The 144,179-nt window shown below is 41.0% G+C and overlaps 6 protein-coding genes across 6 annotated transcripts in view; 3 read left to right on the forward strand and 3 right to left on the reverse strand.

Annotated features, from left to right (window-relative positions):
• Positions 1-7,825, forward strand: part of LOC118771528 (opsin-5-like) — a 10,972-nt gene extending 3,147 nt beyond the window's left edge. Inside the window, exons 2-6 of the mRNA XM_036519534.1 lie at positions 1,343-1,505; positions 1,995-2,122; positions 3,078-3,412; positions 6,593-6,880; positions 7,667-7,825. Of these exons, the coding sequence (XP_036375427.1) occupies positions 1,343-1,505; positions 1,995-2,122; positions 3,078-3,412; positions 6,593-6,880; positions 7,667-7,825 (1,073 nt within the window). The remainder of the gene's footprint in view (positions 1-1,342; positions 1,506-1,994; positions 2,123-3,077; positions 3,413-6,592; positions 6,881-7,666) is intronic.
• A 7,125-nt stretch (positions 7,826-14,950) lies between these two features.
• Positions 14,951-35,935, forward strand: LOC118771175 (beta-1,4-galactosyltransferase 6-like). Its single transcript, XM_036519079.1, has 9 exons — positions 14,951-15,793; positions 25,180-25,296; positions 27,709-27,822; positions 28,976-29,100; positions 30,118-30,234; positions 31,066-31,253; positions 32,825-32,947; positions 33,281-33,382; positions 34,934-35,935. Exons 1-9 carry the CDS (start codon positions 15,679-15,681, stop codon positions 35,079-35,081), a joined length of 1,149 nt encoding a protein of 382 aa, XP_036374972.1. The 5' UTR covers positions 14,951-15,678; the 3' UTR covers positions 35,082-35,935.
• Positions 35,936-39,684: 3,749 nt separating this feature from the next.
• Positions 39,685-43,419, reverse strand: LOC118771371 (transthyretin-like). Its single transcript, XM_036519348.1, has 5 exons — positions 43,348-43,419; positions 42,143-42,282; positions 41,409-41,544; positions 40,457-40,595; positions 39,685-39,813 (listed from the first exon to the last, which is right to left on the reverse strand). Exons 1-4 carry the CDS (start codon positions 43,411-43,413, stop codon positions 40,488-40,490), a joined length of 450 nt encoding a protein of 149 aa, XP_036375241.1. The 5' UTR covers positions 43,414-43,419; the 3' UTR covers positions 39,685-39,813; positions 40,457-40,487.
• A 4,004-nt stretch (positions 43,420-47,423) lies between these two features.
• LOC118770844 (desmoglein-2-like) lies at positions 47,424-60,058 on the reverse strand. Its single transcript, XM_036518577.1, has 14 exons — positions 59,909-60,058; positions 56,792-56,911; positions 55,898-56,053; positions 55,488-55,629; positions 54,985-55,151; positions 54,389-54,523; positions 54,084-54,269; positions 52,263-52,531; positions 51,675-51,817; positions 50,923-51,144; positions 50,263-50,499; positions 49,751-49,866; positions 48,839-49,243; positions 47,424-48,426 (listed from the first exon to the last, which is right to left on the reverse strand). The coding sequence occupies exons 1-14, from the start codon at positions 59,978-59,980 to the stop codon at positions 47,509-47,511; spliced, it is 3,288 nt and encodes a 1,095-aa protein (XP_036374470.1). The 5' UTR covers positions 59,981-60,058; the 3' UTR covers positions 47,424-47,508.
• Positions 60,059-68,169: 8,111 nt separating this feature from the next.
• LOC118771529 (desmoglein-2-like) lies at positions 68,170-80,590 on the reverse strand. Its single transcript, XM_036519536.1, has 15 exons — positions 80,405-80,590; positions 78,779-78,904; positions 77,791-77,946; positions 77,381-77,522; positions 76,938-77,104; positions 76,386-76,520; positions 76,081-76,266; positions 75,395-75,663; positions 74,491-74,633; positions 73,471-73,692; positions 71,833-72,069; positions 71,319-71,443; positions 70,069-70,200; positions 69,856-70,026; positions 68,170-69,387 (listed from the first exon to the last, which is right to left on the reverse strand). The coding sequence occupies exons 1-15, from the start codon at positions 80,456-80,458 to the stop codon at positions 68,329-68,331; spliced, it is 3,324 nt and encodes a 1,107-aa protein (XP_036375429.1). The 5' UTR covers positions 80,459-80,590; the 3' UTR covers positions 68,170-68,328.
• A 7,160-nt stretch (positions 80,591-87,750) lies between these two features.
• LOC118771403 (desmocollin-2-like) lies at positions 87,751-101,858 on the forward strand. Its single transcript, XM_036519386.1, has 16 exons — positions 87,751-88,026; positions 90,800-90,890; positions 91,323-91,522; positions 92,098-92,214; positions 92,419-92,574; positions 93,089-93,233; positions 94,013-94,167; positions 94,498-94,632; positions 95,771-95,956; positions 96,484-96,731; positions 97,253-97,395; positions 98,568-98,786; positions 99,295-99,516; positions 99,898-100,010; positions 100,221-100,508; positions 101,195-101,858. The coding sequence occupies exons 1-16, from the start codon at positions 87,985-87,987 to the stop codon at positions 101,387-101,389; spliced, it is 2,655 nt and encodes an 884-aa protein (XP_036375279.1). The 5' UTR covers positions 87,751-87,984; the 3' UTR covers positions 101,390-101,858.
• Positions 101,859-144,179: the final 42,321 nt, after the last annotated feature.

Here is a 144,179-nt window from a genome sequence, read left to right on the forward strand (position 1 = left end):
GCAATCAATGCATGCTCCTCAAGGAACAGTCCAACATTTCTGAGAAATCTTACTCACTCTGTTGTTCAGCACAAACCATCAGGATGTAACGATACCCTTTGTTGTGTTTGATTGTCACAGTTCGTTTGAAATGAACAAAATGATTTCTGTGTTGAATTTTCCTAGAGACATTTTATACTTGTGTCTAAGTGTTGTGCTTGTACGGGCCTCAAAACTCAATAGGCCTGAAAACCTAATTGGACGATCATGCTTCTCTGCCGAAAGTCACACTGTGCTTGCAGTGCATGACGGTGCCGGATTGGCTGTCATCTATCACTGGAAGACAGGGGGAGCCGTTGAGTCAGTTGCACCTGTCCCCGAGCTCCTGGCTGTGTGCCAGAGGCCAGTTTCATACATGTACTGTGTACCACAGATGGACCATTCAGACTTTCTGTGCTCCTGTCTCATTGAGTGGACAAGATCACAGCCATTGTTTATTCTATTTTAATAGCAATTACGAGAATTGTTTTCCTTATTCTTCTTAGAGTTATTGTTACGTAATAATTACATAATTAGTCAGCTGTCTTCATCAAGAACAACTTGATGTGCATAACATCATTTTAAAATGTACTATTTTAAACAAAGTCTTCAGTACCTCAAAGACTAATTACACATGCTGAAAGAGAATCACCATGCAAAGAGTGACAGGCTGCTTAGATTGAGCACAAACTGAAGAAGCAGCAAAATAATTGCAGCTCACTTGGGGGAAACAAATCAAGGCTAGCGGACAGATACAAGAGCAAAGTTAATGAAATGCATTTATAAAGGAGTAAACACAGGAAAGAGAGAGTTGGGGGGGGGCAATGTAGGGGTATGGTTTGCAGAGGGGGCGTCTCAACCTTTTTTCAGTTGTTTGTTTGCTTTCTAACAACCTCTTTTCATCATAAAATCTCACTGAGGTCAGACAGTTGCATAACATACCTTTAATCATTGTAATCCTGCTACAGAGAAAAACAGAACTAGAACAGATACAAAGGACACATATTTTGCTTTAAAATGTAAACATTATTAAAATATACATTGGTGTTGCATTGTATGTGTTGGTGGATAGCGTGTTTTTTTTTCCATTTCTTGTACAGTTTGCCATATTTTGTCTGAGCTGTGCAGTTGCTACTTTTACTCCTTTCCTTTACGTTGGTTGAGTTACACAGCTCACACTTCAGATATGATGAAGTAATTCAGTGAAGTGATCCAAGCGGTGTGCCATAGGGAAGACGTAGGGAAGTCCCAAACAGGCTTCGAGGCTGCAGCTGCAAGTTCGGTGTCCTGACCACTCCCTGCCGTGTGTTGCTGCCTGTTGCAGGAATCTGCTCCTTGTTTGGTAACAGTCTGCTGCTGCACATCTCCTACAAGAAGAAAGACCTGCTAAAGCCAGCGGAATTTTTCATCATAAACCTGGCCGTCAGTGACCTGGGCCTGACTGTGTCCCTGTATCCGCTTGCAATAACTTCCAGTATATTTCACAGGTAAGCAGCAATTTTTTCGCTGAAAAAACATAAGCCATGGCACCAAAAGTTTTTAGGATTTGTTCTCACACCAACTTCTTTGCAACCAGTGCCTTTGTTGCCATATCATACATTACATTATTGTCATTTAGCAGGTGTTTTTATCCAGAGCGACTTACCTAGGTTGCAATTTTATTCATTTATACAGCTGGATATTTACTGAGGGAATTCTGGGTTAAGTACATTGCCCAAAGGTACAGCAGCAGTGTCTTAGTGGGGAATCAAATGGGAAACCTTTTGCTTATGAGTTCTGCTCCTTACCACTGTGCTACACTGCTGCCTACACTTCATGCATAAAGAAGTGTGAATATATTTTTGTTCCCTACAAGCAATGTCCTGTCATTACAACTGCACTTACATTTGGCATTAATTTGGATTACCTGCCACAGTTATTATAAGTCTGTAGATGTTACGTAAGTATTGTGTTAACTTCTGATCCCTGTTTTTCAGGTGGCTATATGGCAAAATAATATGCTTAATCTATGCTTTCTGTGGAGTCCTGTTTGGGATCTGCAGTCTGACCACCCTAACACTACTGAGCACTGTGTGCTGTCTAAAAGTATGTTACCCTCTGTATGGTAAGTATGTTTAAAAAACATAGTGTTGCATGGGTATCGGGTCTAGGTTTGCTGTGAGTTTTGAAACTTGGCCATCTTTTATCCAAATGGAATACCAAGATAAGCAACTATGCTCACCAAGGTGAAGATAGATATCCTCAGCAAGTAGTGCTCTAGTTCTGACTCTGTGGGGTGTCATCACCTGCTGTAGCAGACAAACATGTGCGCGCTGACACTTCCAGGCCCCCATAAATGTGTGATATTGTAACAGGTAATATTCTAATTCCAACTGTAAGGCCAAAGTTGTAACTCCATGTTGTATTGCGTTATTTGAATTTGTTCACACACAAAATGGAAGTAACTAAGAAAGATTAGGGCAACTGATGAATATTGCACGTATTGCAAAATATATAAATTACTGTACTGACACTTTCACCAATGCCTGATGTTACACACACACACACATATCAAAGTCAGAGGAAGAGAGATCTTATGCATATGCATCCATATGCAGTATACAGTGGGGTTGAAATAATGTTTCCCTGGGACCCGTGGTGCTACATTCAATACAGCTGAATAAATACACGAGACAATAAATAGCAAATAACAAGACAATAAATAAATAGACAACACGACATCAGATTGTAAAGTGGCAGGCAGAAAAGTGCAAATAAATATGTAAATATATAATAAAATAACATATAATATATAAAATATATCACATAATATATGTATATATTCTGATTCTGATAATATATGTATATAATGTGTATATATCATATATATGACATATATCATATTTTACACATATTAAACAAATTATACTGTATACATACATTTATATGCAGCATATGCATGTGTTCTGTCTATTTTGTGTCTCGTGTGTGAAAGCTATCTTCCTGTTAGTAAGGCACAGATGGCACGGTGCGGCGTCATTGTCACAGGGTAAAGGTTCCTCGCGTCCCCCCGTTTCCAGGGAACAGGTTCAGTTACGGCCACGGGCGGCTGCTAATCGCCTGCGCCTGGGCGTACGCGCTGGTGTTCGCCTGCTCGCCGCTGGCCCGCTGGGGCGTGTACGGGCCCGAGCCCTACGGCACGGCCTGCTGCATCGACTGGCGGTCCTCCAACACGCAGGCGGTGGCCAAGTCCTACACCGTGGTGCTGTTCGTCTTCTGCTACCTCCTGCCCTGCGGAGTCATCGTGGCGTCCTACGCCCAGATCCTGGCCGCCGTCCGACGCTCCCGGAGGGCGGTCAAACGGCACGTCTCCCCGCAGTCCAAGCTCAGCAACTTCCAGGCCATCATTGTGAAGGTGAACGCCCCCTTTTTTTCATGTTACCCACTTATACGGCTGAATATTTACTGAGGCAATTGTGGGTTAAATACCTTTGCCAAGGGTAGAATGGAAGGACCCTAGCAGGGAATCAAACCGGCAACCTTTCGGTTATGAGTCCTGCTCCTTACCACTATGCTAAACTGCTGCCAACCAGTGTGGTTTAGTGGGTAAAGAGTGGGTCACTCTTATCAAAAGAGTCTTGGTTCAGTTCTCAGGCAGGGTGATACTATTGTAGCCTTGAGCAAGGTGCTTGCTCTGAATATCTTAATTACTTACTTATAGCCTACTTATCTTACTTATACTACCACACATCAGTCATTAGATCATAGAATCCAAAGCACATTGCAATGCTGCCCATGAAATAAACAGCAAGCACAAGACAGGATTGACCCCATCAGGACAGGACAGTCAGTTGCCCCGTAGATACAGCGTGTAGTGATCTTGACGGAACATAGGGTTTGAAGGCCGATCGTAGGCATGAGGGGGCCGTCTGGTTCACTGTCCTGTATGCCAGCACCAAAGGTCTGACCTTGATGGGAGCGATAAAGGAAGGCTGATGAAGTGAGATGAGGAGTGAAGCAACAAACCTGACTACATTTAGGGAGAGTGGAGACACGTCATGCAGCTGCTTTCTGGATTAGTTGTAAGGGATTGATGGCACAGGCAGGAAGACAGGTTTCATGAAGTTCAGGAAGTTACAGTAGCCCAGGTGTAGGACGAGGCGAGGACCAGGGCCTGAAATGGGAGCTGCGTAGAATACATAGTGAGGTAGGGGAGAATCTTTTCAAGATTCAAGATTCAAGATTCTTCGTTGCCATGTGTAACAAGTACGGTGGAATTCTTACTCCCCACTCACTCCCGCAGTAACACTCTTAACATACATTTTAAACTTCTAAACATAAATTGTAACATAATTTCTAAATTCTAAAATGTGGTAAAGTGACCAAGTGCAGATAATAACAGCATAATAAATACTAACAATAGGGTGGTAATGGCATAATAAATATTAACAAAAAAAATGTGATAATGAAAAGGTATAATGATAACGATAATGATAGAGTGACCAGGGCAGTACAGTGCAGTATAATGATACATGATAATGGTAAGTGGCCAGAGCAGTACAGTACAGTGAGAGTGTCTGCATGTTGTGTAGCCGAGTTCCCTGTGTAATCATGTGTAATTATGTGCTTTGGATGTTTTTACAAAAATAATCTGCACGCCCGACTCACCGCTGCAACCTGGGAGGAGAAGGACAGTCGGCTATAAAGTATTACACCAAGGCTTTTCACAGTGGCATGAGTGATAAGGCTTGTAGAATCTAGCCTGAGGGAGAGGTCTTGAAACGGGAGTGGACCTGGATGGGATGAAAAGCCTCTCAGCCTTAGCCTTATCCAAAGATTTCTGGTTCAGTTCGCAGGCAGGGTTCTGCGGTTGTACCCTTGAGCCAGAAGCTTACCCAGAATTGCATCAGTAAAAATCCACCTGTCTACGAGGATGATTTGTTACCTGTGTAAGTTTTCTCTGGAGGAGGGAGTCTGCTTAGCAACTTGAGTGTAATACTGAAATGAGAGACAGGCAGCTCTGTATTCTTTTCTCTGTGTCATTAGGCTCTGTTGGGTAACAGCAGGTTCTGGTGGTCTCCCTGCTGGTGCTCACAAGCAGATATTCTCTTTGCTGAGCCCGTAGTCAGCTTGGTGTGCTTCAGGTGCAAAATTCTGTCTCTGTCATTGTAGGAGGCTAGAGTGTTCTGATTGGTTGACACATGCTGAATATTCATGAAGGGGGCGTGGAATATGGAAATAGCAAATCTGGTGCTCCGCCGTCCTCCACTCTGACTGTCACTCGGGGATTAATGAAAACTAATGTATATTAAAACATTCAATCCAAAAATTCAGGAATGTATGTTACATGCATAGAAGAGGGCATTGCAGATTGTAGATAGTCAAAATGTATAAATTACACGCTGTGTGTAATATTGGAACAGACTCTAATGTTAGATGAGCAATCTCTCCCTCCCTGTCTAAGTTAATAAGAAACAGGGCAGTGGATCAGAAGGACTGCAGGAGGTAAATGGATCAGGGAAGCTAAGGGAGTTGGGTTGCATTATTAATACTGATCGATCAAAGATGTCAGATGGCAGACGGGAATTGAACCTGGCAATACCTTAAGGTGTCTGTCTTTTATGCATAGTCAATATTGACTCACACGGTTGTAAAATATGTGGTTGAATTGCCTTCCGCATGGCAGCCCTGTCCTTAACACCCTATCTGGCACCACCAGGAGATTAATTACAGTAGGATTTTTAGGAAAGGGTGGGGAGCTGGTAAGTCAAACTTTCAAACCCAATTAAAACCAGCCCTGTTCCTCTTGGAAACAAGGAAACGTCATCCCATCTGAGAGCAGACATCAGTGTAGCGTTTGAGGGATGATTTACAATGGGGAAACTTTGGCCTGTCCCACCCTTCATATTAAATCTTTTCCACTGCTAGATTTCTCCTGTGCGAATGCCTTTGGCCTTTTGTATGGTCATTCATGTGTACACAAAACTGAATACAAATACTGAGGCAGGCTTCATAAGGGTGCTGTCCTCTCTGACTTGTCTCACTACAAGTGCTTTTCAGCATCATTGGAACTGGAAATGAATTCTAGACACAGGAAATCTCTGTCATAGTAAAGGTCCTCTTAATTTAACTGAAGGGGATTTCCAGGTGCTGAAGCAGATGTCTAATTCTTTAAAATTGAACTTGCACAGAATACAGATACTATAGCAAACTGTTTTTTTTTTCTTTTTACTCTAACTGGCCAAATATCTTCATGGGAAATCTCAATCTAATTTGAAACTGGGGCAAAATGTCTGCCTTGATTCAATTGAACGTGCCATGCTTTTTTCTCTGAGTAACATATTTGGGAAAGAGTTGCATCTTTTCTTTCTGACATATAATTTTTTCTAATGTGGGTATCCACTGAGCTGGTAGTGTTGGGCAGGAAACGGACAAATGAACATAACGTATAAAACTATGGCTCAAAGTGTGTAGCAAACTGCATTGAACTGGGGTTGAGCAGACTCCTTAGTGTCTGGGGTGGGAAAGGAGTCCAGGATCCCTGTATCATTCAAAGGGGCATGCGGCGCCGTCTCTCTCTCCCCCTGCGTTTCAGCTGAGCGTGGCGGTGTGCATCGGCTTCTTCGCGGCCTGGAGCCCCTACGCCGTGGTGTCCATGTGGGCCGCCTTCGGCCACATCGAGAACATCCCCCCGCTGGCCTTTGCCCTTCCCGCTATGTTCGCCAAGTCCTCCACTCTCTACAACCCCATCATCTACCTGATGTTCAGGCCCTACTTCAGGAAGGTCATGTGCAGGGAGTTCGCCATGCTGCAGCAGGCTTGTCTCAGGAACTGCTTTTGCACCGAGAGGCTGGTGAAGTGCAGCTCAGCGTCGATAGTCAAGGTGAGAAAGACATTCCCTTTTGCTTTTTTATTGCTAGCGCCCCATCGCTAGCAGCTCTCATACGTTACATTGCATTGCGTTATTGGCATTTGGCAGATGCTCTTATCCAGAACATCTTACAGAGGTTATAGTTTTTTACACGCTACCCATTTATATACCTGGCAATTCTGGGTTAAGTACCTTGCCCAAAGGTACAACAGCAGGGAATCAAATCAGCAACCTTTCGGTTACAAGTCCTGCTCCTTACTACTACACTGCTGCCACAAACTACCCTCATAGTTTAATAGTTTCAGCATTAAGGTGATGAAATGTGATGAAATGCCAGTAGATACCGGTATAAACCGAACCATTCCTGTGTGGTCAGTGAACAGTACATGGGCGGCAGTGTGACATACCGGTAAGGAGCAGAGATTTTAAAACTGACAGGTTGTTGGTTTGATTCTCTGCTGACTTAACCCCAAGCTGCCTCAGTAAATATCCAGCTGTATCAATGGATAACATTGAACAAACTGTAGCTATGTAGGTCGCTCTGGACGTGTTATGACGTGTTATGTATGTGTTGTGACAGATGATGGATTTAATTGAATTTCTTCTTAGAACTTTCTAGAACACAATAATTTTTAGCACCTTATTTCCCCATAGCAAACAAAATGCTTATGTGGAATGAAAGTCCGACATGAATTCTTGGTGTTGGAAGCGTATGTATGGAAAATGCTGTGATGTGCCTGAATCGAGACGCCGGCACCCAGCACCCTGCTGAGTAAATCTGTGCCATTTCCTCCACAGGAAGAGGCCTCCGTGGAGCAAAAACAGACCCCAAAAATGCAGCAGGCTGCCAAAAAATCTGTGCGCGTGTTTGTCCGAGGGAAGAGAAACGCAGAAATAGACTGTCTGGAGATAACCTTGGAAGCGGTGCCAGCGCGGGTAAAAACAGCATGGCGGTAATGGCACGGTCATTCGCAAGGGTGCTATATTTACTTTACATTTTAAATTTTTATATGTATACAGTGAATATTATTTTAGATGTGAGCTAAATGTAATGTGTTTTATATGTTTTCTATTGATATGTTCAAGGTCCAACATTCCTGACGTTTTTTTTTTTTTTATTTGCAGTTGGTAGAATAGAATGTTTGGTCCAACACTGAATTCACACTCAGCGTATTCACACGGGTGCTTCTCTCTTGTCTTCAGAAAAGGCAGCTTTTCTCAGTCCTTGTGCCATGTGAGCACAGTTAATCCTTCTTGGGATATTCCTGTCACATTCAGGTATACCGTCAGCCTACTTGTAAAAATGTTCTCTTTTTTTTAACCTGTTCATTTATTTGACAAATCTACTGTGATTGTCACACGAAAAATGGGCACCACGGCTGGTTAATCCTTTAACTATCCCCCGTGAAAATGGTGCTCGTAAATTGCAGTTACTGTGAATGATCCAAGCTAGTATCATTTTTAAGACTGAAGATTTACATGCCACAGCTTTGCATTGCTTAACACAGCATGATGTAGTGTGTATCAGAAATAAAGAGATGAGAGCGAGAAAGAAGGAAGGAGAGGGAGGGGGATGCGGGAGAGTCGGACAGGCAAGGAAAGAGAGAAAAGGCAGAATAAGGACAGAATAGACAGAAAGAAAGAAAGAAGGAAGGAGCAAGTTATCTTACAGGATAGCCCTCCTTGGTGTTGACTGAAAAGAAAACCTATATTGGCTGTGTGATCTAATATGTTTATATCCATCATAATTTAAATTATACTGTATAAGGGCATTCAAATTCCAGTAATGGCAATTTCATGGAATACAATCTCAGGATCAACAAAGAAATGCATGTTTTTCATTCAGGTATTTTATGGAATATTTTTCTATAGACTATGCACATGTACTGAAAACAGTGTGTGTCTGTGATGAAATATGCTGTTTTCTCTTATGCCATATCCTCTGTAACTGAAAGTCACATGCAAAGCGAAGCGAGATGAGATCAGTACTTTTAGGTTTCTGTCCTCTAGCAATGTCTTTCATCCAATCCATCTTTTGAACTCGTGGTGTATGGGGAAGACAATTGTCGAAAATGAACAGCCTGGTCAATTGTTTTGGCTATACAGGATTTTGTGTGTCAATATTGTCCTCAAAGATGATCTACAGAGCAATGCAAACATGGTAAATCATAACACATAGCAAAGTAAGGATTCTAATTGGAATATCCATTGCTAACTCCATTTGAATGCGACTGCCTTTTTTCCAATGGGTAAAGTTAATTTCAGATCATCCAGTATCATGTCTTTTACTTTTCCAATTATTATCCTTTAACGCACCTGGTGTGTATCCAGAGAAAATGGAAAGTATGAATTCCCAGAGGCCAAACATTTATTATTGAAGTTACTGGAACAAATCAAAACTGAACTGCTGTAGATAATAACGTTTTTAAACAGGGAATTTGTATTTCTGAATTCATTATTGTGGAGTGTGTTAAACAGTGTGTAAAGTGTGGTCAGTGTGGAATACATTTTTGTACATTTCGGTCTTGAAACCCTTCCAGGGAGTCACTGGTGCGCCAGCTGGTACGAGAATCTTTGAACATGTGCCAGTTTGCCACATATGGCAAGGCTCATCAAAACTCTAGCGTTTCATCCCAGTGTCTTTTTAATGTTTTGTTGCCATACCTTTTTGTAACTGTGTTATTTTTTGTTTGGATACGGGATCACAATAATTCCTTTGAGGTTTTCTGGAACAAAGACTCAAGTGAAATATTTTGATCAAGCAGATCCCTAAAGCAGATTTACGTTTTCTTTCACATGATTAATTTGATGTAAGCAGGCTTACTGAGATTAAGCACTTGTGATCAAGTCTGTCATCTAACTTGACACATTTCTGTTTCGTCATTTATTATTTTTATCATTTATCATTTATTATTCTTTTTTTTTCCTCGTTGACAAGGAGTGCGACATTCTAACATCTGCCTCATTAAGAGGCGGGTTTGAATACATAACCAATAAATGCTACATGTTGAGGAAAACCGAACTGGGCTGTGTGCACAGAATCCCTCTCATTCTCTAAGCGTCAGAATCGATTTGATCAATTTCATTTGAGATGGCATGCTTTTGTCTTTAAGAGAGAGTAATTAACTTTATCAGTTGCTTCAATGGTGCTGATTGCTTTTTTTTAATTGTCCCAATTTGCTAGTATTTCACAAACTGAACACATGACAACTGATGGACATAAATGTACATGAAATGTTGTGAAATAAAAGTAATGTGAATTGGTGTGAAGTTGTTTACTGTAAACACACAAAATTGAGTCCTCTGGTGAAATAAAATAAATGATAATTTAATAATTTAAACAATAAATGAATTTAATGCGGTAGAGTGTATTATTTATGTTTTATTATTATTTATTTATTTTTTTATAATGTAACAGCTTGGAAGATGTATACTGACGTACACATCTTACACTGGAATGAATTTTGCATTTATACTGAATCGATACCAAACCAGGTTTTGGTTTGGTATCGATTGGTTTGGTTTTACTGAACCAGTCAAGACTGATTGTATTGTAAAAGGTCCAATAACAGCCCCCCCTTGGTAATTAAACCTGTATCCTTCTGGTTACAGCTGTAATTGCTTAGGCAGACCGATGCACTGCTGCCTTGATTATTCAAAAGCCTGGTATCCATGGTTGACCCTATAGCCATGCCCGGGGTTATGGGGGTGCTTAGGGGTGCATTGCGCCCCCAGACAGACCTCAGTGCCCCCTCAGTTGTCTCCTTATACCCCAAGGTCTGCATAGTATTTATGACTTTTTGTGCACCTCTGTGGACTACAATTACACCCCTCTGTGTTTTCTCCTGGCGTCAAGCCTGGGGTAATCCATGATCGGTGGGTCTCGGCCATTGATGTGTCCTGGGAGAAACCAGACCAAGACCAAGCCGGTGACCTGTGAGGAACACCTACAGGTTAGATGAAGGAATGTAGGGAACATTGGAGTGTTATGACACAATGAATGTCACAAAGAAAGAGAGAGGCTGGCCAACAGCTCATAATGTATTCATTTTCAAAATGACGAGAAGACTGTACTGAGTTCCTGAATAATTGATCAAGCCTGATCTGAGAGTGTCCCTTCATCCTATAAAATTCATTTTATGTCTTCTATGAATTAATAGAGCATTAACGGAACAATCTGGAATGGTGGTGTAATAATGGCGATAAAATAAGCATGAAAGGAGAAAGAAATGGCAGGAGTCTAACATTTATATAAGAATTATATCTAGAGCTAGTTTTACAATATATAATTGTCAAAATTCAGTCTGTCTGTACATCAAAGCTTTACCCTCTGCTGACATGCACTTATAAAATCTGGGTTCTGTTTGATGTTTAACCAGAATCATTAATCTTATGCAACACCCAAGCACAGTATTCAATTTTCCCTGAGACAAAAGTTCAAACAGAGTGAATATGAAGGATATTCTTGCATAAGAAGATGTAATTGCTTCGTTAGTAATATTCTTTTGCATGTACCAGCACTGACATGAACTTGCGTCCTTTGCCATCTTCTCCTAAATACAAGGAATTTGTTGGAAAATAATAATAATTCTGCCCTGAAAGACTCAAAATGACAAAACAACTGAACAATTTCTTTTCAAAGAAAGTCACTCTCACAAATGAAACTGTCTTGCTATCCTACAGGAAGGAAAAATTTGCCCAAACAAGATTTTGTCAGTGGAGACCGAGAATTCAACCGGATTTGTGCACTCAAGTTACAAATACAATGAGGGTTCAAGGATTTAAAAACGGTGGATGGCTGTATTTATACACAATAAATTTCCTGCTGGATGGCGTTGCTTTTAGTTTCCTGTTGACCTTGGAGCGTGACAGCGGCCAGAAAAAAAAAAAGTTTAATCTAACAATGATTGCTTAAACAAGACAATCATGTGCTCTCTTTTGTAATCATGTCAGAGACAAAAAATGACAATAGAATCAGCTAATCATAATTTCCATGATTAACATCCTTGGAAGCCCCATGTCATTATGCATTTCTTAAGAGCTGTCTGTCTTAACTCATTTGCAGACTTACCTGCCATCAAACATAAGCATTGCTTTAATGAACATTCAAGAGAACATTATGTCCTAATCAACCAAAATAGAAGACAAGCACAATGAATTAAGTTTTAAATATAATGAACATAAATAAACATACATTGAAATGGAGATCCTTTCTAATCTTGCCACCCACTAACCACCATATACCTGTAGGCCTATCATATTTAACACAACTTCACTGAACCATGTATTCCCATAAGCTGCTTTGATGAGTTATTAAAACACAAATTAGAAATTCTGAACACAACACTAGTGCCTTAGTTATAAAACACATTGGGAGCCATAACCATGTTTACGCGCTTATAAATTTGGTCCTTTGGGATCTATGTTCAAATCTGTGATCTGCAACATTTATTGTTTGTGGTCCTCTATCTGCCCTTTTAAATAGGATGTTGGACTGATTGTAATGTGGTGTTCAAGCTATAATTTTACATATATAATATTTATATATTTTATTAATTTTATATATATATATAAAATTATATATATATAATTTATATATATATATAAAATTTATAATAAATTTTAGCTGGAGATTGTGTACCCAAAAATATACTTATGTCCTTCGATGGAAGGGAACCCAGTAGATAGTTTCAGCTACATAGGACATACAGACACTGATCCAGAATCAGCTAACAAAAACAATCCCTATCTCATCTGTAATTTACTGTGGTGGATATCCCCCTGGTCTGGGCCAAATGGACCGAGGGTCTTCCTCCACATTTTGATGCCTTCCGGAAAATAATAAGTCCTCACAGAGTCTGATGTAATCATGGTTGTTTGGTTTATTGCGTATGGTGATCAATCACATACAGTAAACCGGGTTGGTCCGCGGAGCAACAGGTGTATATGCGTGTGTATACATTCACAAACACTCCCCAATCACTCCCTCAATCACTTCCCCAATCACTTCCCAATCACTTCCTCTTCCCCTCAGCCTACATCCATCCTTTATGCCTTTTCTCGCTCCTCCTATCCCAGACCACAACTTCCAACTCCTCCCAGGCTCCTCCTTCAAGATCATCCCATTTTCCATTTTAATACACCATTATTTAATTTTTAAGATGTTACATTTACCCCGCCTGGAAAGTCTCATAAACTCCATAGTCATTAATGGTATATTATTTTAAACATAACACTTCTGAAATTTCCCATTATTTCCACTCCACACTTATATGATTTTTAAACATAATTAAATAATACACAGCATATATGCCTGGAATATTACCATTATTTCCAGGCCCACATTTAAATAATAAAAAAGGTTAAGTAACTCAGTTAACCAGACCACGGTGCTGCAGACTGTAAGAAGGCACACAGATATCTATGTGCCATAAGCTACAAGGTTAAGCCTTAAAACAAAGGGTTAATGTAAGAACTAGGCCCCGTCTGGACACGGCCCAGGAGATGGGCCAGAAGAACTAAACCCCGCAAAGGGGGCCCGTTGGCTCAGCACTACTATGATGGGCAACTATGACAAACAGCAGTAAATCCACATACAGTTCGCAAGCATTTGCCAGTAGATGTCAGCTAGGCCAAAGCAGGCAATCAGCTCTTATTTTCTAGCTGTATAACTCATAAAAGAAATATAAAACTAAAATGGGATGCATATGTTAAAAGGGGCAAAAACAGGCTGACGTGCTGTAGGGGCATGTCAAAGGGAGGAGATACAATAAGCGAAGGTGGCATGACTATGAGTCAGAGGAAAAAGATACAATAAGCGTAGACCGTAAACCAATAGGAGAAGAGAAGGGAGAGAAGATACAATAAGCGTAGACTATGAACCAATAGGAGAAGAGAAGGGAAAAAAGATACAGTAAGCGTAGACTAGGAACCAATAGGAGAAGAGAAGGCATGACTATGAAACAACAACATAGCGCACAAAGGTTCTGGGGTGACTTCCAGGGAGGGACAATGCTGAAGGCAGTGTTCCTTCTCCAAGGTCACCCACTGTCCTGTAATAACCCCAAGATTACCCCCCTAGCGGTGTCTTACAATGGCCTACATGCAATGTTTATGACCTAGGGTAACCCCCAGCATTATTTAGGCATAGAATCACATCATATTACTTTTCAGTAGTAGTGCTTAATGCAAACAATATTTTCCACCATACGAAGTATAATAGAATACATATTATTTAAGGCTAACATATTAGATTGTCTGGTTTCCTTATACACTTCCAGACCTCCACATGTACAGTAAAGATAAAGTAAATAGCTAATGTAATATATCAATAACTTCAGTTAATATGTCAATAACTGTGGTTAAAATCTAAAGCTAACATCTGTTGGCAATGCTTATGATGTTTGCTGGCAATAACTCATTTCCACCATGTAACAAGCTTAATCGTACCACGTCAAGCTCCGCTTTTCTCTGGGGGGAGGGTGAAAGTGGCAATACTCATAATTTACATATGGGGTATACACTTTATCAAAAATTTTCCACCACATTACCCCCGCCCCCCAAAAAGATGAAACCTCTGCTTTAACCAATACAGTGCACCACAGGGCTTTGCCCAGAGTTTTCACTAATAAAAATCACCTTGGACCAGAAGTTTCACTCTTAAAAACACAAACGGTATTACCAATAAAACTAAAAGTATGACACATGGGTCTATCAGAACCCAGAAGCCGCTACACGAGGTAGCCCAACTCCTGTTTCACACTTTTTACCACACTGCCTGATAGCGAAAAATACGATCACCTATCACGGGCTACAAGGACATTTCACATCTTCACAAGTTTTGTTCTCTCTTAAATTCATTTTTAAAGTGTCTGTAAGGGTTTGTTCGCAATGACACTTCATATTAATTGCGCTAAAAGTGTTATCAGTCCAGCCACACGTGAGCTGACTGGGCGTTTCCCTTTTCGCTGGAAATGCTCCCCCACAATCCTTCACTGCAGTCATGGTTGCCATGGTGACGCCCGGGAGGGGCGGGGGCTGGCTGGGGGGCAGGTTGCACTTTTTACCGGAAACAATGTCTGGCGGACGCTCGCAGAAATAGATTGGAACCGGATCATTTTTATATCCGGATAATTTTTTCCCCGACCTATAGTCTTAGCTGAAACGGTCATTCGGAGCCCTTGGAGTCGTCCGCTAAATTCTGTTGCAGGGTTGCGCTCTTCGTTAGTTAAGCGGGCTGGCAGGTTAGCTACCTGATCGAAAGATTTGAGCGTCTGCAGGCTAACGTTAGCTAGCTGGCTGGCTAACTGGCTGGCAGCGGACGCCCCGAAACCAAACCATCAGTTTCACCAGTGGGGTGGCTGTGGAAGCCAGCGCACACCCGTTTTCCGAGGGGTCACTGGAAATTCATTGCCGGGAGGGGGGAAAAAGGACAAAATATACCTAAACATGGGGCAGCTGCGGGTGATCTCTGAAAAATAGCCACCGTGTTTTGGGACATACGGTTAACGGGTCCAACATGCTTGGTCGGCGACGGGTTTTGGAGGCTTGACAGTGCTTGATAAGGCCTGCGTTTCAATCTGGAAATTTCTTGCCCAGGATAGCAATACGGTTTTTCTGACTACATTGCATTTTTACGGAAAGCACCCCCCTCCCCAACAGACACGATGCGGACTGTATCGGCACTTTGATTTTTTAGATGACCCTTTTTAACTCAAATTCGGATTTTCAGGAGCTATCGATCAAAAGATTGTTCCCGAAACAATCTTTTATGGGATCATTATTTTTTCTCAATCCGCGGCTGAGCAAAAATGTTGAATTGGAGGCGGCTGTTGCGGCTGTCAAACCGCTCCTTCTTGGCCTTCATTTTTTTCTTCTCCCTGTCTACGTCCTGCCTTTACTTCATCTACGTCTCTCCTGGAATAGGTACGTTTATCCGTCCCGAAATATTTGTCCTGAATGTTGCATCCACCTATCTCACCATTAGCACCAGCTGCGCCAGTTACTAGCATACTAGCCGGCTCCCAAGATCATTTTGAAACGGGAGCTTGAGTAAAATGCTTTTTAGCGCAGGCTAGCTTCGTTGGAGAGCTCATTCATATCGGTCTAGCAACCTAACCCTTTACCACGCGTGCTAGCTAGCATTCCTAGCGTTAGCCGGGTTAATTATATCACTAACGTTAGCCAGCCATTCACAGTGCGATTGATATGATGGCTAATTCGCTAGACTACCTACGATTCGTGTCTGAGTGGCCATGCAACAAGCGCTTATTTAGTGTATGCTATAACTAGCTAGCACAGTTTCGTTAGATGGCTGTCTGGTACCAGGCTAAAGCCATCCAGAAATTTGGTTGCACCTGCTCTGCTAGCCAAGCTACAACCGCAGAGCGCTCTGTTTGTGTATGTTTGCACCTGAACGCCAGCCTCCGGCCGGCTACGAAGCTAACGTTACCTCAAACAGCTATTTTTGATCGTAAGCTAGGTGCCTGTTTCCCCTCGCCGGTGTAGCCCACATGGCTAGCTAGTCCGCCTGCGAAGGCCCGCGCGTATGTTACCCGGTTATGGGTGTGATTAGCCTCGTATTGTATGTTGTGATCAGTTATATGTAGCATAGCTAATTTATAGCTACTTAGCTCTGTAGTCCGTCAATTAGTTAAATCGTGTGTGTTGTGAAGAATGAAATAGACCGATTATAGGTAGCTATATGAAGCTTGTGCACCCCCCAATTTGTGTCACGGTCGAAACGCTGGCTAATTAGCTGTCTTTGTAGGTAGTTAGCTGGCTACCTGTTCACCAGTGGCTACAGACGTTTCTATCAATGAGATAATGCAGGCAGCTAGCTATCAGGAAGATGTTAAGATGTGATTCCTCCTCCATGGCCCAAAGTTTTTCCAACCAGAACAAGTCAGGAAGTAGCCACCTAACATTAGCTATGTATGTTTCCTGTATGAAGTTATAGTTACTGTTTGAAAAGGGTTTTGAAAACTGAATGCTGTAAGTTAGTAAAGGGGCTTGGTAACATTTCTCAGTATTGGTTCTTTTTGAACTGTTTGTCACCCCCCCCCCCCCCTAATTTGTGTCTCCATATTTTAGGGCTACTGTATAGTAACATTTCAAGTTTCATTTTTTTTTTTTCTGTCCCATCCACATTTTACCTGCTAGCTCATCAGATCTATCAGTTTGGACTTGGCAGCTGGTGAAGTATCCTCGTTATTAAAATGACCTGGACTGTATGACATACTTAGTGCTCCTGGGCTCCAAGTGAACCATGGCTTAAATCAGTCATACAGAGAGCTGGAAGGATAATCGGCTTCATCATTTTCATTCCCACCCACTCACTGCATGAGCATTGCATTACTCTTTGGTAAATCACATCTCTTTAAATAAAAGTAAAAGTCCCTTTTCTGCCCTGACACGAGACACCTTCTGCTGGAAGGCCTGTAAGTGTTATCCAGCATTGGCAAGCATAAGTCACTCAAAGTGCTCATGTGAGTGTGTTAAGTTAGAGACAAGCATGCATCATCATTTACCTGGTTAGCTGAATGAGGTGGACACTGGATGCACAAAATACTGCTCAAATACATGATATTGGCATGTTAATTAGAGCACACATGTTGGTCCCGTTTTGCGGAACCATAGTTACAACTGATATGGTTTCCCTTGAAAAGGTATCTGTGATAGCTTATCGCAGTTTATTGTTCATCGTCTCTCTGTTCCCCTAGTGATATCGCGGGCTCTGGGTATCTTTTGCCCTTGGCGATAGAGATGAGATCAGCTTGCCTACTCCAGCAACTATGTAGTGTAACAATTTGATTCTGATTGAGGATTAGTTACCAGGGGCTGTATGCAATACAGGATGAGCTGTATGCAATACAGGACCCCTCAGAAGCTGCAAAGAGACTGTATCACGGTTGATTATAGAAAACCTGGCATCACAGCATCAATGCCACAGTGTCAGCTCTCTTCAGGCAAGACGTGACAGGATGCATACAAGCGTGTGTTCACGCCCTCTGATACCTTTTAAAATGCAAATTTAAGTGGCATAATATTTCACCGCTGTATCTAGCCGTCTGGGAGGCGTAGCGTGTAGAACGCAGGTTTGTTTCACGGTTCTTCTGCGTTTGAAACATCCTCTTTTCAACCTGGGATAGGGTGGTTCGCCTAGGACTGTATCCTGTTTACATTCTGCATTTGGCTTGTGGTCAGTTCTGGCCTGATATCCTCTGATCATGTCGATTAGGGATGAAAGCCACAGCAAGCACTTTCAGCAGTGTGCATCTTTTTCTTTTTAATTGTTGCTGCTCCGTATGTTCACTGCTGTATTATGCCGGTCCTATTCTTCATATCCCAGGTGTACTTTTCACTTTGGCTTGACAGTTTGGTCATTTCTGTTGTGGCTGGTTGTTTGTATTGTGTGAATGATTCTGATAGAACTGGCTGGAAGGCCTCCCTTTGAAGCGAGAGGCTTGAACCCTGGCTCCGGTTCCTAAGATTCCAGAGAATTTGAGCTTGTTTTAAACGCCGGCAATTGCATTGCTATCATAAATGATTGTTAGAAAAGCGTTTCGGGTGCCAGGATTGTCCTGTTGATACGAGTTCACCGCTTCAAACGTAATGAAGAAAGATTTGCACCTCGCGAATGTGGCAGTAGTTTACTTTATCTACAGTGTGACGCTGGAAATACTGTCGCATTGCAGACTCACCAGAGGATTGGAAACCAGGGAGCAAACAGAAAATGAGCTTGATTGCTCAGAAGCGTTTTTATCTGCACAGCTTGACAGCTCGCTCCCTGTCCACCTGGAGAGATGCTAGAACGGCTCGGCACTTCTAGTTCCACCGGACTTTATTTTACTGGAGCACTGCTAGACTCTAGCTTGTCTCTCCCCCTCACTGTCTACCGAATGCCCGTGTGCATTACACCCCCATCATCACCCCCATTCCCTTTACTGATTTCCCTAAATTATTATTGGTATGGCCAGTCTCTCAGATCAGCTTCAGAAATGACCCAAAGGGAACTAAATGCAGTCTTTCTCATGGGGGGGGGCAGACTCACTGTTTGTTGTAGGTGCATAAAACCAGACAGGACTCTGCTTAGAGCACCGCTTGTTAACTAGGGGACACTAGTGTTCTGTTGGAGTAAACGGGTTGCAGCTACACAATTTCAAAATTGCCTGACTGTTGCACTGCTGTCTTTTGTGTCTAAAAAGGGAACGCTGACCTCTGAGAGAACCTTGGTGAGTTGTTTTGCTGTTAGCTTCACTGTGTTAAGTCCCTTTTCAAATGGTGTCAATCAGTTCATTGAATTGCAATGCATCATGTGTTAGCTGTAACTGGTCAAATTGAGCACCAGGATAAGCCCATATTTTGAAGCCTGTTTCGTTTTGTGGCTGAACGTTGTCAATAACATGGCAAGTGAACAGAGCTTCAAGAACATAGTGATGTCATTATTAATGCAATTTGGAAATGCATCCTTGAAGCCCACAAGTACACAGCTGATTTGTAACTATTGCTATCTTGAAAACCAATTGGCACTTAAAACAGAGTGGGTTTTGTGTGGTGTCTAGTTTTGAAGACTGCATTTTGTTGAGTGTGCAGCATTATTTTGTACTAGGCCTACACCCTCTGTTCTCGAGCAACTTTTTCCCATGCAATCCCCAAAGGCACAAGTGTGTTGCTATAGTAACCTCAGGGCAGTGTACTGGTAATTTAGTTTAATACCGGGCTGAGATTCCATTCCTCCCCCCCGCACCTCAAGAGGAAAAAAAAAGGGAACCAGAACAATGTTTTCTGTCATGTTAGGAAAGAGTGCCAGAGTAAAGAATATGATGATAATGAGCTACTGAAGGCCCAGAGAAGGTTAGATCCACACCAACACTATGGCCAAAACCTTCATTTAAAATAACATAGATTTTGCTGCTGTTGCCACTGTCTTATCATTCTTCCATCTGTAATATTGCTTTTCTATACTTTTTTTACAATTATATCATTTTATATACTTTTGCTGACGATTAAATCGAAGATGTTTTTGTGATGGGTGCTGTACGTAACAATGCTTGTTCACATATCTCTTTTCCTCTTTTTTATGGTTAATGCCATTCCTTTGTTAAAATGGAGGAATCGGGGTTGAAGTCTCATATGTCAGTTGGAAAAAAGCTCACCTTTTGTAAATGGTTTAAGGTGCAAGTGTAGCCTTTGTTGGGATGATGACCACAGGCTTTTGTCCATGTATGTGTAATTCATTTCATACAGCTTTCACACTTGGAGATTTATCTTGCTGCTCTATGCTGTATGTGTTCACAAGGGCTGGTTGTGGCAGTAAAGGAAATGACCACACCTATAATGACAGTGTGATTTGAGGCTGTTTGTGTGAACACAGTGGTGCTACTGAAGCGTGGACTCTGTACGTGTAAGATAATGTTTTAACTGAAATGTGTTTTTGGATGATGGCTTTGATGATGCAGTTTTGTTCCTTAAGCATCCTTACTGTCATTCTGGTGCACCGATACTAGCAGACCTACTGAGTATCTTACAGTGAAGCTATAAGCTCAGGCTGTTAGAGGTGTGAAGGGTTAGTAATTTTGGTTAGTTGTGGAGGTGTTTTGCCACCCATATCTTGTTTTGGATTAGGGTTTGGTTTTTTGGTCTTTTGTTTGGTTTTTGGTACACAACCCTACTTGTGTAGGTACATCTGCATATTTAAAACCTCAGTAACATGTGAAACCGAGGAGTCTGCCAGTCCCTGCTGTTAAGGCACAGACTGCTACCCTGGTCAGCCTTGCGTCTTCCTCAGTTCGTGGTGGTGTGGTTAAATTATGCAGCTGTAACCTTAGAACACACACAGAACTGGTGCCAACACACACCGCCGTGGTGACTGGCTGTTGTGGCACACAATCTGAGGTCCCTGTGGCGCGTCTACTTTCAGTTTCGTTTCCGCAGTGCTAAAAAAGGGCGTCGCCCGCAGCTCTATTTAAAGGCTGTTTTTAGGGGCAGCGCTGCCTGTTCAGGGCCTCTGACTGGGGTGGGCAGAGCGGGAACATATCCTCTCTGCCCCGAGCGAGAAGTGAACTACGAGTTTGCATAGAGAAACGTCAAAGCAGCTTTTCTTTTTTTAAATGCTTTTGCCCCTTTACGCAACACATTTTTGATAGGCAATCAGGCTCTTCTCACTCTGGCCACATCTGCACTCACGAGTGGTAGAGCGAGAAGAAAGCAAACCTCTGACACATTTCAATGCAGCCAGCGGCCTCGTGCACTGCAGCTCCCACAATGCACTGCTCCGCTGACAACCGTCTGAGTGGTTCAGAGGCGTCTGGTGAGTCGCAGTGTGCCCGGGAGTGGAGAGATGAGGAAACCCCCCAAAAACCCCACCCTTAGCAGGGCGGAGCATAGTTCTGCTGCTGTGGGATCCTGGTTGCTGTGGGGAGGTAATGTGGCTAGGATCGAAGCCAGGCTGTAGGGTTCGGTTTGTGCTCAAGATGAGCCTGTTGCAGGCTGAGCTACTTGAGAACCCCCTAGTTTTTCTAGGTGAAAACCCAGACAGTTTTTTTTTTTTTTTTTTTTTGTGAGCAGCAGCTCACTGACTAAGCAACAGCTTAGTCAAAGCTAATCTTTACCTGGATAAGCTTATTCACAGTAAACTGACCCCAGCCAGCTGACAATATTTTAGCCAAGTCCAGACTGGAAAGTGGGTTTGTTTCATATTTGGGAGGCTAATAAAGTAGGCTAATAGTTGGCATGTTTATCCTCCAGCCAGAAAGCACCTTTGTAAATGGTTATCCTTAGCCAGGTAGTGTGGTTATGTTCACATGTCATTGATAGTTCTCACTGGGAAGTAATCATTTAGCATGTCCTGCCACTGTATATTCCTGTGATATCCATTAGCATTCACTACAAACAGTAATAGCACAAGCATCAGGATTTCTCCTGTCATATGTTCGCTTGCAAACACCCAAATTTGGCAACCTTCTTGCTCATTTATTTACAAGTAAATGTGTTATGGGGTGAGTTTAGCTTTAAGGATCACCTGGGGTCAACAGCACAGAGAATGCCTGAGTGTCCATCAGCTGAAATGAAAACCATTCTGGTGGATCGTATTACCACGACACTTATGTCGGTTAAGAGGCTCAGTGTAAACTAGGCATAAAGAAATGGTAGCCCCGCAGTGTATTTAAAGTTTGCATTTGTTAATCTGAAAAAGAGGTAAAAACACGAAAAGCACGAAAAAGAAAGCATGAGCCTACGTACACAGCCAGTGACCCCACCCAAATTTTTTTGGAACGCCACACTGTTGGTCGGTTATTCATCATGGCCAGCACATGTTTTGTATTGTGGAAGGCATTTGTGCTAGGCATGTGCTACTCAGTGCTTGTGATAAATGATTCACTGGTCTGAGATACATTTAGCCTGGAGGAGATTGTGATCTCCTGTGATGAGAAACTGCTTTGTTCATGTTAGTCATTTTAAACTACTGCTTGGTGTAGATAACTGCCAGGACTTCTCTTTGTAGTTCTTTGTTTTTCCCATGCAGTCTGAGGTTTTCTTTCTCTCCAGAGTTTATATTTCTTGTCAGTAGAGTTTTTATTTTGCAGTGAAATGTTGTGTAGTCAGTAATTGTTTTGCATTGAGTCTTAGAAAATATAGAATTTCTGAAGAAAAATTCAAAGTGAATGTTGGGGTAGCTGAGTATTTTCGGCGGTTATGTATCATGCCAGGGCTTTGCAGTAGTTGACCTTCACTCAAATAAGAAACTAAATATTTACATTTACATTTACATTTATTCATTTAGCAGACGCTTTTATCCAAAGCGACTTACATAGGTTACAGTTCTTAACAATGTTATCCATTTATACAGCTGGATATTTACTGAGGCAATTGTGGGTTAAGTACCTTGCCCAAGGGTACAGCAGCAGTGTCCCAGCAGGGATCGAACCGGCAACCTTTATTCCCCTGGCTTATTCCATTTGAAATGCTCATCAATTACAGCTGGGCTTTCTGCACTGCTCAAGATACAGATCAAGCAAAAGAATACAGCATTTTGCGTGTGCCTCGAAATTCTTTTGGCTTGTTTGGAAAAACTGATGATTTATGCATGGAGTGGAAGGCACTCTTGCGCAACTACATCATAAGGCAGTCAGCCTTCTCACAGGGGAGAGCTCCACCAAGAGCAATGTGAGGCACAGATGCTAGAAACTCTAGTGAAGCGGTATAGGCCAGTGTCATCCTGGCTACAGTCCGGCTAGCACCATTGTCATTCACTGCCTGATCGTGCCAAGTGACACTCTGTGTTAAAAGCTTACTGTAAACGTGGAAGCTAAGATACAGGCAAATGTTAGTGTAATGAGGAATGAATGACAATAGTCATCTGAGAGGTGAAAGCAAAATTAAAGAAGCACTTTGAAGTACGTTGAAGAAAATTGTATGGGTAGTAGCACAAAGTTTACAGTATTTTCTTCTAGCTTCTTGACTCTCATCTCATTCAGAAATGGTTAAATACATCCTTGTTTGTCTAATCTCAGTGATGTGGACGTATTAGTAAATGGTTTAGATTTTCTTTTCTGTGTGCCTTCTTGCAATGGGGCTATAGAAAGAAACTGCTATTGACGTATTGCTGAGTAGATTCATAGATTGTCATGTTCATGGCCATATTCAGTCATCAAGTCAAAGTATAACTAGAGGAGGGGCAGTGATTATCTTTGTAAAGATGACCTATATTATATCTAGTAGAGCTAAATTCTTGTTCTAGACTTTATTGTATTAGTCTTGTATTAGAAGTATTTAAATTAATCAGTTTGAATACCAGTCCATTTCATTCAAATGGAGAGTGTAATTTGGTTGCTGATAAGCATTGAGTGATTGAAAGTCATACTTCTTTGAACTGAGAATGAGCATGAGTGTTATACACCAGTGGTTTCATACTAAATGTGAAATGTGTTAAGAAGTAAAGACTTTTCGTATCACTACAGTTTCTGTAACGATTGTCTAAGTGCAAGACTGAGCTGAAGGGTAAGATTAGAGTTGGTAGATGTTACAGCACAAATAAAGCTGTGGTATCACACAGAGTTGGTCTGGGCGTTTTGTGTCTCTTGCTCCATCAACAACATCATGCCGCAAGTTTTTCATCCGCTCAGCCAAAAAAAAAAAATTGCGTGCACAGTAAACCCCAGTAGCTGCGGCAGCAGAAAACAGGAACAGGAGAGGAAGTGTGTCTGGCCGTGCGCCTTCCCCTCACGCTCCCTCATTGTCCAAAACCCCATTGTTTCTCCGGCCCTTTTACCTCTTATATTTACCCTTGAGCACCGGCTTCCTCTGCTTTTGTGCCTCTGAGACCCATCACCGTTGGTTTACCAGTCACAGTCAGAGGCTAATCACGCGCAGTCTTTCCTGAAAACGAACGTTCCTTCGATTTAGGGGATCGATGAAATGGTTTTAAGACTTGAGGGAAGAGCGTTGGCGGTTCTGAATCAGGCAGAGCCGTCCCTGCCTCGGTGTGTGCTGTGGGGTGATGCAGTCCTTGTATGTACACCACTTTTGACTGGTATTAACTAGAAAATACACTATATGGACAAAAGTATTCGGACGTCTGACCATTACACCAACAGGGACTGTAATGACATTGTATTCAAATACATATACTTTAATATGGAGTTGGTCCCCCTTTTGCAGCTATAACAGCTTCCACTCTTCTTGGAAGGCTTTCCACAAGGTTTTGGAGTGTTTCTGTGGGAATTTGTGCCCATTCATTCTGTAGAGCATTTATGAGGTCATGCACTGATGTTGGACGAGAAGGCCTGGCTCGCAATCTCCGTTCCAGTTCATCCCAAAGGTGCTCGATGGGGTCAGGGCTCTGTGCGGGCCAGTCAAGTTCTTCCACATCGAACTCATCAAATCATGTCTTGATAGTGCTTGCTTTGTGCACTGGGGCACAGTCATGTTGGAATAGAAAAGGGCCTTCCCCAAACTGTTGCCACAAAGTTGGAAGCATAGCATTGTCCAAAATGTCTTGGTATGCTGAAGCATTAAGATTGCCCTTCACTGGAGATAAGGGGCCTAGCCCAAACCCTGAAAAACAGGTGTGGCCAAATACTTTTGTCCATATAGTGTATGTACAGTTACGTGAGTTGAAGTTGTGTAATGATAGCTGTCTTCCTTGCTGTTCTGTTTTATAGTGGGAGTAGATAGTCGAGTGGTCTGATGTGAATTGGTTCCATTGCAGTGGCTTGGCCTTATCGTGTGTGACGGCATCTATAAATATTCTGAAAATATTTGTTCCAGGCGTTGCTGAATGTCGTCTTTTTCCCTCTCTTTCTTTTCAGCAAACACCTACTTCTTCATGGTGCAGGCGCAAGGCATAATGCTGAGGGACAACGTCAGAACGTTCGGACACATGATCAGACTGTACACCAACAAGAACAGCACTCTCAACGGCACAGGTAGGCACGGACCGTCGAGGCTTCAGAGGCCTTCCCCACATGATGTGACTTACATTACATTACGTTATTGGCATTTAGCAGACGCTCTTATCCAGAGCGGCTTACATAGGTTACAGTTTTTTGCGCTGTCCGTTAATACACCTGGATGTTTTATTGAGGCAATTCTGGGGTGAGTACCTTGCCTTACCTACCCCCTGAATCGCTGTGCTACACTGCATGATACTACAGCTTTACAGGTGCTGTACCAGGACATCTACCAGTACTCTGTGAGCTGAAGGCTAAATTCAGTCTTGCATTTAGATGGTTGTTACAAAGTGTAGTGACACAAAAAGTCTTTACTTCTTACTCTTACTCCTTACTTTTTCTCTTCGTAGTGTACACATGCTACTCTGTTTGTTTTCTGTGCCCGATTTTTTTTTTTTTTTGTTTATTCAGAGGATTATGGCTTCTGAAATGTCGCCATAGCCAAATGCTTTCAAGTATATATATATATATATATATATATATACCATTAGAATATGAATGGTGCCATGCTGCACTCAGAATGTGAACGTGGGTGTCTGTGTGGCGTAGTGGTGAGGAGCAGGGCTTGTAACAAAAAGGTTGCCAGTTCGATTCCTCGCTGGGGCACTGCTGCCGTACCCTCAGGCAAGGTGCTTAACCCACAACTGCCTCAGTAAATACCCAGCTGTTTAAATGGATAACATGTTAAAATAATGACATGTGTAAGTCGCTCTGGATAAGAGCTTCTGCTAAATGACAAAAATGTAATGTAACATTGGCTTATATGGGCCCTGTGTGGATTCTTATTCTAATCCTTTCCTGGGGGGAATGGAAACACATGTATTTGGGGCAGATAAGTACTGTAGTCCACACTGTTATTGTAGGGGTGAGTTACACTTGAGTTCCTCTGGATAGTCCACGGGGGGAATCTTAGCTGTACATCACAGTCCTGAATTTCCATGTTCCACCATGCTGACCTGCTACTGTTAAGATGGAAAGTTGTGTGTCAGAAAGAATAGTCTTTGCTAATGTAATGTGGATTGGTCATTTATGATCCACTTTTAATGAAAGATTGGATATTTGTTACTACATAGTAATGGGCTAGCTTATAGGCCAACATTTAGCACCGGCTGTGTGGGGTTGTGATGTAGCCTAGTATTAGACCTGTCACGCTGGTGAGAATGGTCACGCCTCATAAATGAAATCATGCATTTTGGGCTTCGCTGGAAATTTTTTTTCAATGACACGTGCCGCAAGCAGGCGGCTGATAAGCGCTATTCTGAGTGACGCATTTGCATGCTGTAACTGCGGTTCGAAGAGGGAACTGCGTTGCCCCTGTGGGCAGCATGTACACAGCATTTAACCAGCTGTGACAGAGTTCACATTTTTTACAGCCTTTTTCCCCCCACCTGACTGATATAGCAGAAGACAATATGTTACCGTTCGAATGCCAAATGTGAAAGCACTGATTAAGGAATTTCTGATTACATATTTCATATTTATTTCATAGTCTGTGTGTGATAGCCAGGGATAATGAACAGCAGCTTGGTTTGAGATTTTACCGATGTTCTGAATGATCCATTCACCCTCTACCTCCTGCGGTGGCTTAGAGTGCGTGAGTGATGCATTACATCACATTATGTTATTTAGCAGATGCTCTTATCCACAGCCACTACCATAGGTTACAATAAATGCTATCCATTTATACAGCTGGATATTTACTCAGGCAATGCTGGGTTAAATTCCTTGCCCAAATTCCAGTGCCCCAGTGGGCAATCGTCAGCAAAAGGTTGCCAGTTGGAGCCCTGCTCCTTACCACTATGCTACACTGCCGCCCCATTGAGACCAGAGTATATAAAGCATGTATGAGGGGTGGGGTTGCTGGTAAATGATTGTATCTGAAGGTCACTGTCAGTAAGATCATTGTGTGTTCTGATTATTTGGGGTGTGAGGGGTGTGCAGGGAAACAGTACTAAGAATATCCGATGATATCTGACACAATATCCAGTGATAAGAAAATTTGATATCTGACACAGACTGGAGACTGCATCTCGGTTCCACTTCAATCCCTGCACCCTGACACCTGCTACCTCTACTATTTGATACTTATTTTACATGTAATATTGTGATGTTTTCTGGATTCTGTGCTCTAGGGACTGTTGTATCGTAATAGACCTGGCTTCTGTCAGATTGCACAAGTTAACTTGTGGTCGGCCTTGAGCAGTGTTATGCTCACACTCATTGGTCTGGGAATGTTGGCCTGACACTTGCTCGTTCATATTGAATGGATACTTTTCTGTTCTTTTGTGCTGGAAGCCGCTCTGAATAAGAGTGTCTGCTAAATGAACGTAATATAATGAAATTTAATGTAAGAATGTGCCACATGCTAACTGAGTGACCTTTCCCCAGATTACCCTGACGGCAGCAACTCCAGCGAGCTCGTTGCCCAGCCGACCACCTATCTCCCTGAGAACTTCACCTACGCGCAGAACCTTCCGTGCCCTGAAAAGTTACCTTCTATGAGTGAGTGCGACCTCTCCCTCCCACCGCCCTTAGAACATGCTAGAAAACCGCCTCTGGTCCCCTGCACCACCATGTAGGGCAGTGTACATACTGTACGAGACTGTGCTTTAAACAGCCATTTTCACAGTGCCTCTGGGGGTTATGTAGTTTCTGTTTGTGCTCAACATGGTTCTTTAGCTGTGCCAAGGTCACCTTGTGTAAAATCAATGCCTGCAGTTTACAGCCTTTTGCATGTGTGATTGTATTCCTGTGAAACAGACATATGTGATTTTAAAATCCAGCGTCAAGCTCAGTTCATTTGAATGATTGACATTCACTTTTCACTTCTCAGTTCACAGGTCGCGCTTTTGCCTTTCTGTTTCGGTTTTCATTTCAGTGTTTCAAAAAGGATTGATTCAAAACGATTTTTGACCTTGCTGTAGGTTGCTGTCGTTTCGCTCCTCCCTCCCATTTAGCAGGTAGTTATGTAGCCTGCATTGCAGTGTGGAGCCAGTGAGTCCGTAATTGTATCGGACTGAAAAGGAGTAGGCTGTGAACACAAGTCTGTATTGCGTCATGTCGAATCCCCCCATGTTTTACACGATGCGGTGCGCTTTCTACCACTGAGCAGAGCTTTGATCACTACTGAGGGACATCTCGCACCTTTTCACTGTCCCGGTGATGAAATTTCACAGACCACCTAATATCTCTGATCCAGGCTAAAAACACATCACCTTAACACCTGCTGTGATTGTAACATTCACAGAAGTATCACAAAATGTAGCTCGTTCCCACTGATGTTTAGATCAGCAGTGACTTATGGGATAGTGCTCACAACAGGCATGTTTTCCTCTATGCTTTAGCATGGTTGCCTTAAGGTCTGAAACATGTCACACTTGAGATCACCAGGGTGTGCCCCAGTGGTGTGACTTTGTATTATAATCCAGGAGATCACTGTGTAACATGTGTCTGAATTATCTGATTGGTATTACATATTTCATATCACAAATACCCACCCCACCCTCCCTTTCTGACTTTGTTCTTGTAACGGATTGCTACACTGTTGTTGGAAATGTGAGCGTCATACGTCTCTTATTTTACAGAGTATCACGCGGAGCATGTTCAACTGTTGAAATTTGACTTTGGCTAAATATTTATCTCCCATGTCTTACAGAGGGTCATATCGATGTTAATATGACTGAAATAGCCATGGAAGAGATTCTCCTTCGATTTTCAAAGAACCCGGACATTCAGGTTGCCGGTAACTGGAAGCCGAAGGACTGTAAGCCACGCTGGAAGGTGAGAATGGGAATCCCGTTTGATTATATAGCTGTGTTCATTGAGCAAAGATGGAGTGTACTTTAAACAGAACTGATTTACACCTCACATGCATCGTACCCAGATTTACATAATTTTATTTGTGGTCACTAAGACTTGCCAGTTGGTGCACACATTTTTCTGGTCTGTATTCCAGCTGTGTTTTAGGTTTTGGCATGTGTGTGGTGTAACCGAACACCGATAGTGTCAGTAAACTGTAGGGTCGGAGGATAATAGATTTTTCGTGTCGTCATACTGTCCTGAGAACATAATATTGTTGTTAGCCGATGGGGGGTTTACTATTTTCGGTTATAACTACATTGTTGTATTATTTATATTGAGGCTAGACAATACAGATACAGTGAATTTATTTTTTTTCCCCTCTTAAGGTTTTAATTTTAAATGACATGGGTACCTGTAAGGCACCATTTCCCCTGCTCATTCATGATGTGAAGTCAGGTAAAAGATGCCTGTCTCATCCATCAGGCAAATGGCTGTCATATCATGTGCACATCAGGGTCCGTGTGTAAATTTGAGGAAAACTGCAGTGGTCTCTTTCACTTGGGTTTTTCCCATGTTGTTTTGTTTGGCTGTTGTAATTCTGTTGGTAAGTACATAGCTGCCACACGGCTTGTGGCATCTGAGAAAATGCTGTCGTAAGTTTTGTAATTTCCTCTTGTGGAAGGTCAAATGACCTGCCATTGCCCAGCAGAGGTGTATGTGACAGGCAGCGATATTAACAGGGACCATTTGAAAATTGACATTGAGGCTTTATTAATGGTAGCCATCAGTCAAGGTATGGATGATTGATGCTCTGATTTGATTAGCGAGTGAGACATTTTTTGTTTTGTTAGTTTTGTTAAGTACACACTTACATACTGTGGATTCTGCCAGTGGCTATTTGGGATTGGCCCGGTGTTTCCTGCCGAATGAGTTTGACAGGAAATTGGCGGTATGTTAGCGCTGTCGTGACGCCGCGGCCTGTGCTGCTTCTTCCAGGTGGCCATCCTGATTCCCTTCCGGAACCGCCACGAGCACCTGCCCATTCTGTTCCAGTACCTTATCCCCATGCTCCAGAACCAGCGGCTGCAGTTCGCTTTCTACGTCATCGAACAGGTATTCCTTCTGCTGGTGTCCGCCGGGTGTGGTCTGCACAGCTGGCAGAAAGGCGGTACAGAACACAGGATGCTAACGGGCATGTGGAGGGCAGCGGTTAGCAGAGCACCTCCTGGAAGATAAATATTTATAACTTGCTCTCAAACTGAATAGTAGGAGAATTAACCATTGGTTGTCTTTATGACAGAAGTTTGAGTGTTTGCATGATTTTTTTTTAACTCATTGGTTTTTGCGATATACTGCAAGCCAATATTGACATCTAGTGGTGCAATATAGCCAGGTTGTACATGTCAGTTTTCACAAACCTGTAGCTTTGGTTTTTATAGCTGCGGTTCAGCAAAACATGATTGCTCACTCAGCCTGTGCAATCAGGAGGGCGTTGTCTTACAATGTTGCAATGTGTTGTAAGAGGTGTTGTGCACAGACCTTTAAAAACATCGCCTACGTGTTAATCATCTTTCTTCTCAATGGGCACCTGTTTTGCTCTTGTGTAGCCAACCTCACCACGACCATCTCAATTGCATATTAAAAGCAAGGTTGCCATTCATTTAAAGTTTTCAGGGCAAATGGGTAAGTGTTTTGGGAAGGGATCGGCAGGGTAAGTGTTAAGCTGGATGTATCAAGCACACACCGTGTAAGTGGCCCTTACAGGATAGATGTATTAAAGCCCTGGTGTGGATCCTGCAGTCAGACTCATCCCCCGGGGTTTTATTTTCTAATAAAATAGCCCCAGGAACCTTTTTAGCTTAATCCACACTCCAGGGAGGAGGTGTCTGCTCGCAGTGGCACAGAGCCGGGCCTCCCCCACACAGCGCTTATCTGTCCCCCCAGACCGGCACCCAGCCGTTCAACCGCGCCATGCTCTTCAACGTGGGCTTCAAGGAGGCCATGAAGGACCTGGACTGGGACTGCCTCATCTTCCACGACGTGGACCACATCCCCGAGAACGACCGCAACTACTACGGCTGCGGACAGATGCCCCGCCACTTCGCTGCTAAGCTCGACAAGTACATGTACATGTGAGTGCGGAGGTTCCCTCAGCGTCCGGACCAGACACCGCTCACACGGCCGGCCCTGTTTGTTCTTAGCCTCCTCTCCTCTCATACTTTGGCCTTAAGCACCTTATTTGTGTTTAATTGCTGTTTTGTTGCTAGTAACTTGACTCAGGTGGAATCTTTTTTTTTTTTTTTTTTGTTTTCTGCTGCTGAAACTCAGCTGTGTTTCACAAGGTTTGGTAAGTTTGGTAAGCCTAAGAGTGTGTTTTTTGGAGGCATCATTTTACCTGGAGTGTAAAATGAGAAGCTGCTGGTTTTTAGTTTAAATGTAGAGAAGGTAATGCGTGTGCTGGCTTGTGGTGGTTGTGAAGAAAGTGAGTTGGTTTTTTTTTCCCCTCCTGTTATTAGAAATGTAGCACTGCAGCAGTCAGATCAAGCATAACGATGAGAATGTATCTCTAACGTTAATGCTGTCAGTTTGCCCGACCTAAATGAATGTGGGTCTGTTGAATAAGATTAGACAGGTGGAACAGGTGTCAGACTTTGACAACTTGGCGTTTTTGAGCGAAACCCAATTTGCATATTAGAGTCGGGCTGGTGTGTACTATTGGCTCTCTTGCTGAAGTAATTTTCTGGTGTCTAGTTCTAGGTCTAGTTCTGTCTAGTTCTCTCCACACGCATGCCTGTGCATCCCAGGCCTCACAAGATATGCCCAGAGACATAATTAAGTGTGGAATTCTGGGTAGTTTACCCAGTAGGTCCCAGGCTGTGTTCTTAATTTCCAGCTCAGAAAAAAGCACATGTCCAAATGGTCGAATGTGAAATCCAGAATGTGCGAATGTTTTCAATAGTAATTTAAAATGTACTGGTTATTATTAGATAATATGTTCGTTATTGCCAGTTCGGCACCTGCTTTTTGTTCTGCATAATTTGTTGTTGAATGTAATTTATTGCACAACCATGAAATGACATGTATGATAGAGGAAATGCTTAATAGGTTACACAGTGCATAAAAATATGTATCTGTCAGTAAGGTCAAAGAAGGGACAGTATGCTCAGCACAGGTTTTGAGGCTAAAGAGGGCAGAGTCTGTGACAAGTTTTTCAATTTGCCGGAATTCATTCAGTGCCAGTTTTGATTTTAAACACAATGCTCTCATCATTGATCAGGAACTGGATACATCCTGGATAATGCCGCCCCCTACTGTGTGTAAATCTCATAACAGTCTTGGAGAGTACATTGCCAGGCATTACGATGCTCAGTATGGTGTATTACAGTGCCTTAAGCTAGTGTGTTTAGCAGCCAACTTTTTCCCAATATTTGACTGATTGCACTGTAGAATAATGATTAATGTGAAGTACTTTTTTCTTTTTTTTTTTTTTTTTTTAGTAACCTTGACACCAGCACTGTTCTCTAGTGCTTTCAAGAGCCCTGAACAGCAAGGCTTTGTTCTCCTACGTTATTATTTGTACTTCAGTTTCCCCATTACTCAGCTGCTTGTCTTGAATAGTAGGCTTAAGTGTTGGCTGTAGTTTTATCCCATGGACTGGTTTTCTTGTCTCGTCTCGTTTGTGACTGGGTATTTCCGCTTTCAGACTCCCCTACAGCGAGTTCTTCGGAGGTGTGAGCGGCCTCACCGTGGAACAGTTTCGGAAGATCAACGGATTCCCCAATGCGTTCTGGGGCTGGGGCGGAGAGGACGACGACCTCTGGAACAGGTGACTCATGGTGATAAACATCACTAAGCATAGTCATTTTTGCAGTGTTACCCATTAATCTACAAGGAAATATCTGCTTCATTATTTTAGGGGGATATGGCTGGAAGCACAAAACTCTTCAGAATGTTGTATGTTGGAACACAAATGAGATTTGTTTTGAATGTATAATTGTTGGTACACTTAAGTGTAAATTGTTAATTTTTAAATGTTTTCCTTCTTAAATAAAAAAAAAATTCCCTTCAATGAAAATGTAATTAATTAAAAGTGAACCGTGAACAGCCGTACTGAAGAGGTAACTCGCAGAGTATCTGTAACGAATGTGTTTATTTTCAGAGTGCACTATGCAGGCTTCAATGTGACAAGGCCGGAGGGAGACTTGGGGAAGTACAAATCGATTCCACACCACCATCGGGGGGAGGTGCAGTTTCTGGGAAGGTGAGTTCTTGAGCAACAGAGTCACACCCACGCGAACATAGCTCTCCATCCTCCTGTGCACATGAGAAGATGCACAGCCACGTTAGCCGCCCACATGAAAACCGTTCAGGTGTGTCCAAAGAAATGCCAGCATCTGGGTTTAATCAGTGCCTTGTATTCCAGTGGTGTGCTGTGAATTTAGCTGTCCTTGTTCTTGCACACACGCACACACACACACACACACACACACACACACACACACACACACACCTACCTGCTAGACCACACGTGTGCTCCCACAGCGTTTGGGCTGTAGTATTCATTGGAAACACATTTGCACTCAGACATATATTCTTGTTTTGCTCTGCAAACTTGAAACAGCAACAGCTTACAGGGGTTTGATAGGGCGTCTTGCAGCAGCTTACAGGGGTTTGATAGGGCATCTTGCAGCAGCTTACAGGGGTTTGATAGGGCGTCTTCCGATCCTCCAAGCGTAGAGGTTAATACACAGTATCAGTCCCTGTAACCATGTGTTGCCTGAATTGTTCCATTTCAGTCCACACTGTGTGCACACAGGTGATGAACACTGCATGCGGTGAGCATACGTGTGCATGTTGGCTCAGCCTGTGCGTGCATTTGAGTAACATGTTTTGGAATTCAGTGACAGGAGCACATTTGGGTGAGAAATGTAATTGGGAACGTCAGTGTGTACCGTGCACATTGGTATGTGCGGTGCCGTGCGCTGAAAACGGGCCTATATGTTCGCTCTGCGAATAAACTGTATGAAACTACACACACAGGTTGTAACATCAAAGGTGACACAGAGGGTGGGAATAAAAACGCCATCTCCAGTGATTACTGCATCATTGAAATTAAAATGCCCACCTTCGTCCACCTTCGAGGAGACGTACAGCAGAACCGGCAACAGACATGCCATTATACCCACAGCATGGAGGTGGTCCTGCTGATGCACAAGGGTTAACGTATGAATGTGTTTTCTGTTCTTTGGGTTTCCCACATCACTACCTTCTTTATGAATGCTGTGTACATATCTGATATTATTGGCCCTGGGATCTGCCAAACAACTTGTTTTCCACGTTGTGGAGAGAGAATCTTTTAATCTCATTTAAATGCATGCCAGACAGGATGATTGCACTCGCATGAATGGAATTGTTTTTTTTGTTTCTGTTTGTTGGTCCCATTAGTTAGAGACTGTTTGCAGCTTTGCACTGAAGCGTGCCCTCTGGTGAAAGGAAAATAGTTTTTTCCCCCCCCACTGCAGGTGTTACAAATCTTTCCTGCTGTCTTCTGTGCTGTTACACCCAGTACAAGATCATTTAACATCCTGTCGTTTTTCTAAGGTCATGTTATTTAGTACTGATTCACTGTACGCTCTGAAGCTGGGAACATCAAGGTACATACAGTGCTACCAATAAACCATAAAAGGGCATATTCATCTTAGTTACACAATGAAACCCTCTTTATTGGCCCCAGCGTCCTTCACGATGCGTATGATGGAATTAAACTGAAGAGAAATAAATTGACTGACACTCTTGCAATTTTAATTCCCAGGTACAAGCTGCTAAGGTATTCCAAAGAGAGGCAACACCTCGACGGTTTGAACAACTTGAACTACACACCCGAAATCACTCTGAATAGCTTGTACAAAAATATAACCGTCAACCTTTCTCCAGAGCTGGCCCCCATTCCGGATTATTGAACCATACCCGCGGCGTGCGCGAATGAACTCCAAGGATGCGGGAACTGTGGGAAGGAAACTGTCTGCACTGAAACGGGAGTCACGTTATCTTCTCTGACAGAGATTTCACCCGGGCAAAATAAGGCCGAAACTATCGATTGTGTGTCGCTGCATGTTGTGTCTGTACAGGCTTTACCTGCTCCATATCTCATTTCGAAGGAAAGGAGTGCAACCGGTTTGATGTTTTGCTGCATAGCCTTAACAAATCCACCGAAGTTCTGTGTCATGGATTTTGTTTGTATGAGAAACCACTTTGGTAAAATGCCAAAAGGAATCGTCCGGGTTAAAATCTGCCATCGTATATGCTGTGTGATACATTCTGTATTAATTACTGTGCAATACCCTCAGTACCAATTCCTTTGGTTGCACAGTAGCGTTGCTGAATGATACCATCTGTTTTCAGTATGCATGCCCACTGCTCTGACACGCGCCAGACAAGCTCCAGAACTGACAGTCCACTGTCTCCTGTTTACCTCCTGTCTTACAGGAAGCAAATGCAGCCGCACATTGTGTTTAGAAAGGTTACGGTGACACACTTCGTAACAACAATATACGTAACAGGCTTCATAACAATATCTTTTGTGTTGCAAGATCGCCGTTCCCTGGGAAACAAACCAGGTTGTTGCTTTGTGTTGCTAAAAGTATAAATGCCGAAAATATTTCTCCCCGGTTGAAGTAGTTACTGGGCGTGCCATATTTTCACCATAAGATCACCACAGAAGCTACAGGCCAGATATGCCATGTATTTCTTCTGTGTTGCACAGTGTATCTGATTATAGGTTTTTCTGGACATATCCTTTGTCATTACCTTAGAAGCCAACACATATTTGTCTATTGTGTATGTTTGTACACATGTCATTTTTTTTTTTTAGCAAGGGGGTTTCATTTCCTCAATTAAAAAAAAAAAAGAGTAAAGGTGATTATTTGTATATGCGATGTAAATTTACGATACATTTTATTTTTTGTATTTATTTTTTTAATTTAAGTTTTAGAAGCACTCCTGTTCATGTGTCACGTGAGCATTCTCCATATCTCTCCCTGTATATAGTACTGAGAGCGTTTGCATGAACAGAACAGTGTAAATCTGGGCCTTTTCAAAATGGTTAGCATAGTAGAATTACGCATATTCGAGTGTTCTGTTTATTTTTGGCAGCTATGTCCCCCCCCCCCACCCCCCCAATCTAGTAGATAACAGAGTTGAGTGAGTGGCTCTCTGTGTGGATAAAGCGTAACACAAGTAATGTGGCGTAGGTTTTCACTTGTCACATCCCTTTGGGTTGATATCTTTCCCTGCACGCCTTAATTTATCATTTTTTTTCTCCTAATTCTGATGTTGATTTTTTTTTCTTCTTTCCTTTTTGAAGTGCACTGCGTAGTCTTTTGTTCCAATTAAGGCATGGTGGATCCTGAGCGCCACAGGGATGTCTATTCCAATTGTGCCAGTGCTCCTAGGGGCCAGAATGTTCCTGATAAAACGTGCCACAAGTCGATTGTAAGATTTTCTATCTGATTTAAAACTATTTTTTTATGTTGAGCCTATGTGAGGCTGTAAATAAGCCAAAATGAGAGGACAGCAATGTTCTTGAATGGCATGAGGAATAAGCTTAGGCCATAAAGACTTAGATATGTTTTGAGCACTACAAGATATATATACAGTATATAAATACAAAAATCTTTTTTCTTGTTATGTATGCAGTTTTCCCCTGTGAATTTTTCAGTGTTCTGGCAGTACTTTCTGTCATTTGTCAGTTTCACCTTTAAATGTTTTAGCTATTTTCAAATTTCTCAGCAAAAGCTTAAAATTAGAACTTTGAATTCACCTGCCAATCATTCGACCAATCGCTGTCAATTGAAAAAGGTTTGTTTATGTGGGCATTGTGTTATGCATTAAACCTGCATTTAGTACTGAGGGTGGATGGTCAGGTAAGCTGAAAGGTGAAAAGAGACAGCTTTGTGCTAACGATTGGTTCATTTGATTACCCCTGTATACGCCATTTAGCAGCCTTCAACGTTGAGGCTACGCAGCGTCTCAGGATTTGGAATAAGTATTGTAGTTAGTCATGTCTGTTGAAGTTCCAGGTGCTGTTGCATATCTATAGTTAAAGTTGGCCGCTAGTTTAGGTTGGATAAACTGTAAATAACGTCCTATAAAATGGAAGACCCTGGATGGTGAAGATGGTATTATGTTCAACAGAGTATGTTTCATATAAGACTGAGGACACAGAACCTGAGCATTACAGTAGCTGCATTCAACACATTTGATCAATTTGATCTAATGTACATGCACCATATCCAGTTCATATAAATGCTAATCTGATGATTCAGACATCCTTAATGTTCATAAGAAATGTGTCACTTTTATTCACACGTTGTTTATCTGTGTGTTCAGAAAACATGAGGGTTAAAGAGGAATTACTTTTTTTTTTTTTTTTTTTTTTTAAGGATGCCAAATTATATGGCCAAAACTTTCTGCCGGAGTACTTATCTCCTAGGCCTTCTTGCTCATTTTAGCAAAATGAGTAGTTATGAATGCCTGTCCGCAAGAGTGCCTACCTGTGAACTAACCCCAACAACAGTTTTTAAGTTCTATTGTAATGAGCTTCAGACAGATGCTCACAAGGGTCAGTTTCAGTATGCCAGCCCTTATAAGTGAATCAAACGTGGGCTACAGAAGTGTGGGAAACATTAAATTGCTAGTCACTGCAATTTTGAATATAATCCTGGAGGAGGACCATTGAAGTAAATGGCCATGTTCTAATTTTGTAGTTGTTTTTTAAATTTTTCTTTTTTTTTTTTTATTAAATTAAAACAGTGAACTTTAGTGAATGAGTTGACAGGTGAGATGAACTACTGATCTAGAGAGTATGCTGTAGCCAGCTATCTATTGGCAGACATGCCTTATGGAAAGTTCAGTGCATGTTCTGCAAGGTCTATTTATTTAGTTTTTTTTTAATGATCCCTGGTTGAGGACTGCTGTCTTGAGCATAGAAAGACACTTTATTTAGTTTTCTCCTGTGATACTGAGCAGGATGAGTTGAATACAGAAAGCAGATAGAGGCCGGCTGAAAGCATTGTTAGTCACCCAAGATAAGGGAACCTTTTTAGCAAATCAGTAAAATTTAAAATGTGCCCATAAAAGCTTGGTTGTAATTTAGTCTCAGGAAGTTTGGAAATGTATGTGGCCAGGAGAGACTCCTAGAGGAGGCAGATGTGCTAAGTAATTAGAGCGTGAAAATAAAAAGTAATTAAATTACAAAAAATATCAGGAGCGGATTTACCCAACCCATGCTGTTAAAATTTTTGTGTGAGTTACATGAATAATTGTTTTTTCACACAGTGGTGGTTCTATTTAATATCGACAAACTAATATTTGAAGCTGGTATGTGTAGGGATGTGGCGCATCTATGGGTATATTCACTTGCTGTGTTGCTATTAAATTTACGCAGCATAATATTTAATAAGATGTATTGTTTGAGGGCCTGGGTGTGAACATTTATGCACAAAGTCTGCAACTCTTGAGATTCTTATGTTGATTTATCCACGTTGATGGTGTCATGAACAGTGAGTTTAAACTTTGTTGTATAAGGGGTGTGGAGAATGCCATAATGCGTTATTGCCCATTGAGTCTCAATGGGATTATGGTTGAATTGAAATGAATGAATGAAAAGTGAGATTAATATTAGAAATGCATAGTGAATTGATTGCTCAGTTCAGCTGTTTGTTGTCGGCTCTGAAATATGTTTCTGTAATTGACATTCTCTCGTGGATGGCAGAGTTGGGTACAGCTACAAGTTGGGTACAGCTTGAGTGTTCCAAAATATGATTGTTCCCAGACATTTAGAGGTATCACACTGATGCAGGTCTCGCAATAAATTGAAGAGGAAGGAATCTAAATTAAATCTTCTGCTGTAACCTCCCATCAAACTTTACAGAAGGTAGCATTTTGCCATTCAGTTTTGAAGAATTCCATCCCAACTATGATCACCACCATCCCCCTGGACACAGATTTACAATTTAACCACTTGGTATCTACACTGATGTTTGTGTTTTTGTGTTTGTGACATATCCTGTATCACAAAACAAGGTATGTCAGTTATTTTTAATGTTGAGTATTAAGTTTTGCAGTATTCATATATGTGCCTTGAGTTTTTTTTAATTATTCAGACTATTTTAGAAATATTTAATTCATGTTATTGGCTGTGAATATTTAGGCTTGGATTGTTCCTATTTGAAATTTGAGTTTTATTTTAAATTTTTATGAACTATGACCTAGATATTTGATGAATTTTGATTGAAGATGTGTTTGGAAGGAAAAAGACAAAAATGTGTCATCAACGTGGAACCTGAGACAGTGAGGATGTGTTCTCCGACTGTTACAGTCTGTAATGCCAGTTAGAGTTCATAGTTAATGTTTGACTTCGTATCCTCACGTTTTTTTTTTCCTTTTTCAACAAAAGTTAATAAATACTTGCGTTGACATGTTCATGCAGCACAGTATATGACTTTTTATTCAGTAGAGAGAAGGTTGATATTTTCATTTATGTCAGAGCATCACTTTAAAAAAAAAATGACACAAGTGTGTCAAAATATAATTGTGTACATCATTTTTTTTCTTTTTAATAGACAATTTTGAAGCAATTTTCTTTGCCAACTTGCAGGACAGGTTTACTCCATGAGTTGTTGCGTACATTGGCTGTTAGAAAATAAAATTTAAACTGCATGATTGTCCATTATACAAGTAACATATATTCAGTAATCATCAACATAACTTTCTACGCCACTTTATTGGTCATGTGACTGTTTCTACAATGGCTTTCCCCAAATAAAACCTGACAATTGAAAAATATTGGAAGCAGCAGAATAACACCAATTCAAATGGACTTCCATGTGATCTATTCACCATCTGATTTATGTCCTTGGATTTTTTTTTTATCATTGTCTTAAATGAAAATAAATGCACAGATATTAGCAAAGCAGAACAATTTCTCCTTTTTTGTTTGTTTTCTGTTGGACTTTAATCGGCTTGGCTGAAGGGTCTCTGGTCTCAAGGTGTTGGTGCTGGCACCCTGGCTATGTGCTTGGCTTGTTACAGTTAAGTTGGTGCAGTCTCTCTCTCTCTCTCTCTCTCTCTCTCTCTCTCTCTCTCTCTCTCTCTCTCTCTCTCTCTCTCTCTCTCTCCCTCCCTCCCTCCCTCTCTCTCTCTCTCTCTCTCTCTCTCTCTCTCTCTCTCTCTCTCTCTCTCCCTCTCCCTCCCTCTCTCTCCTTTATCCGCTCTCTCTCCCTGCACACACCGGAGAAATGTAGGTGTTTTTTATTTGAATCTTTACATCATTTACCTTTTTGAGCTCTACACGGGAAGGGGGTGTGTCACTCGTGTGTGTTCATGACCACGGCGGTGGCTGTGTAGGAGAACGGGCTCAGCAACAGCGCCAGGGTGTAGTGACGGTGGCCGCCCGCGTGCGCCTCGAACACCACCTGGGGGACACAAGAGACGGCAGATACAGAGTCCCGTGAACGTCAAGCTCCATGCCCCTTTTAATATCCAATACCCCTTTTAATACCCAATATCCATCCCCAATCCAGTAATATCCTTACCCCTGTTCATATCCAATAATCAGTCATAGAAACAAACCTCTCCTTAGGTTCCTGTGTTACATGAGCCCTGTTACTTACATTCATTTAGCAGACACTCTTATCCAGAGTGACTTTCAGCACAACATAGAACATAAGTATCCATTCGAGTTGAATGAGCAACAGTGTTAGAGCAGACTAACAAACGCTCCCAGACCATGTCCCTCATCATATCTTAATCAGATATGTTGCGTGTTCTATCCAGATACAATATTGGTTGAAGGAGAACGGATTAAGATGGAAAGGAAAGGATACATAATTTGCACTTTGAGTATTTAGACTGTACATGTGAAGGAAATCTATACTATAGGAGGCTGATATATAGAAAAGAAAGAAAAGACTGAATCCCTTATATAAACTAGTGTATAAACATAGATTTTATTGTACGTCAGAATGTCACCAGGGCCAGTATGCATGTGTTGTAGGTAATGTAATCAGGTGCTATGGAATACCTGTGACATCTATTCCTTAAATATTATTTTTAGTTTTTTTTTTTTTTTTATTGTAGCAAATGACTTTAATGTTATGTGTTGAGGAACCACTTTTCCAGAGTTTTGGGGTCGTGTTGCTGTTAGTTATGTACTGTACATGGAGCTCACTGCGGCTGCCGGAGCCTGAATTTCTCACAAATAAAAGAATGGGCTGTAAGTCACTTACTTCCGCCATTTCATGGAACAGCGCTCGTCCCTCCGCCTTCCAGTAAGCTTTGGTGTCGAACTCCACCTTGTACACCCCTGCGGTGAAGTCCTGCTCCGCAATGAGGCCGTGGACCTCCCCTTTTGGGTCCGTCATCCTTGGGGACAAAAGATTTGGAGAGGTAGGGTTCGTGAGTAGTCAAATATCTGTATTGAATGTTTTTTTTCCCTTTTCATGAAAATTAGGATGAAGTGTTTAAACCTGTTGCATCAGTAGCATATTTAGTAGCACATTTATTTATCCGTTAGCTTATTCATTGAATTTTCATAGCTTGTGTCCACCATGCGTAACAGATCACAATCCATACTACACACTCAATGTGGAAAAATCCATAGGATGTTCTATAGCAGCGTTTCCCAAACCTCTCCTGGAGTATCCCCTGCCCTGCATGTTTTAGATCTCTCCATGCTCCAACACAGCTGATTCAAATGATCAGTTTGTTATTAAGCAGCTTCAGGATTTCATAACGAGTTGATCATTTAAATCAGCTGTGCTGGAGCAGGGAGAGATCTAAAACATGCAGGGCAGGGGGCCCTCCAGGAGAGGGTTGAGAAACACTGTTCTATAGGAATATAGCAAATATACCATATACCATGTGCTGTTGAGAAGAGGACCAAAAAAACCTGCAAAAAACAAGGTATCTTTAAGATAAGGGTACACCTGGCTGTGAAAGTGAAACATGATTTGTGTATTACCCAGTGGTCACTTCGGTCCAGGAGTTGCCCGTGGCCTGCTTGAAGACCCTCAGCTTCACCCCGGCCGCTGGAAGCCCCCGCACTGCGTCCAGCACCTTCACCATCAGTGGGCACTTGGTGTCGGCGTCCCCGTGACTGTCCTAGTCACAGAATACAGAGCTTTGGGTTTTTCACTTTTCTACTTCAATACAAATAGGATAGGGGGTGTGTTCATAAAATGGCGTTCTGCATTACCAGAGCGTAGCTGAAGCTATTTTGTGATGGGGAAAAATGTCCCTGTGGTCCATATCTGCTACAGAAGTTACTTTTTTGGGTGATCTTTGTTATTGTCACTCCATTCAATGTTTCATAATCTCACCAAGGGCAGCAGGTAATAAGGAAAATAAAAATAGCATGTAATGATACATTTAAAACAGTTCAGTATCAGCCATTTAAGACAGAAGCAAATATATGAGTCAGAAGATAATGTTTTCAAGTCAGTGGCAGACCATCATCTTTAAAAAAAAAAAAATTGTGATAAAAAATTATTTTACAATTAATCCAGCCCAATGTGTGTTTGTTACTTGGGAAGTGAAAGAAGAGTGTGTCATGTAGAAGTGTGGACAGAAGGAAGCATTCAGATAACGTAATGTGGCTCTAAAATTTTTCCTAATCAGAGAACAAATAAGGAAAGTCATTTCTTGAAGCCCTTGAGAAGGGCCTGTTTGTACAATTTGTTTGCTGGAGTTATCGATTCGCATACAAAGCTCACATGGATTTTGAGCCATATTTACTTCTTTAGTCTCAAAAATAATTAACAGGTCAACAGCACGTTTCAACCACCCGAATGTAACATAAATGTGGATTTAATGGGTTTTACTGGCCTAGAGGGGACCTTGCTACATCCTTATAAACTTGTAAACTTCTAAAACAAATATGAATTTCTGTTTCCATGTATGGTATGTATAATTTTAATTTCTCAGTACAAATAACTGGTTTGGTTATTGTTCTAAGCACAAATTATGATAGAAATATTTGTCCTATTTAACAAGAGGTGATTTTTTTCTTTTGCCCAGGAAGAAAAGGCTTTTGCAATAATCCAAGCAAAACTTGTAATGGTTAACATCAGTTCCTTTCCTTTTTAAAGTGTCCGTTTATAAAATGGCGCTCATGGAATAAATTGGAGTGATAAGTGATAAACATCATAGAGAAACAGGCAAACTTACCACGGGTGCTGCTTCTCCATAAAATATGGCTGCAACAAAGATCACAAGAATTGCTGTGTGTGCCATTCTGACCATGACTCCAGGTTCTCTCTGGCTAGACTGCGTTCTTAGACTCTTATACCCAGTCCTGCTAACTTTGCCTGTGGTTTTCCCTGATCACATGACCAAAGACCTGCTGACTGTTATTGTTTCAGTAAGTAACACCAGAATAAATAACTGGGACAGAACTGTTTTGTAAGAATCTCATAAAAACAGGATTTAGCTACATGTATGAACTCCCTGGCGATAATCTTCTCAGTTCCCATTTTTAAAATGAAGTAAAGAGGGGGTTAAGCCCAGGAGACTCATCTAAATGGCCTAGAAAGAGTTCCAGAAATTTCAAATGCAGCTTAGATTTGATTACAATTTTGTTTTGATTTTTTTAAGTGTTTATTCCCCAGGCATGAGAATCAGGAGGTAGGGTTTAAGACGTGGGAGTATGTGACATCCTTAGCACTGCTCTGGGTAAGGATGTCAATGATGCTTCATAATTTAATTACCCTCAAAAGAGTGGCTACATTTCCATGCGGTCACATAAATCCAACCAATTGCTTCTTTTCAGAATGGCATCTAGAGTGCACCTGTAAATTGTTCTGGCAGTGCAGCTTTATGACAGATGAATCTAATCAAGTGTGTGATCATAAACTGTAAGGCTTTATTGGCTGCAGTTACATTGATGTTGATTAAACAGGGGTCACTAGTACAGGAATCAAAAGGGAGGCAGTAACTGCAGATAATACACTGATTGAGTAGACAAAAGTTACATTACTTGAATATTCCATTATTAAAATGGATGAAAGGAAATCAGCGGATGAGGCAGGACAAATGCAGTTTTTTCAGTGTTTTTTTTTTTGCAGTTTTTTGTAGTATTTCAGTGTTTTTTGTAGTAAAAATGTAGTTTGAAAACAGCCATCATAAAAAGGTACAGCATTTTCACTTTCGCATAAGTTTAATACTATAGCATGCCTGTTTTGTGTCTTTAAAAATGGCAGTATGGTTATTTTCTGTGATAAAGATGATGAAATGCACCTTTTTAGCTTTAATGATTTTCATGAATGAACATGCCTGGTTTTCATGTTTGCTCTGGGATCTGAAGAATTTGTTTCGCTGGCACCTCTGACTAATGATTAAGTTGGGATTATTTAAAAAATCCATTTCAGACAGGCAAGGATTTCTGTGGATTTAACTCTAATAATAAAATGAACAGGGGGCTAGAGATTATGGGGTGATGTTTTTGTATGGTGTTTGCTTACCTGGCTTGCACATCATGAATCCTGACCTCATGACACCCAGGTGGTAGACCTGAAAGTGCATCAATTTTTTTTCTTCTGACTTCACTATCTAGTTTGACTAACGGCTCACATTTTACATTGTATATTATCAATTTATACAGATGTATTCTTGTTGAGACAATTAAGGTTAAGTGCCTATAACCTAAGATGGCGCATACATAAAGGCAGAGCATCAGATAGCAGTGGGTGAGTCACCTGTCAATCAGCGTGGAGTGGGTGTTTCCTTTGACGATCCAAAGTTCCTTTGGATTGTGATTGGTGGGGGAAAGCAACAGGCACACGAATAACAAATCCCAGCAAACAGGGAAGGTCCGTTCATACTTATCTTAGTTAAAGTGCAATTTTCAATGGAATGGGCAAGATTGGATGAACGAGGCGGGGCTGACACATGCCTGACAAGCAAGACCAAGAAATGTGAGTTTATCAGTTCTCGGGAAGTCTTCAGAGACCCGCACCAGGGTTCGAGCCTGGCAGTTTACAATGCTCTGCATTAAAAATGCATGGAGCTTTTGATGCAGATTTCGCCTTGTGATATTACAGCAGATTAGCTGCTCCATGGATGGCTTGATACATAAAAGGCCCTTTGTGCTTCTTGGTAGAACAAGAAGTTCTGAGTCACTGCCTGTAGAGCTTTTCCATGATGGATGTTTTTTTTTTTTTCCATTTCAGCATCTGCATGGAGTCGACTTTGTACTTGCCTCATTGTGCACATGTGAGACGGATACATTATACATTCCCAATCTTTACGAGAGGATTAATGATCTGCACATACGAGCAAAGTTTGTTCACAGACTTTTAACAGTATGGTTATTTTTGAAATCTCATTGTTGCTTGATGCTCCTTTTTGTATATGATGTAAACACTGATCTTGATAAATTCTAGATGCTTGTGAGAAAAATTTGAAGTTATGTTTTTATGGTCTATTTTACACAATATCATTAATAAAGGTGTTAAAATGGGCCCCTAATGTTCAAACGTAAACATAGACTAATAATGGTGCTTCTCTTTAAGCCAATATCGACAGAGGATGGCCGCCATATTGATTGTGGAAGAGTGGCTGTCTCCAAGAGGGTAGGTCACAAATTTATTTTTGTAGCACAGATATGGAAAGTTCACGTTTCATCTAGGCTTCTCTCATTTGTTGTGAAATGATGGGTCCGAGCTTTGCACTTTAGGCGTGTTAACTGAATGAGCCACGCCCCTTTCCAGAAATCTCTTCAGCAACTTGCTAGCAGCGATGGTGTAATGAAAAATGCTTGCTGTGACGTGGCGCGAAATTCAGTTTTTCCATTTTTCAGGCAAGCGATCAAACCTGCGCGAGAAAAGCGAAGCGAAATTTCGCTTTACAATCCAAATGATAAGACATACATTCAAGCAGTAACTTTTCTCGATGCAAGGTGTGAGCTTTGCTGTGATACAGGAGATGGAGGGAGGACGAGGATACAAAGCTGGATGACACTGTGACTTAATGGCAGCCTAAAAGGCCATTTTTTGATGTATGGGTTTCGCAACACAATTACAGTTCATGTGTATGGGGTCACACCACCCCTAATATATATTAATGTACATGTAGCACACTGCACTAATATGACTCTGTCTGCCAGTGCTCATCCAGAGGGGAATGTAACACGTGTGTGTCGTATGCATACTTTATGATGTCATACAGAATTTGAGGTGATGCAAATGGTGGACATGTGATGTGTGATGCGAACTGAAGAAGTGTGACCTGAGCTGTCATAATGTGACAAAAAAAGCAGTTATGCAGCTCAGCCAAAGAAAATATAATATGACAAAAAAAAATAGACATGACGTGAATTGCCAAGTCACTCACGTTTACACAATACATAGACTCTGTCTATATGTACTTAAACTTTGAATGTGAAAACATTGGTCTTTTATTGTAGCAACAAAACAAGTTCAATCAACTGTGGAAAAGCAATGACGCAAGCATTTATATAATGTTAATGCAGCCCTTGTGCAGCACATTTAAAACCAAATAATTCATATTCCATTGATAAATACACATAGAACGGATGTATCCAGGTTACATGGGTTACAAATGTAATATTTCCACTCACTGTAGGCAGATGTGTAAATACAAGAGAGGGTTTCCATTTAAAAAATGAAAATAAGCATGTAACTTAAAATTTTATCATCTTTGGATTGTTCTGCATTTTCTCAAGTAAGCACATGAATGTATTGTAAATACCCTGTGATTCTGTCTTGACCAAGAAAAGCAATATAAAAATACAGTAGATTGCAAAGCATTTACAACATCATTATTTCAAATAATGGTTGGCCCTTTTATGACAAGTACTTTATATTTGAGTCATGTCATCTGTTGCAAGTACTCCCTTGTTCTTAAATAACATCCCCAGTCTTCATCACAGAAGATGTAAAAATCCATTACAACCAGCCCTAAAATAATTCAAACAATTACTTCTCTGAAAAATAGCAAGGAACTCTTGAGTTCTGTTGGAAAAGTCTATGAGACCCTCTCATCAAACCCTTGAAATCATGGGTTTCAATTCTCTATGACAGCAGCCTTCAAAACTGTGGTGTGATTGCGTTTGGCCTGCATTCCCTTCCCTTTCATGACGGTTTTGAATGGCGCAACAACTGAAAAACATTCTGAAGATCAAACCAACAACGTTCCAACAACAAGCAGTCGGTTCAAACCGCTTGGATGAGAGTACAGTTCAGGGGGGTGACCTCTTTCACCCAGAGATTTTCTTCTCCTGCACGGCCACCTGTGACCATGTGGTGGCGCTGCCACATGGAGCTCCACTGCTCCACTTTGTAACCCAGAGACTGCAGAGATGCTCCCCTCTCAGATGTCTTCACTTGAGGGGGTAGAAAGTTCATATGCCTGGAAGGACTCTCTGCTTAACTCCACCACACCTTCATGTAGCACCTGCCGGTTCTCCATGGTGTTACTCAGTAAGTCCCATGATTTTGAAAGGGTGCCTCTCTGGAGGGACCCGTGTGCAGGCCCTGACTGGCCTTCCTTAATCACCTGCCTCTCCACGACCAGCACGTTCTGAGACCTGGGCAGACTCCCCACTTGCAGAAGGCCTTGGTTCAGCCCGGCCTCCCCCTCTCGCACCACGTGGGCTGATCCCATCTTCCGCTCCACCAGCACCACGTTCTCCCCCACGTTCACGCCGCCGACCCTCTCTTCCTTGATGACCATGCCCTCTGGGTGAGGGACGTCGCTCACCACGTACAAGCCCTGCAGGCTGGGCCTCTCGGACACCAGCACAGTGCGTTGAGCCTGCAGGACCGGCGCAGTGGCGAGGTACACAGGCTGCGGCTGAATCAGGTATGTTTGATTCGGGACCACCACGTTCTCACTGATGCGTACGCCGGGCACAGAGGGGGCAGGAGAACCCCTCCCTGTGACAACGGTCTCTTGCATGTGCGTTGACTGGGATGCATGGGCCACACTGAGCTTGCTGGCGGCCAGCAAGCTTACTGAACTGACCTCGGCGTGGGTTGGCGACATGGCGCCAAAGTCCACCTTAGGCACAGGGGGGCTGAAGGAAACCTGCGACTCTACCATCGACCCCCTGCAGATCTCAGCCAGGGTTTTGAACTTGGGGCCCAAGTCGTTCAGGAACTCCAGGTCATTGTCTTCTTCAAGGAGGCTGCAGCACCCTACCGATCCCACGGGAGACTCTTGTCCCTCATCGTTGTAGACCAGCAATCCGTCTTTATTGGAGTCGGACTGTTGTGCAAAGCTTGCTTTCTACAAATAAAGATTCATTTTATAATTGGATACAAAACAGATACTTGAGCCCTGGGAACAAACAATCACGTATACGAGTGAACACTTTATAGTTGCTTTCCATTTATTGACCTTGTGGTATATCTGAAAGGGATTTATTTAAGAACTAGTTTCAAATGAGGAGTGTCATGTTTGACAACAGGAAGCCCTTTCCATTCGAGAGCACAAACATCACTTAGCAGTATTTAAAAAAAAAAAAAAAAATCTTATTTCTTTACAAAGAGTATCTTGCTTTACTGAAGGTCCCTGATTGCTGTCACAACACAGCTGCTGATAACACAGATGAATGGTGATTATGAGGTCTCTGCACCTGTATACCTGTATTGAATCACCCTACATACACAGCGAAAAGGTAATCCTTTGAGCCACTCACCTGTGAGTAGTACTCTTCCAAAAGCACATCTGGGAGAGCAATTCCATCACAGGCCCCTTCAGCTCTTGAGTGTATGAAAACGTTTTTCCTGTCTCCTCCAACCCATTCACTGTAACCTGGTGTCTTATACTGTGATATTTTAAAACTTCCACCGTGACCTCCCCATATACTTTGTAACCATTTAACATGTTCACTGTGACCTGCCCACGTATCTTGTGACGTTTTAACAGTTATGCCTGCCCCAACCCCTGCTCCATCTGCCACCTCCACCTGCCCCCTGCTCCACCTGCCACCTCCACCTGCCCCCCCATAACCCTCCTTCACCCCAAGGTTCCCTACAGTTCCACTGATAATAGTATTACAAGGGCCATCAACCTCCACTGGCATATTAAGAAGTGGAGGTTCCTGTAAAGGCAAAAATGAGAGTGTTTTGGAACTTGGGCGGTTTTACTTCAGCACTGAGAATGAAGCACACACACAGCACGGAGCAGCTGTTGAATTGGTACACACACAATAATCTGGAAATCAATGTGGACTGAAGCACCCAGAACCACAGCTGTAGCCTGTGCAACTGAGTGCTTAAATTACATATAAAACAATAACATATGACATATAACAAACAATAACTAGACCTCCATTCATTGAAAATATATACATTTGGTTTCATAAATACATAGACTGTGATTCATGGGTATCTGTTTGGGACACAGTCATGAATATTACTAATAAGGTATCGCTTAGGTATCAATTACATGTTACATAGTTTAAATCAAATAATTATTTCTGTTACAATTATGCTTGAATTGGCTCTGATATTTTTAAATTGATCCTAAATCTGAAAAAAATTGAAATGTACAACACATTCACCACCCAAAAATGAACACGGAAACAAAAAAAAAAAACGGCTCTTACTGTGTCTTCCCCCTGTCCTTCTGTGTGGTATTCAATCAGATATTGTTTTGTGTCATAAGGCATGGTTCGAATTCCTTCACCTCCACAGGTACAGAACAGCAACAGGAGGGGCACCACTGTAGTCATGGAGAGGGAAGAGGATCGTCAATCACCTGTTCGCCTGACGGTTCGGCTGCATTTTATGTGAACGCGTAACACACATCGATCCGTAGGGCATTTGTGTAGCAATGTTTGAATTATGGGTAAAAGGAATTAGTGCCCAGTTAAAAGACACTTCAAATCAGTGACCAACCTAGCACAGAGTTGCACATGCACACAGATTGCATTTGAGTCAATATTCAACCTACAGTATGTTACTGCATCATCATATCGATATTGGAATCTGCCGGCTAATGGAGATGAGTATGAGTATGAATTTATATGATACAGCACAGCTGAAAAGGCAACTTTTGCATTAGCAATGTAGCTAAATGCCTGCAGTCAGCCGTCTCTGTTGACTGTGCATTACTCACACAGTAGCAGCAGTAGACCCAGCAGCAGCAGGCCCAGCCCTGGGGCTCCAAAGACGGCTGAGGGCGTTTCTCTGTTTCCGCACGCTACCACGCCCTCACCATCTTCGCAGGTGCAGACCATCACATCCAGCACCTGTTCGTCGAGACACGCCTTCCCCTGCTGGTCTTTTATTTCAACTGCCACTCGATAGCTGCCGGGCCAGAGGTGGTCATGGGGTCTTAGGATTGCAGTGGTGTCTTAAAAAAAATGTTAAAGGCCACAACACTTTCAGTTAAAAGGCCAGAAAAAAATAGATAAATATACACAAATCCAGTTCTACGTTTGTCTGTTTTGTTTGTTGTATTGCAAAACAGGGCAATAGCATGGTTTGGCAGTGAGTGAATGAGCTTCAAGACATAAGGTTGCATGTTAAAATTCTGGGCAGAGTTCTGCTACTGTTCCTCTGAGCAAGGTAGTCACCTTAACTTCCTTCAGGAAGTGCCCCATCGTATAGATGGATAGCATTTAAAAACATAAAGTTTTCAAATAGAATTCAAAGAGCTGGCACTGCATGCTGTGCCAAAACCATTTCTGGGTTTCCTCCTTTATTTCATTTCAGACACCAGGTCTAGGTATGCCAACACAGTGCTTCTGTAGTAAAACAGTGACAAGGTCTTTACCATTTTTTTTCTCCATAACCCATTTCCCTTTTGTGCCTTCAGGCAAAACAGTGAAGGTAAATGGAGCCCCGTTGGGGGCGGCGTCCTCGTCCACTGCAGTGACGTACATGACTGGGTTCGAGGCGCAGGTGCTCTGGGAAGTGCTGGTGAGTGTGGGACAGTGATCGTTGAAGTCCTCCACGTGGATGAACACAGTACCAGTGGTAGACATTGATGGCAGATCTACAAAAAAAAAAAAAACCAAACAATTTTTTTGAACACCATTTCCTCATTGGAATTTCAGTTAGGTTTATTCACCGACTTGGCTTTTTCATTCATGCATTCATTAATTCGTTATGCGTTAATTAATTAATTATTCTGGGCTGACAACAAACTGCCAGACAGGCACATTAAGAATGTTGCATATGTTAAAGTGCAGGTGTCAACACTCATCGTGGTGTTTTAACTGAGATGCAACCTGAAGTGAGCGGGTGAGGTAGGTGAATTACTTAGCCAGAGTGCCATAGTTGTCATAATACGCGTATAACAATAAACATGTTATTCAGAAGTGCCAAAGTGGCGCGCACAACACAAAACTACTAAAATACATGTATTTTTACATGTGCATGTATATACTTATTTAAAATAAATATAATGTGAGCAAAAATAAGTCTACTATAAAACCAATCACAGTCAGTGCATCTGTTCAGGTGTAAAAACAACTATTTTGTTTCCTTTCAGTGACTGTACAACGGCTTTGCTTTGAAACTTGCCTTTTTTGAAGCAAATTATTGTTGCTTTGTATACTCCGTTAACCAACAATTTGGACTCCCTGTCGGGCAGTTTGTTGAGTTTAATGTCTCCGGTTTCCTCATCAATAATCAGCCAGTTACCGGGGTCATCGCCTTTTACATACCTAAGGGAATAAAATAAGGATTTTTGGAAAAAAAAAGAGAAATGTTCAACATGTAAGTAAATCGCCATCATTATTTGGATGTACTGTATTTACCTATAAATTGCATTGCGTTAAATACAATATACACTTGTGGGGATATTGTAAAATACATGTGCATGAAGTACTCTCTGCCTACCAAGCACAAGCGTGTCTGCACTTTACAGGCAACCTAAGTAGGTTCTCAGAAAAGAACTCAAACTCTTAACATTATCATTAAAACTTAAAAGCAGGTTTTAAAGGCATGTATTTCTCTTGGTTTAAAAAAGTATTTCTCAACTGGTTATGTAAAGACTCTTCATATACACTCAGTATAACCAATAAAACATGTCTAGTATTGCTGTGTTGCACAGCATACTCAACATTAATTTTCACCTATATTGAACGATACACATTTTTGAGTACAAACCTGGCATTTTGAACAGTCTTTAACGTGTCTTTATCAATGGCTGTGAATCTCGTGATGACTTTATTCAAAACCACCTTCACACTGTGCTCAGAAATGTTGATGGTTTTCACTGCTGGTATGAATTGTACACCTTCTAGTTGGTTCTGGACTTTGACCCTGATGGAGAAGTTTCTGATGTCCCTATCTTCAGGTATGCTTGGGTGGTAGGGTGCTTTGTTGTTCACACTCCCTTTGAGATTGATCTCTTGAATCTGTTCGTAATCCAGGGCCTTCAGAGGAACAGACCGAGGAGAATACTTCAGTCATATCAAAATATATCAACTTGTTAATATACATCAGAGGTAATAACACTACCTGAACTGTGAGCTTGCCTCCTGTAAGTATGTTGTGGTTGTTAGGGGTTTGAGCATCTGCTCGAAATGGCCACAGATATTGTGTAAAGGAGGCAATTACTTCACGCTTACTACCTTGTCCAGATGTAAAAACGGCTACTATGTAAAATGCAGGCTTTGTAAGTTTCCATTTGTAATAGTATGTAAATAGCAGGGTGTAAAGTAACAGACTTTCAGAAGTTCAGAAGTAACAGTTACTGTACTTCAGTGGTTTTTTTTCCCTGGGATTTCTATTTTTAGGAGCATTTTTAAATGCCATTATTATTTTGAAAAAAAGCTGCTAGTTTTTACCCACTACTTTTATTCAAACTAAGTCCATTATATTTTCTTGTTTGCGCACAGCACATCCAAAAGAATGCTGCACGCTTTGGGCATTTCATGTCAGTGACTGCGCAGAAGATAACTGAAGACACGCCATTGTCCAAGTTGCTCTCCTGCACAAAGCGTGAGTGATTTTTATTTATTTATTTTTTTTGGTGACTGTAGGTCAAAGACAGTTTTTACGCAGGTGTGAGTAGCAAGCTAACGGATGGGGATATTATGATGTTAACGGAGGAGAGGGGGGAGGCCACTACCAAGTACCAAAGATTTGTTTTTTGAGATGAAATAGGCTAGTTCATGTAGGGGATGTTAATAAGTGATAATGCTTTTGTTATCTCCCATGTATTCTCATTTTGACGTACGTTCTTCCTACCCAAACATGAGAATACACGGTAGATTAAAAAAGCAGTCTTAATAATTACATGTGAGGTCGCCAACTAAATGAGCACAGCTCGTCTGTTACTTAATGTTACCATGACAATAGCAAGAGGCTAACTAGCCCATGCTAGAGCAGTCACCAGTGGCTACCTTGATAGCTGACCTTAAGGTTAGCATGCTAGCTGATACTAGCTGAACTTGCCAGCCTAGCTGGTGGAAATGCTGCCTAGTTAACATTAGCCATGGACTCTACTAACTAGAAAACTTACAACAGATTTATAGCTGCTCGCTAGTCCTGTACTCGTGATAAGCATTTTGAAACGTTAGTGTTGCGGTATTACCACACTGCACATTCAAGGGATTTGTGATAATACAACTTGCTAGCTACATGACAGCGATAGCAAAAGATACTAAACATTTTATGTTTCTCTTTTCAGACTGTAATGCGAATGATGTCGAACAGGACAGCTCAGGTAACATGAAATAAGCTACATTTCAGAAAATTAGTCATGGTAAATGGTTCGTAAAATGTAACGTAAGTTACTTCGACCTGAGAGCATTGTTTTAAAGGTGCACTTTATTCTTACTCAAGTATTTTTCCAGGAAGAATGTTTCCAGGAAGAAAGTTTCCAGTGTACGCTAATGTAAAATGAGTGTCTCTTTTTTTCTGTGGAAAACAAACAAAAAAGAAAAAGGGGGAAATCAATGGGATTTCTCCTACATGGCCTACCTTCATTAATATCACAATCCCCTCGTTGGTCTTTTCATCAGTCTTGATGCTGAAGTATCCTTCTTCGTTTCCCGAAATAATAATAAAATGCGCCAGCCAGTTGACTGTATACTCCAAGTCAGCGTCTAAGGCTTTGATCCGCATAACTTCCACATTGGCCGTGTTCTCCTCAACGGTTCCTTCGTACTGTAAGAAACACCAGGAAAGCACCTATTGACTCTAATGCAATGGAAAACAAATGTTGAAGAGTCGTCTGCGGAACAAAGCTGTATAAAAAGCATAAAAGACAAGCTTTTTAAGTTTACGTGAGATTTCTCCATAGTAGGATAGTTGTCGTTGACATCCAGTATGTCGATCACAACTGATCCCGTCCCGGTTCTGCCTCCTGGAGCACCATTCATGTCTGTGCCTTTAATTATCAACGTGTAGGAACTTTGAATCTGTTTGGGGGAAAAAAATATACAAAGACACAATTAATATAATATAATTAATATAAATATGTATATGAAGATAAATACAAATAAATAAATAGCTAGATAGATAAATAAATAAATAAGGAGGAAAAGAACATAAACTTAAGTGCCTTGTCATAGTCTGAAAGCCTTGTCCACAGTGTGCGACTGCAAACATTAATCTTTCGTAGTTATTCCCATCATGAACATTTCTGTGCAGTCCATAAAAATCTACTTTTAAATTAAAAAAATCTACTCTTTTATTTAAGAGGGGTCATTTTCCTGCTGTGTTGATCAGCTGATTCCTAGTAAAGATGCAAAACATTCTTTGATGGCACCTCATAGCAAGTTAACAAGAAAAACAATTAGTTAAATATTTTCACGCATATATCTATGCACCTTTGAATTTAATTTAATGTTAAAAAAAGAATATATAGCTTCACACTTACTTCTCTGTCCAGAGTGTTCATTTGGACGTAAATTTGGCCAGTTTTCTGGTTAATGTAGAACATATTTTGTCCACCTGGTTTCTGCCCCACGATACTGTAAGCAATCTGTGCATTAGGCGTTTGTGGGTCATCAGCGTCTGTGGCAGTTACAGTCATCACCAAAGTGGCTACGATTTAAGCAGAGAAAGCATGGACTTTATCATTATTATAACTGTGGAAACAGAAACACCGGAAAACAGTTTAAATGACTCACAAGATTAAGAAAAGTATGTCACATGCTTAGTGTATACCCCCCCCCCCCCCCCCCAAAAAAAGTGATGATTATACATTATTGTTCTTTCAGACTGTCTAGAGTTTGAATAAATTGATAATTGATTGATCATAATCACAATATGTTGGCTGTCTTGTGCAGGTATCTTACTCTCAATAATTTGTGTTTACAAGATTCATATGAGAAACAAAGTTGGTGAGAAGTAAACGAAACTAAGACATAAATGACATGCCTGCTTGACTCGATTCATTGACCTCTCCGTGTTGCTCAAAAGAAAATACCGGATCATTGTCATTTTGATCCACCACAAAAATGCGAAGGTCAATGTCCTTCTCTGCACGGGTATTATTCCTGAACATTGCCACACCTTTCAGCTGCAAAGAAAAACAAGGGGCTGTTGACTATGATTCGATTACAATATTGATCTTATTGGCTCACAATGCCAATAAGATCAATGCAGCCCACATTTCACATCCATTTTCACATCTGCATGTGAGCTAAACAACTAAAGTAATTCAGGTCAAAAACCTGAGCACAACAGTAGTGCCCAATTATGTGCCTCATTATATTACTTAGGTACAATTAGCTCTTTAAATGCTACATACAAACATGAATCAGATAGAGTTTCAGAGGCTTGCTTACATGGTAGAATGGGATTTCCTCTCTGTCTAGAATTCTTGTAACTCGGACTTTGCCATTTTGGCGATTGACAGTAAACACACCAACAGGTGGTTCATCTGCCCCTTTTCCAGTCAGAGAGTACTCGATCAAAGTCCTGACTTCCTCATCAGACCGAATCTGAAAATACATTCAAAAGCATTTTATTAAACATCAGTTGTTTTTCTTTTTCAGTTATCAACAGACTAAAAGATAGATAGATAGATAGATATACATACATACATACATACATACATACATACATACATACGTAGGTACGTACGTACGTACATACATGTGTAAATGGTTGTTGTCACATAAGCCATTTTTCTATGCAGAAAATTGAAAGTCCTCCTGGGCCTCTATCTTAATATCTGCTCTCTTCAAGCAAATAAAAAGTGTTGCATTATAAAAGTGCATTATAAAAGTGACATTATAATGCATATTATTGCATGAAACAAATCCACACTGAAAGATATGCCATAATTGCCTTCAAATGTACAGTTGCTGTTGACGGTCACACACATATATCAGAACAGTTTGCTAAACCCTCAGTTTTAGGATAGGATTTGAGGTTTACTTCCAAATTAATATCTTGACTTTTTCATGAGGTGGATTGACACAGATACACAACTGCCTGAACAAAAAGTGGTATTCAAAATGCTGTGTGAGGGTACACCTTTAAGATGCATTTAATATTGTTGAGATTTATGACATGGCTCACATACTGGACAATATTGCCTCTTGTCTCCCTTAACAATAGCAGGCTGTACACAAAGCAAAACTGTAGCCTAACCCTCACCCTAAACCTAACCCTAATCCTCCATCCAAGAGAGTAAACGAGCTCTGATTTTGCAGACAGATGAAAGAAAATCTTACTTTAGCGATGAAGTCTTTCTGCGTGTGATCATCATTTTCAGTCAGTCTCTCTGGAGGTAAGAGCCATTCCCTCTTTTGTCTCCTCAACTCTGTCTGCTCTCCGGCATCCACCACAGAAACCTAGACACACACACACACACACACACACACACACACACACACACACACAGAGAGAGATTCTAATGTTTTGAGAAAAAAAAAAAAAAAAAAAAAAAAACACAAGCAGTCCTCCACGTTTTATGTTTTACACCTGAATGTGTTTCATCGACAAAAATTGACAAGGCTGTTAAATGGTCTCAGTTCAAAGTAGGTTTGCCAGTAGGTAACAGTAATTTAATTAATTTCAACATTTGTTGAGCACATAATCTTGAAGAAGAAACAAAAGTAACGCTTAAAGTTGTTACTCAAAGTAAAAGACAAAGTGCATAGCTACAAGGTTGAATCCGGATCCGAAAAGACATAATAATTTATGTCGAATTTCAGTTTAAACGATGCATCCCCAGCACTTAAACGTCTGCCGCTGAGCATTTCAGAATACTGGGCGTATACCGCGACAGCTCGCGCAGTGAACGAAGCGTCCCAGAATCAAATTTTCTAGAATAAACCTGACGAACTAAATAACCAGGACTGAACATTTTAACCACATATAGTATCAGTCTGTTATGCTTACTTTAAAAACCATTTTTTGTGCAAATTGCCCGCAGGTTCAACGGAAGTGGTGTTTTTCGAAGGAGCGAGTGTTGAGTGATGCATTCTTGTTTTTTCAATGAAACGTTTTGATATTAATGTTCGGAAGACATTCAGTTTTTAAACGACAATAACCTTTCAACGAAACATCCAGTAATGTTTAGATAATTCTTAGAAAGAGTAAGACATGCAATTCTATAGTGTTCTGTCACAGCCTTTGATTTTGTCTTATAGGTTTTAAAAAATCACATCAAATTCGCCATTAACCGTTTTATTAAAAATAGTTTAATAATTCAAAACAACAAAATAACTGCGGAAATGTCAAATTCATGTTCGACATGGACAAGATATTCCGTTTTAATCTTAAAGAGCTCTTAGCGACACATTAAATAACGTTCAAATGGAGGATTAAAAGCAAAACGCCTCAAAACAACAACGATAACTCGATTAGTATGTATGCTGTTTTATCTAATATTAAATATTTATACGTTCGCAATTACAGCTGAATATCTTATCGATAATATGACTTAATCTATCAAAACCATGCGGGCACAGCGTTGAGTGTCATAGCGTTTGGATTTACTTGAAGCTGTTTCATTTATTTTTGGCCCCTACACTCCCTTAAACGTGGTGATCGGGAGATGCTCCCGACATCGTCACAGTTATTTATGGTGGGTTTCCAGTTAGGGTCCGTCGAACAAGTACGCTCAGGTCGCAGCATTTTTCTCTGAGTGTCCCTTCTTTTATTCGGTCTCACCAGGTATTGTTAATTTGTATTTTTTTACAATGAATTAATAAGAGTTAATATGTTCCACAAAATGTACACAGATTTCTGGCTTACGGGTAGGGGACCATCTAACTGTACAGACAAGTACAAGATTTCCAGTTAATGAATGAATTCAGGATATTGGAAACGCCACGTTTCTGATGGACATAATAAATGGTGATGGTTTTAATAGCTTATGCCTGTCTACTCTCAATGATGTTAGCCTTCTTAAATCAAAATCTACTGCTAAAAATCACAGGTGACATTCAGAAATAGTATAGAAGGGCTGAATTTAAGTGGAAAGTTATAAATTAATTAAAATGCATTGAAAGAACTGTTGATCAATTTTTATAATGCAATTATTGTCGCGAGAACTACATATCTGTCCAAGACGATATCTGAAGACAGTCACAATTTCGGAGTCAACACAATTCATTGTTTGTTAATCCGTAATCTAATGCTAATTTTTAAAGCACTGCTTTAGTACTTCTAGACTTTAGGACTGCTTTTGGTGTAGTTTGTCATTTTGTTTTAACTGACTGCCTTCGTAACTGGAGAGGTTTCAGTTTCTGTTGGTAACTCTCCTCATCCTCAGCACCTATTACTTGTGTGGTCCCACAAGGGGTCAGGTTTGGGACCCATGTTTTTCTCTGGCCATGATTGTACCTTCTCTTTCGACACGACAGCCTTGATGTGCATAAAGGCTGGATGGCTCGACATTTTTTTACTGAGTCATCTGAAGCTTGTTTTATGTTTCTGAACAAGTCCAGTCTAATCTGAACACCCTTATCCGTTCCATGGAATCTGCCCCATGGAAACCTCGGCGTTATTTTAGGCTCAGTTTAGAAAGAAACAAACAGTCCAGTCACGCTACTTTCAGCTAAGAAACTGTAGGTCAATCCTGTCATTCACTGACATGGAGAAAGTCATTGGGGCTTTCATTTGACCATGGCTAGATAGCTCTATAGGAGTCTTAGCCATAAGGCACTTTACTGTCTTTAGATAATTAGCATCTGTTATAAGTCAGCAGCTAGGCTTCTGACTAATAAGTCTGATATAACCCATGTCCTGGCCTCCCTGCACTGGCTTCCAGTCGTTTGAATGTCTGTTTTTAAGATTTGACATTTAAAGGATACGGATTTCTTTCTGATCAATTGATGAAGGGGTAGCAGTGTGGTTAAGGAGCAGGACTTGTAACCGAAAGGTTGCCAGCACTGCTGCTGTACCCTTGGGAAATGTACCTAACCCACATTTGCCTCAGTAAAATATCCCGCTGTATAAATGGATAACATTGTAAAAACTTGTAATTGATGTAAGTCGCTCTGAATAAGAGCGTGTTAAATGCCAGTGATGTACTGAATGAGTAATAAAAACTCCAACGGCGCGTTTCCTGGTTAACTTGAACATACACACACACCAAGCAGCTAAGGTACCCGTAACTTAAATGGTTAGGAATTTGACACTTGCTGCATTAAAGAATGGCTTTTGAATTATTTTGTCATTGTGTCTTGGCGATGCCGATATCAGTGACACTAAAATATTACACGCGTCAAATTGATATTATACATTACTACTAATTAACACTAATTATTTTTTAAGCTCCACTACAAAGTTGAAAAACCGACCACCCATCTTGATATTAGGGAACACAAAACCTCACTTACCGTTAAGAAATACAGCAGAAGCAAAAAAACACCAGCAAAAGGAACTTGAACCATTGTGCGTGTGTTGGGCATACTCCGGTAGTCCCTTTCCCGAATGCGAAAACTGTCAGTGTGTTTTTGTCTTGTAGATAGGCTATGTCTAGTAGGTACGTTTCCGTTTAGAATACGACGGAGGTGAGATGTTTATAGTATGCCAGCTACTGCGCCTGGAGCAATGACAGGGAGGTGTCACATCCTGGTACCCACACCTACACCTGAAACGATTACTGGTAATCGACTAAGTTGAAAGTATAGACATGTCTGGCAGTTATATTTTGGGAATGTCTACATTAACACGCTTATTCTAGTAAAATTAATACATTTTCCCCCAGAGGAGGGAATTACAACTTCACCATATGGCGTGAACTTTCAATGTAAAGCATCCTTCAGTGGGTGCAATATTTAGATCGATGTTGTAATTTGTTTTATTGTTTTATTTTAAATAGAACGGCGCCGATTCGGTCGCCCATCTTCGATGCTGATACAGCTGCTGTCGTTTTCGCACCTCGCCAGATTAATGCGCACTGATAAAAATGAGTAACACCCAAGTGAGTAAGATGTGTGGTAGTTGCTATTTTACGCTGGACTTGCTTCCTGCGAAGTTGTCAGGATACATTGTTCACGTAAATCATCTCTCCACTCAGGTTTGAACCGAAAAAATTGCAAAATAGTCGCCGTTTTTTGTTCTTTCATCCGCTCTGAAGACAATATAAACGCATCATAATCAGCGTGAATATCCCACCAGTCATTCTTTAAACACTCCCTCTTATTGCGCCATGTCGGCACAACGTAGGCGAATTCACTGTTTGAAAACCGGTAAAGGAAAGAGCTTGTGCATCAACATACACATCGCTAACTGGCTGATAAATGACATTACTAGTTAGTAAATTTCCCAATTCAAGTCGTGTATGAAATAACATTACTCACATTTCGTCATAAGGACGCGTAGGAGCCCCTCAGGCAACACTGGCTATGAGGTAAATTTTACAACATTATCCAGCTTTGCACCTTTTAAACAGAAAATACATAGTACGCATTGCACAGAAAACCAAGTCTACCGGAAAGAATTTCGTTGAGGTCAGCTGCCAATCGATAGGCTATATCACTATAATTAAGGCTCCTGGGAACAGTTTTGTTCAGTGAAAACAGTTACATATACAGTTACATACATATAATGTTGAATAAAATAGTTTAATCAGTTACAATGTAAAGAGAATGGAAGACTCATTCAGCTATACTCAGTCTTTCCCCAAGTTCTGTAAAGGTGCATGAGTATAGGAAACAAAAATGGGCAAAATGGCTGTCAAAATGATGTCCTTGAAGAGTCTGTTCACAAATTTACATCACCAATTTAAAAACAATTTTTCAAAGCTGTTATTTCTCACATGCATGTAGTTTCATTAAGGAAATATGAAATGTAAATTTGGTATTATCTTACATTAAGTACATTGAAACTATCCATTAATAGCCTCTGTGTATGTATCATGTTTTCTGGCATGTCAATCTGTATATTTTATTACTCTTTATTACTCATATTTGTATGGAATATACATTAAGTGCACATGAACCCCTTACAGATGCTTTCTGGAATTGTTATGAACTGGGGTGGCAGTGCAGTATAGTGGTAAGGAGCAGGGCTTGTAACCAAAAGGTTGCTAGTTTGATTCCCCACTGTTGTACCCTTGGGCAAAATACTTAACCCACAATTGCCTCAGTTAATGCCCACCTGTATAAATGGAAAACATATAAAGACTGTAACCTATGTAAGTCGCTCTGGGTAAGAGCAAATGACAATAGTGTAAATGTAAATGCTAAATGACAGACTCATAATACAATACTTAACTTACTTAATCATTGATCAAATTAGATAATAGTAAGCAAGCAGCCAACATTTTTTTTAAATATAAAAATAAGCATAAGTCACCTTTTACGTATTTGTTGAAATGCTTCCATTGACATATTTCTTTTACAAACGTCTCAGGTGGATTCTGCTTTAGAAATCTCAACTGAGAATAAAAATAGCAGAAATACAGAAGGTGTAGTGGTTAAGGACCTGGGCTTCTGAACTGCGTGTTGCTAGTTCGATTCCAGGTTAGAGCATTATTGTTGCACAGTTATGCAAAGTATTTAACTCAAATTGCCTCTGAAATATCCAACTGTACAAACAGATAATGTAAGAACTGTAGGCTCTTTATGCTACTGTTAATAAGAGTGTCTACTTAGCAAAATGTAATGTGAAACCTCAGTAGATATAAAGGAAATTGAAGATAGCAATACATATACTTCAGTATAACAATATGATTCTTTGATAAATAATTCATAATCAGCTGCAATGGAACAAGTTACAAATCAGTTTTCTAAGACACTATTTTCATATCACATGTAACATCATTATTCATGGCCACAGTGACTATTGTTATGGAACAGTTTTAAGCAGTCTAATTAAAAAAACATGCATCGCGTATGAGTCTTGATGAATGTTTATTACAAGATTAATATATTAATGTATACTATAATATACAATAGCAATAAAATATATTAATACATTAGTATGAGAATGTTTTGCCATTTTAATCAAATTGCCTTTTATTTCTGTTGATTTGTAATAAAATAAATAATTAACTGACTTTGTTTAAGTAGGTAAAATACCTGACAGGCAAAGAGGCCAAAACCGGTCTGAATGTGCAGGCGATAAAGGAGTGGGGAATAAAACGGAGCAGCAATCAGAGTGAATGCTGATAACGAAGAGACAGGAGACATTTTGAATAATCCAATACAAGTCTCATTTAACATTAATCTACAAAACATATCGGAAAGATGGGCCCAGACACTAACCACAGAGTGCCTTGTCCTGAACATTAAAAAAAAAAATCACATTATAAGCACGAGTTTCTTCTTGCTTTATCTTTGCAGGACATTTGTGCATATTTCAGCAAATGGCAAATGTACAGTGCATTTACGGTGTGCAATGTTGCATTTAGATCAGTTGTATTTTTTTTTCACTGAAATTAACCAGGCAAACACTGAAATTACAGTAAACCATAGCAACCCAGAAATAATTCCCTGTGCTTTACTGAAGTACATACAATACTTACTGCAACCCTTTGGTCTAGAAGCTAAGATCTCGACAGCCAGATTTGTGCAGTTGAGTATAATAGGATTAGAACATAAAAAATAGAACATAAAAAAGCAGCACAATGCTGTGTTGTATTCAGGAATGATTGCACCTACTGAATTAGATGTTAGCACGATGTTTCTCCCACTGCACAATTGACCATTTTACCAATCTCTACCAGCAGCTTCCAGAGCCAGCTGGCAGATGGCCGGTTTCACGTTCCTCTCTCCCCTTGACCGCAGTCTTACACTGAGCGCAGCGCTCACAAAGACAGATAGCATTGCCATGGCAGTCTCCACCACTGAAACCCCTGGACTGGCTATTTCAGAGGTAAATGCTTTGAAGGGCATACGGATACATCCATGTCAATAATACATTAAATAACATTGATTCAGAGTCGATTCAAACAGTTGTGTGAATTTGAGTGTGTGAAACGGTGGGCAAAATTATTCAGTGTGTTACGCTCTTACTAGGCTTTATTATATTGGAACTCTCACTCTAAACTCAACACTCTCAACACATCATTGGGCACGGTCTGATTTAACCTTGTTTCTCATCTTGGAACAAGTAACACAGCATCCTTTTCGGACACTCGGTGAAACAGGCTGCAAGCTGGCCAGAAATGGCACCTGTGTGTTTTCCTTTTGCGAGATTGTGGATAGGCACGGGCCGCCTCCTTTCTGGCTGTCACACTGCAGTTGTTGTGTAACGTGTCAGAAAGATGGGAGGCAGACATGCCAAAAAATGCAAATCAGGCGGATTTCACAATTCCGTGTTTGATTTTCGCAACGCTCCACCTCCACTTCCAAATTACAGGCGTGAGAGTGGAGGCATTTTCTAAGGAAAGATGATGAATTGGCTGAGTGCTTATTGGTAAAAATGACACCACTGGTGACATTAAATGAGACAATGTACCTGCTAACCCTGACAGAAGAGGTGGGGAGGGTGTGTAGGTAAGCTGACACACTCCGGCCAACGCCCTGGGCCTCTAGTGCTCCCTAGGTCCCCTCCTGTCCCTCTGTATCTTGTTGGTTACACATCATATGTACGATACAGTGCATTTTCCACAATCCAAAGCAGTAAAGAGATTTTTCGTATCCCACAAGAGACTCTTTGGTTACATCTTGTGGAAAAAAAAAAGAAAAATAAAATTAATCGCTGCGGTTCAGGGAAGGAGACATTCAGATTTCGTTACACAACACGTCCAGTTGTCATTCCCAGTCATTCTGTTGCTTTCCATCGTGAAACTCCGGGAGGGACAGGAGAAGATTCTCGTAGTCGTCCCTCTTTGCTGGTGTTTCAGGAAAAGAGTGCAAATATGACGTTCGGTTTGGGTGCATCACCCAGAGGTATGGGGAGCATCACCTCCTCGCTCCTCAGCACATGGGGGTCGGGGGGGGGGTCAAAAGCAAAAGTAAAGAGGCCAACGCGAAAGCAGCTTTCGTCCTGCTCCAGAGACACACCCAGTGCACCTATAGGGAGAGAAGCCTGAACACTGCCTGTGTGTTTTGCCATACAGGCCTTGTTAGCTACAGTACTATTAAGCAGGATGTTATCTGTTATGGTTGATTTTGTTGGGCAGCAAAGTTGTTAGCGATAGTTTTTCCGTAACCCCAGAGTGGGGAAAAATAAGCAGCTATTGGCATAGGTGGGACTTCTGACATCACAGGTATGTTGGGGAAGTCCCATTCGTTGTCCTGTATGCCAACACCAAGGTTTTGCACTTGGTGCAAGATGTAACAAGAAGCCTTTTTTCCGCTTCATTTCAATCAGGATTTTCGTCAGATTAATTTTATTAACAACAGGAGCAGTGGTTTGGAGATTATGGTATAATGTTTTTGCATTGTTTGGTTAGAACATCATGGGAAAGTTATCTCTATTTTTTTCAATGCATTTCTTAGGCAAGGTGTCATCACTTAGTGAGGCAATATGAGACTTAGTACTAACCATTACGAAGAAAAGGGAAGCTGGATCTTACGCTAGCATTGGAAACACAAGGGTTTCGACTCTTTAATGCACAGAACAACAATTAAACTTCATTACCAACATTTAGACACAGTATTTGTATGTCATTGGGAAAAGTCAGATACGCTCACAACTTGTTGCAACTTTCTACCACCTCCTGGGAAATGGTATGTGAGCATGCCTGGGCACATAGGCAGTACCCAGCCAGCACTTTCTCACCCGGTCTGTTTCCTGCGTGACTGATGATGGCCATGATACCACATTTACGTGCCGGCTGTAACCGCTATGCTCATGACGCCATCTATGGGTCTCCTGAAGCAATTACAGTCTATGTGTGTGAAGGTGGCTGCTGGCAACATTACAACACGCAGTCCACCACAGTGATGGCACTTCACCAGTCGCTGCTCGTGAGAAAAGAAATGTAATTAGTGTAAATTTAACTTTTTTTTCTCTTTTTTATTTAAGCAGAGAAAGCATATTAAATATTAAGAAGTGAAAACAGCTATTATGTGACTGGAGTTGCTGTGATGTGAGGTGTTAAGATGAAGTGAAACATTATGAACTTACTGTACCACAACATCTATCATTCATTCTGTCTTGTTGTTTGCATTTTACAGAGCAAAAGCATATTGCCACAGAGCGTTTTGGTTGCAGAATCATTATTACATTATTACTGTGGCAATCAGCAGTCTATGCTTCTTTTAGATGTTTGGTCAATATATGCCTTTAATAATGAGTGCTACCATTAATATTCCATGAATCTGTTTTTAGATAAGGGCTGGTAAATTTTAGAATTTAGTAAATAAAAATGAGTACCCCTTTGCATCCCTACCTGTGGTTAAATTATTCATTTATTAAATTATTTATATATTTATAGTATGTATTTATATTATCGTTAGTATTTATTATACATCCCGCCAGCATCTCCAAAGTAAAACTTTTTTTTTTTTTTTTGTGCAAGCAATTGCTTTTGTTTTGCTGAAACAAGAGAATAAAGAAAACAGCACCCCCTCTTGGTCAGTAAATATACACGTTCCCAAAATAGGAGCCCAACCAACCCAAAAAAGAACAGCAAAAGGAAAATCCACACTGTAAAACTACACGTTTAGGGCTTGAACACTAAAACAATTCAATGAAATTCTTTTCAAACGTGTCAAGGCGTTGACCGATCCTATGAGTCATCATTTTAGTATCTATGATGTTTATTCAATTTAGTGTCTTATGTGAAATGAACCATTTAGCCATTGGTTCATTGGTCTTCCACTGACGCTGACAGTCTCTGCGTCCTCCTTTTAAAAAATTTCATACCACTGGGCCTGGTTCTTCTGGTTCTTGTGTCCTGAACCTATTAATTGTACAATTCAACTGAACAAATTAATTATGTACTGGCAGTGTGCAAGCATTTTTGTTTAGGTGTGTTTAACAAACACACAACATGTTATTAGATATATGCTAAGCTAGTCATTGTATTAAGGGTAGACCTTTGAATCATCAGGTTATTTGATTTCAAGGATGAAAGAATGCCATAGAAAAGGCCATTGTGCCACAGGTGTATATTGTGGTGTTTGCTTTAGGTATGGAAATGTACTTTTTATGTTGTTGTACTAATGTACATACTGTGTATTTATGATGCTTCAGAAAAATTGGCATGGTTTACACAGGACAGTGGACTTTGTAGAAATGTTTCAGTGGTAGACATAGGGGTATGAGCATGTGTAGTAAATTGCTATAGTTTCTGTGATGTTTAGCACACATTTGGCTATGGTATTGTCGTTTTACATGCATTGGTGGTGGTAGCAGTTTTGCACGTTTGAGTGTGTCTGTGTGTGTGTGTGTGTGTGTGTGTGTGTGTGTGTGTGTGAGTGACTGAGTACTAGCCACATCTTTAATATATGGTGAAAGGTTTAGTCTTTTATTGTTGCAACAAAACAATCTTGATCAATGGAGAAAAGTAGTGACAAAAAATTTTTATACAGACTCGGTGTGCAGAGCTTCCATAAAAACCAAAAAAATACATTCAGATTTCACTTCTAAATGTGCACAGATTATTGCACAGAATGAGGGTTAAGTTGTGGCAGAAATGTAATATCTCACTCACTCACTGTAGGCAGACGTTTATATACAAGAGAAGCTTTTCATTAATGCAAAAAAAAGTGCGAACGGAAATATTCTCTTTGGGTCTTGTATGTCAGTGCATAATTTAAACGGAAGGCACTTCCTTATTCTTCAGCAACAACCCCAGTCTTCATCACAGCAGATATAAAAATGCATCATTACAAAATTACCATTACTTCTCTCAAAAAAGGACAGAGTTCTATTGGTTAAGAGCCTATGAGACTCTGTCATCAAACTCCTGAAAACATGCTCTTTGGTTTAGAAGGTCAGCTTTTTAGCGCAACACTTACAACATGGCTGTTCAATGCTAACAATTACAATGTACATCAGATTTTATCATAAAAAAATACCATAATAATGTGTCCCACTTGCAAAGATGAGGCCAAAACCTGCTTCGGTTCAACAGTATTATCTTTAAAATGTGACACCCTTTTTTGTGGTGAGTGGCAGAACATTTGTTCAGGCACTCCCCTTTTCAGTATGTTAACAGTGCAGTAAAATACAATTCATAGAGTGAAAAATAAAGCTTTTTACAGCATTTCCAAAGCGCCAAGCATTTCTTTATCCAACACGTTATTCGGAGATGACTTCATTTACCCTACCAGTCAAAAATAAACTTTACTATTTAAAATACAAATCTGAAGCATTTTAAGCATACGGATTTAAATCAAAATGTCTTTGAATGCATGTTTCCCATTATCTTAATCAGATGTGTCAAAACTTTTGACAGGTACTCTATACAGCCAAAAACTATCAACATGCAAACACTACTATTTTTGAGAAAGTACAGGGTTTAGGTAGCTTCTGCACGCTAATGTCAAGATGCTAATTCCCAAATAACTACAGTATGGATAGTCAGGTTCTGATGACCTTTCTTTTTGCGTATATATTTTCCTGACCCACTAAATTGTTCTTCTGTTTCAGTTTCAAAACAGTTTGATAAAAACACCAAGGATAGGTGCCTGTTAGGACCCCAGTTATGCATCTTTGTTAAACATCTTGTATCAATGTGTATTCAAAGGCCTGAGTTAGCCAGTTAGCCAGAATACGTACTCTAAAAAATAAGTCTTCAAGACTGTGGAGTGATTGTGATTGTCATGTGTTCCTTTTGGACTGAATGGTGCAACTCTCATTTTGGGGCTCAACTAAAAATGTCCAAAAACAAGCAGTTGGTGGGGGGCAACTTTTACCCAGTTGTTACCTCTTGCATGCTCCTCTCAGAGACAAACATCGTCTTCTCTTGCACAACCACATTGTGGCCACCAGGTGGTGCTGCCACTTGGAGCACAGCTGCTTCACTTTGTAAGCCAGAGACTGCAGAGACGCTCTCCTCTCGGATTTCTTCACTTGATTCTCCGCTTAACCCCGCTGCGCCTGCCAGCAGCACCCTCCCATTCTCCACAGAGGCACTCAGTAGGTCCTGTGACCCCAAAAGGCTTCCTCTCTGGAGGGACCCGTGTGCAGGCCCTGACTGGCCTTCCTTAATCACCTGCCTCTCCACGACCAGCACGTTCTGAGACCTGGGCAGACTCCCCACTTGCAGAAGGCCTTGGTTCAGCCCGGCCTCCCCCTCTCGCACCACGTGGGCTGATCCCATCTTCCGCTCCACCAGCACCACGTTCTCCCCCACGTTCACGCCGCTGTGCACCATGGGGCCGGCCGCCACCCTCTCCTCCTTGATGACCACGCCCTCCGGGCGAGGGACATCACTCACCACATACAAGCCCTGCAGGCTGGGCCTCTCAGACACCAGCACAGTGTGTTGAGCCTGCAGGACTGGCACAGTGGCGAGGTACACAGGCTGCGGCTGAATCAGGTACGTTTGATTCGGGACCACCACGTTCTCACTGAAGTGTACGCCGGGCACAGAGGTGGCAGTGTAGCTTCTCTCCGTCACAACGCTCTCCTGCATGTGGGCCGAGGGAGCCACGCTGGCCGTGGAGTCGACCTTGCTGGCGGCCAGCGTGCTTCCCGTGCTGACCTCGGTGCGGGTCATCGACACAGCGCCGACGTCCACCTTGGGCACCGGGGGAGCTGGGGTAACCTCAGATTCTACCATCGACCCCCTGCAGATCTCAGCCAGGGTTTTGAACTTGGGGCCCAAGTCGTTCAGGAACTCCAGGTCGTTGTCTTCTTCGAGGAGGCTGCAGCACCCTACCGATCCCACGGGAGACTCTTGACCCTCGTAGTTGTAAATCAGCAAGCCGTCCTTGTGGGGATAGAACTGTTCTGTAGCACTTGCTTTCTGCAAAAAAAGAAAAAAATCTATGCAGTATAATTAATAAGAACAGAGCAATATTCATGTAGTTTCTAATAAGGTGTTTTCAGAAATCAGAGAGTGACAGTCTGTTTGAGAATGAAAAACTTGAGCCTCTATAATAAAATAATGGGTATACAAATGGTCATTCTACAGTTGCTTTCCATTTACTGAATTTACGGCACATGTGCAGAGGATTTGTTTAAAAGCTACAGAAGTCACCAATGACAGTGTAAGTCAATGTCTTTACTCATTGATGGAGAAACATCACATGAATTTATTCATTGCTAGACAATGATTATTATCTTATTATCTTTGCAATCAAAGGCTTGCATCACTGAAGGCCCCCAACCGATGTGCTATGAAACTGCTACTGAAATACATATGAATCATGACTGTACGGTCTCTGTATCTCGCCACAAATGTGGTGAAAATATAATCCTTTGAACCACTCACCTGCGAGTAGTATTCTTCCAAAAACGCACCCGGGAGAGCAATTCCATCGCAGGCCCCTCTGACTTCGAATCGTGAGTAGGCGGAAGCTTCTCTTCCCTCCCCCCCGACCCGTCCGCCGTAACCCGCCCACATTCCTCGCTCGGAGTGGCTCAGAGAGGACGTGAAGCCTGCTCCAGCTCCAGCCCCAAATCCTGCCCCCGCCCCCGCCCCTGCCCCTGCCCCTGCTATTCCTGCCATTCCTGCCCCTCCATAACCCGCCTCTGCCCCAAGCGCGCCTACATGTCCCATTTTAATAAAATCACGGGCGCCATCCACCTCCTCTGGCATTTTCAGAAGTGGTACTTCCTGTTAAGGCAGAATAAGAATGTTTTTGGTCAGGAGAGCATGGACAGTGTTACTTAAGCACTGAACTGGAGCAACATACAAAGAAAGCAGGAGCTCCTCAGTTTGGACACATCCAATAGATATGGATGTGGATTCATGCTTGCAGAAATAGTGTTTGTAATTAGTACAACTGCAGTGAAGACAACTGATTGCTTAAATATGTATAGAATAACATTAATTTCACATCATTTTAATGGAAATGTTCAATCTGGTTTCACAAAATAGACTACGATCAATCGAAAGTATCGGGGGAAAAATTCTTTATATTACCGACAAAATATCAATCAAATGTTTGTTAAAGTATTTCGATCAAATGACTGATATGACTTAAAATTGTAATTGCAATAACTCAATAACGATCTTTTGAACTGAATACAAAATAGAAATTATGAAACTGGTATTTCTAGTTGAAAAAACGTATCCAGTGCAGGTTTAGAGGCAAGGGAAGTTATGTCCGTGGGTGGGCATACTGTAAATTGGAGTTCTTGCTACAGAGCTTTGGTAGGCCAAATTTAGAATGATGTTATGATGTTATGTTATGATGTGATATCAACAGAAGAACGGTGTGCAATATCACCACTGACCCTGAGCCGAGTGATACAGAAATTTCCAAATAAATACAAATAAATAGATAAATAACAGAACTATTGGCCACCTAGCATTACAGTGTTTCCGTAATGATGTTGTAGATCATCCCGGACACGGCCAACCTTAGCTAGTGTTAGCGAGTATTCAGCTAGTGTTAGCTAGCTCCACTGCATAGCATATTCCGTTGTATCACGACAATTTCTTGTTTGTTCTGCTCAGGGACTTGAGAGTTGACATCTGATAGATGAGGGATGACATCTATTAAATTTACCTATCAAAGTAACTTCTTACAAATGAAAACATGTTATTGTTTTTATATGTGGGAACTGGTTTATGAAGAAGCAAAAAAAAATAAATAAATAACCACACTTTTAACTGTTACTCTATTCATGATATGTGATATATGTTGTATTGCTTAATTTAAAAAAAAGAACAAAAACAAGGCATAAAACACCAGTAAAGAAACAACAAAAAAAAAAATTGCCTCTTACTTTGTCTTCCCCCTGTCCTTCCGTGTGATATGCGATTAGATGTTCTTTTGTATCGAAAGGCATGCTTTTAAAAGCTCCAGCACCAGCACCTCCACAGGTACAGAACAGCAACAGGAGGGGCACCACTGTAGTCATGGAGAGGGAAGAGGATCGTCAATCACCTGTTCACTTGACAGTTCGGCTGCATTTTATGTAAATACACACGCATAACACATGTACGTCCACAGGGCATTTGAGTGCATGTGTGTGAGAGGGAGGGGGTAATAAACAAGGACAGAAACGAAGCGAAAAATACCTGCTGTAACATAGACGCATACATAATAATTTGCATTTCAGACAATATTCTGTATCATTCTGTTGTTACTGCATCAACACTATATCAATAGTGGAAACTGTCCTCTAATGGAGATGAACTGTATGAGTTTGTATGGGTAGTTTGTAAAAGGCAACTCTTACATTAGTACATTGCTAAGTGCCTGCAGTCAGTTGTCTCTGTTGACTGTGCATTACTCACACAGTAGCAGCAGTAGACCCAGCAGCAGCAGGCCCAGCCCTGGGGCTCCAAAGACGGCTGAGGGCGTTTCTCTGTTTCCGCACGCTACCACGCCCTCACCATCTTCACAGGTGCAGACCATCACATCCAGCACCTGTTCGTCGAGACACGCCTTCCCCTGCTGGTCTTTTATTTCAACTGCCACTCGATAGCTGCCGGGCCAGAGGTGGTCATGGGCTCTTAGGATTGCAGTGGTGTCTTTAAAAAAAAAAAAAAGGCATAAACCAAACTGAGTTCAAAATTGACATTTTATCAACCGCAATCAACAGCAATTAGCTTTTAAAATGTCAACAACGCTTTCAGTTAAAAGGCCAACAAAAATACACTAATCCGGTTCCACTTCTGCCTATTGCGTACTGCAAAATATAGCAATAATGTTTGGCAGTGAGTGAACGAGCCTCGGGGTACAGGCTGAAATACTGGATGGAGTTCTGCTAATGTTCCTCTGAGCAAGGTACTCACCCTGACTTCCTTCAGGATGTGCCCCATCATATAAGTGGGTAATACTGAAATTTAAATTGCGCTGAACAAGGGAATCAGAACTCATATAGCTGCCACTGCATACTGTGTCAAAACCATTTACATTACTGTCCTTTAGCAGATGCTGTTATCCAGAGCAACTTACATAGGTTACAACTTCACATATTGTCCATTTATACAGCTGGATATTTACTAAGACACAGAACAGCAGCAGGAGGGGCACAAATTCTGGGTTAAATACCTTGCCCACGGGTAGAGCAGCAGTGCTCCAGCGGGGAATCGAACTAGCAACTTTTTGGTCATGAGTCCCACTCCTTATGCCACCCCTTTAAAATGTTTTGAAATGAAACTAGTCTCAAGCCCTAACTGCTCACACTGCCAAGATCAGGCACTTGGCACAACAATACACGTGTTTTGGGAGTATGTGCCAATGACACACTTCTGGAATATTTTCTGCAATCTCGTTACTGCTTGGAACTAGCATACAACCCAACCCCTGCCTCTGCCTTCTTAATGATGAGTCACAGCTACCCCTTACTCTCAATCAGCATCGACTGCTCCTAGCAGGGCTCACTGCAGCGAAAAAAAAAAAAAACATATTAAGACCCTTAAAACAGTACTGGCTAACTGCCTTTCAATATATCACCTCCCTTGAGTACACAACTGCGTCAACAAGCCCAAACCCACGACTGTCCACGCATGGTCAGGGATTACCTTGTCCATTCGGGACCTCCTTGGGAAACAGAATCTTCCATTGTAATAATTATGTAAGCTTAGGCCACGTAGTGATAACCCAGATATGTGTCAGACAGGCCTCCTTTTTTTGGGAATGCTCGTCTTTTGTGTCTTCGATATGCCCCCCCCCCCCCCTTTTAATCTCTCTCTCTCTTCTCTCATTAAGTGTGTACTCATTGCCGTCCTGGTGGTTTGCATGTTATATATGTGTAAAATTGCATCTTTGCCCTAATAAAAGATGCTGATCACAAAAAAATGAGTCCCGCTCTTTCACCACTCTGCTACACTGCTGTTTCTGGGTTTCCTTCTTTATTTCGTTTTAGATACCAGCTCTAGGCATGACAACACAGTGATGCTGTAGTAAAACAGAGACGTGGTCTTTACCGTTTAGAGGTTCCACAGCCCATTTCTCTTTTGTGCCTTCAGGCAAAACAGTGAAGGTAAATGGAGCCCCGTTGGGGGCGGCGTCCTCGTCCACTGCAGTGACGTACATGACTGGGTTCGAGGCGCAGGCGCTCTGGGAAGTGCTGGTGAGTGTGGGACAGTGATCGTTGAGGTCCTCCACTTGGATGACTATAGTTCCAGTGGCAGTTTTAGATGGCAGATCTACAAAAAAAGCAAACAGTTCTTTCAGCATGGTTTCCCCACTGTAATTTTAAGGCTATTAAACATGTCAATTTCCCTTGTAATGTGTTTGTTTTTACCAGTGCGGTTAGCACGGCTTATACAACTTGTTGCAAACTGCCAGACAAATTGCATTAAGAAACTGCATCAAAATGCAGATGTTACCAGTGGCGGTAACCTTTTCCCCCCTTATCCTACTTGATTAACAATAAAACAAATAATTCACAGAATAATTGACACCAATGGCGTAATTAGAATAAATGATTATGCTCGCGAAACACCGCAGACTGTCTGTAGTTTGTGTGCTATTACGAAAGCTACAACGTGAGATTTACGTTTAGAACACAGACCTCACAAAAGCTGTGATGTGTCATGAGCATTTAATGTAATTTAAATAGATAAATGCCATCCTTGTTAATTAAACAATCTCACGTTGTACCATTCAAGTTGAATGAGCAACAGTGTCAGACCAGGCTAACAACGCTCCCAGACTCAAGCCCTAACATAAATTAAATTGTGCAACCTGACTAGGCAACAGACGGCAAGTATACTACCACACCTCAGTCACTAGAACACAGAATCCAAAATACACTGCAAAACTACACGTAAAATAAACAGCAAGTACTAGAGGCAGTCTAGACACTCAGTAAGGGGGACAACACCAAATAAAAATAGAAATAAATTGACAATAGGACCAATCACAGAGTGCAGTCTATTTACTATTCAAACCACTTTTGGTAACTTTCACTGACTGGGCAATGAATTTGGCGGGAAACTTGCCATTTGTAATGCAAACCATTTTCGCAGTGTATGTTCCGTTAGTCAAGAACGTGGACTCCCGGTCAGGTAGTTTGTTGAGTTTTATCTCTGCAGTCTTTTCATCAATTATCAACCAGTTGTCAGGGTCATAGCCTTTTAAATACCTAAGGGAACAAAAAATGAATAAGGTTTTTTAAAAAATGACAAACTGCGCATGAATATTAACTCATATGCAAGTCAATCATCATCGTCATTCAGATGTACAGTATTTACTTGTGAATTGCATTGTGATAACATGTACTTGTGGGAGTACTGTGATGTACATGTGGATTTCACCAAAATTAATTATTACTTACCAAAGGCAAGCAACATTCTGATGTGCCTGAACTTTAGAGGGTACCTAAGGTAGCCCCTTTTTAAAAACCCAGTGATTCACATTAATATTTAAAGTTAGTTAACATATCAGGCATTTCGCAACATGCCTGGTAAAGACTACTTGACATGGCTCATCTAACAAAACAAATGGAAAATTATTTCATGTTCAATTTTTTAGCATAAATGCACAATCTTTTAGATAGGATTCATCACTAATTTACAGCTCTTAGAATACACATATACATACATTCCACTACATTTATTTAAAAAAAAATCATGCCTTTTTTATTTCATTAATGTATAAAAATCCTGAATACTTCCATTTTGAAGAACTCAACAAAAAACAGTTCTCAATTTGTTAAAAAAAAACACTTTTAAACAAAATATAAATGTCCATTTTACCCCCACATTTCAAAATCGGCTGAGGAATCAATGTGATTGCGTTTGTTTCCAGTAGACTGAACTGTGGATATGTGTGCAGAGGTGCTTATAAGGCTGTAATGTCGGATGCTGATCATCTGGATGTCAGGCCGCAGGGCTTTACACAAACCTGACGTTTTCAGCGATCTGTAGCGTATCTCCATCAATGGCTGCGTATCTCCCGATGACACTGTGGATAGCCACCGTCTTACTGTCCTCGGAAACCCTGAAGGCCTTCACCTTTGGCTTGAACATCGGGCCTTCGGGCTGGTTCTTCACTTTGATCTTGATGGGGTAGGTTTTGCCAGCGCCAGTTTTAGATATGCTTGGGTGGTAGGGAGCCTTGTTGTTCACCGCTATTTCGAGATCCAACTCTTTCAGCAATTCATAATCAACAGCCTAGAGGGGAACAGAGCAAAGTCAGTACTTCAGACAGCTGTGTCAAACCACACTGCCTCTGACATAAAACAGAGCTAAGAAAACCATGTGACCTCTATGTGAGTTCTACAAGCTAAGCTTGATTAGCTGCTCTTCATTCCCTTTTCTGGAGCAAGGTAATAACCCTGAACTCCTCCAGTACATGTCCAGTACTATAACTTTTACTATGTAAAAAAAAGTGAGCTTTATAAATCCCCTATTTAAGGGGACGTACAAAGGTGCTACTGCATTCTGTGTCAAAGCCATTTCTGGGTGCGTTGTTTTTTTTGGTAGCACCTCTAAGTCCTATGTGAGTATTTATAATGCAAAAGGAGTGCCACTTGTTCCTTTGGAAAAAAAAATCAGAGAAATCACTGTTTTTTTTTTTTCCCTCCCTACCTTGTTCAGTACTAAAATCCCCTCGTTGGTCTTTTCATCAGTTGTGATGCTGAAGTATCCTGCTTCGTTTCCCGAAATAATCGAGAAATACGCCAGCCAGTTTTCAGTATACATCAAGTCAGCATCCAGGGCTTTGATCCGCATAATTTCCACATTGGCCGTGTTCTCCTCAACGCTTCCTTCGTACTGTGAGAAACACCAGGAAAGCACCGATTGACTCTAATGCAATGGAAAACAAATGTTGAAGAGTCGTCTGTGGAACAAAGCTGTATAAAATGCATAAAAAACAAGCTTTTTAAGTTTACGTGAGATTTCTCCAGAGTAGGATAGTTGTCGTTGACATCCAGTATGTTGATCACAACTGATCCCGTCCCGGTTCTGCCTCCGGCAGCACCATTCATGTCTGTGCCTTTAATTATCAACGTGTAGGAACTTTGGGTCTGTTTGGGGAAAAAAATATACAAAGACACAATTAATAAATAAATAAAAACAAATAAATAAGGACGTATAATCTTAATGCTTATTTAAGTATTTGTCATTGTCTGAAAGCCTTGTGTACACTGTAAGACTTCATACATTAATTTTTGTAGTAGTTGTAGTTGCTCACATCACAAATTTTATTTATTTTTACTATTCAAAAGGGCTTTTTTTCTGCTGGTATGGCCCTTGCAGTTGTGGTTGCTTAGTTTCATAGCCATTTGACAGCACCTCATGGTAAGTCTACAAGATATGTTTTACAGGAAAACAAAGGGCACACCAGATGACCAATGAGTCATCTGCATGCACATATCTGCATACCTTTGATTTTAAACTTAACATCAACCAAAAAACAAAAGAATTTAGAGCTTCACACTTACTTCTCTGTCCAGAGCGCTTGATTGGACATAAATTTGCCCGGTTTCCTGGTTAATGTAGAACATATTTTGTCCACCTGGCTCCTGCCCTACGATACTGTAAGCAATCTGTGCATTTGGAGTTTGTGGGTCATCAGCGTCTGTGGCAGTTACAGTCATCACCAAAGTGGCTACGATTTAAGCAGAGAAAGCATGGACTTTATTATTATTATAACTGTTGAAACAGAAACACCTGAAAACAGTTTAAATAACTCACAAGTTTAAGAAAAGTATGTCAAATACTTAATGTATACCCCTCCCCTAAAAAAAAAATACAATAATGATACTGTGTATGAAGGACCTGATGATTACACATTATTGCTCTTATCACTTATTTGTGTTTACAAGATTCATATGAGAAACAAACTTGGTGAGAAGTAAACGAAACTAAGACATAAATGACATGCCTGCTTGACTCGATTCATTGACCTCTCCTTGTTGCCCAAAAGAAAATACCGGATCATTGTCATTTTGATCCACCACAATAATGCGAAGGTCAATGTCCTTCTCAGCACGGGTATTATTCCTGAACATTGCCACACCTTTCAGCTGCAAAGAAAAACAAGGGGCTGTTGACTATGATTCAATTACAATATTGATCTTATTGGCTCACAATGCCAATACGATCAATGCAGCCCACATTTCACATCCGTTTTCACATCTGCCTGTGAGCTAAACAACTAAAGTAATTCAGGTCAAAAACTTGAGCACAACAGTAGTGCCCAATTATGTGCCTCATTATATTACTTAGGTACAATTAGCTCTTTAAATGCTACATACAAATATGAATCAGATAGAGTTTCAGAGGCTTGCTTACATGGTAGAATGGGATTTCCTCTCTGTCCAGAATTCTTGTAACTCGGACTTTGCCATTTTGGGGATCGACAGTAAACACACCAACAGGTGGTTCATCTGCCCCTTTTCCAGTCAGAGAGTACACGATCGAAGTCCTGACTTCCTCATCAGATCGAATCTGAAAATACATTCAAAAGCATTTTTATTATTAAGTATTGCAGATAAATTCAGTTGAGGAAAAACCGTACGTATGCAAGTCTCATGCCTCAGAGAGAAACATCAACCTGGAAATAAAATGAAAATTAAAAATAAAAAAAACTCTAAACTATGTTTTATATACAGTCACACAGTAAAATCCATTTTCTGTGCTCACATCCTAATGGCTCATCTGAAGCAAACCAAAACTGTAGTGCATCGAGTTCGGCATACACATTCCTATGGTTCTCCATAGTATTCCACCTTTTAAATACTTCACAATTAAACGCAGTTTATCACATTCGCTTATATTTTTTAAATTCACGAACGAATGTTTGGTTGAAAAGTTTATTAAACTGAGATCTGACATTCAGCGTAAGGATTTTAGATTCACCATCAAAATGTATCTCTCAACTTTTCGATGGATCTGGTTGACAAGGTCACGAAACCAGTTTAACAGAACCTGGCGTTCAAAACATTGTGTGAGGTTTCAGCTTCTGGAAGAAGATTTGTCTATGTCAAGGCTTACATAAAATGTCTGGCTGAGAGGGACACACAACCAGTTCTGAAAACTAGAAGCTGATTTACTACACTACACTGCCTCATGGCTACAGTATTGTATGCATGATATTCATCTCAGCAAATGTGTCATTTGTTTGCACAATGTTCCACCTTGAAACTGGAGATTAGCTTCTTGTTAGCTTCTTGTTGCCACTCCCTTAACAAAAGCAGGGTTTTAACAAACCAAAACTGCAACTACCATCCAAGAGAGTAAACGAGCTCTGATTTTGCAGACAGATGAAAAAAAATCTTACTTTAGCGATGAAGTCTTTGCCTGTGTAATCAACATTTTCTTGCAGTCTCTGTGGAGGTAATATCCATTCCCTCTTTTGCCTCCTTAACGTTTTAAGTTCCCCAGCATCCACCTTGACCGCAGAAACCTATAAATGCACATGCGCGCGCGTTCACACACACACACACACACACACACACACACACACACACACACAGAAAGAGAGAGAGAGAGAGAGAGAGAAATAATTTCACATCTGAAAACAACAATCAATTCCTCACATGTACAATATTGTGCAACTACAATAAACCTGATCTCAATTCAAAGTTGGTTGACTTTACATATAAGTTGTAAAATCTTATATGTGGGCACACCACTTTGATATCTTGCAGGCTACCACTGTTAATATTGATCAGCCTCAATATATTCTAGCCATTCTATGTACATGATTAAGTTTTTGTTTATCCTTCTCACCATTTACATGATGAATCCTATGGCTCACTAGTAATTAACAACCGCATTTTAAATACCAATATTCCCAGCACTCACTGCAAAGTATTAGAAATATGAAATTTTGCTGTAGATTGAGTTTGTACAGGTTAGATGTTAGACTATATATCTTTCATCTGAGAATGTCTTTAAGGTAAGGCAAAAATCTGCAATGCATGCAGTTCTCCAATTTGAAATTTTGAAATCATTATTATCATCATAATCATCTCTTAAGTAACATCATTAATTTCAAATGATAAACGTAAGCAACAAACCAAACAAATTAAGTTTGTTTCCACTACTCAAAGTTAAGGGCCGAACCTAAAGCTAATGGGCTGTATCTGGACCTGAAAGACATGTTGCAATCATGATGTTCTAATTGTTTTACAGTTTAATCGGTGCATGCCTAACAGTTTACAGTGTGACGTTTCCTGTGAAAATACTGTACATGGATTATATAACCTCTGTAGCATACAAATTGGATGAACAATCTCAAAACAAGCTTTTGTAGGATAAAACGACTAAAAACATAATCAGGACAAACGGTGTCTTTCGGCGAAAGTTCTACTTCGCTGCCGTGCAGTTAATTACAGCATAATTCCAAACACGGTCGTACTGCTGACCTTTCAGTTCAGCAAAAGACTTCATTCGTGGTATTGTATGAAATTATTCTACAGTAAATTCAGATTTTTCACGTTATCCTACATGTCGTAATGAAGCGTAAAGCAACAAATGTGATTTAGAGTTAGTTTATTTGCAATACGTTTTGCTAGAAATAAAACACATTCCGTTATATTTTAATACAAAACTATAAACTTTAGTTACTTTAACACGTTAACTTTTCCCGTTTAATGGTTGAATTAACAGCTGATGAACAAACAGCATAACAAACTCTACACAGGGTGCTTGCCTGGCAGTGGCAATTCAACACACGACACGTCAAACTATTTACCAATATCCTAAAGGCAGGAATTTGTTTCCCGCTACATCGAATGGAATTTGAATTAAATTTCCTCTGTGGCTTAGCTGTATGGATATAAGTAACACCAACAATAACATAAATCATGAAATGAACGTCAAACTGTCAGCCCTATACAACAAACTACGATTTATACACCAGCCACCCCTCCAGGATCGGGGGGAAAAAAACTTTACCCACCGTTAACAAGTGTAGCAGAAGTAAGAAAACACTTGCTGAAAGAGTTCGATCCATTGTGCGCGTACTGGGTAGACTTCGGTAGTCTCCTACCCGAATGAAAAACGCGATCCGCTCTTTATGTATCGTTGATATGCCTTACTAATTAAAACACAAGGCGCAGCGACCGTCCGGGGGGCTTAGTTACTGTACTCTGCGCCTGGAGCAACATGGGGCGGTGTCACATCCAGGTTTCACTGAACCCACACCTAAGCCTGATAGGCGTACAGGAAATCGACGGAAGAATCAGGAAGTGTACGGCGGACAGGTTACGTTCTCGGAATGCTAGCGTTGACCCGCTGCGTCCAGAAATGTAACCAATAATACACAAGCGTCATATTTATAGGCCTAGCACTCAGGAGTAGCAGGTATACCCTCTTGATAACTTTTGTTTGGACCCAGTGTAACATCCATGATTACCGCCAGCGACAGCAAGCCTAGTGTGAAAACCACAACATAGGTCGTATCGGTAAGAATACGGATCATAATTTTGAATATTATTTTGTACCATTTTTTACTGACAACAGCCGTTTTGATTGTCTTTATTGCAAAGAATATTGTCCAGTTTTATACTTTTTTTTGTCTTTTCCTAGTACAGATCAAAAAGCTGTGCTCAACAGGAATTATGATATGTCGTATGGACAATATGGGACAATGTAACAAGAGGAAGATTACTTTTTAGTCTTTTATTTAGCCAAGCAAGTGCTGCGAATATGTGATGTAAAAAAAAAGAAGTACAAAAATGCTTTCCATGACAGTCATGGCCATTCTGAGACAGTTTCTCACCCATGTGCTAAATCTCACTGAAGGGAGTGAAATTTTTGTCCCTGTTAATAAAGGAAGGGAATCATAAGCTTTTGGCTGCTCATAGCACATTTCGTGAGCCGAACTACACAATACTATTTTGACCCTAATAAACAATGATGATGATGATGTTGATTATTATTATTAATAATAATAATAATAATAATAATAATATTTGGATGATGCCTTACAAGGCTGCCACAAAATTACACACTTCTATAGCTGTGTGCGTGGTTAATGCATGAAGTTAATGCATGTTGCCAAGCACCAAATGGCAGCGCCTGACCTTGGGATTTGAATCCATGTCTCAGACTTCATTAATCTAGCCACTGCTCGCTGTTCCACACTGACGAGCCTGTCCGTTTGACTTGCCTGCCCTTGTCAGCCAGCGTGTAATGTTTGCCCTTTGGCTGTTACGCAGTGCCACCTCACTTCACAGCACTTGCTAACCGCGGAGACGCTGGTCAACACTTCTCATGACAACGAGCAGAACAGAGGAGCAGATGTTCGAAAAAAAAAGCACTAATTTATTTTACAAACAAACCAACCTGCGCAGTCAGCCGACACAAAATGAGCCCCCTGGCTCTCCAGCCACACACCTGTATTTAATAGGACTTTAATTAGGCAGGTGTGGCTCAACAAGTGACAATTTCACAAAGAATTTTTGTGGAAAGGTGAAGAGACGCTGCAGCGTTCAGTGCCAGGTGATTCTGTACTGGGGCATTTTTTTAAGTGAGCTGCAGTATGTTGAGAACCTGAAGAACTCTTAGTTTGTTTTGGGTGGGGCAGAGAAGGGGCAGGTCTGATGAAACATCTCTCTGAGCCTTTTATGAAAGTGTTGGATCTAGACACAGGAACAGAGGCTTACTGCGCTGACTCACTTGCTTTCACACCCCTGATGAGACGAAATACAGCGTGCTAAGGCCCAAGGAGTGCCTGCACGCCCATATCCGTCATAGCCCAATGGTCCATGGGAGCCCATTGCTACTTTTACTGTCGGCTGACTACACTCACCTGTCACTCATGTCACAATGGAAACAAGAACCCACATGAAATGCGGGGAGAAACAGAGAGAGAGAGAGAGAGAGAGAGAGAGGGAAAGAGAGAGGTTTGTTGCAAAGTTCAGTGTTAAAAGCAGGTGGAGCAGAGGAATCAATCACAGGGTTATAAGTATATTCTGCTGTAGCCGTCAGGGTTATAAGTGCATTCTGCTGTATCAGTCAAAGGGCTTTTCATTTCTGTTGATTTATCAAAATAAATCATTAACGGATTTTATTTAAGCGGGCAGGATATCTACCACTGCCCTTTCTTCTACCGCCAGGCTGTAAAACAGAGCCACAGGAGGCAGAGATGGACCTGAATGTGCAGACAATGGAAGGGTGGGGAACAAAATGGAACAGCAATCAAAGCGAATGCTGATAAAGGAGAGATAACAGACATTTTGAATAGTCCAATACCGCCCTCATTTAACAATAATGTAACACACACTCTAACCTCGGTGTGCTTTGTCCTGAATGTTAAGCAACAAATTTAAGCATGCATTACTTTTTGCATGCACATTCTTGCATATGAATTGTCTATTGCATCAAATGCTCAGTACAGAATATTGTGTGCATTTTGAAAAAAAAAAATGCAATCAAGTTTAAACAAGTTTTACTTTTTTTCCCACTTCTCGTACAAACATCATGACATCAGCTTTCACTTGAAACGATCAAACGCAAGTTAAAGGATTAATCCCACTGAATTAGCACAATGAATCAGCACAATGATTTTTCTTCCCGTGCAATTAAAAGATTTATCACTCACCCCTGGTTTTATTCCAGGGGAATGAAAGAACAGACAGTATGGAGACATGAAAAACTAACACGCACACTCATTTCATTTGAGCAGACTAACTGGCGGGAGTGGCTCCGGTAGCTTCCAGAGCCAGCTGGCAGAGGGTAGGTTTCACATTCCTCTCTCCCCGGGATCACAGTCTTACACTGAGTGCAGCGCTCACAAAGACAGATAATGTTGCCATGGCAATCTCCACAACTGAAACGTAAGCCTAGCCGCTGTGATCAGAGTCCCCGGAAGGCCTGTTTTGACCGTGTAACAGATAAAGGTATATTTGAATGAAATAAGGTCTAAGTCTGATTCAGTTTAATATCATAATATTAAATTTTCTAGTTGTGAATATTTGAAAACAACCAAAAAAAAAAAAAAATTAAAAAGAGTTTGTGAAACTGTGGGCAAAATTATTCAGAATGCTATTGTCTAGTTCAGGTTTGTGTAGTTGGCACTGCCATTGCCACTTGAGACAGCATGTTGGTGATATTTAATTTAATACATACAAAAGACTTAAGGTGTGATGACGTGTCTAACCTGGTTTCAGCACAATGTCAGTACCGCATGTCTTTTGCAGTTCTTACTTACATAAGATGGCAGGTAATGGTGTTGCTTTGATACCAGCATATGCAGTTTGCACTTTCAGACAGGCTGTTATTCAACTTGAAGCAGATGATGGTAGATCTTTTCCTGAGAAATGATTAGATCGGGGCTGAATGACATCTTTCAGTCTTCACGCCAGTGTGCAATAATCCTGAAGGATGGGTGTTGACACTCTTTCTAAAATGCAAATCATGCTTGTGTTATACTTCAGGGCTACTTCACACAGTGCTTCACCTGCATTTCCCCAGCTGGAGGGCAAAAAGAATCATTGGGTGTGATTCATAACATCTCCCAGGTATGGGCAGAGCCACACCATGACACTGTCCAAAAAACAAGTGAGGTCACAGTTCACCTCAAGCCCTGCCTCCTAACAACACCACTTGTATCTTATCCAGAGCAACTTACGTCAAGTACAGGTTTGCAATGTTATCTATCCATATACAGCTGGATATTTACCGAGGCAATACTGATTAAGTACGTTGCCCAAGATACAATAGCAGTGCCCCAGTGGGGCATCGAACTGGCAACCTTTCAGTTACGATTCCTGTTCTTTTACCACTATGCTACACTACTGCCGCAGTACTAGCTTTTTTATGTGTAGTATTACGATGTGTTTTGGATTCTGTGATCTAGTGACTGATGTATGGTAATATACTTGGCTTCCCTTGTCAAGTTAACTTGTGGTAGGGCTTGAATAGTGCTATGCTCACACTCACTGGTCTGGGAGCGTTGTTAGCCTGGTCTGACACTGCTGCTCATTCAACTTGCATGGATACACTTCTCTTCTTTTGTGCTGGAAGTCGCTCTGGATAAGAGCGTCTGCTAAATGAATGTAATGTAAAGCAATGTAATCAGGAAATGCAGCAAGTCTTCCAGAGGCCGGACTTCGGTCGATGAACATGGATCTGGATGGACATGGGAACAGCATTTGCTGGGGTCAAGCCTGATCCCATGGGGGATGGCAGGGGTTGCAAGGCTATGGAGTGGAGTGCAGTGGAAGTTCCTAAGCTTTGCAGGGGAGGGTAGATGTTTCCTTTAATCTCTTTAACATTGTGTAACGTTGATTGTCGTAGGTTATAAAAGCCATCAGCCAGCAGCACCTGATTCTCTTTTACCTAACTGCATCCAATATGGCAATATGGTGCTACTACCTTTAATAGTAAAAATGTAACAAATTAAATTTAATATAGACCAATCTCCCTCCCTTCCGCTCTCTCTCTTTCCCTCTGGAAAAATTTATGCTGTTAATGTTTTGGCTTCCTCCTCTCTGCTCTTACATTTTTTTGTAAAGTGTCTGACGGTGAATTAATGTCTGTACAAATAATTGTAAAAAGTATTTCACAGTAAAATATCCAGCTGTATATATGGATAACATGTAAAAAAAATGTAACCTATGTAAATCGCCCTGGTAAGAACGTCTGCTAAATGACAATAATGATAGCAATAATAATGGCCGGTCATTATGCTGACAGCCACATGCTTCTGGGGAAGGGTGGGGAAGGGTGGGGAGGGTGGAGAAGGGTAAGAAATTTTAAAAAATCTTTTTTGATTAGGCTGTTATTCTGTCAGGCTATCCTATCCCGAGTAAGCTATGTCCTGAGCCTGAACCATAAATGTGTAATTCATGACGTAACGGGCCCAAACAAATGGGGTAACCATCGCCAGACTGAGAAATGAGTATCCTAGTTTCCCCCGTAAGCAGGCTAGTTCCGACACATTTCTGTATGACATAACGACCTAATATACACCCATGTAATATTACACACAGGGAGGGAGGTCCCTTTATATACTGTGGTTATTTCATAACAGTACAAAAACACATGCTAATTATTTCATGTTTTTTTCAAGCTTTTTTTTTTTTTTAATTACAGTATAAAGAAGAAATCAACAGTCATCACCAATACTTTCCAACTGGGCACCGTGCCTGTAGATATAGAGATATCAGTCAGAGACAACTCTGTTTTCAAGACACACCCATTTTACTGTAAAATTTAAACAGGGGTGGCGAATGTGCATGAGACGTGACTTGATTTCTTTTCACGGGAAACATAACCCAGCAAGGCAACATATGATTATGAATCACAGAAAACTGTGTCTTATATGGTTATGAGAGATGCAACAACATTCTCAAGGACCACTCAGTTCCATCATACTGTACACCCTCAGATACACGTTGCAATTCAAATTCAACAGCCTGTTCGTCAAAGGCTGTTGTGTCATCTGTTGTTATTTTTATTATTATTATTATTATTATTATTATCATCTGTTCAAAATGATCTACAACGAAAAACGTGTCAGCCCTTTCAAACTCCCTCAAAACAACTAGCGTCACTGGTGAGAAAGGAGTCGCGGTCGTTTCCGCGTTGCAGTCAGTGAGATTGCTGCGGGCCTGCTCGGCCACTCCCTGTGGCAGGACTATAACAAATTCCCTCAGAGACCGCCTCCCTTTACACTTATTCCTAACTGTCCGAATTTTTCTCCACGGCTTTTGTTTCCTTTCAAGTCATGAAATTGTGTGCATGTTTACGCGCAACAGTTCACAGCAGGCGCTGCACAGATGCTTTAATATTTATAATAAATGGACAAGTGAGTCCTCTCACGTTCATTCCTGGGCGTTGTCCGCCAGGCCTGCTGCTGTGAACCTGTCAGCCAGCTGAGCTGTAAATATCGTGGTGCTCTACCCTTATCAGCGTTTGAAAGCGACGGGACTGAGATCATGCTCTCTCCCGGGTTAATCCTCCCCATACCACACACATTCCTCAAATGTGAACGAGAGGTCAAGCGTGAGGAGCGCCTAGATCTGATCTGTGAAAAGTTACAAGTAGTTTATCTCGCAATGGTCTTTTAATAGGCCTACATATTACTACGTAGAGTTTGTGAAATAATTTCCACATTTCTGGGAGGAAAAAAAAAACGCGCAAAAATATTTTTTACATTCATGACGGGAAATTATGGCGGAGGAGCCAAGCATAAAACCGTTCAAGCCCATCCAACTAAATTCACTCTATGAATTTTAATCATTTATACTAGAAGCATTTGTTAATATTTAGTAAATCCATTTAAAACGACAATAAAATATCATTAAATTGCAAACATCTTGTTTTTAAACCGCACACCACTGTTTGCCAGATAGGCTATGGGAAAATTGCAAAATGTATATGGTGCAACAATGGCCAAACATTTTGTGACCGGAGAGATGCAAAGTTGTTACAACGAATTGGAAGAGAAAAGAACCCATTTTGCCTTTCAGGGCTGTCGTTCCTATGAAGTTTATTGTAAACTTTCGTTCCCAGGAAGGCCAATTCTTAGTCACCGCCTGAGTCATATGTGATGGGGAGATGTAGATGATAGCGCCCTTGTGTTATTTCATTATCTCTCCGGTTAAAACGATACTCGAGCGCTTGTTGAATGTGGCAGGGGTGGCCGGAATACAGCAGATTGAGCTAGATAAATGAATATAATACTCAGAATATAAGGGACTTCATATGTAAATATATCTCAGTTTTAAACGGCTTCATTACTTGTATGATATGATATGAATACGTTTCACCCTTACGTTTGTCGTTGTAGTCATAGGAAACAAATTCTTACAGAACACATTCAAACAGAGTGTACAAGTGTAAGACATTTAAACAGGTATGAATGTTTGGGTTACAACTTCACGTTGCCGAAACACTGTAACTAACAACTAACTAAAACTACAAACTACGATGATAGGCTACTCTTGAGTAGAGTGCACCAGGTCTCCAAATTTGTGCATAGGACGGAACCCAACTGCCCTTTCACCTCTCAAGTTACCTCGAGTTGACCATTCCACAAGGGGCCTTATGTTTAGAAAAATGCTTCCCTCCGTTATGTACAATGGTGACAATCGACACGCAGTGTCTTGACTTAGAGGATAAGAGGGAAATGTGTAACTCCTATCGAGTAACGCTTATCACAAATAATGATAAATTATAATGGAAACAACCGCTTAACACCGAGACTCCGAACTATCCGCGACTCAAGCACTGAAACTTTAAAAACATGCCGGAGGGCGGAGTCAAACGCTGCGGGGAGAGGAACATTTCGGGTGAGTCACGTTCAGCCTAGACAGGTAGCCACCTGTTTCCGCAGGGCAAGCCCCGACCGCAACAGTGAAATAATAGCTGCTGTCATATACTGGATGTATAAAGCTTTTGCTATCGCCAAAACGAAAACCGCCGCCCTTTCCCACCGCGCCCGAACTTCTTACAACTTTTACCTGTTGATCATCGCTCATCTTTCACAAAAAGGCAGCCATTCATTCTCCGTCGGACACATATTTCAAAATGGCCAACTGGTTACACTTCGGTGTCTTCGCTTTTTTAATGGTGAGTAATTTTATGTATCACGATGGCTTTATTGATACATTGCGGCGAAATGCGGATACTCCAAAGATCCAGTTTTGAGGAATTGTCGTAGCTAGTCATTTATTTGGCGAATAACAGAAATATCAACATATTCACTTCTGATTATAACTGCTATAACCATAGAAATGAGTTTAATATTGTCTTTCATTAGCTGTTTGAATACATTTTTGACATTAGTTCTGGGGTTCCGATATCATTGTTTCTTTATATTCCAACGGATTTGATTTGAAGTGTATGTGCACTGGAATGTTACCCAAAGAACAGATTTCCCATGTTTATTATGAGTCGACCACGGCGCAGGCATATTACTCTTTTGAAGCGGAATCGTCTACAGCATGTAGATAGGTTTGCCGTTGTTTTTGTTCATATTCACTAACTGATATGGTCAGTTTTTTTTTAATGAAATTATAAACAAGGTATCATACGTGAAGGGCGCCACAGAGGCTACTTACATGTAGCCAGATTAAATAGGAGTCATGTTTCTGTAGGGGTTATGGGAGTTCTCAAATTGACGCCAGACGTGATGCATTTTCACTTTACAGTGTACAACAGCGGTGAAATTAACATTAAAGGGATTACACTGTGTGTATTTAGTGAAATTCAGGTTGCAGAATTATAGGGCCTCAAAACTGTTCTTCGGACGTTTTCAAAGAGTTTGAGTTGCGTAGGATGCTGGTCCATCTTTCGCAGGACCACAGACCTTTTCCAAATGCAGTATATCTTTATGTACTGAAATATAAATTAAACGTATGTGTACTCTGATATTTATAATATTATGAGTCAGGAATACAACATCAATTATTAGTATAGCGACGTGAATCTATGAATAAACTGTAAAACGTGACAAAGAATATTGCAAGTGAAATTTTACAAGAGTTGCAATAACGCTTCCCGTCCAGATAATGAAACAATGAATGTTAAATTCATATATTATTGGAAAAAAATAATATTCTTCATTTAGCCATTAACCAAACTTGATAATCTTGGGAACTCGTCTATTTTTACGCGCTATGCATGGTGTAATGGTTTACGGGCGTAGAAATGTGGATGTGATCCACACATTACATTACATTACATTATTGGCGTTTAGCAGATGCCCTTATACTATGCAAATAGCATAGGTGGCAATTTTTTGTAACCTGGGTTTAGTACCTGGTCCAAGGGTACAGCAGCACTGCCCCCACAGGGAATTTACCCAGCAACGTTTCAGTTACGAGCCCTGCTTCTTACCACTACGCTACACTGCTGCCCCTCTCTGCTTGATTTGTTTGCGTACACCAAGGGCGCAAAACAGTGGAAAAAAAGTACCACTGATCATAGCAGGCCTGAAATGCCACAACTCCTGCATGGTTCAGTTGCGCAGGCCGCTGGGATGCTTAGAGAAGAGATGTGCAATCGGCGATCATGCCCAAGGTTGCAGTTGGACCACCTCATCACCGGGGCCTCGCCACTCACGCGCAATATCAGTTTACCCAGCTGATGCAGCTGAGCGTTCCGGGACGTCATCATGGCTGCATCAGACCTCCTGCAGCACAACTGCCGCTCCACTGATTAAGTAATCAGAGACTACAATATACACGTTGGTTTTGTCATGATTGACAAGCAACAAGTTTTGTGTGGGCAGAAAGGCATCGCAACGAAGACTGTAGGAGTTAAACATATTTCAATAGTAAATCAACACAATGTTGTGTTCCGTGACAAGTGGTAGTACAACATGTTCCATCCGTATTACGCGACGAGAACAGATCAGATCGGCTCAGAGGCGACGGTTACGGCCGCGCAAGGCATGCATTTGTGAGACGTTTCATAAACGGAACAACATAAGCGTGATGCGTTGGCTACGTTATTTTACATTTATGTCAGTTGCGCAGTGGGAATAGAATTTCCTAAAGAAAAGGCAGCTAATGTAAGGCTGATACCTAAACCTGTACAAGCATTGCTCAAAACATGTGGAGGGCACAGAAGATACTGGACCTGATCATTTTAAAAAATGGATCCCCCTGGTACCATTTTCCTTTGAATTGATTACGGCTTTCAGTATGAATGTTTCCTAAGCCACCCTTTATCACGTGTAGTCCATTTTCTACCTAAGAACTCAATCGGTTTCTCTTTTGCTTTTGTTATTTTCAGCATTTTATGTTTCGGTACATAGAGTAGACACATATAAATATATATGATGTGTAACATTTCTTATGTCAATTTATGTTCATTTGTAAAATATTTCAATGTTATGATGTAGTTCTCACTCACCTCCACATTTATTTCTGGACTGAAGCATCAAGAAATGATGTACAAAAATTGCTTTTACTTTGTGATATTAGCTAAAAGCTGTTCGTCAGAGGTGCAGACAGAGAACATTGCAGTCAGATTTAACTTTGGGTCTTGAAGTGATACCATATATAACTGAACAGATATCTCTATGTCCCCACATGGCGGGAGATGCAGCATGACTGTTACAGTTTAATAACATGAGTTGCATTCCCTGTTAATTATCTTATTAGTTGTAATTACTGCTTTAGTTATTTCCTCGAATACTGACATGTCTCACATCTGTGGAAACTGCATGTTATTTGTATAACAAAGTAAGAAAAAAAATGGATTGTATATAAACATTACCACATTAAGAAAAAAATCAGTTAAAATCTTTCAGCTAGCAACCATAAAGACAGGTTTAGTGGGTCTGTTTGCCATCGGTGAAATATCTCAGATGACATTGTTTTCCCTCTCTGTGCAGGTGGCTTTGAGATCTGCCGAGTCTTGTCTTCCTTCCTCCATACAGGCGTCAGTACCCCAGGATGTAGTGGCTGGATATGTCATTTCACGAGGTAGCTCCGATAGATTTTTAGATAGTTTTTGCACACTCATACATGTTCTCACTGGGAGCTGAGCGTGCGATACATTATATTATATTATTGACATTCAGTACACACTCCTATCCAGAGTGAGTTACATAAGTTACAATTTTGACATGTTATCCATTTATTCAGCTGGATATTTACTGAGGCAATTCTGGGTTAAGTACCTTGCCCAAGGAAACAGTAACAGTGCCCCATTGGGGAATCAAACCAGCAACCAAGCAAGATGCTGTACAACGTGGTGGCCCTCAGCAAGGGCCATTCGGTTTTTTTCACCTGAATGTAGATATTTTTACATGACACATACGGATCAGTGCAGTAGCGTGACAGGATTGTGGGGTTGCGGTACAGAGAAATCGCCTCCGTCGTGGCCCCTGAGCGTCTTTTTCACTGCTCTTCCAGTTAACCTGGATCGCTGCGGGAGCACGGGGTTGGTGCTGACCTCGAGCGACACAGGCTTCGCCCTGCAGAGAGACGGGAGCATCGTGACACACCGGTTCCTCAGGGTACCGCCACAGGGAAGGACTTTCTCTGTGTGGATCCAGGATCAAAATGGCCACAGCAGAAAGATGGACGTCAGCCTGTCTCAGAGAGCTCATCAGGTAACTCTGCTGCGATGAACAGTAATCGATTGTGTTTATTACTTTACTGTGTTGTTATCATTTAGCAGACACTCTTATCCAGAGCAGCTTCCATAGGCTACAGTTTTATCCATTTACACAGCTGGGTTTTTTAGTGAGGCAGTTTGGGGTTAAGTACCTTGCCCAAGGGTACAGCAGCAGTGCCCCAGAGTGGAATTGAACCAGCAAGCGTGTGTGCAGAGTTCTGCTCCTTACCACTATGCCACACTGCTGCCTGTTTTTGTAGTGTCCTTCCTTCCTTTTGACCATCTCCAGGTGCTTTATAGTCCCAAAGCTTGCGTGCTGAACCCTGTTGGGTGGGTGTGGTGGGAAAGCGTCACATTTGTGCTCAAACTGTGATTATGTTTGAACGTGAGCCAACTAGGGAAAAAGACAACTCACAGACTGCCTTCATCTACCACTGCTGCTCAAATGACTGCCTTCTTTGTCTAACTTGTGCAGGGTTTCAGTTTAATTTTTTTAAATAATCCTGTTATCTGTTTGATTGTATCTGTTATCTACGTTGATTCTTTTTATGTTGATGCTGTTGTTTTCAGGTCCGCTCAAAGGAGCCAAGCAATGGAGTTCTCAGGCGTTCCAAAAGACGCTGGAGTTTTTTGCCTTTCCACATAATCGAAAATGATTCTCCACCATTTCCGAAAAACATTGAGCGGGTAACTAACTTGAAAAAAATGGCGTTGACCTCACCTTCTTGCTTCTGCGAGCTAGAGATCAGTAAAAAGTCGTTACTCCATTCAATCATAAAAGTTAAAACTTTATGTTGCAAGTTTAAACAAAATGTTGTTCCAGTTTACATCACCACATTTTGTCATTTCATATTTGTTATTATATTTTATATTTGTCCTTCTTTCAACCAGATTGGATCAGATTCCTCCGTGAATTACACTGTGTATTACAAAATCGAGGGACCAGGCGTGACTGAGCCCCCCGTAGGTGTCTTCTCCGTGGACAGGGACACAGGAATGCTCAAAGTCAACCAACCCGTGGATAGGGAGCAATACCCACAATTCAAGGTAAGTGCTTAACGCATCACTGCAAAAGAATCCTTCTCACACAAGTATTTTTTTTTCCACAAGCTTGACTTGAAAATAAGCATATATGATTTATTTTGCTCACCGTAAGAATTATTTATGTGGCTCCAGGTTCACCGCAACAAAAGATTTTTTGTGTTATTGTTCACAATAACACAATTGTTGTGAAACCCCCCCCATCATGTCCATTAGTGAACAGTGCTATGACAAAACAGTGACCTCTGTTTATGGCATCGTCACGTCACACCTGTCTACATATATATTATATGCATTTAGCAGACACTCTTATCCAGAGCGACTTACATAGGTTGCATTTATACAGCTGGATATTTACTGAGGCAATTCTGGGTGAAGTACCTTGCCCAGGGGCACAGCAGCAGTGCTCCAGCAGGGAATCGAACCGTCCTTCTCCTTACCACTATGCTCTCACTGCTGCCCCAAAAAGTTGTCGAAAAAAACAACTTCTCTGACTCTGGGCATGTTTGTGTCTCTGTAGTTCTGTGCAAGGGTGATAGACAGGCGTACTAGCAAGGACACTGACCTGCCGCTCGACATCACGGTGGACGTCGACGACGTGAACGACAACGCTCCCACCTTCTCTGGGCCTCTGGAGTTCTACGTGCTGGAGCAGTGCTCGCCAGGTGGGAATAACGGGCGATCCTGTGTATGAACCATCCTGTGGAGTGCGGATCTTCTGCTGTTACAGCTGTGTACATTACCACGTTCTAGCTGAAGTCCATTTCAATATATACAAGAGGATCTAATATCAGTCCATGATAACAAACGACAGTTTGAGGCATTTACATTGTATTACATTACATTATATTCATTTAGCAGACACTCTTGTCCAGAGAAACTTCTAGCACAGTAAAATGTAGTATGTAAGTGTATCCATTGAATGAGCAACAGTGTCAGACCAGGCTAACAACACTCACAGACCAGTGAGTGTGAGCATAACACCATTCAAGCCCTACCCTAAGTTAACTTGTGCAACCTGACTATACAAGGGAAGCCACTTATACCGTATACTGCGTATACTACAATACTACCATTTGTCTCAAATTGTATGATTTGTCTCTGGATGTTAGTTTTGAAGAGCTTTTTTATCCAGAAGATGGAAGATTCTTACAATAACTGACCCAGAAGAGTTGCATTAATGCCATACTAATTACATTGTAAAGGCAACTGTTGTACGGTATATGTATAGTGAGGACATTAATGACATTATAGACATAGCCAATCTTGGCCTTTACTGTATGTGATACTCCAATGAGAGCATTCATTATCTGCCTCACTGGTAAGTCACTTTGGATAAAAGTGTCTGCCAAGTAAATAAATGTAATGTAAATGGGATACAGTGTATTGAAATAACGTCAGCATGTCACTTAATTCTCATTCACTCATGAATCCGATGCCACAGGGACGGTGGTGGGGCAAGTAAACGCAACAGACAGAGATGACCCCGACACAGCTCACGCGCAGATCAGTTACAGCCTCCTCTCTGGGAGCGACCTGTTCTTAATCAACCCCACGACAGGAGTCATCACCACTAAATCGGGCGTCCTGGACAGAGAGGTCTGTGTGCTGTCCTCCATTTTATATCTCGTAAATGAAGGGGGTCGATTTTCATTTTTGAATAGAGCATTCCTTGTATGCTCCTAAGCATTCATTGATCTTGCTTAGAATTTCAATAAAGGACAGGTTATGATATATAGCGTTCTGATGCAAATGAGAAAATTTCTGTCTGTGTGTTATTACTGTCAGTTTAGAAGTCACAATCATGTAGATATTTCAGGCTGTAGTTCCTTATGTCCAGTTGTGACAAAAAGACTGTCCCTCGCCATGCGTGGACACTGATCAGCATTACAAATCCAAAAGATGTCTGTTCTGTATTCTGCATTGCAGGTGAAGGACAAACATTTTGTTACCGTGGTAATAAGAGACATGAAAGGCGCTGTGAACGGCCTGTCCAACACAGCAACAGCTACGATTTTACTGAAAGACATCAACGACAACCCTCCCACTTTTAAAGAGAAAACTGTGAGTGACTGTGGGTTCTTCCACAGAAAACGCCAATTTCCTAACAGCAGACGCTGGTTGTTGTGCTGATGAATATTTATGAGGTAGCGTTCTGGGATTGTATGACATATTTTTAGAATGCAAAGTGACACTGAGGAGCTTTGATATCAGATGGGCATATTTCATGTAATCTAATTTGAACCATTGCTGACAAAGTTTTTACTCATATACAGTTTCGACTTCCAACATGACAGCCATCTCAAGTGTGATGTAACTGTGAGAGGGACCCTTGGAAACTTGAATGCATTAATAATGAACACACTGATGATATATTTATTTCTAATATAGTATTGTCCACAGCAACATAGAAGGCCAGTGTTTTTTTTTTTATTACCTCTGTCAGACATTTTTCCGAGAAAAATAATTTTGATATGATAGTATAAGGTACTTTATAGAAGAAAACCAGATATTCAAACAAATACGGGGAAATCTAAATAAAATCCATATTGTAATTTGTTAAAAAGAAGCTGGTCTTTCATAGAACAATCTTCACTAGAATCCTCTTTCAGAACTGCTATAAATATGAGTATATTCAAGTCAACAGCACCAGGGAAAGTGGTATATAAGCCTGAAATCAGTTATAGTCACATATAGTAACATTTGCAAACTGAAAAAATAGCAATAATAATATGAAATGAGAACACAATGTTTTTTTGTGAGAAATGAAACATTCACAAATGCTTATAAAACATTATGGTGCTCCCTCTGAAAACAGTGTTTTCTGTTATTTGTAGGAAATAACACTGACATTGAAGTCAACAAGTTGTGTGTTTGGTTATAGGTGTGCACTTAGTCGAAAGCTGGAAAGTTGCCACATATTGAAAAGGTCATATATTGAGATGCAATTTGTATATCTATGTGAGAAATTTGTTTGTTTAGTTAATGAGTAACTGGTAATATTTTTGTGCCTAGTGAAAATAGGCATTGTGTAAAAGGTGCCGTTTGTCTGTGTTTGCAGAATTTGTTAATGTTTGATAAAGGAAGTCTTACATATGTGCACAGTTCAGTATACATGTAAAGAGAACACTTGGTTGTTATACGTTTCAAAGATGAAGCACATTCTGCGATTCATATCAGTGTCATTTTGTTTCTATTGCAGTACAACGTGAAGATCGAGGAGAATAAAGGTGACACGTTGCTTCTGCGGATCCCACTCGACGATAAGGACCTGCAGAAGACTCCCAACTGGAAGACCTTATGCAAGATCACAAAGGGCAATGAGACTGGGAATTTTAAAATTGAAACAGACCCTAAAACTAATGAATGTCTCCTATACGTTACAACGGTAAGGGTGTAATGGGTACTGGTGTAAAATATGCAGACAGGGATGCAATGAAAAAACTTGACATCATATCTCATTAGCTAGACAAATAGCTTGGTAGTAAAGTTGGAAATCGATGTTGTCCGTTTAGTCAGTTACTAGATACTAGATTCTGTAGGTACTGTAGAAATTGACTGATGTGGCTTGCTAGATAGCTTGCACCAAGCAAGACAGATAAAAAGAAGAGTTGGATAACTAGTTTGGATTAAAGCATTGATTAAGATTACACACAGACGTTCAAGGAAGTCTAAACTATTGATCAGTTGTACATATTTACATTTGCATGAATGCAAGTAAAATTTCACAGGAGATTTTCATTTAAAATCTGTTAGTGTCCTCTTCCTCTAAAACATATTAAATGAATTTATCCTCCTTCATGTTAAATAAATCTATCCTCTGTTATAATGTAATAAATAAATCACCTTCCGTTTAAGACACAGTAAATAAATGTATCCTCCATTAAAATATTGTATCCTTGGTGGTTCCTCCAGCCTTTGGATTATGAGAAGAATAAGAACCTGAAGCTGGAGGTGGTGGCTGAGAATGAGGCGCCACTCTCCGGCACCACAGCCCCTTGGGCCTCCATCCCCGTGGACGTCACCGTGATCGACGTGGACGAGGGCCCGGAGTTCAGACCGCCGAACCTGGAGCTCTGGGTTGAGGAGAACAAGCCCAACGGGACTGTCATTGGGACCTACACGGCGACGGACCCAGAAACCAAAAGCAGCGCGGGCATGAAGTGAGACCCGTCACCAAAACCGAATGATTCTTCCTAGCTTGCCACAAAGGAAGAGCTACTTTTCGGTGGCGAACATGAAAATAGATACTGTGTGGCATTCCTTACTGTTAGGAAGACGTTGAATGATAGCTTTTACCATCATTAGGTCCAATAATCGGCCTGCCATTTATTCAAACAGCAGTATGTTTTTTGTAATTACTGTGAGCATTACATTACATTTACATTATTGTCATTATTCAGTGACTGAAATAGGTTATAGCTTTTTACATGTTATACATTTATACCCATATAGTTCCTTGTTTCATACATACATCATACATACAGCTTCTCAAAGATAATGTAGTAGGCGTTTTGAGAGTACTTGAGGTACTATAGAGCATTTGGAGCAACAAATTATTTTTTTCACTCTGTACTCAGAATTATGAATTCATTAGCCAGTGAAATGGAGTGAACTTGTTTGTGACAAATAATGTTGTATGCTGTTATATATTGTATAAAAGCATATTTCGCTAATCTTTCAGGTACTCTAAGATCACAGATCCTGCCTCGTGGATCGATGTGGTTGAAAACACTGGGGAACTCAAAATCGCAAACAACGTGGACAGAGAGTCCGCCTTCGTGAAGAACGGCACATACAACATCACTGTGAAAGCCGTTGACTCAAGTATGTTGTTGTGTGTTTGTTTTATGTGCTGTGACAGAACCATGAGCAACTACTCCTGCTGCTGCTCAAACTACTACCACTAGTACTAACAATTGTACTGTATCTAATGATACTACATCGATCACTACTGTCACCACAGCTAGTCATCATATTTGTATTATTAATACTGTTACTACTGATAACAAATCTGATAACTGATACTGATAACAAATCTACAAATCCTAACTAACTTACTTCTCCAAATTATTCAAGGTAAAACGTAAGTGGCAAAGCACGCTTCTGCCTGATAATGTCAGCAAAAAGCCATCCAGTGTGTGGTGTTTAAGTGCTAGAGTTCTCTCCGTTCCCTTTATCCTTTCTCTGTCCCGAACGTGACTTCCTGCTCTTCACAGCAAGGAGTGTGCGCCTCTGCAGGTTACTCTCACTTACGTCTTACACTGTGCCACTTACCACTACACCACGTATCTCACAGTTACAGAGCAGAATGACCCCCCCACCGCTCCACCCTCCAGCTTGAGAAATAACATAAAATGACAAACCCTGCATTGTGTAAGGGCGTAGGGAGGGGTTAGGGTGTGACTTCTTTTTGCTTTAAAAAAAAAAAAAAAGGAGCCGCAGGTGATCTGCCACCTGCGACACTGTCTCTTTGTGACTAGCACCAGTGTATTATGACGGATTTCCTGCTTGTAACCCTGTAAGGTTTCCCACAGGTTTCTTCTTAGAAGAAAGCTTTGTAGGTGCGGACCGTTGTATGGCTGTTCAGCACTATAAAATCTCTATAAAATCCTCTGTAATGTGAGAGCGTGATAGAGGCCTGCATTGCTCCATGTCACCGCATGATGTTGAGTTATATAATACAAAACTGTATAATTTCCCTCTCTTTTGTTATATTTGTTGCCTGTTTATGAAATATCAGTCATCGTTTTGCCTTCTCACTGTTCTTTCCTGAGGAAAAAATAAAATCCCAAATCTAAAGGCTGTATATTCAAATGCAGTTATGTTTTCATGCTGTGACATATTTGATACATTTCATGCAATACCTTTATTTTGCCTTTATCTCTAATATTTTGAGTGTGGGGTTTTGCCCCTGTTGCATGTCTGTAAACGGTTATTGGTGATTGTTGATAAGGACTTTTAAAAGAACGCCCTTGTTTTGTTTTGCTTTTTTTTAGGCACGAAATCGGGTACAGGGACTGTCATTATTCACGTGATGGACATCAATGATAACATCCCGACCGCCCCGGAAAAGCTGGTACTGTGTGAAAAAAGTGGAGAGCTGGGGTCTGTTGTGGTGAGCGCAGAGGACAGAGACCAGCGGCCCTTTTCAGAGCCGTTCACCTTTGACCTCGTGGACAGCCAGGATAAGAAATGGACACTGACAAGAATTAATGGTACGGTGCTATTCGTATGTCAGGAGTTTTACTGCAGTCGTAACAACAGTCATAAACTGATGTATTTATCACATTTTTGTCTTTCCTGCCAAATCTCATACCTCAAACTGATTGTGTTTACCAAATATTCTTTATGGGAAAATAATAATGCAATCTGTTTTCCCAAGGCTTTAAAATCAGTTCTCAAGAAGTCATTTACATTTTAGAAGGATAACCACACCCTGGACTTTAATTGAAGTCATGAGGTAGTCATTCACTTAAGGAGAAAGCATCAAAACACCGCAAATGCCAAAACAAATACATATAAACCATAAGTTAATGAGGAACTTATGTATTTTAGGTGATGCTATTTGAAGTTATTCTCACAAAAACATTATTCCTGGTAGTTAAGGACCACTCCCTCAAAGTGCTTCCATGTTCCAGCTACGGCTCACAAAATAAACGTAAAAGTTTTGCCGCACTGAACGTCGATCCCGCACGGCGGTTTGATAACACGCTTGCGTTTTAGGCACCGCGGCCATGCTCCAGCAGACCAGAGAGCTTGCGAAAGGCCTGTACAGCGTTCCCCTGCTGATCACAGACCAGCAGGGCGCCGGGGAGAAGCAGACGGTCACAGTCAGGATCTGCCGTTGCCAGAACGGGGCCTGCCCCGCCCACCAGAGCTCCAGCGCCCTGGGCGTGTGGGGGATCCTGGCCATGCTACTCGCCTTTGCCCTACTTCTATTGCTATGTGAGTTTTTGTTAGCCCGGTTAGCGACACTGTTGCTGATTCGGCTTGTTCTATTGTGCTGAAGTTGCTCTGGATAAGAGCGTCTGCTAAATGAATGCAATGTAATGTTATATTTCCTCTCGGAAGGAGGTGGGGATGCTGGTGTTAGCGGTGGGAGTGAGTGTGGGGTGAAAGGTCATGCCACCAGCTCGGCTGTCTTAGCCCAGGACTGAATTAATGTTATTTGATAATATTATTTGAAGTTAAGAAGCAGTTAAGAAGAGATGCCCTGCCTCATAATTGTGCACTTCTGTGAGGAGATGCTGAGAGAATTATTCAAGCAGTCACCACGTCCAGTAACTGTGATACTGTTTTTTTTTTCCTTCTTTTAATCCGGTGAAGGTATATTTTGCGCAATTGTCTGTGTGAAAAAGAGAAACATCTTTGAAATTGATGGTGGCGACACTAGCGGTATTATAATGAAATCCAACCTGGAGGCACCTGGCGATGAAGTGGTAAGATCCACCTCCTTTTATTATTTTCATTCAAACAAATTACAATCATCATGAGGGTGCATTTCCCTTACAAAGCCCTCCAATGTGAACCAATTATTGTATGAACCAATAGTTAAGTCAGTCACAACAGTGCCTATGCATTTCTCTCATAACTACTTATTTTTAATTTTTCACTGTCTGTGTGTGTGTGTGTGTGTTTCATCCTCCTAGACTGCGCCCATCCTCACGGTCCCCCCACCTGACATGGGCCAAACGGTGAAGGGCTCCCTTATCGACGACAGCCATATTGGAGTTACCAACATCGGCACTCTTGGAGGCATGCCAATTACCACACAAAATGGCTTCCAGCAGATCTCTCAGGGGATGAGCCAAACCCAGAACGGCTATGGCACTGGGGCTTACGGGGCTGGCAGCCATGTTGTCGACGGGCACCTCCTTACACTGAAGGAAGCGTCTACTCTGAACACCTGGAACACTAACGCCTTGTTTCTAGATCAGGTAAAACTGCTGGGGGAAAAGTACTGAAAACCCAAAGCACAGTAGGTTTTTTAGGTTTGCTGTGTGAGCAAAGTCAATGATATTTCTTAAACACCATGGATCACCATATCTCGTGATGCTGTGCGAATCACGAATTCGTTGCTACTGCTGCTAAACCTTCAACGGCCATGGTGGCTAAAACAAACATAGACACAATGCAGAATGATAGATGTAGTGTTATAAATCGATATAGTGCACAGTGCTGTGCTTTAATGTAATGTGGTCACGTTGAATATTGCCTTGTGGGAGTTTTAAGAAAATATCTTTGTATCTTTTTACTGCCATTTTTAAGAATATGCACACGCACACTCACATGCACATGCACACGCACGCACACACACATTCTTTTAAGTAACAGAATAGTCAGTGGAGTTATGAGTGTTGGAGATCATTATCATCTTCTGCATCCTCTGCACATGAGGTCAGTGTGGCAAACAATCCTCTGCCATAAACATTACATAAATATGTCTGCTAATGTCAGCACTCTAGGCTCTATGAGCTATGCAGTCATTCAGTCATAAAGTAACTGCCCATGGCATTAATGTTCATGTGCAGGATAGGCATTTTCCCTCTCTTCATGCACGTGAATAAATTTAAATGTAAATTCACACAGCAAAGTAACCTGGCCCTCTTCCTGTGTGTTACAGAAGCTGCGGTACTTTTTGACGGAGGAGGAGGGGCGCTACGCGGACGACATCCTCCACTCGTACGGGTTCGAGGGCGAGGGTTCGCCCGCCGGGTCGGTGGGGTGCTGCAGCGAACAGGGCGACGAGGACGGGCTGGAGTTCCTGAACTCCCTCGGGCCGAAGTTCAGACCGCTGGCCGAGATATGCAGGAAATGAAGTCCGCTCACGGGCTAGCTGAGAGATTAGCTTTTGATATCCAGGTGGGGGAGTGGAAAAACCTCACTTGAAGTCAATTGGTCAGATTGCTGTTTACTGTGGTGTTGTTGGGGGAGGGTGGTGGTGCTGGTGCACTAGTTACCATCTGCACTAGAAAGAGCATTTTTGGCAGGTATTTTTTTTAGTTTGAGCACAAGTTACAGTGTATGTGTGTGTGTGTGTGTGTGTGTGTGTGTGTGTGTGTGTGTGTGTGTGTGTGTGTGTGTGTGTGTATGCGTGCGCTTGAATGGGTGAATGCAATTTCAGCGGCTGTTTCTAATTTATGGTGAATGGATACTAATTTTCTTATCAACACCAAAGAACAATGTAAAGATTTTTGGATTTTTATCGTCTTCCACTGGAAAATTGAAATGAGACTATATGTACAAGGACAAACAAGATTTAAACTTAAAAAAAAAAAAAAAAAAAACTCATGGTCATATGAAATGACTTCAAAACATGACTTGTCATGTAGCTTTCTGTCTTTCAAACTGTATAGTATTCGCTGCAGTTAAAGGGTGCTAAACACAGCAGAAGCACCCTGTTTTAAGGAGTCTACATGTAGTAGAAACATCCTTACTCAAAGCAATCTTGCCCATAGTATATTGAATGTATTTTTGTATGAATATGTGCACTAGTAATGCTGGTTTTGTAATATTTTTAAGGTGCATTTTGTACAAAATCTGTTGTTATGAATAACTTGGTGAAACGTACGAACAGTGGGGTTGTGTGAGGATAGCAGAGAGCGTGCTGGGTACTAATCGAGTGGAATTTCACGCTGAGCTGACAAAAGGAATGTGGCTTGATATCCACATACACCACGGCTGCTGTACTTCCTGCAACTATTGCCACAACGTGCGTCAGACAGGGGAATTTCTTATGCTGTTGATTTTTTACAATGTTAGTTTCATGTTAATTGCAGAAAAGATTTTTAAGTCTTAATTTCAGAATGTGTGAGATATTTATTGCTGTGCAGATAGAGCACACATTTTGTCTCCTTCCTGTAGTATTATTTTATGTTTTGACTTAATGGACGCTACCATGAACAAACAGAAAGCTTACGGAAAGTGAATTAACTGTACAATGTTTTCCAAATCTCCAATAAAATTTGGTTATGTTGTTTGTGTTGGTGGGTGGTGTGTGTTTGCAGAAGTGAAAGAGTGAGAGGGGGAGGGAGAGAGAGAGAAACAGAGAGTCACACACTATATTCTCACATGTTGGTAGGTGTGACACCAGCGTTGGCCTTTGAGCTGTTATCTCATACACCATCACTACACTCAGGTGTATGATTAACAGGGTGCGGTTCATTGCAGGCAAACAGTTGCACAATACACTGAGCTCCTGCCATAAATTAGCCTGGAAACAGTATGTTTTTCCCAGTGATGAAGATATCAACTGCACCACCTGGTGGAGGTGAGTTAGAAGTATACCATGACTAAGAACCACGTCATTGTTCCCAGAGGCTCAGCGTATTCATTATAATTCATCTGTATTTAATTGGTTCATGACAAGCAATTGTGTGTGTAAAGGACTAAAACAACAGAAGCAACACATCTTCAGTTTATATCATATTTCACTTTACTTTTAAAATTTCACCCATTTTTTTAAAAAAGATATTTGCATAAAGCTATACAAGGTAAAGTGGAGCCTTTTTCCTGCAAATGTAACATGTTGTAAAGTCAGCACTGTGAGTCGCAGGGTACTCAGTGAGAAAGTTAGCATTCATGAACAAACCGCAGCTTCAATAACACTTGTTATATGTAAGTGCTCACATACAGTAGAAAGTGTGCTGCCTTCATGCATTATTCAGAGACTGAAACACACACCTTTCTCCTACAGCATCAAGTTTTCATCCATCCGTCACTGAGAATGGCCACAGATGGATGCAAAAAAAGCCAATCAACATTGCTCGTTTGACGTGCAACCCGCGGAGCAGTGAAATAACTTAAATGCACGAAGTTGAGTAACCTGGTTCACACGGCACAGTATTAGTAGGCCTGCAGTGTTCTGTGGGAGCCAAGCTGACAGCAAGTGTCTGATCTGAACCATGGAAACCATCATTAAATACCTTAATTACTGTAGGAATAGCAGCAGTATTAAAAAAAAAAAAAACCTGAAAAGAATGACATAACGATTATAGGAGCTGTTGCAGTTTGTTCATTTATCTTGTTCTGGCCATTTTGACTGTCATCAGAGAATTATGCACTAAACAGATTGGGCCTTGGTATGCAGAATAAAGCCTTGCTGGAAAGTTGTAGGCAATCTCATCAAGGACTACTACTGCAATTCCCGTAGGAGCCAATTAGTATCTTTTAGAAGTCCTTGTGCCTTTTTAAAATCCACTAAAATGACTTCACTCATTCTCCTTTTAGAAATAATGGAAATGAACAACAGACCCAAATATTTTAAGCAGACCCTCAAACCGCGGGCTGTGAACAGCTTCCAGCACAATCTCACCACGTTCGTGCGGAATGTTGTTGCAGAAATAAGGCAATGGAGAATTAATTAGTTTTTTTTTTGTCTTTTTAAGAGGGTATTTTGCTTTTTACATTTTTGTCTGTCTGTCTCTGTCTCTCTATTTTATATATATGGAGACAGAAAGAAAGAGATATACAGTGTAGCAGTGTGGTAAGGAGCAGGACCCATAATTGAAAGGTTGCCAGTTCTATTCCCTGTTGGGTCACTGCTGTTGTACCCTTGGCCAAGGTGCTTAAGAGTTGCCTCAGTTAATACCCAGCTGTATAAATTGATGACATGTAATCTATGTAACCTATGTAAGCCATTCACACATATGTATGTATTTTCCAGCAAGGTTGATGACAAATAAGATCAAACCGTTTTCAGTTGGATTGAACAACACCCCTAACCCATCTCACATCCTGCCAGTTTATTAAACCATCCCTGGTTATTGTAAGTAAGGGTGGACACACAGTGTGGCTGGCGGCGGGAGCTGTGAAGGGCTTGACCGTTTATGTCAGCATCCCGACTCTCACGTTCTAGTGCAAAATGTAACATGAAACGCTGAAATCGTATACGTCATGCGTGCTAGAATGTAATGAGCTCACTGGCTACCGGGCCGGCGCAATAGTAACAAGCACGGTCTAAGAGACTGATATAGCCTAATCGCTGTGACACTTTAGGCCGCAGCTGGACAGAGGATAGTTTCTTGTTGGAAGCTTTGAATAAACTGAGATGTCGTTGAAGGACAACGGCGGTACAGATGACCTTTGCACGCCACACATTTCAAAATACAATTAAGAGGATTTAGATTACGTACAGATATTTTTGGGAAAAATCAGCATTAAATTTCGGCCCCGAGAGTTACACAAAGGTCAAGAACAAAATATATAAATTAAAAGGTAATTTTAGTATGACGAAAATACTTAACCAGCAATTAAAAAGGCTTAGCGATTTCCCAGGCAAGAATAAATTGTGACCGTCAGCAGAGCGATGTGATCGCTAGGCTATATAATTTAAATCAACACTTTTCAGTCTTATCGTTTCTATAACTATCACCGTGAGTCACTTGTTTCAAGATGCAATTAATTTTAAAGCGGCGGCGTGAAATTAATTTATTGCTTGTAATTAGTTTTCTGCGTACTTTGAAAACAATCTTTCAAGATAGTGCTTCCTAAGTCCCCTGCCAAGATTCGCTATTTCGCGGCGGCGCGATTTCGCTCGTTTGAACAGCCTTGATTCAGTCACATCCCGATCGAGAATACGAGCTCATCCTGTCTGGGAGACACTTTGCCGCCAGCCACGGGGTTTCAGCAGCTAATTAACACTATGTCGACAGCCTGAAACTGCGAATCTCAGTGACAGCATCAAGTAACACCTACCAACACACAACCGCACCCCTTCTGAGGTTTAGCAAGGCAAGTACACTGGCGGTTTTTTTTTCTGGGGGGGGGGGGGGGTGTAAAATCAGTACTACTAAAATTCTGTGGAGAGTCAGTAATGTCTACGATACGTGCATCAGCTGCAATTTAAGCACAGTGAACCATCAAGATGACTTGACGATATATTAATATACATACAGTTTGGAGTCAAGCATACTGGGGACTCTATACTGTAGTGGTGACACACAGGTGAACATCCATCACTTGTAAAGTATACACAAAATATCAATCGTCCCTCCTTCAGGCTACGGGCTGATCTCTAAAACATGGTTGTAAGGTTTAAAATCAACACGCAAGTAAAATCATTGTCTACCACTAGGTGTCACTCTTCACTTTTTTGAGCCGTGGAAAGCCCGCAAGAGATGACAATACAGTACATGCCGTGAAGCCATTCATGAGGATGAAACTGAATTTTGTACGACAAATTGTACTCGTACGTAACTGCTGGACTGCACTTTGCATATATACTGGGGTAGCTTGTACACTTCAGCCTTCAACCTTTTTTCACTCGAAAGGGAACAGTTTATTCTTATGAAAACATGCTGTTCTAACTTAAGACTGATCGGTAGAACGTGCTACCGTATGTGCACCTGAGCTTAAGATATCTTCACCTGTTCGCTTGTTTCTTCTTTTTTTGCACGTGTAGTTGCTATTGCCCACATTTACATATATTAGATTTGTTTGTTTATTTTACATTGTATTACATTTGCTTAGCAGACTCTCATCTAAAAGGCTGATTTGTTCCCAGTGCTGGGAAATAGTATAGCACCAGCTCAGAGGCTTTGTGAGTCACCAACGCATCAATCGCCGGAAAGTGAATTATACAGCAAATCAGTTCATTCTTTAAGGGTACAAGAATGACAAGACTGCTCTACGCCTTTGACTTGCGCAGTTGTGTCTGAATATTGTTTCATTTGTTTACCTGAACGGGAAAAAAAAACGCGTCTCTTGTTTTGGCGGAGTCTCTGTCTAGTTGCCGTTGGTTATGCGTCCTGCGGGACTCGTGCTCGCTGCAGTGCATGAAACTAATTGCTGGGCATGATCGTTTCCCTTGAATTTCATTTGCAGGAATGAAGATTTACGAACCGTCTATACACGGTTCAACAATACAGCCGTGCGTGGGCAGAACCGAGTGAGATGCCGAAAACGAAAGCATGCAACTGTCTGATATTCGTTCTGTCAGAATGCCATTACGTGTGGAATAGACGACGGAATAATCAAAGGATATACTGTTACGTGCATTGTCAGGGCTAAAGTCAAACACCATATAAAATGCTTTGCAGGCCCTTGTGCCTCATAGAATAAATTCAGATAGATTAATTCTATATGGACATGGATGTTAATGGACTCCATGGACAAATAGTTAACAGAGCACTGCATTGATATAGTGCCTTTCAGAGTAAGGGGGTTTACTCAGCACAATAAATGTATTGCCCCTGTGATGCGTGGCAGCCATTTTCCACCAGAACAGCTACGGTAAAGAGGCATAAACTAGGGGATTACTATACAGCAAGACTGGAAGATCCAGTTTGGGAAATTGGCCTGAGCACCAAGGAACCATGTATGCTTTGTGATAAATGCCACAAGGTATGTAACCACTACAGTCAGTAAGAACCTGAAGTTAACATCACATCTGAATGACTCCCTGTCTGTGTGTTCAGGCCTCTACAGCTCATCCACAATGCTCCTGCTCAGCTGGACTGTAACCTCCAAAAATATTCCCATGTCTCACCTATGCTGATCTCTTTCCACTGGCTACTGGTTCCAGCTCAAAATGTGGGTGCTAGTCTACCAGGCATCGAGGGGAACAGCTCCACTGTATCTACAAGCAGTCATCAGACCATACGTGCTAACCTGCCTGGTTCTCCCTCCTTTGGTATAAGCACCAAACACAAAAAAAAAAACAAAACAAAACATTGAAACAAGTAACTGAATGAGGTAAACCAAATTTACTGGATAGTTGCTCAGATTTTTTGAATGCTCTAACACGATTCAAAAGACAGAATGAAATGTTAACAACAAAATTATCTGCATGGTTACTTTGTGTCGTTTGCTCATACACCTGTGGGGGAACACAGTGTCAAATAAAAAAAACCCCGCCCGTTCTCAGTAAACTAAACTGTGATTTTACGCTGATGCCACACCTGCACTCCCAAAAAAACCCCCCCCAAAAAACGCAGGTGCACTTCAGCCAAGGCACGAGTGCTAGGAACCGGGCAACAGAGAAGCTGATCTGCCCGAGTGTCAATATTGACTCTGAACGTGTAGGAGCTGCAGAAACCGGCACCATCAGATTATTTGGGCCAGTCTGGGATCAAGCTGACACGGTGAAAATGAGCCCACTGCTGACTTTATTTGCACAATCCACACACATTACAGACGGCAAATAGGGCCGCTGCACAGGGGCCCAGCTAACGAGAGCGAAACAGAGTCCGAAACGATACGCAGGCGGCATGGACATTTCTGGTGATCTTTGTGCTGCATGAGAACGGGAAGAACAGGAGGAAAATAAAAATGAATTTTACCATATTTATATATATATATATATATAAAGCATTTCTGTGGTTTGGCTGGTTTTTCAGCATAACCTTGCTAATATGTTACAAATGTAAATTTCATTATGTATGATCATGCAAGTATGCTCTCTTATTTGAAATTTTACCTTGAATTTTTTTTAATGGAAGTTTAATAGCTAAAGTTCAGGAAGACAGGAAATTCCCATATCCACGCCTACTCTCCGTAAATCAATCCAAATCAGCAAATGATGCATATAAGCCGCCCACTAATGTCTCCATCCTGTTGCATCAGCTGTCTGTGTCTCCCTCCTCCTCCTCCCCTCTCTGCGCCTTCTGCTGCTCTCCTCCTACCCACAGGTCTCTGTCCCAGGCACTGTCCAAAGGTCTTCTACCTGGCTTTAGCCCTTTCCCAGTTTGCCCTTTGCCCTTCAGCCATGACTGGCCTCTTCTGCTCCATACAATGCACAGGGGAGGCCTCTCGCCACTGTCCTGTGGCTGTGCTGATTTACTTGTCTCCCTGGAAGACTGGACTCCCAAGTCAAGCCAAAAACAACAGCAGACCTGCTTCCCTGTAATGTCATGCTGTACACTTTTACTACTAAAAACCATTTCATTTGTTTTGGAATTTCTTGTCCTATGAGTTGTAATATGTGCACCATGCATCCGAAGATGGCCTGGATAATCAAATATTTTGGGATCTACTGCAGCTACTACAGCTCATAATTCTCCTACCACTACCATTACTGCCAGTGAGTGTTTTAAAACACTGTAGTTTTCTGCAGTCCACAAGACTGTGATATCCTCTGTGCCAACTACAGTGTGATGGCTTTTTAAGCTTTTAAATGATAAATTTAATCCATTGCTGCTCAGGAAGTGCACTTAATGACCCACTGCTCCTGAAACATGTGGTAACAATGTTTGCAACAATGTTAGGATGCAAACTATTACATAGTGGAGGTACTGCACTAAACACAAAAATGTTAGAAGTTAAACTTTAAAGAAATATTTCACTAAACAAACAATGGTGCTAAACCAAAAATGCAAAGTAATTTAAATTTTTTGGATTTTAGAGATGTGAAAAATAAAGCCCATTTTTTTCCTTATGATGAACTCTGTCTGCCCACAACACACCTGCAGGAACAAGGGATTCTGAGACTTTCTGAATCAGAAGCAACTACTCCTTTGTGTATCGTAAATTATCCATGGTATCTATTACCAAAGCACCAGGGCTTTCAAAGCAGTGATAGCTAAGGAAGCAAAGCTGAGGTCTTACATGAAGCACCCTCTCTTCAAAAGTCAGCACACCAGAATAGCAATTCTGAAAGTAATTTCATTATGTTACTCATTAATTAACAGAATCAAATTGTTAATAAAATTATATATTATATAATTATATATATAATTATATATTATAATAAAATTGTTTTTATTTTTAGTTTTTAGTGCACACCACAATTTCCATGTGTGGATCCCTTTGAAATTATAACAAAAAGCTCCCTTGACACAGAATAATGAGGTTTTTTTGTGAAAAAAAAAACAAAAAAATGCAGGCATTGTGCCGAAATAAATCACAGTGCTAGCTAAATGTGTAACCTCGGGAATCAATCTGGCACAATCCATTTTTGTTACATGTTGTGTTCAAGTCAGGGAAAAACTGTCAGTGTAAGCAGATGAAAAAACATATTCATCCAAACTGGCTCCACAGGTGTGGAATTTAACCCTACCTGTGCAAAACTTGAGTACTTATATAGATGAAATACTGATTATGGACCACATGGTAAAAATTAAAGCTGAAGCATTAAAGCATTATGCGGTCCGTTTCAGGTATAAATCTGAACACTTAACTGATAACTGTGTTCTTTTGATTTATACAGACCTTCATCTGCAGCTCAGACATACATTACAAACATCAGTACAGAGACAGGTGAAGAATGAATAAAAAAAATCAGAACAGACTGAACAATGAATGTTTATGCAATCTGTGACAGACTAAGGGGTTATTTATTCAATGTAGCTCCTATTGCACTTTATCTACATTTATCTTTTGACTTCATGTATTCCAGGAAGCATGACATTTTTTAAAATCTTATGATATTCTTTGTGAATTTCAGTTACCACTGAACACGTGGTGATATGCATATATATTCTTCCTGCAATCTGCCATACAGAGGTAGTTAGCCCACTGCTGAGTTATACAGCACTGATTCAACAGGAAAGTACCCAGTTATTTCCAAGATCTTGACAATCTATATTGATATTTGTATAATATAGCCCTTAAGATGAAGCCAATTGTTGTGACATATCTTCTGTAAGCCAAAAAAAAGAAAAAAGATAACTGAAACTTCTTGGCCTTGCCATGCCTGAATCCAACAGAGGCTGAATCCTGAAAGCCAGTCTATTCTTACCACAAGACGCCGAGATAAAACTGATCATTCTTGAACCCTGTCAAAACATTAATCAGGGTGATTGATCTGATACCGCTAGACGTGAGATGAATAATCAGTTCAAATGTTTCAGTTTGCACTCTGAAGCAGGTGCTGGTGGCTGCGGCATTCACACTGAGATGAAAGCCGGGTTGATTTGAACGTTTCTGCCATTTCCACGTCTCTGTGCAATGCTGCTCTCTCCGCAGTGAATGCAACAAGCATTCCCTTTTATACTCCCTTCCCCACCCTGTTTTCTATGGCATCTGTCATAAATTAAAGGCAAAAAAAGTAACATTTGTTCTGTTGCTTTCCCAATCAAACCAGGGGGCTCTTGCTCCGTATGCCCCCCCCCCCCCAAAAAAAAAAACTCCTGGAATTTCACAGTCAGACAGTCAACAGTCAACAGTCTGTGAACCATGTAAGCTGTGTCACTTCAATCCACTCAGAGGCAGCGATGAGACAGGGACTGGAGCTTTGAACAGAGTCTGTGTCAGCATGCCTTTGGCTGCCTGGGGAACCTAACTCTACAGAAAGGGGGCCCCTCCTCAGCCCTCTGTGTGTATTCCGTGCAAGATGCGATGCTGCCAAAGATTAGAGCAGGCCGCAAAGGTAGTTATGAAGGCATTGCTCAAAGAGTGGGGGGGGGGGTTCTGACAACTATCTGCAAACAGACACAGGAGATCTGCAATGTGGGCCTTTCCCCATCAAGACCTTTAAAACTATGAGGCTATTTCTCAAGCTCTTGTGAGGCCTGTTCTTGAACTAACAGTCCAGTTTAATTCCGGTGCCATTTCGCATTTCAAGGTGAAAGTTTTGAACTTCACTTTGAACAACAACATTAAGTAAATTTACATTTTTCCCCTTGTTTCTGGAACAGCATATTTTGCTAGTTTCAGCAGTAATGTTGTATAAGCACAAAACCCCCAAAACACTGCACAAAGGGAAAAAAAACACTCTACAAATTCCTTTGCAGGTACATTGAATATGAGCCTAAATTCCACACTTAACCAGTCAGGACAATAAAAACTGTGTGATTTAGTCAGAGATTTTCTCTGTTTTGGTGAAAACTGGTCAAAATCTATGTGAATGAAACATGGGGACAGAGCAACTAAAAAGCCAGTTCCCAGGGCCTAGTAGGTTTACATATATTATTTGTACATTTGTGCACAGATTTATTTATTTTTTCCCCCAGAGCAGATGCAGGGAGGTAAGAGATTGCAGATAATGGTACGGTAACCTTTTAATCCACGTCACCGAGTCTGAAACTGTTTGTCACGTTTTTGAAATTGTGTACCGGCTCACGCAAAAAAATCAATACGAGTGTCACGTTCGTACAGAACAGGCTGAAACAAGCCGAGGAACCTCAGCAGCGGAGAGCAGAACAGGTGTCAAACCACACACTTAGCTCAGTGTCCATGACCTCTGACAGATTCATTCAGTTCCTACCAGGTGATCACAGCTTCCCCGCACCTGTCTCCTCCACCCCCCTCCGGAGGTATGCCAATCTTGACATCGCTACGTGATCCTCACCCAGCTGTGGCTCAGTTCAGGGTATTGCAGCCGGTTGAAATCATCCGCACGGCAAGATTAATCAAGAGAAAACAAACTCCACTTTAAGCATCCTAAACCGATACCATGTTACCCACACTTAAACTAGCTGAATGAAGCGCCACAGTTGTGCCAGCTTGTGTCTTGCTTTGGTCAATCATCCACAAAAACCATTGGTAGGCTCACCGTTATTTCTGCCATTTTAATTTGCACATTGCATGCAACACACAAAGTGAGAGTAAGGGTGGAACTGCCATCGCTAACTGGAATTGTACACGTAATACATTTAAAATGGCACCATAAAAAAATACAAGGAAACAACGATTCCTGTGAACCACATCTTAAACACAAGCTGAAAATTTAAAGCTGAGATTATCTTCACTGATATTTGATGAGCACAGACTAATTCCTCACCTATGAATTATTTGTATGTTTGAGCAGCGATAATTTGTGAAAACGCTGACAGCTTGAAGTGTTAGCCAGCCCAAAGCTTATGAAACAGACTAAATGTTGCAAACACTTTTGGCAAGCATTTGTAACTAAAACATACATTTTCCGGGTGGAATTTTGTACCTACCCTTCAGACGCAACAGCATGCATATTGAATTTGCTCAGCATGCGGAAGGCATTTTTTAAGAGTAAACCCAGAAATCCCAGACATCCAAATTAAACCATCTGTCTGTTATCTAACTATATGCAACACATTTTTCTTCAAACCGGGCTCCTTGCAGACAGATATACAGCCTGTTATGTGTGTGTCTTATCTGCTCCCCTTCACTGTATGGTGTTATAAATTCAGTTTTCTGGCAGGACGAATATCTACCGGCAAGTAAATGGAAAAAAAAAAAGAATAAAAGCTTACATCTTTGCAGTCAGGATGTTTTTTTTAAATGTAACACAACCAAACAAATTTGAAGGATATTTCTATCACGCTGTAACATGTGAGTGAAGCAAGTAGCGAACATGCAAACACTCCCCAAAAAATATTTTGGGGTGCTGTACTGAGGGTAACTATCAGAAATAATTTGACATAAATGATGACCACAATATTGCTTGATTGTATTTTGGTTTCTCTTTTACATTCCTGGGCTTTTGACCTCCATAGGTGACAACTACAAAGCTATTCACATGAAACTGTACCTGTTAGTTTCCATGGTAGCATCCATTATCGTGGCTACTGGAGAGGTTATTACCTTGTACATATGAACATTTTTCCTAAGCGCACTGTAGGGAAAACAGCTTGAGAGGCTTGCAAGTCAAACCCAAAGGGCAACTGCTGGAGATCACATCTTTTCTGAAGAGACCCAGGCATCTTCCCATCACAAAAGCAACCATTCCATGCAGTCTGCATGAATGTGAAGCCCAGGATCATTAAGCACACGGTCATTAAGATGGAGTCAGACAACTCTATGCTGCTTCTTTTTATGACTGCTGAAGGGGCTTATTCTATGCAGCTTTGCCATGAGACCCAGATCCATACGAGTTCATGCTGGTTTGCGTATGTGCATACCACTTAGTGTGTATGTATGTGTGTATCTGCAGTACCACCAGTACATAATGGTGTGTGTGTGTGTGTGTGTGTGTATATTTAAAGCTTTCTGAGCTGAGCCCCACTGATCTGGTTCATATAAATTTTTGAGTACTTAAACATCACAGAAATACTTTTTTTTTTATCTTTCTCTTTCTCTCTCTCTCTCTGGTTTATTTATATAGATTCCTGAGAACTTAAACCTTACAGACATACTTTCGTTTTGATCTTGTTCAAGATCTTGTAAACTAAGCGCAACTTGGTTGGGGGGGGGGATTTTTATACCCACTCGCACTGGTACGGTGTGAAGATAATACATTTTATTAATTACCGGTCATCTTGCTATCATCAGATTCTCATGTTAGTTTTATGTGCAGGGACAGACACAGCGATAACCACATCCAGTCAGTGAGGATAGCAGAAAGTATGTAATGGAGCATGAAGCAGTAAGAACATTACTTAGCTGTTATTCAGCTAAACGCGATCATTTCTGTGTTAACCACAGAAAACTGCTGCCATTCCACTTGTTCCTTTGTGCCTTTGGTCGGTGATATTCCATATTCACAGCCATAATCGTGGTTTTTTTCTCTGCTGGCACACGGCTTTCTCTTAATCACAATCCAGCATCGCCTTGTTACTTTGCTCTCATGTTAACAAAGTACCTAGAGTCCTTCTAAGAGATTGTGGGAAAAATGTTTATGGGTACCAAACATTTATATTTTTATTTTTTTTTTTTATAGCAAACAACAGTTATAAGTTCCTTTTCAAGCATCCTTTCCCTTATGTTTTTCCACTAATTTGCCTGCATCTTGCCAACTTTCCAGCATGCTGCTTGGTTTATTTTTTTTTTTTTGCCCTTCATCTTAAATCACCTCCGTCTCCTGCATTTGCATTGATCTTTCGCCCACTTGCCTTGCAATCACTCCATCTCCCGTGAGTGGCTGGGCCGCACAAACAGTAGTGCTGTTAAAACGGGAGCCACACTGCAAGTTCTTCTGTTTAAAGGGCCGCTAAGCCTCCAAACTTCTTTTTTCATGTTGTTGTTGTTCTGAACCTTAGACTTTATTTGGCACTCAAATGAAGTGTGCCGATCCATCTCAGGAGAAGAGGACTCTCCTATCGGTTTCCCAATTTTCACTCGTGTAGCCTCTACACTCATGCATTTCACCATGGATACCCAGGTGCCGGCTCCCTGCGGCAAGTCGATATTTTTTACCGTCTCAGTACGAGCCCTCAAAGCATGCTTCGGTGTCTGTCTTGGACCAACGGATCCATTGATGTTTTTATAAAGTTTCAGACAGAGAGTGATGCCTTAAAACATTGGTGCTCTCTGCCTTCGGTCCACAGTAGGCATGGAGAAGCAGTTTCATGGTGAGGGAGATCCAAATGAATTGCTGTTGTTTATACCTCCAATCAACTATATCAGCCCATGTATAGTCTGAAACTAAAATAACTAATGGTTTGCTCTTGTTTTAGATATCAAAGCTCATCTTGTCTCATCTTGTGCTACCCACAATGGGTGTGATTACCTTTAGTGACCTATGCTCGCATGACTACAATCTATCCATGGCTGGCTGGATCTAGTGATGGAGGAGTAATAGTTCCTGCACCCCAAAATGGATGCAGCTATTATGTGTCACAGTATCAGTGACTAGCTGATTTGAGCCATTCATTTCGTTCTGCTACGGAGAGAAAATTCCCGTGATTCACAGGAGTCGATGATTGACAGCACTTGGTAGCGCCAACCATTATGTGGTTCACGAATCCTCAATCTCCCATGGACTGATGGTGCCACCAACTGTATTTCTCAGGAAGGAGCTAATGACTCAGAATATGGTGTTTCACCACCCAGTATTAACACACCAGGCATTTGACTGAAAGACTAACAGCGCATTCAATGAACAGCAAATGACTGAACTTTCCAGACCCTAGGAATCTGACCTTATAAATCACTGCCCACTTATAGAGGGCCACTTTGCAAAGTGTGATGTTTTCTACTGAGAGAAAAATGGTCTGTCTTCCACCCTGACTGTGTAGCACAGCCTGCATTCTCAGAGCTCAATTAAACCAAGCTTTCTCAGGCATTATATCCTTTAGTTCACCTTATTACATAGCTTCTGCTTTATGCTATCCTTTTGTACAGTTGGACAAATAATGAATGAAAAAAAAATTACCTTTCTTACAAAAACAGAGTTCCGTCCTGTATTCAAACCTACAACCTTCTGGTGACATGTCCACTTTCCTAACCACAACAGAGTTTTCCTTCTTACATACAGAAAGAATGATTATTTTGGTGATATCTGAACTCACAAATTCATGAAGTGAAAAAGGTAACGTTGATATTTAATTGAGTCAAAGGGAAGTAAACGGTTGATTGAATCCAAGGTTAAGTGTCAATTCAAGAGGAGTAAAAGGTTATTTGTGCCAAAACTAATGCTGTTTTAATCAGCCATTGGCCTCTGTAAGCAAAAATGTCTCATGCAAGACTGACCCTAGCCTCAGTTAATGTCTTATAATACAGGATCCATCACTGTGGGTGTTAGAGCTTTGGCAAGGGCACACAGCTCATGTTTGGCCAAAAAGAGGCTGTCCGCACCTCAGAAAATCTCTCCTCATAGTCATCAAAATCAACAAACAGCATCCATTTAGAGTAACATTGCCATCACAGCAGTATCAAATCATGTTATACATGTCACCCTGGAAGTCAGGATACATTTTTTTTTTTTTTTTTTTATCTCGGCCAAAAGTATTGAAGAAAATGTACCCCTACAATGAGCAGATTTGTTGGATACGTGGACATTACAGCTCATAAATACCAGCTAAACCATACAGCGCTGAAAGTTTGATCATGTTCCTGTGCAAAGTAGCATTTTTCAAAATGTGGGCTATTACTTTCCCAGCGCCCTTGTATGACACCCGTTTCACTGAAAATTCTGGGAATTGATAAATTACCAGCAGGTCTCAGACCCAGAAAGCATGAGTGATAATGAATACTTTTGTACCAGCACACTTTCTGAATACATTGTGCTGAAACCCCCCAAGGAGCTGCAACTAAAGAGTTGAAAGCACTTAACCACAAAGCAACCCTATAACTGGTGCAATATAATTAAATTCCCAAGCAACCAGTAAGCAAACAATAGAGGTTCTGCAGGTCTCCTCAAATTATTTCTGTCCTCTAGCTTAATTAAATCTTTCTCAATAGAGGTGCTCTGAGAAACCCAAACCAATTGTCAAATATAAAATGTGACACGATAATTAATAATTGACCTGTCTGGCATCTCCAGTGTGATGGTGTGTTTGCTCTGATATGAAGGACATAACATTATTGTTCCGTGCTGCATACAGATAGGAAAAGAAAATAGCGTACACACTGCATTAGAACCATGGAGATGCTTTACTCCTGGAACTGCCTATTCAATGCTTTTTTCCTGCTCACAGTAGTAGCTTTTCCCCCGGATGAATAACTATGCTAAGGGTCAAGAGCCATAGACCAACAGCCGATGAGAGGCTCACCATAGCCACATCATATTCTGTCACTCGAAAAAATAGGCAAAAACAGCATTAGCCACGATATACTGAGAAATATGTTGTTCAGCCCAAGAATATATCGCACATACATTAAAAAAATATTACTGCAAAACAGAAATATATTTCAATTTACCAAATGGCAATAACTGACAAATTTTCAATATATTGACCAAAAAAAGCAATGCTTTAGAAGCTAAAATATATATATTCTCAATATAATATTTTTTGTATGGGGGGGGGGACTCAGCAGCACTTCCATTGCCAGGCAGAAGTCTGGACTGCTGTGTGCCGTGTGATCTAATATATTCAGGGGTAAGTGCTTCTATTAGAGGTTCTAAAGGAGGAAATCCCATAGCCTGCATGGATAATGTAGTCCATTCTGACCACATAAGAAATGTATGTATTTTCTGCTTCACAGATTGGTGGCTTGGATGTTTGTTTTGCACACACTTCCAGCCTTGGCCCTGCACCTGGTTGGGTCGTGACTGAGAGGAAGCCCTTGCTGGCTTCTCTGGCATCAGTGGCTGATAATGTGTGATAATTAAGACATGTAAATGACATGAACCATCTGTCCTTTTGCCGTGAGCAAAAACAAACAAAGTTACCAGGAGTTCAGGTACAGGCTTTTGTTCACTTCAAACCTAATCAGTCTGCAACACACTCATAACGGAAGAATGGTTCTCAGAAACACATCCTTTACATTCCAGAGACCACCGCAGATACAGATAAGCATCCTCTCCATTGATCAACGCCACGATATCAGTGCAACTAGCAAAGCCAGGCCCAGAGTCCAAGCTGCCATCCTTGGCAAACCTCCTGACATTCAAAGAAATAAATCCACAAAATAGCTTCCAGGTGCGAGCTATTTTGTGCTGTTTACCTCAAATGCAGATTACATTTCCAAACAAATGAACCTGTCTGGCCACACATGCACATATGCACATGCACACACATGTGGACGTAAGCATGTACACACTCATGCACATACACACCTACAAAAGTCGCCATGCTTGACTTGTGCTTGTACGTGGATTTTTTTTTTCTCTCCCTGTGGCGGCTTCATGCAATACTGAGCGTTTTCACGAGACACATTATAATTTATCGTTACCTCTCAATATACCAAAATATTGACTGTTATAAGGCACCATAAATGTCGAGGACCGTAAATGATGAGCGTGTTGTTTCTCTCGGATTAAATTATTCCAAGGTGACATTACCACCTTGTCTGCCATGCATTACACGTTTTCAATTGCTTAATTTTTCATCGCCTTTTCTGAACTGTCACCTCCCTCGCTGTGTCCTTGGTACCATTTGTCTCCCGAAAAACCCATTATTACTGCGCGCGCACCCGCTGTTTGCCGAAAATAAAAGCTAATGATGTTGGCTTTAGTTGCGAAGCTAATTAAAATTCTATAAATAGGTGGGCTGATGAATGCCGTGTCAGAACTCCGGCGCTGGGGGAGACCCAGTCAGGCAGCGGCGATCAATACCGAGCCGCGAATGCATGACACTGCATATTCATTTAATGAACCCGCAGTTTTATCTGTTAATTACAGCCCTTTTCCTGTGTTGAGTCCCCTGGACCGTGGTGGAGCGAGTTACCCTGCTTATCCAGATAATGGTTATTTCACATAACAAATCTGTAGGCGTTCTGTGATTCTTATTTATTTCTTTTTTTTTTCTGCGGAGCAGGTAATCATGTTGACATTTTAAGGTCCATGCGGCACGTTATGAGGTGTATCGCCATGTTGGGTGAGCACTCATCTCCTCGCTGTGGTCTTATTCAGTAGATCTATATTTTAGATTAGCCTGAGTACCCGTCGCATGGCAATTACGACTGAACAATAACTGTAATAAGAGGCGAATTTCTCCCCGCCGTTGCTGTGGGTAAATGCTGGGCCAGTATTCTGCACAGAATCGGTTTATGTGCCCTGAATCAGTCCCCACTGCTGATCCAGGATCGGTTTTATGTGGCGGAATTTAACCAAACTACTGCTTTCACTTGTCCGTTTTCAGTGAAATGTCTGGTGATAGGATGCACCAGGGTTCCATATACCATGAAATAACTTCAACAGGAAATGACAGCATATTTCTGATCTTCTCACACTTGTTACAAAACCGCAAAGCAATGCTAAGGCTCTATTCATTCCATTCCAGTCATTTTCGACCACCAGAACTTTTTTTTTTTTCTTTGTTCATTTCAGGAGCAGAATTTCTCAGAGGATGACATCAGAAATCACTCTAAAAATGAAGAAGCTGGTAGCAGATCAACCACTCTGTTCCCAGCCAGCTTTATGCCTCTGCTGCCGGGTTTTACGCCGGTTGTTAAATTGTGGCAGGTATCTTATACCACTTCACTGTATGAGGATACAGAGGGAGAATGTAAAGTGGGAGACTGATTGCAATGCCTTTATCGCGTGGGCCTCAGGGGAGCCAGGGAAGGTGGAAGTGAACTCATTGGGATTGGCTGGGGAATACACACAAGAATCAATGGATGAGCAGGACCCCCCCCTGCGTGTCGCCTGATTCTGGAGCTCTTACTCAGACACTACCTGTGATCTTCCATTTATGAAAAAATGAATAAATATTAATAAACGGTAAAATATAAAATCTGATACTTGTAATGCAATGCTGGGGCATGTCTTACACCTGCTGCACAATACCTGCTCATGCAAATACCTGTGTGAAACCTGACAAAGTAATGATGCTCTTACATATCAATATGAAACACCATAGGGTATGATGCAAAGCAATGCTGCTATCATGATTACTCTGTGACAACACAGGAACACTATATAATTAAGGGTGTTATAGATCTGTTATAGATCTGTTGTAGATCACCATTAGGCTCTATGGGCATGTTTGCATAAGAAAAAGTCAATAAATGCAACATTTTTGAATATCTGTGTTCTATCTTTAGACTTTGATTGGCTGCACGTTTATATGCAGTGGACAGATGACAGGTAGCTCCATAAGGAGTCCTCCTACTATAGTTTGCATTAATCTATGTAATATTAAACACAAACCACAATGACTTATAACATGCCACTTTCCATTCCAAAAAGCTACAGTATTTACCTTCATATTTGTTTTTTAGTGGTAATGCTACCTTCTCGGGTCACAAATGTGTCACTGTTTTATGTAACCATTTTGAGACTAATTATGGCAAATAACATAAACAAAAATGTTTTTTGGTATTTGTTTATAGCTCATATCACAACACCTCACCTCACCTGTTGACAGGCCCAAGCTCCACCCTCAACTGTTCCAATACAAAAGAATTTTATAGAACTACAAAGTAAGATGTTTAACCCTGACCTTGCTTGCACTTTGTTCTAATCTCCTGATGTATACACCATTTTAATTATCAGCAAACACACAATCTCTTGAAATACTCTTCTTCTTTCCAGCAAATACGACAGGTTCAAATGCAAGGTTTGCCTTTTAACCCCTGACCTAATGACAGAATGAAAGAACGCCTTCTGACCAGCCGGCTGTGGTGCTACATGGCGTTCTGTGGGTCCACATTCCAGAGCCCTTTTCTCACGGGCACGCCGCAAGCCTTTCGGGACGTTGTTGAGATATTTCGCAAGTGAGTGGCAAGAAATCTCAGGTCCCTCGGGGGACTGCGCCCGTGTTATTAGACAAGGCGCTATTCATGGATGTCCGAATCCCAAAGATCCGTTCCAAGCTTCCAGATATCCTGCCTCCGGGACCGACAACTTGGAACGGAATTAAGAATAAAAAAAAGAGAGAGGGGTCTGGTTTTACTCTCCCTCCTTCCCAATGGCAGGAGCACTGGACCTCAGATAAGTGGCTACTCCTGCCGTTTCACTTCACATCTCTGCTTTGTCTCCTGCTAAGATTATAAGGAGAGGCACTCAAAAGCTCAGCAAGCTCTTTAATAAAGGAGCAATTTACATTTCAGTTGGACATTAAGGCCTACTATGCTGCCTTTTTGTAAAAATATATATATTTTTTTAACCATTTCTCCTTTCCTTCATTTGTTTGCTCACATTATTTAATTTTCATTTTCAGGTTTTCTGATGATTTCCTGTTACATGAGGGCATGGCTGTGTTGTTCCCTTACAGATTTGGACAAGAAAATTGCTGACCTATTTGCTGTGGAATATGCTAATTGTTTGTGAGATCTGCTTTTTATGTCTGCTACACATGCACAATGGCTAACCGTTTTTAGCAAAGGTTACTTACGCAAAGCTGTGAGTTTGGTGGTTTCAGAGATTAACAGAAACTGTTAATACTTAAAAAAGCAAAACATGCTTAAATCTTCTGGGAGTATTGAACAGCCACCTAAAAGCACAAACTTGGAAATGGCTGACTGGCTGTGTGTGGCCGAGCCACAGGTTTGGATCAATCCTGTTCTGAGAAAGCTTCATTGGGTTAATTGGGCAAATTCACTTATCAGAGTCCCTGTGCATGTGCTCCTGGTTTAAAATGGCCTGCTCTCTTTCTACCTTGGGCAGTGCTGTTCTGTCCTTCTCTCTATCAGAAACATCTCTGATTGGTCCCTTCCTCTTCACCTCTTCTCTATTTTGGAATTTTAGTTTGTTTGTTTCCAAATTACTCCGTCCAATAGCTCTTGTTAAAGTCCATAGATACCAGGTCACATGGGATATACTGTAGTAAGGAATGGTGCTGAATTTCATGTGTCTGACAACTGAGCAGTAAATACATCAACAAACTGTTGTCATAACTGCTCACTAGGATTTGTAAATGAATATATTATGTAGAAACCAAGCTGCTGTAATTTCATAGGAACAGCCATGCAGGGAAAAAATGTACAGCCCCATAAGTATATACTCATGAATATTATACAAAAGGGAGTGTTTCACATGAATAAGAGAGAGGGATAGAGGGAGAGAAAAAAACAATCTCATAATGAGTGTTGAGCATGGTCGTTTTCCATTCACAGTGAGTTTACGGTTTGGTGGAAATTCAGTCTTAGACCCTGAATCAGACGGGCCCCAGTCTCTCTCTCTAAAAAACACACGGCCTCATAAAAATCAATGCCTCCTGAGCGAGCATTCACACACTTCACTGCAAGGTCCTTCCTCGTGAGCGTGGACGTGTCTTATGTTCAGACAGCAGATTGCAAAATCCATTACAATCGGCGAATTTCTGACCTGAGGGGGAAGGCTACGGATCTGGACGGGATCCAAACTAAGCCAGCAACACACCATTACCTGTTAACGTTGTGATCCAAATTAAAATCTAATTTAGGAGGTGCCTACATTAAAAAGTGCATTTAATTTCTTCAATTTCCATTCCATTAGACGTCTAATTTCTGTCTGTCAGATGTGGTGCGAAATTGGCCTCCCCCGAGGAGAGGGTTTTTCTCCTGTTGGAGTAATTAGTCAGGGAGAGTCAGGATGAGTGTGTGGGTGTGCGTACGTGTGTGTGTGTGTGTGGGTGTGTTTTTGACGGCCGAGAGCTTAACCTTCTCATCTGTAGCTGAGAGATAGGCCGTACCAGCGCTGAGGTGTCTGCACTCAACTCATCCCTTTGGAAATAACCCTCCTCCGCAGAAAGTCACTCTCGACATACTCAGGTGTACATGTTTTCATGGCCCACGTCAGTTTACTTGATAACCTGTTGTCTGTAGGTTTAATTACAATTATATCAATGCACTTCATATGACTATCCCCAACTATCAGTATAACAGTCTTTCAGTGACTTCAAGACAATTCATTGTACTTGTGCCAGATTTTCTGCACCCCCCACCCCCCACCCCATATTTATTCATACCCCCAACTAACTGTTAAAAAAGCAAGCTGTAAAACAGTTTTTTTTCTGCTTAAAGAAATGGTGTATTTCAATCTTAATAGCAGTGTGCAGAGCAGATTTTGATGTTGGCAATAATGAGTTTTAATCCAGAGAGTCATATTCATTTGCATCTTTCAGAAATCTTCAAAACAAAATCAGACAAGCTGAACCTCCGCCCACATTTTCCTTATTTCATGTTCAACGGAAGCTCCCGGTACAGAATATAGGAACTCACAGGCTTCTTGTTTCCTTGTGGCATAAAAGGAGGTAACACACAGGAGATTCATCTGTTGCATGCATTGTCATGGTTAAGGTCAACAAACTCTTTGAAGACGGCAGGTAAATAGTCATTGACCTCCACAGTTGGAAGCTGGATTCAAAGGAATTCATGAAAGCTGGATCTACAACTTTTCACTGTAGTGTCCATTATTAAGTACTTCAATGCACCTGGTACACTGGCAATCCCTCCAGTAAGAGGATGCATGTCTTATCTTGCCACCTTGGGCAGTGAGACAAGTGGAAGCAACCACACATCCAAAGGAAAAACTTAGAAATCTCCGTAATAAACAAGCATCCTCAGGTTACAATAACTTTAAACAATCATTGAAAGCTTGATTCATGAATGTTGCATTCATGGCCAGACTGCAAGGAAGAATCTCCTTTTGAAGGCAAGCAACAAAAAGAGAGCTTGAATTTGCTGAAGTATATATTAAATGAAAACATGTTTCATGGCCATAAAATGAAAATTGATGAAACAAAATGAAAGTGAAAATATCATGAATTGAAAACTGAAATTGTTGACCTGCTCATCAGCTGAGAAAGAGTGTACACTAACTGTGATCTGTGGTAGGGGTTTTGTTGTGTTTTGGGGTTGTTTGCATCCACAAGTCCTTCAGCCCTTGCTAAATTTTGAACTCCAATGTATATTAGGGCTCTTTAGCTAAAACCCTTATTCCTTCTGCCAGGAAGCTCAACCTTGGCTTCAAATAGGCAATCCAGCCTAAAAATGACCCAAACTATTACTCCGAATCTATAACTAAATGGTTGACTAAGCAGAAAATATATGTTCTAAATTATATTAATAATCTGTGCTTTGACCTCAAGAAAGCACTTCACAAATGACAACCAAAAGATCTGAAAGAGATGAAGCAATCCTTCCCGGGGAATGGTCAAATATCTCACTCAGAAATGCAAGAGTCTCTTAAAACACCACATAAGCATTTTGTCAGTACAATCCATATTAGATGAGGGTTTACAAAATTCTAATTACAGGGAATAAATGTGATCCTTGGGTTTTCTGGAATGATTTGTGAGCTGTGTTCATCCACCCTATCACAGATCCACTATTCTAAACTCTATGCTTCAAAGCTGATTCATTGGTCAGCCTCCTCCCAAGTCCATAAGTTTGAATAATAGATTTAAATGCATTATTTACTTCTTTGTTCCTTTTTGTCAATTTCAGTAACCATAACCTATGACTTAATTGCATTATGAATGAATTAAAATGATAAATCATAGTGATACATGATCAATAAAAATAGTATCCTTAAAGGTAAACTATCCTCAGTGCAGACAGAACCCCTTTTTCTAGAGGTTCCGATTTCACTTATATATCACCTTTCTTACAACATCCTGTGACCACATGAAATTATAATGCAAATGAAAGGACTTCAAACCAAGCTATTCTAAAAACAAAACTTTTGTAAAATCAAGATATAATAAAGCCAAATAAGAGACAAATACATGAAAACATAGCCTGCCGGAGGCTAAATAAATAAACAAATGAGTGAAAAAAGCAAGTAAAAAAAAAAAATTACTTGACCAGTGCAGAATGCCATTGAGAACGGTACTATTGCTAAATGATCAGCGCATTAGCATTTTTCTTTAGTCCTCGGTTACCTTAACCCGTGTGCTGTGGAGCAGGTGCTTCTCAGATTCCGCCGACCGCGTGTTTGACACCTGTTGAGCGCTCTGGCGTGACCGCAGCCATGACACAGACGCTGTCAGAACCGGCGGTGGGTGGTTCGAGTGGCCTTGCCCGGCACTTGTCATGTTCACGGTATGACTAATTCCCTGGGCACACTCTGAGGAAAGGCACAAGAAAAAGAGAAAATGTTCAACAATCTCCAGAGGGACTGGACAACCACAGTAGCTGGAAAAGAGAAATCTGAGTAAACACGTATGTGGGAATGAAGATGACCGATTTTGGACGTCAGGGGAAGAATGGATGGAATTTGAACACATTGTGCTGACCAGGAAGATTATTCACATACAGCATACTAAGCTGCACTGAAAACATTTCGCTCAACTTCAGAGAATGGGAATTCAACAAGAGGGCATCCATTGTTTTCTGCTGCTACAGTCATGTAAACATACCGAGACCTCCTTTTAAGGAGCTTTTTTGATTTGTGAAGGCTGATCGGGACCAGAAGGAGCCGGTCCACATGGAAACACGCATGTGTTCTGAAGCACGCCGTTGGCAAAGGGGTGGGCATGCACAATCGCTGACCACCAGACAACCTTGAGTTGTTCCTCCCAGCCTTAAAACACTTAGCTTGCTTTGAACAAATGAACAGATTACCTTAAACGAGTTGTTTAATTGGACCCTATTTGTCCACGAAACAATGCCCGGTGGATCCGAAAAGAACATTTTCAAAAGCATTAGATTGACCTGCGAGCGCTCTTCACCATGCCTTTTCATGCAGTCTTCTCCTTTATTTCTGATGAGTTTTGGAATTTACAAATACGCCTCTGTTTCTGTTCTGATTGTGCTTGCGAAATGCTGCTTTAGCCATCGTATGTAGATGTGAGCAGTGGTGCATCACTGATTTCATTGTGTCTTCTCCTCCCTTTCGCCATGGTAGAAGTGTACAGATTGTACTGATCATACCATCTGACCAGGCCTTGCGCTATGGGGGTGCTTAGGGTTGCACTGCACCCCCAGACAGACCTCAGTACACCCCCAGTTGGCTCCTTACATCCCGAAGTCTGCATAGTATTTATGACTCATTCCGCAGTCCCCCCCCCCCACCTGGATTGCAGTTGCACCCCTCTGTATTTTCTCCTGGCACTGAGCCTGCATCCGACTCTTACCTCTCGTCAGAAAGAGATGCTGACAGATAGAAAAATGCAATAATCAATACTCAAAGCCGCATTGTCCTAATAATGGAAGGCACACTATAATTACAGGGAAAGAAAAGAGACGTGGTAACCAAGGTAACAATATCAATGTTTCCCTCTCAAAACTCTGTTGAAAGATAACACACAGACACGCTGAAAAGGCAGACATAAAAATGTGGCGTCTTGCACTGCCCTGATAAAGAGTGGAACATGGATTTATTATTTTATGAAAAGAGTGGATAAACGGCAGCCTGCTGTGGTTAAAGGTGTCCTCTGGCCTAAGATCTTGTGGCGATGCATCTGGTTGAAGTCTGAAAGCAAATGTTCTCATGTTCAAAAAAGCTATTTTCAGACAATTCTGAAAGAAAAATCTCATCATACGTGAAGGTCTTACCAGTCGCAGTCTTTTTTGGGGCATGATGCTGTTGTTAAGAAGATTGCTTGACTATTTTAGAACAGATTTGGGTGTCCCACATCAAATAAGGTGCGCCTTCAGATAATGCAGGAGGGCAAGGGATATTTTGTGTATTTTTGCAGACAAACTGTAGTAGATAATTTAATGAAAATCTTGGTCCAGTATTCCTGCTTCATTGCATATGTTTATCATATGTTGTTGTTGATGTTGATATTAGTATTGATAATGTAATTTTCATAGGAAGTAAATAAAGACATGTTTATACCAGTGTTCCCTAAGCAGACAAGATTCACGTCAATATCTTATCTTACATGTAAAAGTTCCCTTTAGTCTGAAAGAATGGATTTTGGAGATTCAAATAAAAAAAGCACTGAATAATCTATCATTGTTACTGTCTGTTTCAGCAGACCACCCCTTCCCCCTCCCCAGATGTCAGGCGTAGGTTATAATCAGGGCGTTTTATGATCCCAAATTTAATTGCCCTGAATTAAGCCTGCAAATTCGGCGATAATTAATGCAATCAGCGGCCATGGCTTATGGCGTGTCAGTAGAAGGAGACGGGGATTAAAGAGCGCATACATTTGCTATTAAGAGAAAAGGTCACTGGGAGATATTGGCCAAAAAAAAAAGTGATTAAAGTAAGGCGAACGAAGGCGCTCCTGCCGGCGACTCTCTCTCTCTCTGCGGAGGCGATTCCTCAGCGGGGGTCTGCCGTCTTGACTGCCAAACATGTCAGAGTGATCTCTGCCCCCCTGACGCCACCACCGACACGGGTGGGGGGGGGGGGGAGGATTTGCGGATCAGTTCCGATCGTCTCCGCCGATCAATTACCCCCGGCGTTAATGAGAGCGGAGGCTGAAACCCCGGAGATAAACGATGTAGACAAAGCGAGCTTGTCGAGGCGGACGGGGGCGCCGGAGCAATTTGGAGTCTGCAGTCGTGGAGACCCGGTCCGCCCACCGCGAGTTACCTTCGGATGAGTTCAACTCGCACAGACAAGTATGTGACCTTAATGGCGGCGCTCGCAAAAAGACATTTTTTAATGTTAGTGACAAGCGCTATGAATATGTTAACTCCGATTAAATCAAAATGGTTGAGTAAGGCAGAACCTTTTCTTTTTCTCCAGTGGAGTCATTTATACAGAAAAATTAACATACTTTACAATCAAGTGTGATCGCCAAAACACAGAGACAGCACGTTATTCAGAAGAGACTGGCTTCATCTTTTGAAAGAGTATATGTTTTTACATTTATTCATTTGGCAGACGCTTTTATCCAAAGCGACTTACATAGGTTACAGTTCTTTACAATGTTATCCATTTATACAGCTGGATATTTACTGAGGCAACTGTGGGTTCAGTACCTTGCCCAAGGGTACAGCAGCAGTGTCCCCGCGGGGATTGAACCGGCAACCTTTCGGTTACAAGTCCTGCTCCTTAACCACTATGCTACACTGCCGCCCCAATCAATGGTTTTTGATTGCAGACCAATCAATGCCATGTATTGTTAAAAATGTGGAAAATGGTTATTAGTGGCTTTCTCACTCAAGTCTTTACCCGCAATCATTGGAGAATCTGCAATGCAGTGAAACAATTTAAATCCAAATCCACAACTCCTGTCTAGAAAAGTATTTCCGTCCATCCCAATAGATTTTACCGGCGCAGCCTGAGCTACAGCCAGAAATCTGACCCAGATATTTCTTTAGTTCTTAACTTGTGTGTCCATCGAATTCAGCTGCTGTCACTTGAGGGACACAGACCTACATAACACATTCGTTAAAAGAGCGAACCACCACAAAGATCACACGGTAGAAAGACAGAGGGGGAAAGGATTAAAGACAGGTATTAGGAGCTGAGCTCAAAGCATACTATTCAAATGCTTCTGCATGGTGTTGTCATTTGTATGATTTTAATTGATCTTTCATGACTTTTAGTATCTCTTCATGGAAAATATAGTGATGAGACAAAAACAGTTGTTCGTTAGGAATGTTTCTGTGTCATGCTTTCTGCAAGTCTCACTAAATCTATGAGGCAGTGGTATGGCTGTCTTAATTTACTTTTCTCATTTATGACCCTCTAACATAAGCCACTGTTATTTTTCACCCCAGAAATATATTTTGCTTCTCTAAAAAAAACAGACAAAAGAAAAAGACAGGTGATGTTTCTGATTATTTTACTCCATGTGGCCCTAATTAATTTAGCTGAAAATGCAACCAGGGTATAACTTTAAGAAATCATTCATCCCTGCCGGGCCCATGGACTTGCAGTGTGCTTGATCCAACCAGCTATAGGCTTCCCCAGAGATGCATTTCCTGACAACCACTTTTTTTCAAAAAACTTGAAATTAACTTCTAGCTCCAATTAGATAAGCATGTAAAAATATAATTATACGATAACTATTGATCTTTTTTTTTTTACAGGAAACAGTCCTCAGACAATCTAAGAGACACACAGCATAAAGCCTGAATTACACAACCTCCTCCTCTGACTTCCTGAAATTCGCCGGGCTTTGCTTGCCTTTCTTGTCATGCCTTAATACGTTCACGGGGGAAGTTGTTTGAGGATATCTTGTCAAATGGGCTTAATTTGCTTTCATAATTGTAGCTCGTTAAATGTGCAGTTCTTTTGCTTTTGGCAAAACTCATTTGCACAGGGGCTGTGGGTGACAAATTAGCCCTAGTCAGTCTTGGGCATCTGCGTGTTCAGGAAAGCCACGCTCTCTCTCAAGTGGTTATTGGGTCATCCGCCTTATAATGCCGTAATGTGTCATGCCATTAGTTATTGCTGGAAGGTTCAGAGATTATCTGACATTATTATTTCTGAAAAGTATGCATATAGTGTGTGAGCGTTTCTTTTTTTTCCTGCACCCACGGACAATTATGGTTAACGACTGAGCTATTTTTGGCATTTGGTTCGCCAAAAGAATAAAATATTGAAGAAGAAATAATTAGAAATAAGAAACCCTCTCTCCCATTTTACCACTGATCTAATGCCAAAAATGTAATGTTTGGTCCGTACAAGAGCAGATGATTAGAGTTTCTTTGATGGCACAAGCTAGTTATGACCCTGGTGGAGACATGATGTGCTATCAGTGATTCAGTGATTAAACCAATCACAGTGGTTTGACACCCATTACAGGATTCATGAAGCCTCAATATCCAATCTACTAGCTCATGGAGGTGGGCAATCAGATAAGCCATATTCAGTGTATCAGCAAAATATATGGCTGAATTGCTGTCTTCATGCAGTGTGTCTGTAGCAAGGAGTTTTGAATTACTGTTCTGCGGTATTGACAGATGGGTTTAACAGGTCTGCTCATGTACGATGCACGTAGACAGCTATATGTGAAGACAGAGGAGACGTGGGCCCTACTGCGGGGAGAAGGAAGCCGCTGCTCTTGCCGTACGAACAGATTTTGGATGCGCTATCTGGGTTGAACTAGACAACTGGGAGCCCATCTGCTATACAGACCCATTTCCTCGAGCTCCATGGCGAAAAAGAACTCAATGTAATAGAAGAAAAAAATACATCTCCAGACCTTGCAGACATGCAAGGATATTTTGAGCTTTGAGCAAAGTCTTCTCTGGCTAATTTTATCCTCGTTTGCCCATATTAAGAGACTTGTCAGAGAGACCAAGGCTCATCCGGGTGCTTGTTTAGGGCAGTTGCATGTCAAAGAGTACACTTTGTTCCTGTTTTTTTTCTCCAGCTGTTTTAAAAATGAAACACCTCTTCAAGATACTGCTACAACGTAACGATTCTTCTACCTCTGTTTTCAAGTGTGTGTCAAGAATAGGGAAGCCTAGACATGATACTGCAACAGAAAGCCCTGATTCACAATACTGTATAAGGACCCTTCTGTGTGTGCATCAAGGCACACAGTGTACTAAAAGGCAGCATTATATGATGCTGTGTATTTGTAAGCAGAGGCCCATAAGTTATTTTTTGAGCCAACCATCCATCAGTATGACGGCTAAAACAGTTCTGGATTTGTACTTTGCTAAGAGGCAGAGTGGCAGTGCCCTCCAGGGACCTGAACTTATTAACTTTAAAGTTTATTGTTTCCTTTTATTCAATTGATTATTTGTCTGGCAAACAAATTATTTTTCAGAGCTATATGCAAGACCAATCTGACAGGACACATTTAGTACATAGCATCATAGCAGCACCAAAGACTGGAACAGCAGAGGTACAGAACAGACAGATTTATTCTAAATATCAAGGCAGTGGCAATTATTGGGTTAATTATCAATCTGGAAAAAAAAAATCACCAAATTAAATCATATACAATATCAACACAGAGCCAAAAAGTATGCTTAAGAGCAACCTAAAGTATCTGCAAGAGAATGTAAAGCCTACCTACGATCTATAAGGGCAGCATTACCCTACATCATAGTGTTTACCACAAACAGGCCAAACACAGTGGTCCTGTGGCAAAAGTGTCTTGTAATGTCTGTGCTTTTCCTTCTCTGCCCCACATCAGAGAGGCAAAGGAATTCTCCCTCCCTGTCCGTGTGAGCTCAACGAAGGATCATACACCAGGACTCTCCCTTACGCGTCTCACTTTCTGAGGTGTGGCCACTGATGATTGCTTGACATCTGATCCATACTGGTCTTATTTTATGACAAGACTTTCTTTGGGAAAGATTCTGACAGGTTGGAGAGAAGTGCAGGTTTTTTGGAAGCCCCCCAGCCCCTTCTCCTGGGATTAGGAACCAGCCCTCACCACCAGCCTCCTGAACAAGAGGCTGGCATCGGATGAACAAAGTAGCTAGAACTCAAATCTAGGTAGCTTGGGATGAAGGACTCAGAGTGAGACTGCGCCAACCTTTGTTCAGCATTCTAGCTTCAGGGAGAAACTAAACTACAGGCTATTAAAGAACCTTAGCTCGAGATGGGGATATCTGAGCTAATCCAGACACAGAGCACTGCCTCTGAGTCTGGCCAAAAAGGACCACAAACATCAGCATGAGAAGAACCTGGAGTCCTGTTCAAAGAGGGATAAAGAACAAGGGATCCAGCAGGGTCCTGCCCTGGCCCACACAGAAGAGCCAGGCCATTTTTTTATTATTAAATGTTATTTATATTTATGCAATGTGTTGCCTTGATTTCTCAGCAAATTTAACATCCTCTTCCCCCAGTTTAATTCCTCATATGAATGTTTAAATGCTTAGGTGAAATCCCTAAAATGGTCCCATGATAATTAATGATTGACAACTTATAACCATAACATGAATACTATCTTCACTCCATTATCTGATGTCCCATGTGAGGATAGCAATATCCACTACAATCCCTAAGAGTAAAGCTCACTTTCAGCATAGTAGCATCCTCATTGTAACTACTGGTATCACAGAACTGCACGGTGCTGCATCAAAATTCACTTATGGTCTGACTGATTCAATTTTTGGCACACTAGGACAGGCCCAAGATTAACTATTAATTACTCTTAATCATTTATGAATAATTAAATGTGTTTGTGTGAAAAATCATTGAGAGACTTAGCAAGATGATGTATTCAGTCAATCGACACTACTCTGCAAGCTGATGAAACCTTCGATTCACAGTTAACATTTAATCGCACCGATGTATTTCTTTATACTTCAGGAGCCAGTCAACATCTGAGTGTCTCTGTAGGTGTACCTGTTCTTCTGTTTTCGCAGGAGTATGCTGCCCACATTCTTACTTATGTTTCCAGCATTCATGTAATTTTCTTTATGCATTTTTCTCCTTCAAGCGACCATTTTTATGGAATCAATTGCTCATTAGGCTTGCAGTGACACGAATGCAACCCTCCGATGAACTTGCGCGCAGCCAATGGATATTTTCCTAAGCCACAGGTCTCACAGTGCACTCCAGTGAAATAAACGGAAATTGGAAGACATCTGTGGCTACCCTGATGTCTTCTGCATAACTCATAGGTATCTGTGAGCGTACAGACGAGGAAATCCTTTTCGACAAGCCCCACCCCTACCCTGGTGGAACAAACCCCTGGTCATCGTCAGCTAATGACACGGCTGGACTCAAGATGAGTACCTTGCCAAGTGAGCCAATCAGAAGCCTCCATGTCAATGGCTTTCTTACAGTGAAAACTGGTGGCCGTTCCACCAGCATGAAGAATGTATGTTTTCGACCAGAAACATTACATAGGTGATTTCTCCCTCACACTGGACATCCCAGCTATGTCCCCCTCACGCAGCCCACTCAAGATTTCGCATGTTCGGAGCTTTGCTGCTTTATTTTGCTCCATTATATGGAGGAAGGTGTTGCTTTGACGCTGAAGTGATGTTTTTATCGACATTTCCAAGAACAGCTCTGTGGGTCTGTTTTTAAATGATCGCCGCAGGAACAGAGCTGTAAAACACAAACATCTGTGCTGTTGCGTTCTTTAGAGATCCGTAAGACCAGGGGAACATACAGGGTATTCTAAATGTTAGTCTTTGATTGATTTTTCACATTGTTTCATTTCGTCTTTGACTGACGGGCAGCATCAGGCACTAAGGGAAATCTTGTGGTAAATTATTGCTTGGTGCATTCAGCTGTGATTTATATTAATTCATTTTAAAGACTGAGAAGTAATTTGCCATTCATCCAGGGAGACTTATACAGTTTGTGCTTTATATGTAACTCGTTTAAGCTGTGGTATGAGTAATGAAGCAAGTCAAACCAAGTGCCCTCCTCATGTTTGAAACGGCAATGTCTCAACCGGGAGTTGAACCAGCAATATTCTGGTTCCAAGCCCAGGGACTTTCATATAATTCATGATGTAACATTTTTGAAAGATTCATATAATTTCATATGCCCTTTTCACTGACTGGATTGGTAAGGCCTGGATATCAAAAGGATATCAAAATTATATATTTTTTTGTTGCTTAAATTTATTTTGCAATGCATTTTGATGTACGGTATTGGAATAACATATGTAAGTCTTAAACACAACAAGAACATTCAGATTGTAATGTTTTGTGAAGGTTGCCAGTTAATGATACAGAATACTCAGGTACATGTAAATACGATATACTTGCACAGTAAGTGCAACATCTCTTTAACATTCAAGACAGGACACACATCATTAGCTGCTTTCTGAAATATGGTAATCTTTCAGGGATTTTTCCTCCAGGCATCTTCCATTACAATCATATCAAGTGGTCTAACCTTTTGTAATTCCTTAAAAACAAATGAATAATTCATTCAAAAATAACAATAACATAATTAGTCCTATTTCGGTTCATCCTAAGATTATACTTCATCAAGCAGATAAAGCAAATGGAACAGAATTAATAGAAATTATGACACTTTCATGCACTAGATTGTTCAGGATCGCGCCTTCTCAGCATGGTAGCTAAATTAAAGTGCATTTCCTCTTGTGGCTATATTATCTGCTGAATGCAAATGGCATTCAAACCAAAACAGAAAGGAAGTAAATTAATCATCACCGGCTTTTATTTTTGAATCTGAAAGTGCATGCATAGCATCACTCATTATAATTTCAATATCTCTGTATTGTGACCTGCTACAAATGAATATACCCGCATGGTAAAGCAGGTTCAGCATCATTCAAATGGTATTCCAGAAACAGAACTAGCAAACGTCTTCATAGGCCATTTTCCTGAATAAAATCCACTGGCTTCAGGACATTAAGTCTGTAGATGGTGCAGCTCACTGAAGTACTTTTCATCTTGTTTCCTCCAGTCCTCCTTAGCTGCACAATCATCCTCTCCATCACTGGAAAAGGCAGTTTGGTTAAGAGACTTTTACTTTTATTCATCTGGCACATGGTCTTATCCAGAGTGACGCGCAGTTCAAAGCAAGGTTCCTACCTGGGTGATGCGTTGGATAGGAATGCCTTGATGGAGCTAGACCACGAGTAGACTCTGACTTTGACAAACCACAAACTTCGGTCATGATTAATTTACCGCTTTTCTGTTTTCGTTTGAATGCCATTTGCATTCAGAAAAAGACCGGGTTCTAGCTGAGGTTTGGCGCTTATTTACCCACCCTCCTGTGTGCGTTATTTAAACGTTGCGGTTAGGTGTCCTGCTAACCTCGGTGAGCCCTCTGCCCTTCTGTATCATGGCACTGGCCGCTCCGGGTGACACCAGAACACGGAAGTGTCAAAGTGCATGCGCAGAGTGACCCCGGACTGCGCAGCATCCTCCGTGCCCCTCCATAGTGTCAGATCCATTATGACTCACGTGTCAGATCCATTATGACTCTCCATAGTGTCAGATCCATTATGACTCTCCATAGTGTCAGATCCATTATGACTCACGTGTCAGATCCATTATGACTCTCCATAGTGTCAGATCCATTATGACTCACGTGTCAGATCCATTATGACTCTCCATAGTGTCAGATCCATTATGACTCTCCATAGTGTCAGATCCATTATGACTCACGTGTCAGATCCATTATGACTCTCCATAGTGTCAGATCCATTATGACTCTCCATAGTGTCAGATCCATTATGACTCACGCCAACATGGAAACACAACAACATATCTGGCAGGTGAAAGAGGAATGCCCCTCCCCTCTGACAGCCCTCAGCCAGGGGTCAGAGGTCACTGTAGTACCATGTGATCCTGCTCTGTGCCAGTTAGAGGAATCTCCTGCTGGATGCCCTGAGGTCTTACCCAGAAACCACTACGTGACTGCAATAGCCACAGATATTCTTGGTATTTTTATGATAAAAATAGCATGTTTTAGAACAATGATCTACACATTTTAAGTGTTGCCAGACTAATTATATATTATGTATAATATATATTTTGGGAATTTTGGGAAATCAAAAACTTCAGCCATGCCGTTTCTCAACCAGCATCTGCTAAAATTACAATAATGTAATGTGATATATATTATCAGTTCACTTTTACCATTATGTATATTATGTGTATGTTTATATAAATATATTATGTATTTCTATATATAAGCATATTATATATGTATAAAATATGTGTATATAATATATAAATATAGAATTCATTTGTAATGTGTGTCTACATAATTTTTTTTCCATTTGCTTTGCACCACCTTATGGCTAAAACTCCAGTTTTCGAATATGACACCCCACTGTATTACTACAGATTATACCAGCACTATTGAGCTATTAAAAGTGCAGGTTTGCAAGCTCATTTGTAACTGCATGTGTACTAGACAGCAAAACACATTTTTTTAACTTTACCATTGAATGATACCTTCTTGAAAAATTCAGATACTGTTTAACTGACAATTTGTTTGCGAATTCTCCAGCTTAATTCTGCAGTCTCCCCACCTCATTGCACACAAACCGCAGGATAAATTCAGCCCTCTTTCATTCCGTCTCTCCAAGGAGTCTTCTCTGCATCCCCCCAGCAAGGTTATCAGTCACCAGGTAAGTGTCTGTCTTTACACCAATTAGTTTAATAGTCCGTCGTGGGGGAGCGTGGGAAGTGATTAGGTTTGCGGTGGGAATGCAGTCGTCCGTGTTTGCCTTGGACCGGAATACCAAGGGGTCGTCCGCGCTTTCGATGCGAAGCCAGATGTCACATTTGCACCGCATTAAAAAGGTCATCTAAAGGTCACCGTCCAAATGATGTGAGTCCATCAGAGATTCCTGCGGTGTGGTGCCTGGAAAGAACAGCCTCAGAAAGGCATTGATTAGACAAGCTGCGAGAGGCATACATAAACAAGTACGTAGAGACTCAGTGGCCTTGGATTCGAGAGAAATCTCTCCTCTCACTGGCAATCCCGCCTTTTAGCCTCTGCAGATAATGACTTTCCCCAGAAACCCGAGATAAGAGCCTTGATAGAGCGAAATCAATATTCAGCATTTGATCAAAAATCAGTATCCAGTATGGTGTGGTTGAATTGATTTGGCCCAATCAGAGATTAGGCTGATATTAAAACAATTAAAGGAGGTATCAGTCAGAAACAGTCTGTTCCAGAAATGATGCTTGCAATTAAATATTTAAACCATTAAAGAAAGCAATGAGCTGTTCTATTTTTTAAGCCAAGTCATATTGTATTTCAATTTTAGGCTTAAAAATCTGCAGTGCACCAACAATTCAATTATTAATGAAATGTAAAAGGAACTAAAATCAGCAATTGATTCTTTTTATTTCCCTAAGGAATCTCTGATATGTAACTATGCTCATTGACAGTCTCACTCCTCTTTGAAGATCACAAAAACATGCAATGATAGTATAAATGTTTTCTTGTAAATGGTTTTGCTGATACAAAATGGAGGCCATTTCTTAGCGTGGTAATTTCAGCACACATATCATATTTTATGAATGCGCCATATCTACCCAACTGTAGATATTTAGATCTTCAGAGCTCAGTGGTATTAGCCATTTTCTTCAAGAGATAATTGTACTCATTAAAAATGCACCCACAAGCACTTGCAGTTTTCCCCATGGAACATACAGAGAATATTTACTCGGATCAATATTTTGAAGTATCTCAAAAGCTGGTATTTTGCCTATGTTCACGGCTAGGCAAATATGTGAATGTTTAAGCTCATTCAGTGACAAAACAGAAGAAACAGCCATTCATACACACCAGTCTTTATCCTCAATCCTTTGAATGGTAAATATACAGATAAAAGACACAGCTTCCATTTTGATCTTTAAATTCCGCAATTTAGATAATCATTTAAATGCCTCGCTGATAGCAGCATCTGCCGGCTGGGTCCTTTCAGTGATAACAATTACCAACAGTCTTTGTCAAAGAGACTGTTTCATATTGTTCACTTAGTCAACTAAACAACAAATAAAGATAATGTACGACGCTCTTCTGTGTCCTTTGTACAAGGGGAACATGAAAACAAGATTATGCCGTAAAGAAACTGTTTCAATCCATCATCAATCATCAATTTTTAAAGGCAAACACTCATTGCTGTAGCGGGAAAATTGCTTTCTGTATCTGTTTGATTCATTGATTTCCATTTCTGGTGCAAAACATTTTACAGCATAAAACAATAACAAATAATTATGGCCAATACCACGCAGCTGTTGATTGCGAAACTCTAGGTCTAAACAGCATCGTACAATCAATAGCACAAGATCTAAGTGCTCTCAATGGATTTATGATGAATAATCACTCAATAAACTTCCACTGCATGGTTTTATTGTATCTATTTTTCTTTGTTGATGTGACAAGAAGCTCTTTAAAACAATTAATCAACAAAACAACCCTATTTCACAATCAAACAACTTTTTTATTGGTTGGACTTGAAAAGACTGAAGAGCATGTTCTTGTTAAACAGCACACCTGCAATTCGCTGATGCATCTCTCTCTTTCTGGGGATGGAGTGAAAGGCGTCCATTTTTTACCACCATCTATTTGAAAACAATATTGTGTGTTCCCAATAAGGGAACTATGCAGAGAACAAAGGTTCATGTTTGGAATTTACTCATTCTCTCTCTCTTTTTTTTCCCCCTAAAGAAATTGCGGTTCATGTCCAGAACAATGCAGGCTCAAAGCAAGATTCATCTGGAATCTATTTGGCACTCATCCCTTGGACTGAAACCAGTTACCAGATATGTCGGTGATGTTTAGCATACATCCCTTCGTCTGAGATACCCACTATATCTTCCCAGTTGAAACAGTTCTGTTGTTTCATCACAGAGCTTGCTTGTTACAGCTGAGAACTTTATAATTGCTGAATGTGCTGAGGGGGGAATTCACAGACAGGGGCTAAAATTAAAAAGGAGCACTTTGATAGATATTTATCGCAATTTTCTAGCCAGCATGGCAATGAAAGTAACTTGAGAAAACTGCAAAAAGTTCTGGAAGCCGTAGCAAATTACATTGTCATTTAAGCAGTACTCTGTCATTACATTGTTGAAGGAGTCGCTTTTAGTTTTTCGCAATTGCCCTGATATGTTTTTCAAAAGCTTGCGATAGAATGCAAAACTCTTAACAGATCAGCGTGAACTGGGTTCAAAAATGCTCATCTTTTGACATGTTTTCCTCACCTACTCTCACAACAAGGAAAATTCTACACCATAATGCAGAATTTTTTTAAATACTCTGCAGGGACACCGCCCCAACTCTGACCACGGTCTCCCTGCCAGTCTGACTTAAATGTTGAATCCGGGAAACTCTAATCCAGTAACCCTCTCAGCCCACGCTGTCGCTGGCTTGCCTGGTCACTTCATCTCCTTGCTCCACTCCACTGCGTAAAACACCAACGCAGCACTCAAGACCCCTGCCCAGCATTCAGCATTTAAGGAAGGGGGGAGGCAGCTGCCTCTTTAACCACATAGCTCTGATCTTTCACCAAACTGAGTTTAAACGACCTCCCAGGCTTCTGCTTCCCCAATAAAGCCAATGAGGCCCACCTGTACCTTGTTAAGTCTCCCCGACCCCCTTCCACTCATAGGTATGCTTCCACAAAATCACAAATACAGCAAAGTTTTGACGGTCATAGAGGAACGATGGGAGAAGCTCCTTACAAGTATAATGTCTAGCGCTGTTATATCGGGAAATACTGGTGGTTGCTTAATTATTGTGTATAATTCCAGAATATTCTAAACCTTAAAGCCCCAGTGGGCCTGCTTAGATTATGTTGCACCCTCTGCACAACCTTTAACATTGAAAGGCCATGGTTGATAACATGATAGTGTAATACATGCTGTTGGAAACGTGATCTGCAGCTTCCTCTTCTTCTGTTCTACCCCCCCGTCTCCCCCCCTCCTCCAACTTGCTCCATTCCTCACTAACACCACCTCACGGGTGTCATGTTTTATATGTGATTATGGGCCGATTGTTGGTTGAACATCTGAGTGATGGCAATTTGGACATGTGTAGTCCAGATTCACACTTTTGGGAGCAATTGCTATCTGCTGATGAATGACAGATTACAGGGGATCTAATTTAGTTTGGCAAGACCTACTGAATTTATTTTGGGTCATTATACAGACAGCTGTACTTATTGTACTTTTTACTGCATTTACTGCAAAAAAATGGAATTATGTTCTGATGCTGATCATTTTGACCACAGTTTCATTCACATTGCCTAAACAACAAAGAAAAAAAAACACTTTCAAATAAGAATAAGAATAAGGTTTCTCCAGACAGCCATTATTGCAGTGTTACCTTGACCGTTCTAAACTAGAGCAAACTTTTAAAGGAGGCTGCAGGAAAAGGGTGAAGGTGACTGAGCAAATGTGTTTACCAAAAATATCATCTGAGCACATGAATTATGCTTTCAAATTTTGAAGGCTGGTGAACTGCTCCATATTCATGAAGAATATATATAAAACAAAAAAAAAGTTTAACAATGGAAAAATTATGAGGTATCATTTGGGAAATTATTCATGGTTCCACTGAACAAACTCATTATACAGTTCAGTTTTGAAGAGCCACTCAGATATCCATTCAACATAAACTGAAGACTGAATAAGTGTATCAAACAAAGACCGTGTCGGCCCCTCAGTTTCCCGTCTAATGAAATGTTACCACAAAAAAAGAGCCACCAGCTCTTGGAGCATACTGCTTTAATGCGTGCTTGGGATGTGAAAATACCATTGTGTCCTGAATGGAGAATCTGTAAATTGTGGTACTGCAGTGTTAGTCTGGATACAGAGCACATAAGGAACCTGACCTTAGTGTCCTTTGTGTTGCATTGTGCAAGTAATACCTTCCAGCGGCTAATTCATATAAGCACTGTGTTTGCATACCTATCCACACAATTTCACCCTCACCCACTGAGTTACACTGAAAGGAAATGGGTTTAGAAAAAGTTACTTTTTTTCCTTTTGGGACGTTTACAGTTACCATTTCTCTAGGTCAATACCACTGAGAGGTGGGATCATTTAAATATTATTGTGCTTTGTCCTCAATGTTCAATTCACTTTTTTTCTGATATTTGACTTACAGTTTAACATTGACCTTCCTATGGTGTTGTTTTAGGTGGAAATGCATTAGATTTACCAGTCTCTAAGTTTGTTATCAAATTGGTGACATAGCAAAGATTAAATGCATACCTGGCTGTGCAATTATGTTTGCAATAATTTATCCTTATAACCCAACATGTCATGCAATTAGCACTGAGATTAGAATAAAAACATTTTTTTTCAAAATTAAAACATGTTAATCCAATATTTGGTTCGACGTAGAACATATGTGCAGTATTAGGGCTGTCAGTTGATGAATAAAATCATTTTTCTTTACTGTTATCTACGCTAATTGGCATAACTATTGCATCTCTTTTAAGGTAGTTACACTGGTATGAGTGCGTGTGATGTGAAGAGTAAACCTGGGTCACGTCGGTTGTGTTTCTTTCACCATCTAATTGGAAGCCAAACCTGGGATGCTGATTTACCTTGCCACTACCATCATTAGCATGTGACCCTGGGATGTAGATGATCCTCTCATTTTAATATCTTTTTCTATTCTTTTTTTCCCCATTGATGGCTGTCTGAGAGCGCATGAGAATGGTGTCGAGAGGGTAAGATGCAGTATAGGGTTTAATTTGTGACTGCACTTGCAAGGGGCTTTGTGCAATGCGGAAGAGGTAGCGATGGGGAGCGCTGTGCTTCTTCTCTAGCAACCGGCTTTTGTTTACCTTGCTTGTGGGAAAGGCAGTCTTTTTCCACCAGGGCTTTGACCCCACGACCTTCTGTGGAAAGTGCCCACAGAACCCCCCGCACTGCAGCAGAAGCATTCCAACACACATCAAACTGAGCACCATTATTCTGGTCTTACTGTATCGCCATGGCAGCTACTGTGCTTGCCCCGCTTGTGTAACACTCATCACACGGCAGGCGCTCAATCCTGATGCGATTTTAACATGCTGCTATGCTAATCCTTCCCCATCTAGCCGAACCAGATAAAAATCTTAGTTCAGTATTCTCACTACGCACGTGTATGGTTCATATGAACAAATATTGTGTGTGTGTGTGTGTGTATTTGTAGGTGCAGAAGTGCATGTCTGTTCAGGTATGTATATTTGTGTGTCCCCCCCCCCCCCCCCAACCCCAAACCCCAAACCCCAAACCCCAAACCAACACGCAATATCATACCAATTAAACAGAAACATTCAGAATACTGAGGGTTTGGGAATCTAAGAATGAGACATGAAAGCGGTTAAAAGCAGCTAAAAGTCATAGGCATTATAGGTGCCTCTCCAACATTTTATGACAAATACAATTTTTAAATTCCAAACACTGCAGGGCAATTAAAATTGCTCCTCTGAAAGCAGAATTGAAACATTATTAATGCCACATAACTAATTACCTCTTAGCCTGTGCCAGACTAATTAATTCTAAGAATTAACTGATTAATTCAACCTATTATTTCATGTCCATTTGTGAGTGAGAGTTTCTCCGCCGAAGGTACAAAACAGTCAAAATGAATGGCAGATCTGTTCAGTGCCTAAGCTGCTCATTGCAACACTCATGGAATTAATGGTCCTATGCAGTATGTGCTCCTAAAGCATGCCTACTTTAACATTTATAGTCTGCTTGAAAGTATTTTGGTCACGTTCACATTTGATCAAGCTCATTTATTATTCTCTCAGAGCTCTCCAACTTTCCTGCATGGAACTTGAGATGCACTGTAGATTCACTTCTTTTATAGGATTCTTGACTGTTTATATTTACTGGTTAAGCCTTTATCTTCAGTATACTTGGTATAAGACATGCCTCTACGAATTAAACTTTCAAGAAAGGCATGAGCTACACAATATATTTGCAAAGAGAGCCTGTGGCTCAACATGGAGGAATGGGGAACAAACATCAAGCTTTTACTGTTTCCATAATGTGGGAACAGTTATCAAACACACAAAGGAAGATTTTGTGGGAACACCGACGTTGAGCCCTCCACCAGTTATGCCCTTTCTAGTCATAATGGCTTAATTCAAATGACATAACTGTGTGGTATGTTCAGGAAGAAAAGTTCACTTTAAACGCATTGAAGTGATCATGACCAACTTCCTGTTATAAATCTGCTACACTACATAATTTTAAAAATGTATGTTTTTAATGTTTTCTTTTTCTTTGCATGAACAAAGCTGCCCTCACATTTTTCATATAATTCACTGCATGTGTGCATGTAGCCGTTTTGGAAAAAAAAAACTGTTTCCATACAAAATGTCTGAAGTGCAAGGGACATTTCCATTCTGTTTCCTGTGCTGGACGTTTAAATGGGAATCAAATGACGGGATCTTACGGCTCTGTGACGTTCGCTTAATCTTCAGGTGACACAAATTACTTCCATTTCTTTTCAGCAGATTGTGCAAAAAAAAAAAAAAATCAAAAAGAGCTATAAAACAAGCTGTCTACAAGCCCAAGTCTTTCAGATAGCATGTGCGAACATGCTGAGTGCAGGCAGTACAAGAGCGTTATTTTCTATAAAGCAGCAGTTAAAAACCGCAGTAAAAACTGTGGACAAGGCAGCGTAGTACCAGAACAACCTCAGTTTCGGTAAACTATTAGCACGTGCAGTGATAATGTGGGCTCCATATTGGCTACAGAACAGGGGGAAACATGCTTTCCAGCGTGGCTGCAACATCCAATTATCTACAGATGTTTTCTTAGCACAGACCTGACTTTCCCACATCTGTTCAGTAGTAAGAGTCATTAAAACACCAGTTTAGACCCAGCATCAAATGTGCATGTAAGTGCATTTTTTATACTTTTTTTCCCCCTGTATGAAACGTTATCTTTGTATTCAATAGTTGCTCCTTTGTCTCGTCCCTGTGTAACATGTGCAGTCATACAGCTGGCCTGAAGAGAGACAAACGCAACTCTCAACCACAATGGTACACAACCGATAACTACTCTTCACACTACAAGACCCACAGCGCACCACAGTGAAGCTGCCGCCAGTTGGAGAATAGGTGCTACTTGACTGACATCATCTGAGCAATTTACAGGTGCCCGACAACTCACGGGCTGTCAAGATACTAGATCCCTACCCCAGCTGAATGAAATCAATCTGCTCCACCACTGTGAGATCCTGGTCATGGTCGGCTGATGAGATGGCTGGGCTTGAGCCAAGGCTGTAGGGCTCTGCCTGTACTCAAGATAAGCACCTTGCTGACTGAGTCACTTGGGAGCCCAGGTTTTGCCACCCTTCATATGACAGCATTTTACATTTATTTTGAGTGTTTATTTTTTATTAAACCTGTGTTTTTGAGTAGCAAACAGGAAATGGAACTCCCCGAAGGGAACTGGTCCATCTCTGCCGTTGAAGGAAACATAAAACTGAACAAAAATGGTTTGAAAACAGAAAACACAGCAACGTCTAAGTATCTGAAGCATCAGAGCAGTATTCAATATTAATAAAAAAAAATCTCATTATGTCTTCAAAAATAAGACCTGGTATTTCTCTCTTGAATGATGAAAATCAGGCCCTTCTCTGAGAAAAAAAGCACAACGGCCATCAAATAATATTAATAATAATAATATCATCTGCAGTTTAATTAATTTTCCATCTATTTGCATGTAGCGGTGAGGACCATTTAGACTGGTTATCATAAAAGTCCTCCACTGAAATACCGGTTTTACAAAATTTGCAAGCAGATTTATTACATTGTGTTTACATTCATGTTTTATTGTGTGTATAGAGTTGTCCAGTTTCCAGAAACTGTAACAATGACAAGCATACAGCATTTGAATAAATGCTTTTAAAGTAAACCTGTGCTCTGACAGCGTCTCGTGTCTGTTAAGATGCATGTTCCAAGTTTAAAGCTACAGGAAAGAAATAATTGCAGCAAGAAATGAAGAGAAATCTAATTAGTGTTACATTTTCTGCAGAAGCAATTTCATTGGTTCAAATTAGCCACTCATTAACCATCTGCCTAATCTCAATGCCAGGCATACCTCGTAGTGGATAGGAATGTTGCCACTGACTGGTGGGTTGATGGCCTTGTCAGTCATGTTACAAGCACAGAGGGGTCAGGATCCACTTTACGACACCTCAGTACCTCTTTCTCTGTGTGCGCAACGCTCACATTTGGAGACGGCCTTTTTAAAGCCCCTTGAAATCCGATACGGCCCTT

The sequence above is a fragment of the Megalops cyprinoides genome, chromosome 24, assembly GCF_013368585.1.
Source record: "Megalops cyprinoides isolate fMegCyp1 chromosome 24, fMegCyp1.pri, whole genome shotgun sequence".
Taxonomy (NCBI): domain Eukaryota; kingdom Metazoa; phylum Chordata; class Actinopteri; order Elopiformes; family Megalopidae; genus Megalops; species Megalops cyprinoides.

What these genes read in the sequence shown, in the direction of transcription:
- LOC118771175 (XM_036519079.1), top strand. Translation starts at nt 15,679, where the DNA reads ATGTTGAATTGGAGGCGGCTGTTGCGGCTGTCAAACCGCTCCTTCTTG. An exon ending in CAGCACTCTCAACGGCACAG is followed by an intron (nt 25,297 to 27,708) that starts GTAGGCACGGAC and finishes ACCTTTCCCCAG; the next exon opens with ATTACCCTGACGGCAGCAAC. An exon ending in CTTTCTACGTCATCGAACAG is followed by an intron (nt 30,235 to 31,065) that starts GTATTCCTTCTG and finishes CTGTCCCCCCAG; the next exon opens with ACCGGCACCCAGCCGTTCAA.
- LOC118771371 (XM_036519348.1), bottom strand. Translation starts at nt 43,413, where the DNA reads ATGGCACACACAGCAATTCTTGTGATCTTTGTTGCAGCCATATTTTAT. An exon ending in ATGGAGAAGCAGCACCCGTG is followed by an intron (nt 42,283 to 43,347) that starts GTAAGTTTGCCT and finishes TTCTGTGACTAG; the next exon opens with GACAGTCACGGGGACGCCGA. An exon ending in TGTTCCATGAAATGGCGGAA is followed by an intron (nt 40,596 to 41,408) that starts GTAAGTGACTTA and finishes TGTGTCCCCCAG; the next exon opens with GTGGTGTTCGAGGCGCACGC.
- LOC118770844 (XM_036518577.1), bottom strand. Translation starts at nt 59,980, where the DNA reads ATGCCCAACACACGCACAATGGTTCAAGTTCCTTTTGCTGGTGTTTTT. An exon ending in TGAACACTCTGGACAGAGAA is followed by an intron (nt 54,524 to 54,984) that starts GTAAGTGTGAAG and finishes TCCCCCAAACAG; the next exon opens with ATTCAAAGTTCCTACACGTT. An exon ending in CTACTATGGAGAAATCTCAC is followed by an intron (nt 54,270 to 54,388) that starts GTAAACTTAAAA and finishes TGTTTCTTACAG; the next exon opens with TACGAAGGAACCGTTGAGGA.
- LOC118771529 (XM_036519536.1), bottom strand. Translation starts at nt 80,458, where the DNA reads ATGGATCGAACTCTTTCAGCAAGTGTTTTCTTACTTCTGCTACACTTG. An exon ending in AGGAAATCCCATTCTACCAT is followed by an intron (nt 77,523 to 77,790) that starts GTAAGCAAGCCT and finishes TTTTCTTTGCAG; the next exon opens with CTGAAAGGTGTGGCAATGTT. An exon ending in TGGAAGAATACTACTCGCAG is followed by an intron (nt 69,388 to 69,855) that starts GTGAGTGGTTCA and finishes CTTTTTTTGCAG; the next exon opens with AAAGCAAGTGCTACAGAACA.
- LOC118771403 (XM_036519386.1), top strand. Translation starts at nt 87,985, where the DNA reads ATGGCCAACTGGTTACACTTCGGTGTCTTCGCTTTTTTAATG. An exon ending in TGTCTCAGAGAGCTCATCAG is followed by an intron (nt 91,523 to 92,097) that starts GTAACTCTGCTG and finishes TGTTGTTTTCAG; the next exon opens with GTCCGCTCAAAGGAGCCAAG. An exon ending in AAAAGCAGCGCGGGCATGAA is followed by an intron (nt 96,732 to 97,252) that starts GTGAGACCCGTC and finishes CTAATCTTTCAG; the next exon opens with GTACTCTAAGATCACAGATC.